General features: G+C 51.7%; 1 protein-coding gene across 9 annotated transcripts; it reads right to left on the reverse strand.

Annotated features, from left to right (window-relative positions):
* Positions 1–6,234: 6,234 nt before the first annotated feature.
* Positions 6,235–97,727, reverse strand: PAX2 (paired box 2). 9 transcript variants are annotated; one of them, XM_057531424.1, is made up of 13 exons: positions 97,540–97,727; positions 86,843–86,953; positions 83,156–83,321; positions 82,235–82,432; positions 54,334–54,419; positions 52,698–52,817; positions 47,060–47,128; positions 41,021–41,083; positions 27,818–27,993; positions 25,501–25,627; positions 11,499–11,600; positions 9,092–9,178; positions 6,235–8,590 (listed from the first exon to the last, which is right to left on the reverse strand). In XM_057531424.1, the coding sequence occupies exons 1-13, from the start codon at positions 97,562–97,564 to the stop codon at positions 8,469–8,471; spliced, it is 1,452 nt and encodes a 483-aa protein (XP_057387407.1). In that variant the 5' UTR covers positions 97,565–97,727; the 3' UTR covers positions 6,235–8,468. The 9 variants fall into 9 exon arrangements, with proteins under 9 accessions (XP_057387407.1, XP_057387406.1, XP_057387408.1 ...); XM_057531423.1 differs by having other exon boundaries at positions 83,156–83,324; XM_057531425.1 differs by having other exon boundaries at positions 6,235–8,609; positions 83,156–83,324; positions 97,540–97,726.
* Positions 97,728–142,188: the final 44,461 nt, after the last annotated feature.

Here is a 142,188-nt window from a genome sequence, read left to right on the forward strand (position 1 = left end):
ACATGGAGGAGGGGGATGGGAGAGGGGAGAGCAGTATAATCTCGGGCCCTGAAACCTGAGTCCTGAGAGATAGAGCCAGCCAGGGCAAGGGGAGCCCTGGCTCAAGGCAAGGGTCTACCACCCATGTGTGCTCTCCCTGCTGCAACCTGGCAACGTGCTCCTTCTGCTGTCACAGACCACCTTCTAAATCTCCCAGAAAGATTCTTCCAAAACTCTTCACCCTCCACAAGGCAGGGCCCAGCCCTGCTCCCCCTACTCTCAGCAGATAGCAACTGTGTCTCCTGCACTCTCTCTGAGCAGCGATAGGAGCTCCTAACCCCTCATGATCTGCCTCTCCCTGCAGAATTCTCGGTTCCTCCCCACCCCTCACCCCTATGCCTCCACCCCATTCTTTCAGGCCTCTTTCCATAAGCCCCTCAGTCCATCTCTGAACAGCCCCTCTTCCCCCCCCCCCCCTCAGTCTCCACCCTCTGCTCAGCCCTTAGCCTGGGCACATAGCCCTTAGCCTGAAAGGACCCTCCCTTGAGCTCACTGACTGCGGCATCTCCTGACCCTTCTTGTGTTCCCTTCCCTTCCAAACTTTTCTAAAGAATTGTTTACACTCTGCCTCCAACTACTTCCCCAGTTCTCAGCCACCCCTCCCCCAGCAGCTCTCCCTCCACCTTCAGAAAGCACTAGCTTTCTGGTCACCGGGTGGCCCCTATTCACCAAATCCAATGGTCTTTCCCTCAGTCATGCAACAAAAAAAGCAAAATCTAGCTTATTCATCAAACAATCATGCTTATATGTGTCAAGGAGCTGGTTGTCTCTTTACTTTCTTTTTAATTTAAACTTTTTTAAACTCAAAACTACATTAAGAAAAGTGTACTCACAGAAATCTCACCCTTACCTAGTCCCCATCCACACTGTTCCCTGTTCAGAGAAAACCATTTTTTATTAGATTATTAATCTTTTCAATGTTTATGTATATATAAGCAAATGTGTTAAAATCCTTATTTTCCTTCTTTCTCACACAATGTGTCCACTGTTCTGTACTTTTCTTCTTTTACTTAAAATTCTAACCTTGTTGTGTCTCTAAGTCAGTGTCCTCCCTGAGCTAATCCTTAGCATGGACCCCATCATCTCTTGCCTGAACCATTGTAGTGGGCTCGTACAGGTCTCCCCATACCCACTGTCTCTCTTCGCATCCCACTCCTCACATTACGGACAGAGAGCGCCTCCAGAAATGCTGGTCTATTACGCCACTCTCTCTTGGTCAAAAACTTTCCATGACTCTCCTTGCCTATAGAAAAAAATTCAAAGTTCTTAACAGGGCATCCATGCCCCCCAGAACTGTTTAAGTCAGAACTTTTGGGTTACAATTGGTAGACACCCAACACATTTGCTTAAGTGAAAAAAAAGGAGAAGGTACTGGCTTACGACCCTGGAAGTCCCAAAGTGGCCTTGCTTTAGGCCTAGCTGGCTCCAGAGGCTCGAATGATACCGCCAGAGCTCTCCTTCCGTCTCCCTCTCCACTCTGCATGTCCCTGCTTGACTCTGAATGTGACTGCACTGAGCTCTCAGGCAGAGACTCTCCACATGGTGGGGAGCTGTCCCTGGGGGTCCAAAGCCCTCATCGTTGCAGCTCACAATCCAAAGGAAGAAGAGACCCTCTCTCTTCCTGTCCCTAATAAAAAGCCTTCTAAGAGGACGCTTCCTAGCTTGAAATCTATGTGCTTTGAACCGGGATATGGGGTCCCCATTGGCCAGACATAGGTCTCAGGCCCACATCTATGGTCAGGAGCTGATGGGGCGTTCTGATTGACAGTCCCATAAGAACTACACAGGATGGGGGAGGGACAGTTCAAGTGGAAGGGGTGTGCAGAGATCTTAAGGAAGTGGGGGAGCCAGTCATGGGGCTGCTAGGGGGAAAAGGCACATCAAGAGCAAATGTCTTGGGCATCCCTGGTGGTGCAGTTGTTAAGAATCCGCCTGCCAATGCAGGGGACGCGTGTTTGAGCCCTGGTCCAGGAAGATCCTACATGCCGCGGAGCAACTAAGCCCGTGCACCACAACTACTGAGCCTGCACTCTAGAGCCCGTGCGCCACGACTACTGAGCCCACACACCACAGCTACTGAAGCCCATGTGCCTAGAGCCCATGCTGCGCAACAAGAGAAGCCACTGCAATGAGAAGTCCGTGCACCACAATGAAGAGTAGCCCCTGCTCGCCACAAGTAGAGAAAGCCCGCGCACAGCAATGAAGACCCAACGCAGCCAAAAATAAATAAATAAAATAAATTTATTAAAAAAATAAAAATATTGGATGCTCTTTCTTTTTTCTTTTTAAAGACACCAATTGTACATGAACATTTGTTACTTTTTTAAAAAATTAATTAATTAATTAATTAATTAATTTTTGGTTGTATTGGGTCTTCGTTTCTGTGCGAGGGCTTTCTCTAGTTGTGGCAAGTGGGGGCCACTCTTCATCGCGGTGCGTGGCCTCTCACTATCACGGCCTCTCTTGTTGTGGAGCACAGGCTCCAGACGCGCAGGCTCAGTAGTTGTGGCTCACGGGCCTAGTTGCTCCATGGCATGTGGGATCTTCCCAGACCAGGGCTCGAACCCGTGTCCCTTGCATTAGCAGGCAGGTTCTCAACCACTGCGCCACCAGGGAAGCCCCCTGGATGCTCTTTCTTAAAAAAAAAAAAAAAAAAAGAGCAAATGTCTTGGGACTTCCCTGGTGGTGCAGTGGTTAAGACTCTGTGCTCCCAATGCAAGGGGTCCGGGTTCAATCCCTGGTCAGGGAACTAGATCCCATATGCGTGCTGCAACTAAGAGTTCACATGCCACAACTAAGGAGCTGGCGCAACCAAATAAGTTAAAAAAAAAAAAAACCTCAAAAAAAAAAAGAGCAAATGTCTTGAGAATTCCTTGGTGGTCAGGTGGTTGGGACTCCGCGCTTCCACTGCAGGGGGCACGGGTTTGATCCCTGGTCAGGGAACTAAGATCCCGCATGCCACATGGTGCAGCCAAAAAAAAAAAATGGCAAATGTCTTGATGTCTTGAGAAGGCTCATGCTTGGTGTAGGCGAAGCGTGGCACAGAGGGCAACAGGCTCAGAGCACAGTGAGCTGGAGGTGGTTGTAGGGGTGGAGGTGGGGTGACAGGGTGGACACAGAACATACAGGACCTTATAGATCAGTTTTAGGATTCTGACTTTGAGGGAGAAGGGGAGCCTCTGGGGGGCTCTGAGCAGAGGAGCATGCTCTGCTTTACGTTTTGGAGGATCACTCTGCTGATGGGGAGAGAGGAGGCTGGGGTAGGTGGGGCAAAGATGGAAACAGGAAGGCCAATTAGAACTTTTTTTGCAAATCGAGGTGAAGGATTATACTGGCTTGAACTGGGATGGTAGAGTGCAGATCATCAGAAGTGGTCAAATTCTGGATCTTTTAAAGGTAGAACTGTCTGGTTTTGCTGGTGGATCAGATATGTGATGGGAGAGACAGGAGGAGTCAGGGAAGACTTGGGGTTTTGGCTTGAGTGACTGGTAGAATGCAGTTGTCCTTGACTGAGATGAAGAAGACTGGGGAATCCCCTCAGGGCCTCCATTGGGCTTTGACTTTCATGGTAAATGGCCTCTTTCTCTCTGTACTTCCTAGTTCTGTGTCCTGAGAGAGGGGGGACTAATTGGCTTAGCTTGGATTTGTGCATGAGTCCAATTCTAGTAACAGAGTTATTGGTGGATACATGGGCAGGAAGGGATGTGAGTGGGGCAGCTTCCTTAAAGTAGCTGTCAAGTGATGGATACCATTTGGACATTTCTAGTGTCTTGGCTCTCAACTACCTTTAAGCTTCATCTCCTGTCACCTCTCTCAACCCCCTCTGTCTTTCCCCAGGCAGCTGATACTCCAGCCACATTTTGTCTGGTATAATTCCATGCCTCCATGTCTTTGCTCCTGCTGTTCCCTCAACCCAGGACAGTTTCTAACTGTCATACTTGGTGAACCTCAGCTGGGAACTCTATGGGAGTAGGGTGGGGGGACAGGGCTAGCAGAGTCAGAATTAGGTGAGTTCTGAGGAAAAACGAAGCTGGAGAATAGGCTCTGTTTGTGCTTGGGGTGGGTAAATGGGACTGCAGTTAGATCAGGCAACTGGTCAAAGATTGTAGAACATGTTTTGGGGGCCCTCAGGCTGATTCCAAGCAGAAATCAGCACCCCAGGAGTGACACAGCATGAAAGCCGGGCAGTGGTGGTTACTGTTGACAGCGGATCCTCGCTGTCCAATTTGGTATGAAGGAGACCAGAAATAGAACAGAAGGTAAGAAGTTCTGGTGGGACCCCGGTAAGAGGCCCTGGCTCCCAATCTGATGAATTGAGCAGGCCAGGGCTCCCATTCTGGGGGCACCTGGAGGCAAAGCCAGGCAGTGGGGGCCAGATAGCCTGCTCCACGTGATGAGTGCAGCATTGACTGGGCCAACCCAGTGCCCTGACAACCTCCAGGAATTCACTCGCTGGGCACCAGGCAATAATCAGGAGTTCTGCCATGCTGGATTTTCATGGGTTCTGAGCAGGCTCTCTGAAGTGGGGTGCACATCTTCCAAGGGGAGCAAGAGTATTTATGCATGAGAAGAGAACACTGGAATTTCTATGTATTCCAATCTCATCCGTTTTCTATTTTATGTCTTATAAGATTCATAATATGTTAGCCTAGTAGTACATTTATGGAATTTGTAAACAAGTAAATATACTTATATTGCAAGTACACATTGACTTCTTTTTACTGATAGGGTGTATGATCAAAGAAGTTTGAAGACCACTCTTCTAAGAGACTGGTGATTAAAAGGAGCAGCACTGGGCGGGATGGAAGGTGGGACTGTCATTTGCTAAGATGGGAACAGGGAGGAGACACAAGTGGGGAGGGAGAAGGAAGGGGATGGACTTGATTAGGGGCTTGCTGATTTGTTGCGGGGATCCCTCAGTGTCATGATGTGGGTAGGCTGGGCAAATAGGCTTGGGGAAAGACAGGCCTGTTGGAATCATGGTGGAAAGGAGGTGCCTGGGAGACACTGCCCGCAGCCAGTGGGAAAGGTTACTCTTAGGTCTGCCTCTAGGCTCTGCTTGCAGCTGCCCAGCCACCCCTGGCAGCTCAGAACTTCAAGAGGCTTTCAAGTGGGAGGAGACAGAGATGGAAGCTGAGCTGGGAAGGTTTCCCAGGGGCAGAGAAGGAAAGTATCCAAGGGCGGAGAAGAGGTGGAGGCCTGGCCTTTGTGGGAAGGCTGGAACTGGGAGGTTGCTGAAGGGACGGAGGGCAAACCCCTTCCAAGTATCTCAGAAGCAGCCTGGACAATCCTGGACAATCACTCTATTTCTCCCCCAAACAGTAACAGAGAGACCCAGGGACAGACACTCATCCTTCACTGGACACCCGGGCACAAGAACAGTAAGGGTGCCTGAAAAAACCGACAGTTCTCCCACTTCCCCACCCCCAGACTCACACAGGGACATGTAGACCCACGCAGACCAACAGAAATGGGAGCCGGCGACCGACCAACCGACCCACAATATAGGTGCCTGTGCGCCCTCAAGATACACCCAGACCGCACCAATCCCAGCGGCTGCTCGCCCAGGCCGGGACTCCGCCAGAAACAGGGAGCGCGCGAGGTCGCTTGAGCCCTCTGGTTCTTCTCCGGTCTCTGCGGGGCTGGACGCTGTCCCGGCCCGGAAATAAATGAGCAGCGAGGAAACTGGTTGCAATCGTCTGTGGTATCTGTGCGGTCTGGGGGATAAAAATTGAGGCGCGGAGGAAGGAGACAGGAGAGCAGACAACCCCCCACCCATGCGGAGAGGGCCTCCGACGTCGCGTTCTGAGAGCCTGCACCCTAAGTTTGGGTGTGGGTGGAGAGGTAGGGCGACCAAATCACTCACTCGAAGGTAGTCTCAAGTTTTGCGAAGCGAAAACTCGCCCCGAAGGCGGGGTTGGGGGGGCAGGCAGACTCGTCTGGGCCATTGCCGGCTTTCGGCTGCCGACGAGAGGGTCCGCAAACGGGTGGGAGGAGGGTCCCAGCAAAGGGGTGGCAGGGGAGTCGCAATGGAAGTGCCCTTGGGAGGATTATTGAGGGTTTATTTGAGATCGACCAGTGTGAGGGAAGGCCTGTCCCAGAGACAGGTAGAGACAAACCTGGAGCCATGGGGAGTGACATACAAAATTTTTTTATTATTATTATTTATTATTATTATTTATTTGTCATGTGCAAAAAAAAAAAAAAGGAAAAGAATCAAAACGAACCGACGCGCTGAAAGTGGCCAAGTAGACCAGAGCCATCGGGGGATCTTTCGAGGGTTCGGCTGGGTCCTGGGTCTGGGTCCCCTGTCGCACCAGCCCCACAGGGACTGGAATGGGACGGGCCTCGGAGTTTGAACCTCGGCTCCCTCGCTGCCCGGCTCGGGCCACTGGAGCCTGGCTGGGCACCGGCAGTTCCCTTAACTATTCTCTTCTCTCGTTTTCCTTTTCAAATAAAAAGGCTCGAAGGGGAGAGAGATCTGGGCGAGGACTCCAAGCCTTTTCGGATTTGTTCAAGGATTTTTATTTATTTATTATTTTTTCACTTTTATTGACTTTGTTTCTGTTATTTCGAGTCGTCACGATCCACGGGTGAGGAGACATGCAGGGCGCATCGCCGCTACCGAGAGAGCAACTACGGGGCAGGGAGGCCCGGCCGCCGGCGACCCAGGGTGCGCGGGGCACGGCCGCGAGGGGCGAGCCTGGGGGCTGGAGCTGCCACCTCTGATCTAGTCTCAGGGGGCAAGGCAGCCAGGGCAGGGCTGGGGAAAGAGGCCAAGGGAGAGAGAGAGACAAGAGAGACGAAGACTGAGAGAGACAGAGACAGGGAGAGGGAAGCAGAGAAGAGAGATGGAGAGGGGAGAGATGCAGAAGAGAGAGATGAGGAGGAGAGAGCGAAAACAGGGAATTACAGAGAAATAGCCAACAAAACGGAGGCGAGAGGAGTCCACAGGACCATGTTCGTCATTTTGCATAGAGATTTCTTTTCTTTCGTAATTTTTTGTAACAGAAAAAAAAAAGCCCCCCTCCCCCACGACGTGCTGTGCTTTAGTGGGCGTGTAGCTGTGTCCCCCCCTCCCCCCCAGCGAGCGGCGACTCTCACAGCACAGACAAGGGGGCGTATCTACAGGCAGGACGGGCGGGCAACTGGGACTCTACCCGGCGGGGCGGGGCAGGGTGGGACGGACGGGGCGGGGTTATATACACAGGGGTTCGCCTTCACACGACACACACCGTCTTTCTACAAAGCAGCAGCCTGTTGGGGTTTTGTTTTCGTTTTCCTCTTTTGCAAAGATCATCATATTAAATAAATGTAGACTTTTTGCGGCCCTGTTCATTTTCTGCCAGAGGAGGAGGCTGGAGGTGGGTGGGAGGGGGTGGAGTGGGCAGCCCCCCACCTTCCACCCCGCGCAGCTCACACGCCAGCTCAGACCCTGCTCCCACCACCTGCAGATTGAGAGTCTGTGTCGGGGGAGTGGGGGAGCATCAAGCAACCGCTCGGGGAAGACCAGTGCCGCGGCCTGCGGGAACTGGTCCTGAGGCAGGCACGGAAGAGCCTCCGGCGGGACAGCGAGTTAGGGAGGAGAGAAGCAGAGCATCGTGGGCTGGGAAAAGGACGGGCAGGAGGGGGAAGTGCGAGGTCGGCAGATGGAAGAGACGCTGAGGTAGGGGCAAGGCGGGGCTGAGAGTCTGGTCACTAGTAGGAGATGCCTGGGCCCTGGGGAACTGGGCAGTTCAGGTGGAGTAGGGGAGAGCCAAGAGTCGGGCTCCTTGGGTGCGGGCTGCTGGGGCCTGCGTGCCTTGGGTCACAACCTTGGAAACACCTGACAACCCCGCCCCCCCCGCCCCTGTCCCTAGAGCCGGGCCCTCACGCCCCCATTCCATTCCACCTTCTGGGCAGGGCACAGGTGGGGGCAGTCCGATTGGCGCCGGGGTGCGGACTCTTTCCCGAGGGCTTGGCAGGAGGCTCTTCCCCCTTCTGCAGAACATCGTTTTGTTCTTAATTTCCTTTGCCCAGCGAAGCCTCCCGGCGCCGGAGCGTCCGAGGCGGGCTGCTCCGGGGCTGGGCCGCGCTGCAGTCCGCGCTGATTGTGTGTCACAGAAACGTGTCCCCCGCGCAGCGGCGGGCCCGACCAGAGTCCGGCGGTGTGGCTGGTCGGCTCCCGGGTCGGCTCGGGCGAGGCGGGGATGAGCTGGGTCGGGCCCTCCTCGCGACGCCGCGCAGTCCAGGCAGGCGGGGAGGGGCGGCGGGCGGGATTGGGGGCGCCGGGCCCGGGCCTGAGGGTCCCGCCCGCGGCTCCACCCGTCCTGTCCGGCCTTCGACGGGGTGAAGTGAAGGACTGTAGGGGTCCTGGGATGGGGTGGGTCTGGGGCGGTGGCCGGGAGGCTTCTTGTCGCGTCGATCCTCCCTCCCTCCGGGGTGGGCGGTCAGACGGGGACGATGTGGAGGCCAAAGCTGTCGGCCTGAAGCTTGATGTGGTCCCCGCGGTAACTAGTGGCGGTCATAGGCAGCGGCAGCAGCGGCAGGGGCGGAGCCCCGGGGGGCGGCACTATAATAATAAGGGGAACCTGGAAGTTAACACAGGAGAAGAATGGGCTGGGTGAGAGGACAAACAGGAGAACAAAAAAGGAAAGTAAAGCAAAGCAAAGACCTCCCCGGGCTGGGGTCTAGCAGGATCCGGGCAGGGAGGCATTGGCTGGGCTGCGGGGCTGGTTGCCCCCAGGAGAGCTGCGTTCACCGGGTGGGAGAGGGACCCGATCGGTGACCGCCGCCGCCCGACTGCGGACCTTCAGGGGGCCCGAGGGTGGGGGCGGCGCAGAGCCTTCCAGCGACGGGGAAGGGAGCGGAGGGGAGAGTTAGGAAGGGGTGGGAGGCGCGGGCGTCCTCTAGGGATCCCGGGGCCTCAGTGCTACGCTAACAAGCCTGCCCGGCTGGGCACCCAAAGGGCGGGTCGCGGGGAGTCGGACCCGCGTCCGGAAGCAGCACTGCCGAGCTGGCCGGCGGACGGACGGAAGCGCTGAGCCGCCGGCCAGCCAGGTGGCGTACTCACTTAGTAAGGCGGGGTTGCTGAATCTCCAAGCCTCGTTGTAGGCCGTGTACTGGGGATGGCTGTACGGGTTGCCGGAGAACTCGCTCCCTGCGGGAGGGCGAGGGAGTGGGGATCAGACACGCGCAACGCCAGGGCGGACCCGACGTGCACGGCCAGCGGCCTCCCCCGGCTCGAGGTTCAGGTGCAGCGAGCAGGGTAATGCCCACTGCGGGCAGACGGCAGGGTGGAGGCGGAACAATCCACCTGGTCCAAATGGGGGGAGCCCATGGGGTGTGTGTGTGTGTGTGTGTGTGTGTGTGTGTGTGCGCGCGCGCAAAAGCACCGACCCGCCTCGCACACCGGCGTGGAGGTAACTGCGGGGCGGTGCCCGCCTGGGGCTCCCCCCGCGGAGGCGCTCCGAGCCACCCAGGAAGGGTTTGTTCCGGGTCCAGGAGCGCCTACGCCGCTGCGTTGGGGGCCAGGGCCTCTTTAGTGGAAACTCTGGTTCTAGGAGCCACAGCCCCACAGGGTGGAAGCGGGGGAGGGTTGCGAAGACAGGCCCTCTGGACACTTTGTCCCAGAAAGTCCTGAGATTGGCATCTCAGCATGGTGCCAGTACAAGGGTTGGGGGCTCTGCTGGGAAACACCCCCCTCCCTCCTTTCCCTCTAGAGATTTGATAGGTGGGCCACGCAGCAGGGGAAGGAGGCGGCGGGAGGCAGGTGGACTGCCCGCCGGTTCTTGGACTGCCCGCCGGTTCTCAAGCGGTGAGCCGAGGGCCCTGTGGGCTGGGAGCCGTCGGAAGCTGCTTCCCTCCCTTCGCGGGAGAAAGGCCAGGCCTCCGGGTTTCCCCCTCGCCCTTTCTCCTGTGTGATGACCCCAGACTGTTTACAGTGATCCCTAACCGCGGGTTAAGTAGAGGAGAAGGGGCCCCTCTCGGAGAGGGAGCTGGGGTGGGGGTGGGGGATGCAGCCACTGGAAAGCCTGTTTATTGACGAGGAGGGAAAGCATGCGTGCAGCAGGATAATGAGCTTCTGAGCTCAACTGTGACCAAGAGGAACTGAGCTATCTCCTTCCCCATCGCTAATGAAACAAGTGTAATTTCCTCATCAGCACTAGATTCTGTTTAACGACTCCCCCCTTGCCACCATGAGCTCTCTGAGGCTCCCCTCATCCCCATCCCCTTGCAGACTCCCCCCTCCCTCACCCCCGCCTCTCTAAGACCTCCTCCAGCCTCCACCTGCTCACTGCTGGAACCTTCCCTGAAGAATCTCCTGGTACCTTACACTTCCATTCGCCCTACCCCAAATCTGGGCAGGGATACCCTCACCCACACCAGCAGCTCTCCTTACCCAGTTCCTCCAACTCCCTTCAGCCCCTATTCTACAACACCCAGCAGCAATCTCCCTCTTGGCCAGCCCCCTACATCCACCTCTGCTTACCCAGGGCTGTCCCTGAATGAACGGTCCAGGAATAGGGCCAGTCACCCTACTCTATCCTCCCCCCCCCCCCAATGAGAGCTGAGCTTCAGGGAAGGGGCACACGGAGGGCAGCCAGCAGGACAGGAAGCAGGCCCAGTGAGTCTCATCCTCTTTAAGACAAGAGTTTTTCTGGTGCTTCTGTGAATAGGAACTTCAACTCTCTTTGGCTTCAAGCCCAGCTCCCAATCTGGGGTGAGGGGTTGGGGAGAGCACAACCTCCAGCTGCAGTCACCAGACCCCAAATATGGCCTCTGTCTCTCTGATCCACACAGCCCCCACCCAGCTCCTCTCAGATGGGGACGGGTCAGAGCCCCCAGGAGCAATGAGGGCCCAGGGCTCCTCTCAGGAGATGTGGAGGTGCTCCAGCTTGTCTCTCTCTGAAGCCAGTCTCTCTGGTTCCTGCCACAGTCTGTCTTCTGTTCCTCTTTCCTTAGGGAATAACTCCCTTCTCTCCCTGGGGGGGGGGGGTCGGCTCTCGACACTGGTCTTCCCTGTGGGTTGGTGTGGACCAGGGTGGCTTTGTCTGAGTGACAGACATGCCCCTGGAAATGGTTCTTGGCTCCAACTTTCCATGGAAACCAGGGCAGACCCTTCCAAGCAGTGTCAGCTGGCTGGGGGTAGGCGGGGGCACTGAGTGTGGAGCTGAGGCTGCGTGCTTCCAGGCACAGGCTGGGGTGGGTGGGCACTGCGGAGGGGCCAGGACATACAGAAGGGTGCACACACTACTGCAAGCACTTCTGCAAGTTCCCTCCCTGGATTACTCATGAGGGAGGATGAGGGACCCCGGCTGCAGCCTCTAGGGAGAGAGAGGGATAGAACAGCAGTGTTTTGCAGGGGAGGAGATGTTGGGTCTCCCCCAGCCCCAGCCTCAGACTACAGACCACTCAGCAGCTCACCCACAGTTTAGCTACTCCCACCTAAATTAGGCAGCTGCAGCATTGTCACCTACCAGGCACCATTCCTGCCAGGGTGGAGGTGGGGTAGCTTCCCTGGCCAGTGGGGGGCACGTGAGGGGGGTAACCAGGCAGAGTGGTGCTCGCCATGTCACGACCTGGAAAAACACAAAGGGGAAGGGGTGAGGCCTGGAAGAGAGGGGCCTGCCTCTGCTCACACAAGGGTACTCCATGGAAAAGAAAGCGCTGCGTGCAGACATGTAGGGGCACACCTGAATGAGAAGGTCCAGGTGTGCCCTTACATGTATCTAAGCTTGTTACCTAAATGTCCTATGATCAGCTGTGTGTATGCACCTCTGCTCTGTGTAGCTCTTTGTGTGTCTCTCTGTGCGTGTGTGTATGTGTGTTTGCCTTTGCTTGTGTCTCTTTGTAGCCCAAACCCAGATGGAGAAGGGAGGGAGATGACCTGGTTTTACTCCTCCTTCCCAGTGAGATATTCAGCTGTGGTCGATCCAGTAGCCAAATGGACCTCTATCATCTTGCTCACCTCTCCCCTCTTTAACACCCCATCTTTCCTTCAGGCTTGGAGGACACCCCACCAGCACCTGTACAGGAGCTGATGGGTATTCCTTGTTCTCTCCAAGTGAAGCTGCAGGTGCTGGGCCTGGCAGGTGTGAAGAGTAGGGGGCCAGCCAGTGGGCTATTTTGCTGTCAGTGTTCATGGCATTTAAATGATAGAAAACCATCCCTGAAGCAAATCAGGAGCTTTGAGCTAACAGTGCAAATGGATCAGATCAAGTTCCAATGAGCAAAGTCTGCTCTCCCCACTAGCTGCTAGACTTCTGTTCCTGGAGGTGTCTATTAGCTAGAGTCTGGAGAGTGGGAGGAAGGGCTTTCCTCGTGTCCTGGAGTGAAGGCAAAGCGAGCCAATCTTAGGGAGATACCCATGGTCCACAGATATCTCTGGAACACAGCTGTACCTGAACGGCCCCCCTTCCTTGCCTGCCCCCTCCATCGCCATGAAGCGGTCACCGCCTTCTTTGCAATTTAGCATGTTCCAATCTCTAATGACAATAAATTTGTCCTCTCCCATACTTCCATGCCCTAGAGACTACTTCATCCTCTCCTGGGTCCTGGGTCCCCTTTCTCCTCTCCATATTTCCTTTATACTCCTCTTCAGCCAGTGCCACTCTCCCACTCTAGTGCCTCTGTCCAACCCTGGGAAGAGGTGTGGCTGGAGGAAGGCACAGAACTAGGTATCTCTGACCCACTTTCTTTTCATCCGTTGCCCTAGACCTCATCTTCCCTATGGCTATTCCAAAGCGTTTCTCTCTCTCCTTGCCACTCTCCCCTTAAAGTCGACCTCACCTCCAACTTTTCTGAAACGTGTGAGTTTCCTCACTGCTACCTTAACACATCTGAATGATCCATCCTTGCCTAAGTAGACAGAGATGCAGCTCAGGCTTTTGCATTCCCAGCTGCCTGTGAACCTTTTCATTAGCTGTCCCACTTTCACCTCAACCCTGACAGGAATAAGAGATCACCTTCCCCCCAGTCAGTTCTACTGACCTACTTGAAGACCATCAGACCAAAACCTCTGGAGTCGTTCTTGACATAGCACGCCCAGCTTTGAAGTCAGTCGCTGGGTGTTGTCAATTCTCCTTAGCAATATCTATTACATCTGTCCCACCTTCATTTCCTCCACCACCTCCACAGCTCAGCGCCTAAGCACCTGCCCTTGGTCTGCCACAACAGTTTTTTTGCTTGTATTCCCTGCCTCCACATTCTTCTCCTTCAGTCTATCCCTCACATGGCTGCTTGGCTAGCCCTCATGAAACGCTGCTTCCATCACATCACTTCCCTTGTAAGAGCCATCATGGATTCTCTGTAGTCTACAGTTTGGGTGTCTCTCTGGCAGTCTACACTCTGCCAGGCTTTCAAAGCCTCCCAGGTACTCTTCCCCACCCAGTTTTCTCAGCTCTGATTCTCACCCCTTCTGGTTTAGTGTGACTGTTTTCACTGGCTTGGATGCTGTGAAATCTCTGCTTTTGCCACCTCATTTTCTTCTTCTTGCTATAGTTTCCCTTTCCTTCCCTTATAAGCTCAAGGCTTAAAACCCCTACTATTCTACCCATCGGAGAAGTTTCTCTCTTTTAAACTTCTATAGTGTCTGTGCTCCATGGTTTACCACGTCACTACCGTTCATGAAACATCAGCCCTGTTGTTTTCTTCCTCAAACAGATCATAATCAAACGGAGGGCAGGCCCTGTCTTCTGCTCTGTCATACAGTTGAGAATATGGTAGATGCTCAATAAAAACTTATTGATTAATTCTCTATCACTCTATTGGACTTAATAGCCAATTCCAGGTGGGTTATATTGTTTTCTGTTTCATATATGTTGGTGTCCTTTGAAGAGGCAAAAGCTGGGCAAAATGTAAATGTTTGAATCTGCTTTTTTTCTACAAATAATTTGAACAATGGATCATGAATTTTTATAAGATGATGAAAGATTTATACAGGATGATGAAAGTGAGGGACTCATACAATGTGACTCAGCTTTATCACGCAATAGAATGATTTTCTCTCTACTTATCTAATATAGCTAATATCTTACATTTTAAAACTCAAGAACAGACAACAGAGTAGAACTGTCAAACAAGAGATCATTTTGAACTCCCAGAGAGATAGCAGAGAGAATCTGTGTTTGCTCTGTGTGGGTTTTCTTTCATTGACTTCTATTGTCACCTAAATGTACAATCCTCCTGACCATCTCTCAGCGGAGAGGACCTCAAGTGGACAAGTCAGCAACATCTATCAATTCCTAGAGAGATTAATAATATGGCATTTCATTGTCAAAAAAGGCCTAAGACAGAGGAGAGTTAGTGAGGATGTAGAGGTTTTGAATTAGAAAAATACAGAAATCCAATTCTTGGTCTTGTGATCCTAATGTCCACAAAGCAGTCAGGAAGAGAAGGATGCTTCTTTCTCAATAAACAGGAATTTAAATGCATCTGAATTCTGATTTTCAGCTGCATAGGTCCCTCAGCTTTTCACACACAAATTCCTTGTACTCTAAGATTGTGTCACACAATCCCTTACTTAGCTTCATGAGAGAAGAGGAAATGTGGGATGACTAGAAAGGTGTTTCCAGCTACCTGGAGGCACCCCTATTGCAGTGTTTATTTCCACTGGATCTTTCTCTTGCAAATGGTCCAACCTCCAGCATATAGAAACTTTGGCCTGCTGAAAGTCAGCCACAGAACTGTTGATTGAGAGACACATTTCCAAATTCTATTTTAAAAACTGAATCTGGGAAGTGATATTCAAGCATTTTTTTAAGTGTGAGAGAAGAGACCCATGATGAGGAAAAAGCATGCAAGCATACGGCTGTAATTCTGCTGCTGTGGATTCTGTAACATCATTACAGTATCACTGGATTCTGTAACATCAGTACAGCATCACTACCAAGAGGTGCCCGTTCAGGACCCCTGAGCCAACAAAGGTATAAGCCACTGCATACAAAGCACCCTCAATGGCTTCATTAGCACACAGGTGACACCTGAAGAACAGGAACAAATTGACCAAACTCTTGCCAGAGCCATATATTCTTCTGGAACACCACTGTCAATATGGAAAACACACACTGCAGGAAGTTTTCAAGTTACTAAGACCGTCATACCATTTGCCCAGCAGCATTCTGCGAGCAAACTTCTTTTAGTGAGTGAATATGAATGGGTAATGGAATCTGTGCAAGGAAGAATCGACAGAGTACTGAGCCTTGCATACTGCCCATGGGTGGACAAAGGGGAGCGGAGACAGACTCTAAAACCGTATGACAGCACAGCCACCTCCTTCAAGCAAACAGGCAAAAGTGCAGAAAGAGGAGAAAATAGCTTCAGAGCAGAATACATCAGTTATAAAATATGTGTCATCCGACAGACGATAGGAAGCAGTAAAGCATTTGCTTTGCTCACTGGCAATGCCAGGAACATGAAAGCAGCACCAAGAATTACACATGGATAAAAACCCACATACTACAAGAGGATGGGCATTTCATGTTGGATAATTGCTTCCTAAGATTACAAAGTTTTAAAGATGGAAGAGCCTTCGAGATGATCAGTCTCACTCCCTTGTTTTAAAGTTGAGAAAATGGGGGCACAGAGAGGCATCGTGACTTTCCTATGGCTACAGAGCTAGTAACTGACAGAGCCAAAGTGTGAAGCTAGGTCTGTACCACACTGCCTTTTAATGATAACATGAACTCAGATACTCCCCAAAAGAGCCAAAGAAAAGGAAAAAGAAGTCATCTGACAAGCAAAATCTCATATTGTCACTGCTGTCATTAGGATGAGGCAAGAAAAACAGGACACAAAGGATAAAATATTGACACTGAAAGTCTGTAGTAAAACCCCATGGGGTGGAGTATCAATCTCCTTGGAGAATTTTCTGAAAAACAAAGAGGCTCTTCAAGAAGCAGGAGTAGTTGAGAATCTAAAGCACCCAGAAGTGTTAGAAGCACTGTATTTGATGAGGATGTCTTCTCAGTTCAACTGCAGAAGTCCCTGAAGATTCTGAAGCCAATTTCTACAGCAATCACTACATCTGAATCAGACAGTGCACTTTTGTCAGACATTCCTTACCAAATGGGCCAGATCAAATCAACTGTTTCAGAGAATCTAAGTGCAGTTCCTCTTACAAGTACAGAGAAAAGCAAAGTGAAAGACTTTATTAAGAAAACTTCAGTCACCGGATAATTTATGCTATTTTGTCAGGTCTTAAGATCCAAGGGCAGAGTTGTGTTTCTACTTGCACCTAGGCTAGCTAGCATTCACTGAGCACCTACTATCATGCTAGGCACTGTCCTAAATATTTTCTATATATTATCTCACTTAACCCCCATCAACCTATGATGCTGATCTGTTTTTAATCCCCATTTTATAGATGAGAAACTGAAACTCAGAGGGGTTAAGTATTATATCCAAGATTTCACAGCCAGTAGATGACAGGACCTGGACTACAGAACAAGCCGTATATTTGGGAATGGATTCTAGAATGACATTCTCAAATAATGTAGACCCAGAAAATAGGTATTTGGCCCAGGAAAGTAACCTGGGATTATGCTAAGCGAATCCTTCCTATAACAGAACATCTTGTCGCTTCTTGTTTCTTGCATGTTTCAGGTTCTTCCATTTTCTACAGCAAGGGTTTTAAACTGGGGTTCACCAATCTTGTAGGATGTCATGGATGTGCTTCAGGGAGTCCATATAAAGCTATACATATGATGTTACAGATACATATATGTAATATCTAGATGGCTTTTATCATGTTCTCAAAAGTATTCATGACTCAAAGATTAATAAGCAGTGTTTATAAAAGACCAAAGAACCTTTGTTTTTTGGTGTAAGAAAGACACTGATTTGTTTAAAACTATTTGAATTGGACCAATAAACCAGATCGTACAAAGAATAGTAAAATAACATGTGAAGGAGTAGGGAGGCTTATCTCAAGTAAGGCAAATGTCAGCATCCAGAAGACCAAGGAAATAATAAAAAGGAAGCTGCCAAAGCAGCAGAGATGCTTTAGCTCAGTGATGGCAAGACAACAGACTTATTAGACACAGATTTATACAGTAAAAGTTATATTCAATCAGTTTAGAGATGCTTTCCCTCAGTATCTTTCTCTGAAAATGAGCACTTTTGCTATCCACTTGACACTATGGAGGACCCTAAGGCCAAAAAACATAACTCTTGTTTTACTATCCTAACCTCAAGTTGTGTCTGCTTCTCATAAGGTCGTGAAAATGAAGACATTAGATTGCTTCAAGGTTGGCAGTCTGTGCCTGCATTTGACACAAGCATTTATAATACTTCCAAGAATACAATTATTAAATTTGTAATTACTGCCTAACTATACTGTACATTTACATTTACTACACCAATTATGATCACTTTATGACCAAGCCAAGTTATACAGAATACACCAAAATAACAAACTTTAAATCTGTAAAAGATGCTTTAAAAGGAGAGGGGAAGAGCTTTCTACATATTTCATTTTATTCCTTATTTCCCGGGTTTCCAAATTCTCCGGAAGTTTTCTCCTGGAGGGCAGAGGTGCCTGTATGAGGGTCCCCAGCCCCAGGCTCTGTCTTGGCCCCATAGCTCTGCATCCCGAGGCTGGCCTGCCCTGGGCTCCGGCAGACAGGGCTGTGCTTGCAGCTCAGGGCGGCTGCACTCCCAGCCGATCTCACTTCCCACCCACAGCTGGACCTTTAGTCCCCGGTGTATCCTAGGCAGGGATGCTGCCCAGATCTATGTGGGCTCAGTAAGGTCTACACCGTGACAGCCAACCAACTGGACACAACCAGTCATGCTGTTCCTACCCCTTCTCCCAGCACGCAGCCCTTCATGGGCCATGGTAGCCTGCTGGCCTAGGGCCCCATAAGAGGCGCTCCTTCTAACTCAGCTGGACCATGGATGGAGCTGCAGCCTCAGGATCGTGGGATAAGGATAGGGAGTGTTGGGGAGAATCACATTCTCAGGGCTGAAAGGGAATTTGACTATCCTCTAGTCTACTCCCTCATTTTACAGAGGAGGAAACAGGCTCAGAGAGAGAGGAAGACACCCCAGCCCTCTCCATGGTTCACTTCCCCAGGCTACCCTCTCTGGTTCCACTAGAAAGTGGCAGAGGAAGACTGGAGTTGGGCAGGTGCTGGCACTCTGGAGGCTGGGCCCAGGCTCACTGATGGGCTCAGAGCCCCTCGTGCTGGGTGGGCAGAGGTTAAGCCTGTTTGCACAGTCTCCCGATACTCCAGGTCTCCCAGTTCCTCTCCGGCTTTATTTTGTTCTCTGAGAGCACTGAATTGTCAGCTCTAATCCTTCCGAAAGCGCAGCGTTTTTCAGGCGCTCTGTGTAAGTGAAACCCTAATCCCAAGGAAAACGGCCACTTAAGCTGCCAGAGCATCAGGCTGCTCTCCGAGCCTGCCGCAGGATTTCCTCCGCCCTGCCTGCCAGCCCAGCCGCCCCCGAGAAGGAGAGGGGAGCATTCCAGGCTGAAGGCGTGCAAAGCCCTCTCTGAAGTAACAATAGTAGCAGGGCTTGCCTCCCAAAGCTCAGGGTTGAAAAAGTGCTGGCTTGTTTGTCCTGAGCAGGGGAAGGAAGGATTCTGATCACCCTGAGGAGGGTGGGAGGTCTTCCTGTCACCTTGCGGATGGCTGGCTCTCCGGGGGAAACAGGCTTTTAGGTCTTACCTAGGTGACTCTGAGGCCACCAGGATATTTCTGAGCCCTTGGTCCCAATACATACCTGTAACATTCACTGGGACACCCCTCTTTAGGGTTTCTGGTCATCCAGAAAAGGTTGGGTTGGCTGACTTCACTTTTACTTAGCCAACCTTTTCTTCTTAGAAAGTGCCGAATAATGGAGTAAACAGGCTTAGTACTGGGGGATCCCCCCCTTTGGAGAACTCTCCTTTGGGACACCCCAAGCATCTCTAAATATCTACAGCAGCAGAAAGTTTCCCTATAACCCAGCTATCCATGAAAACAGTGCCCAGTGTTTTCTACTAGGCAACACTTTTTTGTAGTTGGCTACTACATGCATTTGAAATAAAGCTTGTTGATTTCTCAAAAATATTTTGATTCAAATTCAAACTGTCCTCTCTCCTTGATCTCTAAATGAATTAGTGAGACCATGCCGTGGGGGGCCAAGCACAGTCCATTTGGCATGCTCAGCCTTTGGGTCTCGTGGACAGAGGGAGGAGATGAAGGAAGGAGTCAAGAAGTAAGGCCCAAGGTAATGGGCCAAAGCTGAGCTCAGCTTAGAAGACCATAGAACTACATCTTTGCTAAGATGCCCGGGAACCCTTCATACCTTCCTCCTGCTCATGCCTCTCCTTCCCTCTGTAGCTCCATTAGCAGCCTCACGTGCTTCTGCCCAAGGCACCCTGCTGGGGAGGGAAGCCCGTCACTGCTGGGATGGCTGGTGGGCACAGACATGGGTGTGGAACTGGGGCTGGAGATTGTGGTGGCACAGCTTTTATTCTGTTCAAATTTGACCTGACTCTCCCAGTCCTAGAGTAAATTAATGTCATTTCTTTGCAATATCTTTTCACTCTAGGGTGGACTGGATAAAGAAGTACGGGAAAGAGCCCTGATCCAGTGACTCTCTAGGCTGCAGACCCAGGGCACCCACATTATCTGTCAATGTCTCATTGCTATGGAAATGCCCCTGTAATTAAATCAGAGCTGAGGTCTGGGAGCTGGAGGTCCTTGGGGATGTGGCTGGAGGCCTCAGGGATGTTTGGAGGAGGCTAGCCTCTTCCCCGTGGGCCTTCTCAGCTGAGGAGAAGCCCTCTGGCTTGGTTTGGCCTCCACAGCGACAGGCTCTCCGACTTGCCGTGTGTCTGAAGTTGCCCTAGCCCTCTCCTTTCAAGGTTGGCGAGGAACTCTGATGTCTGTGCCCTAAATTCCTCAGCTAATCAGGGGCTTTGAGCTGACAGACAAGGCTAGGAGACTCCCAGCCTCCTTCAGAAACATTTCTCAGCTTTTATTGCCCTCTCCTCCCCCAAGGGGCTGGCCAAGGGCTAAGCTGTTTGTTTTATGGAGGGAAATGCAGTCGCATTGGAAGGGGGTTGTTAACTACAGGAAAGAGGCACTTCCTAGAGGTCCTCAGGACTCCTGGAGCAGGAGGAGGAGGGTTTCCCAGGGTCCACACCTCTATCTGCTAAAAGGCCACTTCACTAACCATCCTAGATGTGGGTAAGGAGTCTGAACTTCTAAGAGTCTGCAACCCTTTCTCAGAAGCCAAGCCCATACTACTCTCTCTAGGCCCCAGGGGCCAGCCCCTGCTTTTCTTTGAACTTTGCCTTACTGGCTTCCTCCACCTCTGCTCAAATTTGCCAGCTTCCAGGAGACCCCCATCTTCTACTCTCTCTCCCCACCGTGGGCACTTCCCTCTTAGGATGCATCCACATCTCCTCCCGGATCTTAGCTACAGATTCCAGCAGAGCTGCAGTCTCCGGGCATCAAGAGAAGTTTCTCCCAAGCTCTTGAATAAAACCACCTTCTCCGCACCAGGATGGGGAAGCTGACAAGGCTTTTTTTTTTCCCCCACGAGGGAGGAATGGACTGTCCCTGTTACAGTGCTCCAATGTTCAGACATTTTTCCAAAGAGAAGGGAAGACTCTCTGCTGAGACTTAGCAGTCCGGGAACCTGGATAAGCAGGGGACAGGCTCTACTTTCAGGGCTGCCTGAGGCTCCTCTCTTTCCATGCCTCTGAGTCCCAAAACAATGCGCTATAGGTGCCTTCTTTGCCCTTTAAGATCTCCATTATCTGACAATTTGCTGAGCAGTGGTGGGGAAGGGGATGTGGGATCAAGATCTGTGATTAACACAAAACATACTTCTTTTTTATCTTTTTTAGAATTTTAAACATGCTTACATTATAGTTGTTTTTGGATTGTTCTATTATCTCTAGTTCTTAGGGGTATTAACTGTCCTGTATATTGCTTCTGCTAACTCTCCCTCATGATAGTTTGTATTCATTTGAGGTGTGTAATTTTTTATAGTGAGCTCATCTTTAGTGATGGATTTTTTTTTTTCTGTGGGAGTCCCATGTGCCCTGGATTGCAGAATGTCTCTGCAAGGAAGGTTTGCCCTTGTTCCTGCTGGGGTTTCCGAGTGGGTTACTATCCTAGACAAATTTTTATGTAAGTTCTTAGCTGGGGGTTCCTGCCACATCCTCATGGTATAAATTTGGACTCAGGGTCAGGCTTGGGGTCTCCATTTCTCATGGAGATGTTATTTTCCCTCCCTTGCTTTCCTCCTGAGCCCCTGGGATGAGTTTGTGTGTTTCCCGTGCATAGATAGTGTTGTCCTGCTCCGTCTCTGGCTTTACTCAGGGGAATGCTGACTTCTAGTTTCCTGCTTCTTTGGGGCCCAAGGTCATCTTTTCTGTCTGGTGTGTTACAACCCCAGCCTCCCCCAATTAGGGTCTGACTCCAGTGTGATGCCAGCAGCCTCTCACGCTGCTCTGGCTTTGGGTCTCCCTCTGTTTCTTGCATCAGAGGGTGAGGTTTGGTTGTGTGGTAGCAATTCTCATTGTTATATTTATTCAGCTGTGTTTTGGTGAGTTTAGCCTGCCTTGTTTCTAGATATCAATCTCATTCCTCTATAACCCCTCCGGGACTAAAATGAGGATGGCGAGGACTACGCTTGCACAAAGCTCTCCCAGTGCTTGGCAGTGAGCCTCACCAGAGGCCAGTGAAGCCTGCTCACTTGGTGCAGCAGCTCTGGGGCCTGGTGCATCCCTCGGCTTCTAGAGTGAGCATGGAGAACCACTGTATGATCCCCGACTTCCTCCAGCACTGTCTCGTTCCATTTGGGCTCCAGGGCAGGGAACCTGCTCTCATTATCAGGGTGGATTTTCGCCAGGCGAAGGGACTCTCAGAATTCTCAGAAGCATCTCCAAGTGACTTTGGGACTCCTGGTATTCATCTTATTCTCCCAGATCAACATCACTGCCAAGGTCCCCTCTATGGCTGCAGAGCTGGCCAGGCACAGGAAGGGAGGAGTCAAGGTGAGGAGGCTATGAGGAAGGGGGGCTCTTTTCTACCAGTGACAGGCGACTTGAAGGCACCAGCCCACAGCTGGAGTCAGAGTCCTCAGTGAAGAGGCCCTGACCCAGAGGCCTGAGGGACCACTGAGGGGTTGATGGCAGCCCACTGTGGGGTCCTTTGGAAGGGTAAGAAGGAGACAGAAGGTACCAGCCACAGCCAGATAACCTGAGGAAGCCTGGGGCCAGAGTGCCCCCCACCCACTCTCTCATCTAGTTGGTCCCTTTTTCCTTATCACTTAGGAGAGACTCGGCTCCATTCCAGACCAGCAGCCTAGAGCAGTGGGCTGGAGAGAAGAGATGTTGCTGAGCTAGAGCAGCCCAGCGGCGGACGGGAAAGTGGGTGATAAATTTAAATAACCAGCTTGACTTGGCAGCTTGCTGAGTTGTGATGCAGTGAAATTAAAATCTCGGCACAACTTGCAAACACTACTCAGAAAAATCAGTCTCTCTCCTTGGTTCCATGAGAGGAGGTGGGGAGGGGAGGCTTTGGGGCCGAGCCCCGGCCTCTGGCAGCCACCCTTGCCTGCAAAGTGATTAGCTGTGTCCTGGCCTACTGGGCCCCACTCTCCCCTCTACACAATAGTCCAGGCTCCTCTCTCCTCTCAGTCCTGACCTTGTGGAACAGCTGCATCAAGTGGCTGGTGAAGTTTGAAATCAGCCTCCAGTGCCAGGAGGTGGCAGGAATATCAATAAGGTCGGCTCTTCAGGTTGGGCTAGGGCTTCCTGGGCTGGTTTCCTCAGGACTCATTCCCAAAGGTTTGCAGCCTCAGCTGCCTGTCCCTGGGGAAGAAGATGAGCTGGGGGTTTAGGATGTGGGGGATGAAGAGGGCTCCTTGAACATCTTGGCACACTCAAGCCAGGCTGTGGCCGCAGGATGCCCTCCTGCTCTCTCACCTGTAGCACATACCTGGCCAGAATCACCTGCCGGAAAATGCCACCCCTTTTCCTCCTCCACCAAAGCCCTTCATACTCTCCAACCAAATAAGCTCTTAAAGAATCTTGGAGGACAATTTTTACAAATACACCAAAAGCCCCTCCCGTATCTCAGCTATTCTTGGAGCCCAGTTCTAGATGCCAACATCTTTCTAGAAAATCTCACCCGAAATCCACCTCTCTGGTCTGCTCTCTACATCACTGCTCACTGCTACCCGCAAACTCCTGGCCCGAAGGCTAACGTGCTGGACCCATTCCTGAGATGATCCATGAAGCCTCTGGGCACTGCCCTGTTTCTCACCTTGACAGTACCTCCAGCAAATTCTGTTCATCCCCATAATAAACACATCATGAATCATTCATCTTTAATAGATTATGCAAATTAGGAGGACATAAAATCAACAAAGATCAATAACTGCAGCCATTTAATTGCCAGCAAAAACATTTTAAGAATGAGCATAATCTGTAGCCCTTTCTCGGGTAATGGCACCATTAATCCAAACATTGGATCTTGGCCTAAGTGTAGAAAAATCATTCCCTGCCCCTCCCCCCTCCCACCACCCCTCCCCCACTTCTCCACACACTTCTCTCTTTTTGGTAATTTCCAGTTTCTGAGCGAGTTTCCCTGTCATTACCACTGGTGAACAGCTCCGAATGTTAATGGTTCTGCTTTTGTTACTCCTGGCTTGATTGAAATGTCGCATACAGATTGAGATGTTAGTGCTAACTTGCCACCTGGGAATGTCAAGCTGGGTCTGAAATGAACTTTTCTCACACTTGGATCCAGATGGATCAGCCGGAGATGTTCCCAGGCTGAGCTGGGACCGTTCCAGGGCCATGGGGGGGAGGCGGGTGGGGGATGCTCAAGGTGGAGGCACTTTTCTGCACCAGCCTGAGTTCTCCTGCTGCAGGAACCCTACCCCAAAGATCCTTCTCTCCACCCCAGGAAGCCTCTGCCTTCTAGACTGTGGCCCTGGGCCCAGGGAAGCACAGCTGGGGTTAGAGAAAAGTCTCCTGGGCTCTGTTTTGCTGCTGCCTGGGGTGGGCCACTTTTGGGAAGTGACCACTGTAACTCTCAGCAGATCAGGAGAAACATGGCCTGGGCTGGACCATCACTCTTTCTTGGGTCAGAATACCCACAGCTCAGAGAGCTTCCGAACTGGGCTATGGAGGGTTCTTGCCGAGGGCCAGTTGATCATAGGCTGTATCCTGACCCAGCTTATGTTGTCACTCCCAAAAGCCCATCTAGGTCTCCGACACTTCCAGAACTCAACCTCTGATTGCCTAGCCAAAGAGCTCGACTCTGTCCAGGCCAGAAACAGCTGTACCAGGACACCCCTTAGGGAGAATCTGGGAAAGCTAACAACAGGGCTCTCCCAAGCCCCCCAGGTGGAGGCCAGGTGGCCACTCGCAGCCCATCTCAGACCTGAGCCGTGCTCAGAACAGCTCCAAGTCAGAGCCAGCGTGCTGTCCTCCAGTGGGGCCATGCCCGCTCCCTGTCTTTGGTGACGCTGGCTGCTGCCAGGCCCCCAGGCCACCTCCGCTCGCCTTGTCGGCAGGTAACGCCTCAGTGTCTCCCAATCGCCACCAAGACCCTTCTCAATCATTCTGTCTCCCAAGGAACAAACGGCACATTGGCTTTAGTGTCTCCAGAATAATTAGGTGAATTTTAATAACACCTCAATGTGTGTCTCTCCCACTTGGGCATTTTCCTGGCCCGGAAACCCTTCTGCAGTGCCAGGCGCCTTCCACAGCCCTCAGCTCTGTGGCCTGGAGCTTCATCAGCTGGGCTCTATACTGCGCTGCACCTCAGCCTTCTTCCCCTCTAGCTGCTTCTGCTACTCCTCCCTCATCCATGCCAGCACCTGGATTGGGTGCCCCCTCCCCCTGCATTTTGACTGAGGGACAGTCCGGACCCTGCCTGGCCTTGAAATCAAGCCTTCGTCTTAGTGATTTCTCTGGGAAGCTGGAGAAGGGTTGAAATAATTGAGCTTACCTATAACCACATAGCCAGATGCCACGCTCTGAAGCCCAAAGCCACAGCTTTGGCACACCAGGCTGCCCAGAGGAGAGGAAAGCAGGTCCCCCAGGAGCCTTGGGGACACAGGAGTGTGGAGACTCGACACTGGGCACTCATGCTCCACTCTTGCCAGCCCGGCCTATTTGCCCTCATTCTCCTGCACACATCCTAACAAGAGGCTCATAATTCCGGCCACCTTGGTGGAGGCAAGAAAAGAGGCAAAGAAAGAGGCAACAGGATGGGCAGAAAGAACCAGCCCTAGCCCCTCCTGGCTTTGACCTTTCCAGGCTGAAGCGTACAGAGACCCTGACCACGGCTTTTTCTCCCACATCTGCACACATCTGTTCAGGAAGCACCCTGGTTTTTGGAGACTCACTCTCTCTACAGAGATCATGGCAGGGAGCCCACTTGTCACGCTGGGCCCCAGGTGGCATGGGCTGAGGCGCCCCCCACTGAAAGCAGTTTCCCACCCTCCTGGAAGCCCCCTTACCGGTCACAACCGGGTATGTCTGCGTGCCCGACACGTTGCTGCCCAGCTCCGGGTTGGTGGATGCAGATAGACTCGACTTGACTTCATCAAGCCCAGGGGTCAGGGCTGGGAGGGAGTACTCGTTCCCCTGGGAGGAGAGAGAAAAGAGACAGCTCACTATTGACGTACACATGCAGAAAGAAGGCTTGGTGTGCAGATGGGGAGGAGGAACGGGGAGCCCTCCCAGATGGGGTGGAAGGAGATGGCCAGGCAGAGGGCGGGGAGTGTGGGAGGGGTGGGCGCAATGGATGATGGAGAGTTGTGTGTGGGTGGGGGCAGACCTGACTCTGGCAAGCTGAGGTGCAGCCTGTACATTCTCAGCGGGTATCCCAGCACCCTTTACATCTCTGTAGCATCTCTCTTGTCTAAGAAGCCCCAAGGGCGGGGTTTAGCAGTGGGAATCCCCCTGCTGAGAGGCAAGCGGTGTTTTAAGGTCCCCCGGGGTAGGGAATCTTGGGGAGGAGGGGCGAACCCTGACACGATGGCAGAGGCAGTAGCTGGGGGAAGGGCCTAGTGGGGCCTCGAGCCTGGCACTGCTGGGCTGGCTGACCGGGTGCCGGCGCCCCTTTTTAAAAAACAAACAAAGACTGCCTCACGGGCCCCTCGCTCTCTGCCTGTGCACTGGGGTATGAAATTGGGGAGGGGGAGAGTCCACATGGCTAACAGAAGGGTGGGAGGGGGCCAGTCATTGACTCTGAAAGGGTGTCCTGCCTGAAACACTCGGGTAATTGCCTTTTTATTGCAGCCACCGCCAAGCCAGACCCCAGAGCTGGGCTGACCAGGAGCCCGCACGAAGCAGGAAAAGTTGCTCTGATTAATATTACGTTAAATTAAAACTGATTTTCTGCTCTTTCGGGTCCGTTTTTTTTTCCCTTCCGCTTCCTGGCCCCCCCAGAGGGCCCCCTCTCCTCCCTGGCTGGACAGGATTGCCTCGTCATTTCCAATTCCTTCTCGTATTGATCTTCCTGTAGAAATCAGTTTTGTAATTAGCTGCAAATTAGGCCTTCTACTGGGGGTGAAGCTGCCCCCTGATTTATCACCAGAGTAATTCGCTGTGATCGGAGAGAAATTAAAATGAACTCAATTAGGCTTCGGATTTGCTTTATGGGCCCTGCTCTGAGTTTCAGGGGGAAAAATGACTGTGCTGGTGTTTAATAGTCTAATGAAAGTAAATAAAGGTTATTCATTGTAATACAGCCGGGGACTCGGGGAGGGTGCACCAAGCCGCCCGCCTCGGCCGGCTCCTCCTTTGTTGGTTTATGGCTCAGGGCACCTTAAAAAGACTTTTGATTTTTGTTTTATGAAGACAAACAGCTTACGGGATAAAAGGACGGGCGGGGAGAAAGGCGAATGGCTGGGAGCTGTTGGAGTCCTAGAGTGGAACTGTGCTGTGCAGTCTGTGCGGCTGCGCTGGTGCGTGTGCGTGCGGGTGTGTGCCCGAGTGTGCACACATGGCAGGCTGTGCTGTGCTGAGGCCGTGGGCCTGGCCTGGGCTGTAGTGGGAGGGGAATGGGTGTGTACACAGTGGGCTGTCCTGGTGTGTGGGTGGAGGCGGGCGTGGAAGTGCGTTGAGCTGGTGGTCTGTGGGGCGTGCACACCTACTGGCTGATGGGCTGTGCTATGAGTCCTGTGGGCTGGGCGGCGGGTGGGCAGCAAGCAGGTGGGTGGCGGTGGTCTGTGAACACGTGTACACAGGTGAATGGGAGCAGTTAGGAGATGTGTTTCTACGCTGTGTAATGTGCTGGTGTGTTGTGGGCTGCATCCCACACTGTGTGTTCCGGGTTGCTCTTCATCTGTGGGAAGTATTGGGTCTGAGGGGTAGGCTGTCAGGAGGCAGGCACAGCAGGCTCACCTCCTGACGCCCCAGGCTTACTCAGACTGTCTGTAGGACCCTAGGGGCATTTAGGCAAGGGACGTTCCTGAGTACTCTATGCCAGAAGCACAGAATGGCAGGGCTGGAAACGACCTGTCAGATCATCTGTCCAAGCCCTTCATTCTACAGACAGGGGAAACAGGATAGAACTGAAAATGAAAGGGGATAAGATTTACCTACGGCCATACTCGCTCCCAGAACTCACCCTTTCTAACTACCATATACTACCACAATTTTCTTAGCTCTGCTATAATGTCCCTGTGTGACTGTGTTCACACGGCGCACCCAAAGGCAGCACACACGATGTTGGGTGTGCGTGTGGCTGACCCACGTGTGCACGTCCTCCAGAGGCCTTGCTCTGCCCAGTCCCTTTCCACTTCGGCAGGCAGAAAGCTCCTTCCTCACCTGCTCTGATTTGATGTGCTCTGATGCCTGGAAGACGTCAGGGTAGGAAGGACGCTCAAAGACCCGATCCAAAGCTTCCAGCTGCTGCTGGGTGAAGGTGTCGGCTCGCAAGTGCTTCCGCAAACTGTCCACGCCACTCTGGGAATCTCCATTGGGGACTGAGCCCTCAGACACATCTGGAGGACACAGGGACACTCGGGGCATGAGTGCAGGTCAACAGAGGCACACAGTGGGCAAAGGGGATGGGCACCTGGCTCGGCCCCCAGGGCTTTGCACCCCTGCTGGGACCCCTTACTCCCAGTTTTCAGGCTGGAGGGGCTGGCCCAGGGGCTGGCCATGCCTCAGAGACCTGGCTGAGAGAGCCAGAGCCCCTGAATGTCCTGGGAAGAGAAAGGGAAGCTGTCACAACTCGGGGGCGTGGGAAGGACTAGGCAGAGGTGGTGGAGCCAGAGGGATTCCCAGGGGCCATCTCCCCAGGGCATGTCTCCCCTGAACCCCTTCTGTCCCCCGGCCCGGATCAGCCTGGGGGAGGAGCTGGGTGTCTCGGGCCAGCATTACCGAGCCTGTGGAGAATTGAACTCGGCTCTGAGATGAATTTCAGTTCCACTGACTCCAAGGGTGGAAAATCATCAAATCTCCGAGGCTGAGTGTAACATGGAGACTGGGTGAAGTAATTAACTTCACCACCGAGGGAGGAGGGACTCAGGGCCCAGCTGAGGCACTCTGCTTGCGTTGGGCCAGGCCTGAGACTGGAGCAGGAGGACAGCAGGTGGCACGTGAGTCATGAAATGCAACTTGGGCAGAGACTGAAGAGAGGATCCCTGTAGATGCTGCTGTGCCCGGGACACCCTCCTCAGCTCATCCCTGACCTGGACTCTGGCTAGGCTCCGCCAGAGGCCAGCTCCTTGGCCGCCTGGTTCCTCCTGCAGTCTCTACAGGGAGCTGAGACTTGCCCCATGTATGAAAAGCCACGGTGGTGCCCCATGTATGAAAAGCCACAAAGTGCCCGCTCCCTGGGGCTGCAGGCCAGTCCTGTCTGTGTACTGCTCTCCCCAGGCCTCCCACCACTCTGCTACCCCTCCCTCCCTGGACCTGCCCTCTATCCCGGTCCACTGGGGTTTTCAGAGTTCACAGCGGGCCAAGTACCTGCTGTGCCCACACTCCCTGACCCTCCACCCTGCAACTCCCCAGGCCCAAAGCTGGGTCCTCCCAGCCACAGCTTGGCCACTCCTTGGCTTCCTTAGCCCAAGACCAGCTGGGGAGCCTTGGGCCTGGAGCCAGCCCATGCTGTAGGCCCCAGGGTGTTCCTCTGGGACTGTTATATATATCAGTTTATAGGTGATTATACGATATGATATAATCAATATTGCATTATATACAGTAACACCGTACAGTATCATTCAGGAGAGCATAGAAAATATTACATATTGATTAACCTCAACCTGCAGCCATCCTCTCTTGCTGGCCTCCCAGATGGAGCAAGGGGGTCTGCTTTCCTAATGGGACTTCCTGTCTTCACTCGATCCTGGAGGGGGTGGGAGAGCAAAGAAAGGGTGTGTGTGTGTGTGTGTGTGTGTGTGTGTGAGAGAGAGAGAGAGAGAATGGAGACCAGGATCATGTCTGAGGTGGACAGACAGACACAAGGACAGCCTTGATGATATTTCTATGTTCCCTATGTTCCTAAGGCCACAAAACTTGGTTGTTGTGTTTTTTCTGTGTAAGATTCTGGAATGATTTTCTGTCTTAGAGGCAGTGTATGCATCTCTCTATATGAGTTAGGGTGTGACATATTTATTTTTCCCTTTTGTGTATTTTCTGTATACATGCATTTCTACACGAATAAACATCCAGATAAATAAATGTCTGGGTATGTGTAAGTGACAGTCCAAGAGCCTTTCTGAAAAGGCGCTTGTGTACGTGTGTGACTGCATGGGGAGTGTGAGCCCACGTCCCCCCATGTTTCTTCTGTGCCTGCTTCTCTTTCAGGGGTGTGCCATCATCTTAATGCTACCCCTTGGGGCTATTTACATGTTCTATTGTGTCTAATTCTCTCTTGCTGGACTCCTCCTACCTTCTTGGGAAGCACTTCTGTCAGAGCAGAGGGAGACAGCAAGTGTCTTTGTGTGTGGTTACTGCAGTGTCACCAATGAGTCCTGGGAAGTAAAATGCATTTGTCTGTGAACATGGGCTCACATGTTATGTGCATGGGTGTGTGCATATGTGTGGTGAGACTCATACTATGCCTCTGTGTAAATCTGTGTACGTGCCTGTGTGTGGCTTGGCCCAGCCCGTGTGTGTGTGTGTGTGTAGGGGCTGAACTGAAGCTTTGTCCTCAGGTCACTGGCTGGAGGAGTCTCTTTTCCTTCATTTATTCAGGGGCCTTCAGATCTTGACAAATCTGTCACTCTAAATTTGCGAGAGATTATGGTGCTCTCTCCCCAGCCTGCAGAGAGGTGATATATGATATCTGCTGCCCCTATTGATTGCCTGATCTGGTGGCAGAGGCCGGTGAAATGAACTTGAAATGAACATCATGCCTCAACTCATTGTGCGTATAATACACTACTTAATCCCACATTTTTCAGCCGCTATGGAATTCAATTGATCAATCATGTTCCACTGATAGTACTGTTTTAGGGGTTATTGCTGCTCCCTCCACTCACTGACCTTTTTATTTATTTATTTATTTTTTGTATACTCAGGCCCTGGTGATAAAACAGGTTACAGAGGCAGCGATGGAAAGGGGGAGGGAGGACGGAAAGGCAAAAGGATGGCTGCTACTGGAAGAGGTGGCCGAGGGTCTGGGGAAAGGGAGGAAGAGGAGAGGGAAGAGGGTGGGGCAAGGAAGAGACAGAAGGTGCTAGAGGAGCAGAAAAGCAAACTAGTCTGATGCAAGCAGGAGAGAACCACCAAGGGAGGCTGCAGGAGGCTTGAGGAAACTCCTCAAAGGCGAAGGAAGGTGATAGGGAGGTGGGAAAGGCAGCAGTCATGATGAATGGCGAAGGAGCACAAAGAAAGTTCTGGGGAACAGGGAGGACAGCCACAGGGGCAGGGAGAGGGCAGTGGCATTACTGGTGGGGGACAGGGAGGCAGTGTCCCCCAAATCAGCCAGAGGGCCCACAGGCTCTCCCAGGCTCTCCCCAGAGGCCAGGGTGGTGCCCTTCCCTCAGCTAGAGAAGGAAGGGAGGAGTGAAGACAAGGAGGAAGGGCGGGAAGGGAGTGAGGGAAGGAGGCCGGGAGAAGCCTGGGCTCAGAGGTCCAAGGAGGAGAAGCTCAGGGAAGAAGGAAGCCCAGAGGCAGAGGCAGGGCAGAAAGAGAGAGAGGAAGAAAGGGAAGAAGCTTCCTACACCAGACGCCTCAGGAAGCACAGGCTGGGCTAAGAGCCCTTGCTAAAGGAATAACCCAGCTGGTTCTGCTTTCCAGGAAGCCTGTGTATCCAGTGAGGAGGGTAGCCCGGGGCGTGGATGGAGGTGGGGTTGGAGGGTAGAGGGTGGAGGAGGAAAGAAGAAGAGAGTAGAGGAAGAGCAGAAAAGAAAAAAGAACATTGAAAAAAGAAGAGAATTGAAAAGGAAGAGAAAACAAAGCTGTTGTCAGTACCACCCACTTGCAGGGACCTCCTCAGGATATGGAGAGAGAGGGCTCGGGTGGGGCTTCCTAAGGTAGAGTCTCAGAGGTGGCAGCAAGGGAGACGGATGGAGCTGGGCTATGAGACACTGCCAGGCCCAGGCACTGAAGGGCTCTCTGGCAGAGCTGGGCTAACATGGAGGAAGAGGCAGAAGCAACTCCTGATCTGGGCTGCAGAGTGAGCAGCAAGGAAAGTAATGAGATAGCACCCACCCCCTTGCGCCAAGGAGCCAGGCTGGGAGTCCCCTGTGGGCAGGAACCATGACCGGTGCATCTCTGTAGATCCAGTGCCAGGCATGGAGCTGGGCACAGAGTTGATACTCAATGGATGAATGAGTGAATGAATGAATGAATGAACGAGGCTCTCCTGGGTAGCATTCAAAGCCAGACCCCTGGCAGAAGGCCTCTGGACCAGCCACCTGGCTGGCTTAGCATCCCAGGACACCCAGTTACTTGTCAGGCAAGTCCCACACATCCTTAGCTGTCAGAGGATATGGGAAGACCCACGACAGGCCCCTGGGTAGACTCATGCCCCTTTTTCACCTGCCCCGCTGCTTGCTAGCTTCCAGCAGCATTGACTCTGGTCCACAGAGGCCCTTCCCACTCTCACTAACACCTTCCTGCCCACCTATGGTACTTCTACCCAAGGACAGAGCACACCGTGTTCCCAGTTAAGAGTGAAACTTAACCTTGGAGCTGCAGAACTGCCATCCAAGGCAGCTGGCAGAGGCTGCTTGAGAACTGGGCCCAGAGATGGCCCCTATGTTGGACTCACCACACCACGGCCCTGGTCGCAAACAGTGGGATAAAGTGGGTCTATCTGCTCATTTTTGGTTCCAGGGAAGGCCTTTCCTAAATGACAGAGCAAGCCCTCAGCCTTCACCTTGACGGGAAAACCAGCCCATCCCTTGTCAGGGCTCCAAGAGGAGGGCTGGAGTATGATGCCGCATGTCCCGGACTTTCCGGAGCAGTTCTGATTTCCAATATTCTTTCCCACTCTCAGGCCACATTTTCAGATTGAGGTTGGAAAATGTGGTTGCGAAGGTTTAGTAAGACCTCCCAGAGCAAGGAAGATACGCTGTGCTCGTTGGTCCCATATGTGGAGGATTCAGTCCTGTTCTGCTGTCCCCTGCCCAGCCACCATCCATTAGCAGCTCACAGTACTGTGAGCTTGTTACATGCCATTTAATCCTCCCAACAACCCTGCGAGGTAGGTGCTGTGATAATACCTATTTTAAAGATAAGGAAACTGAGGCAAAGAGAGGTTAAGCAGCTTATCCAAGGCCATGCAGCTGGTAAATGACAGTCGGGATTTGAATTCAGGTCTGTGTGACTCCAGAGCCTGCTCTCCACATCATTTCACTCTGCTGCCCGGGTGCCAAACCCAGGGGACCCAGCTGAGGGCCACTTGGCCCCATCCAGGACACTGCATCCCTCCCAGCATCCCCCCTTTTCTACTTTGCACCCTCCCTACACTGAGGCTACCGCCTATGGCCCCTGAGCTGGCCGAGCCCAGACTGCCCAGAATGATGAGGGGACACCTGGTCCAAACTCCTCATTTTAAGATAATGAAAACTAGCAGGGTGGGTGGTGAGGTGGGGGAGGGGAGGTGACCAGTCCAAGGTCACACAACTGAGTAGTAGGACCCTCAGAACTGGAGCCCATTCCAGGTGCTTTGTCCACTATGGCATGAGCCGTAGCGTCTCTGAAGGAGAAGGAGCTACCATAAGTCCTTTTCGGAATGAAGCAGGATATAAATACATTAATTAAATTAAACAAACTGCTGAGTTAAAACTTTGACGTAGATTATTCTTTCAAAGGGAACAAAGGTTCATATTGTCTTCTCCTCTGACCACTTCATATTTGCTTACAGTTAACAAAAGCTTTCATAGACCTTATGTTATTTGGGCTTCCTAACTACTCTCCAAGGTAGGTAGGGATTATAATCCCCTTTTTACTGGTGAGGAAACTGAGGCTCAGAGTAAATGAAGTGCAGCATAAATGAAGGTAAGTGGCTAGGTCAAGGGCATATCTACCAGGGAGCCTGGCACAGGGAAGATGCCCGTGGACAGTTGCAGCCTGAGCAGCAATGAGGAGCTGCAGCTGCCTTCCCAGCCCATGTGCAGAGCCTGGGATCCAGCAGTGGGGCCCTGATCTCCGTGCAAAAGAAGAGAATTGTAAAACCAAAGATCACCTTAACTGGAAGGAGAGCCACCCACAGGGTAACAGTGATTACTCCCTGATCATGAGCAAATTCTTTTCTTCTCGTCTAAGTTTTTCTATATGATCCAGGCTTTGTACAAGAAGCACATACCACTTCTAGAATCATTAATAAAAATGGCTTTTACTCCTCAACAAAAAGATGTGATTTCCTCATTCACTTAACCTTGTCACTCCCCATCGGTTCCTGGGCCACCCTGGAGCAGAGCCCTACCTCCCACCCCTCTGACCCCAGGCCAGAACCCTCTTGCCAGCCAATCATGAATAGGGCTGGCCGGTGAGGTCTCAGCAGCTTGGGGAGGGGGACAGGCACTGAACACCACGTATTAGGGATGAGGGCTAGAGACAAGGGACAAAACAGAAGTGTTCTGTCTTCCTTGTGTGTTGACACTGTACCTGAATCTCCAAAGCAGTCCCTGCAAGGGACAAGAGAAATTCTTGTGTGCTGACCAAAAGGTAGGTGGGGGTGATGGTAATAGAGAGAATGAAACAGTGCCATTTCCTTGGTCAGAAAGCACCAAGTCTCATTAAAATCAAAGTGGAAGGAATAGGGGCTGCCCACCAAACCCCAAGAAGTAGGAATTAGGCATTTGAGAGGAATTCTTTTAAAGTATAGCAAAGAACTATATTAACTTCAGTTTTCCAAGCCCAAATACACACATCTACCCATCTACGGGGAAACTGACAATATTAGGTCTTCCACATACACTCATTAAATCCATTCACTTTTTACGAGGTATTTAGTATCATTCTTATCTTTCAGATGAGAGGCAAAATTATTTGTTGAACATCATCCAACTAGAAAGTAGCCAAAGGCTGGATTTGAACTGAGGAATGTCTGACTCCAAAGCCCTCTCCACTCTATCAAATTTGCCTTCCCTGTCAAAGATCATCATCACTGTCATGTACTGAGCACTAACTATGTACTAGGCAGGCTCCAGGTGCTTTATTACACATTATCTCTAATTCCCACATAACACTTGCAGAAGAGCTACCATTAATCCAATGTTACAAACGAAGAAACAAGCTGAGGGAGAGTGAAAAACATGTGCGTGCTTCATACAGCTAACAAGAAGCAATCTCAGGGAAAGTCAGTCTCATTTCCCCTGTAGACCAAAAATGACCTGGAAAAGTGATACAGGAAGAAAAGAGAAACGTGTGGAGGAAGTGGGGACAGTAGGTGATGGACCTCAGCCTCTAGGGGCCTTCGGGGAGCAGGAGGGGTCGGGGCGCTGATCCGGGTGGGAGCTCTTTGCTGCATCCCAGTCTGACCAGTGGCCTCTGCCCCCTCTCCCTGTCTTAGCTCCTCTAACGCCACCTTCCTCCTCTGAGGGGTTCACTCCCAGGCCGCCCCTAGTCTCCCCAGCTGCCAGTTGTTGCAGTTTCAAACTCAATTGTTCTCCTTGGTGCTGAGGCAAATGGAGTCATTAATTACCTTCTATCGGCTGGGCTGAGTTCAGAATGCGATCAATATCCCCGCTTGTCATTCAGGGCAGCCCGCCTGTGTCGCTCCGGCCCCACCCCCACAGTGGCGCAGGACCGCGAGGTCTGGGCTGCCACCCTGGCCTCCCATCTGATTGAGAACGGGGAGAGAGGTAGGGAGGCTGAGGAATGGGGCTGCTTTCCTGGCTGGGAGAAGAGCGAGGATTAACAAAACGGGGAGGGGAGGGGGCAGAGGGGAGTGGGAAGGAGAAAGGAAAAGGAAGGAGCATGAGGGGGTGAGGAGAGAAGGGCAGGAGACAGGAGAAGGAGGAGAGAGGCAGAAATGGGGGAGCCATGAGCTGGGAAGAAGCTGATGCAAACACTGTCTGTCTAAGGAGGTGGGATGACATTCCCCATGGTCTCCTGTCCTTATACTGGATGATCCGTGGGACTGCCCTGGCCAGTCACCCCAAGCCACGCTCAAGAGGAGGGCATGAAGAAGTCCTTGGAAACCTGCCCCAAAGCTTTGGCTCTGAGCAAGACCAGCTTCTGCCCAGCCTTCCAGCCCTGGAGAACCTGCTATCCTTGACCAAGCCCTGCTTCTAAACACTCCATGAGTTCACGATAGGGTGGAAGGCAGGGGCGTGGCTACCTGCCTGCCTGACCTCCGTCTTACTGGGCCCATTTACACCCATGTGCCTCTGGGGACACTAACTACATTAGTGGCCCTAATGTAATACTGAACTAGGAGTATCATCTGCTGGGTTGAAATCCTAGTTTTGTCCCTCACTTGCTATGTGACCTTGGCCAAGTCCCTCGAGCTTTTCTGGACTGACTTTCCTCTGATGAACACCAGAGGGTTGCTAGCTCCTACCTCAGCAGTATTCACTTCTCTTTTCTCTGTGTTCCAGCAGACCTCTATCCAAACTGCTATTGTAGAAATAATAATAATAACTAAAATCGATCCAGCTCCTATTATGGTACCAGACACTATGCCTAACATAATCTACTGATTCAATCCTTACAATAATAGCAGCTAACATTAAGTGCTTACTATATATTGGGCACTCACCTAAGAATTTTACATATATTAACTCGTTTAATTTTCACCAGAACTTAAGCAGGAAGCGCCTATCATTATCCCCATTTTGTAGGTGAGGAAATGGAAGTGAAGAGGTTCAGGAACTTTCCTGAGGTTACAGAGCTAACACGTGATGGAGCGGTCAGATGCAAACCCAGGCAATGTGCCTCGGGCAGTTGAGCTCATAATCTGGAGAAACCAAGGGCTAGACAGGCTAGGTAACTCGCCCCGAAGTACTTATTCCAGCCAGTAAGTGGCAAAGCCAAGTTTAGAATCTATATGTATCGTAGTTATTATTATCATTATTTTTGTGGCCACATGGCACGGCTTGTGAGAGCACAGGGTCCTAACCACTGGACCGCCAAGGAATTCCCATGTCATTATTTTTTAACGTTTGTTTTCTTCACTAAACTGTGACTATTTTAAAGGCAGGGACCCATCTTTTTCATTTATGTAAACTTAGCCCAGGGTCTGACACATAGTAGGTGGTAAAAACTGTTAGCTGATTTGTTGCATAGAATTCCAAAAGCAAAGATCGATCCATTCTTTATTTGCCTTGCAGTTTACCTTTTAGAAGGAAACAGAAGCAGTGTAGGACATTGCCACTCTGGATTCAGTGTTATCACATTTTATAGCTAGAAAGTATCATGGAGATAATTTAATCCGTTCCCTCTTAGAGATTTAAAAAGAAAAAAGAGGCTCAGAAAGGTTGAGTAATTTCCCCATGTCACACAGCTAGTCATCGTTAGGATACAAACAGAGGTTCTCAGACTCGTGCCCTTTTCTGCTACTCCAGGCTGCTTAATTCTGACCAAGAAAGAAAAAACTGATAAAAGGGAAGTGTTGGGGATCTGGGGAGAAAGCACCCATGTCTAGAGGTGACAGTAGCAAAAGAAGGGGGCATTGCACAGAATCTGACTTGAGAAAAGCAAACTGCTATGTGTTGAGGGAAAGAATGGTTGTGTGATCCCATGGCAAGAGATTCTAGAAGGGAATATAATTCCATGAGGACAGGATGCTCTAAAAATGAAATTCTGCTGCTACAAGCTCAAATAATCAACCTGACAAAGTAAAGGGAGTGGGAGTGGGAGTGGGGGAAGGGTGGAAAGAGAGGGCATTTAAGGGAAATCATTGTTGTTGCACATGAATAAGCTTTAAAATATGATGAGCCTAGATTTTAAAAGGACATGTACATGGAACAGTGGAAGATTATGCAGCCATTAAAAAATCATGTTTTCAAAGAATATTTAATGATATGTGAAAATGGTCCTATATAATGTTAAGTGAAAAAAGGGAGACACAAGCTGTATATACAGTATCATTCCAATTTTGATAAAAATTATATATATATATATAATTATGTATACACAGGGGGAAAAAAAGACTGTAAAGAATATGCCAAAATTCTAAATCTCATCACCAAAATTCTCTTGGTGATGAGATTATGGGTGATTTTTTTAAAAATTTACTGTATCTTCCAAATATTTTTACAATGAGCATACATTACACTTATTATCAAACAAAAGTTTTTTTTTTTCCTCTTATAAAGGACACACACAACAGATGGAAGGAGGGGACCATAACCAGGGATGGATATGAGAGTAGCAGGAGCCTGTCAGGAAGACAAAAGCTCAGAACAAGCTGAAACAACAAAAAAGGGCCTTGGTAGCTACGTCTGGAGAAAGAACAAAAAGGCAGGCAAGCTTAAGCTCAGTGCTCAGGAAAGGATGCATTACTGAGAGAGAAGGCAGAACTTCTCAACCCCTGGCTTGACTTGGTCTTCTCCATCAAAGAAAAGAATCTTCAAAATGGGACCAGGAGGAGTTGCCCAGGTCAGGAGGAGGCCAGGCAGGTAACTCTTAACCATTTCAATTGAGTTACCTCTCCCAGGCCCAGATAATTCGTATATCAGAACTCAGGTGAAGTGGGGTGGTGGCTGGGGGGAGGTAGATAGAATCCTAAAGTTTTTGTTGATAATCCTTGAGTGGTCACAATGAAAGGGCAACACAGTGACAAAACCAGTGCCATCGTGAAAAGCGGAGAAAGGTAAGCTTATGCAAACAACAGTCTAATACATTTAATATTAGGGTCTGGAAATCTTTTAGAAGAAATTATCATGCAGTTAATTTGTGGGTATTAGAAAAGAAAATGGTAATACTGTGGAGTCTGCACGCACTCCCCAAGAATAAGTGGTAGCACGTTAACTAGTTATCAGTGCTTAGATCAAATGCCATCCCTACAAAGACTTCCTCAATTGCCCTGATGGGAAGCAACTGCCCCCCCTTCTTTACATTTATCATAGCACTTTATACCTTGATCATAGATCTATCACATTCTGCTTGTGTAATGGTGTGCACATTTATCTCCCTACTAGATTAGAAGCTTCTTGAGGTCAAGGACTGTGTCCTTCCTATTTACCTTTGTAAATCAGTCCTGCTATGCTTTATCCATAGCAGACATTCAATTTTCTCATCAACTTATATTGGATTTTTAAAATTGATTGATTAAGGAAACACTGTGGGTATAGTGAATTGGTAACAGAGAATTTTACAGAGAGTCTTCCTAACTTTATGGACAAGATGAAGAACAGTGAAATGGCTGATGGCTGTTGGGCTCAATGGTCCCTAAAGCAATCAGGAGGGACGTCTCCACTGGTGGGCCATGTGGCTTTCCTTTATTTTAAAGGAAAATAACTCTTAACAAAAACTACTTGGGGGACTTCCCTGGTGGTCTGGTGGTAAAGAATCCGCCTTCTAATGCAGGGGACATGGGTTCGACCCCTAGTTGGGGAATTAAGATCCCTCATGCCGCAGGGCAACTAAGCCCGCGGGCCCCAACTACTGAGCCCGCGTGCCTCAACTACAGAGCCCACATGCTCTGGAGCCTGTGTGCCACAACTAGAGAGAAGCCAATGCACCGCAATGAAGAGCCCGCGCATGGAAATGAAAGATCCCCCACGCAGCAACGAAGATCCTGCGTGCTGCAACTAAGACCTGATGCAGCCAAATATTAAAAAAATAAAATAAAAAATAAAGTAAAATAAATAAAAATAAATTAAAAAAACGAGTAGGAGATGTCGGACAAACAAGAAAAAAAAACTGCTTGGATGATGACATAGAAGACATCCTTATGATCTTAATTGGGTGGAATTAAGAGCCCAAACCAACAAGATGAAATTCAACAGGGATAAATGGAATGCCCTATGCTTAGGTTTAAAAAAAATCAATTGCACAAGTGCAGAATGGGGTAGACCTGGCTTGATAGCAATTGATGTGAAAAAGATCTCAAGGTTTTAGTTGACCACGAACTCAATATGAGTTTGAGTCTGACACGGCTGCTAAAAAATCGAATGTAATCTTAGGCTACATTATGGATGTAGAATCTCCAGGTGGAGAATGGCAAGCGTGCTACTGTCCTTGGCTTTGGCTAGACTGTCTCTAGAGTTTCCTGTTCATTTAAGAAGGACTTTAACTGTCAAGAATGAATTCAGAGATGGGTAACCAGGATGGTGAAGGGCCTTCCACAAGCATAGGGACCACACCATGTGAGAAACTGAAATCCACCCAGGGCTCAGCCCGGTGTTAGGTGCTCAGTAAATCAGGTGGAATGAATGGAAGGGAGGGAGGGAGGGAGAAAAGAGGGGCTGTTGCGTGGAGATCTTCACCACCACTCTATGTGGCAAATGTTGTTATCTTATTTTAAAGATGAGGAAACAGGTTCAGAGAGATTATGTAATCAGCCAAAGGTCCCAGAGCAAGCAAGGCGAGGAGATGGAGCCCAATCCAGACATCGGGATTCCAAGTCCCATCCTCTTCCCTCAACACCACACTGACTCAGTATAAAGGCAGTGCTGCTAACAATGACAACTGTCCATCTATGTCCTATGTCCAGGCAAGGGCTGTGACCCGTCAAACAGAACTGCTAGAGGGGAGAGTTCCATGTGAGCGGCAGATAAAACCAGATGACCTTTAAGAATCTGACTCTGTCTTGTCACCACTCTTAGCCCAGCCACTGGCCTCCCTCCATAGGGGAGATAGCCCTGGAGACAGCCTCTCCAAATCTCAGCCATTTCCAGCTTCAAGTCCCATTTCCTGCCTGCTCCTCTAGCCACTTCCCTGGATTCCTACTGAACACTCAGACACCTGGTTCAGCATTCAATTAAAAGCTTATTGTCGGGCTTCCCTGGTGGTGCAGCGGTTGAGAATCCGCCTGCCAATGCAGGGGACACGGGTTCGAGCCCTGGTCTGGGAAGATCCCACATGCCGCGGAGCAACTGGGCCCGTGAGCCACAACGACTGAGCCTGCGCGTCTGGAGCCTGTGCTCCGCAACAAGAGAGGCCGCGATAGTGAGAGGCCCGCGCACCGCGATGAAGAGTGGCCCCCGCTCGCCGCAACTAGAGAAAGCCCTCGCACAGAAACGAAGACCCAACACAGCCAAAAATAAATTAATTAATTAAAATAAAAAAAAAAAGAAAAGCTTATTGTCTGATTTGGGATAGCCCTGCCTCTCCATAGACTGTAAGTTCCGTGAGATCCACAACCTGGTTATTTGCTCCTCTTACACATCCTAACACAGGGGGAACTTGGGCCCACAAAGATCCCCAGAGAGGTCAGTGTAAGTTTTCTCAGTATCCCACCTGTTTACACACTGAACCAAAACCACAGACTCTCAGCTCTCTGAAATGGTTTATGGGAAATCAGCCCAAGGACAGAGAGATGGCCTGAATGATCATTTAGGGCCCTCGTATTTTCTAACCAACCAGGGGAGAAGAGGGATATATGGGAGACCTAGAACCCCAGAGAATTATATCCATACTGTCACTACACCCGTTTTGAATAAGTTAGCCCCCAGTTACCTGTAGAAAAGTGGGTCATGGGCACCCACGGCCAACGTGCTGCCAGCATGGTGGTTGTGACCCCTATGTGAAGAAGTAGAAGGATGGTGAGCAGGGACAGACGGGGGAAGGGGAACAAACAGGTAGTGGGAGAGAGAGGAGTGCTGCACAGAGGAAGGGGAGGGGTGAGCATTGGGTGGGTTTGGGTGAACTCCCCAGGGTGATCAACCTTCCTGGCTGAGAGCATACGCTGAGCCTTCCTGCTGGCCTGCAGGCAGACGCTGGGGCTCTGGGCGCACTGGCCGCTGGCGGGGAAGGAGGGCTAGCCGAGGGTCTGTCTGAATGGGACCTGAGTCCTCCTTCAGCCCTGTCTGGGCTCTCAGGAGGGGCTGGGGCCTTCTGCCTGGGGCCGGGCTCCAGCTGGGGCCAGAACGAGTTAGAAACCTCTCTGGAGCCAGAAGGGAAGGGGCCTTTGTTAGCTCAAAGGACACAAGCAAGGCGAAAAATTACATACCAGGCCGCTCTAAGTATGCTTGTTTAGAGAAACTGCTTGCATTTATGAAGTCTTTGGTGCGGAAAGCAGGGTTGCAAATGACTGCATCAGAGCGACAGTAAAGGCCATTAATTTCCTGTTATGTTTTCCTGTGTTGGGGGCTTTATTAATTTAATTTTACACTGTCGAACAACAGCGAGAGCTGACACTGCCACACCGCCACGGCTGGGGTTTTCTTTTTGTGTGTGTAGCAAAGCTTTGCCTGACATGCAAATCAACACTATTACTGGAACCAATAAAGATGTGTGGAGGGAAGAGGGGAGGAATGAGGAGGGGGAGGGAGGGAAGGAGGGAGGGAGGAAGAGAGAAAAGAGGAGAGAAAGGGCAAAAGCCATCCCTGGGCAGTTTCTGCCTCCCTCCAGGCCTTGTGTCTCCTGGCTTCCCAGAGCATCCTCTACAATCAATTTCCAGCCATCCTTCCCCTTCCCTTGTACCCTTCTCCTGCTTGACTCTCTGCCTTCAGATGACTCTACCTCTGTTTTCCTCCTCTGTCCCAGCTCCTGGAAGAACCTGAATAGGGACACGGAGTTCTCAGAAAAAGGTGGGAGGTAGGCTTCTCCCCACTGCCCGTCCCCAGCTCAGGCGTGTCATGGAAGCACCGGGGCAGGAGACTGGATGTTGCCACCTTGCCCTGGGCAGAGAGAAGGCTTTGCTACATACTGCCCTTTCCAGTCATCTTTCTTCACACTCTCCTTTTGTCTGAAGTCAAGGATTCTGGCCCACTTACATATTATTAGTGAACACACACATGAACCCATGTGCTTGTGCACATGCAGAAGAGTCTAGAAAGGCAGTTACTCCTCCTTACTTATAAGTCCTTCTGAGAGCTCCCATATCCTAACCTGGTCAACTATTTATTTCCTCTGAATTCCCAGAAAAAATATTGTCTCTGATTGTTTTTCCTTAAGAGACTCCTTAAGTTTCTTCTTAAGGGCTGTCTTCAGTAGCTGTGGGGTACCTGATTGGTCTAGACCAAGGTGCCAGAGAAAAATGGATCCCCAGCCAGCATCAGAAAAAAGGCAGGTTCTTGGGAGACCACATTCTGGTCCCTTTTCCTACCTAGACCTCAAGACCACCTGCACTGCCCTTTTCCCAGAGCAGCTTCCACAGGCTGGTTGCCCCAGTGGTCCACACTGCAAAGGAGATGGAGATGGGGGTGGGGAGGGAAGAGGGAAGGGAAGCTCCCAGGGTCCCTTCTACCAAACACTCATCTGCATCCCTCCATCCCAGGCTTTGCAGTCTGTTGGGGCCTAGGGAGATCTGTGTGAGCTAGTGACAGAGAGAGAAAGACAGAGAGACAGAGAGACTGTGTGTGTGTGTGTGTGTGTGTGTGTGTGCGTGTGCGCGCGCGCGCATCTCTCCCTCTGCCACCGGCTTGCTCGTACTCCTGCCTGCACTTTCTGCTTCGGGAGCTGTCTGGCAGGCTCCGAGAGGCTGTTGGATGGACTCCAGCTCTCCCCAGGAGAGCATAAACTTCATAAACTGCATTTACTTTAATGCAGGTTCCTGGGGCTGCTTTCCTCCTGCTTTTCTTCCCTCCCCTTGTCTGCTCTGTCTCGATCACATTTTATCCCTGCCCTTGTGTGCACCCAGACACCACACACACACACACACACACACACACACATACACACACACCGTATAGCCAGTGCTCTTGAAAAAGATGAAGCCTGGGCAGGAGGAGGACGGGTGGGCAAGGTGTAAAACCTCTGTCTGAAGGAGGAAGCCTCAGCCCAGCCCTGGAAAGACCCCCGTGAGATGTCCACACGCTTGTCTCCAGCGGAGATGAGCACAAAGGGTGCTTTGAGGCAGGCCTGCGGGCACCTCAGGGAGGGAGGGATGCTGACATTTCGCTCGGATGGCCAAATGAGGAGCCACCTGGAGGCTGGGATACGGGCTCCAAGGAAGGGAGGGAGGGAAGGCGAGGCCTCCATGCAGGTTGAGGTCTGTGAGGCCTCCCTTGTCTGGTGCTGTCAAGGTCAGCAGGTTTGAGTTCACCGAAGGGTCAGGATGGTTTGAATTACTGGCTGTGCTGCAACTACTCGGCTCTGAGGCTCGTGATCGTCTCCCAGCCCTCCCCCAACCCTCCTGGCCTTTCCACCCCCACGGGGGAGAATGGGGAGGGTCCCGGAGAGCCCTACTGGCCACCGGGGCCCTGAGGAAGGCAAGCAAGGGAGGAGCCCTTCCCTGGGCTCTGGGGCCCCTCTTGTGCAGCCAGCAATGGTCGGGAGGCTGCTGGGACCCATTCCTCTGGCAGGCGGCACTCCTGGGTCTCCCCAGCTTACCTTCTCCCCAACCCTTTTTCTGAGGGGTCCTCCAGGCCCCTGCCCGGATTTCTCTCTTGCTGCCCTTGCCTGTGGGGGAAGGAGGACGATACCTACCTGCAGGGCTGGAAGGTAGTTGCCAAGTGGAAGACAAAGGGTTGAAGATGTATTCTGACACAGTGGGTGTGCATACACGTGCACAGGAGTGCACAGATGTGGGGGTGGGGAGGACCCGAGGCCTCTGCTGAGAAAGTTATTGCTATTCCCACCCCGATTTCCAGTGGTGGAGGGTCACACACAGCCCCTCCACTGCAAGTCTGTACCTCCTCTCCTGGGGAGCGGGGTCAACCCATCCATTCTGACTTTTTGGCACTTTTCGAAAAAAATATACTCTTTTGTGCTAAATCTCAACATCCTTCCTCAGACAACCAAGTATAACTCTTTATCCACAACAGCATGAACTGGCTGGGAAACTAAGGCGGTTAATGACTTGGCTGCAGTCTCTGATATAAACGCAGGGATTTAGGTACAAATTCACATACCTATGTCAGCTACACACAGCCATGGCTAAACCCTGCTATCTCTCTACAGAAAAAAGTAAGTCCGAGTGTGCACAGGACCCAAGGTAAAGGTCTCAATAAAACCTTTAAACCTCACTATGTGTAATGACGTGGTTGGTGTCCAACAGGCTCGTAGCCAACATTACCCTGAGAGTCAGGCTCAAGTATGCGATCCAACTGAGATAGAAAAATTCCCCCCTCAGCTATGAACGGTCTAATTTCCCATGTTACTAGGAAGATATACTCATAACAATGAATGTGTGTTCAGCAGTGGATTTTGGGGGGGGGTGTGTCTTAGCAAATGCTGACCTTTGAACCTTAGTTCGCTCTTGGGCTGGAGTGGACAGTAGCCAGGGTTTGAATATTTGTTGGAAAATGAACATAGGTTGAGCTTTGTGAAGACAGTTAAAGTTGGGTGCTTGTCTAGACAGATGACTACCTCCATGCAGATTTTGTTTCTGGACTTTCATAGAACCTGCCTCCTTAGGTTCAGAGTCTGTGACCTGTGCTTGGTAGTATGTAGTGTGTGTGAAATCATATAATTCTAGCAATAACTCACAGAGGTACTTTCCTTACAGAAACTCAAATTCTGCTTGGCTTCCCTCTGCCAATATACTGTCTTCATGCAGTGCCTGGCTGGGGCCTGGAGGAGAGTAAAAGCAGAAAAGACTCGGCGACATCCTGCCCACGATGTAAGCTCACTCCAGAGGTCTGAGAGCACAGCACCCCGGGCCCACGCTCCTGGATGGGTCTTCTCTAAGAAAGGAGTTGGATGGCTGGGAGTGTGTGTGTAGGGACTGAGTGGCAAACAGACATAACTGTGCCCAAGTGCTGGGTTTAGGTTAAGGAATCAGTGCAACCTCCTTTTGTTTACCCAACATAGCGCAACCTCACCTTGCCTTCTGGGCCCTCCTCTGCACCCCTCCCAGCTCCTTCAGGCTGCATCCTGTCCCACTAAAATGATGTGGACTCAGCGAAACTTCCCTAAGCTCTTCCCATGCAGGGAGCGCTCAGATCCCTCTCTGCTTCTGCCAGCCCCCGGCTCCTGGACCAAAAGGCCACAGAGAACAGGCGCTGTGGGCCCCAGAGAGTCAGGGTCTGGCTCTTGCCTCTGCCTCTAAATGTCCACGCATGCAAACCTGCCAAGGAGCGCTCACCTGCAGACTCCCCCCCAGCAGCCTCCTCCAGGACCGAAGGCCTGGGCCTCGAGCACCCAGAGTCCCAGGGCCTGGCAGCTGGCCAGCGGCGGCCTCTCCTCTTTCCCAGGGTCCTCCCTGCCTGCCTTTTCTGACACCAGCACTCCTCCCGCTGCCCCTCCAGAAGGAGAGCAGGGAAGAGAGCCCGGTGACCAGGGCATGCCTGGTTTACATTAATGAGATACACCGAGTGTAATCCAGCCATGGAGGCAGCCTACAAAAGGAGGTGATCGCGGGCGGCCAGGAGCAGAGCTGCTCAGGTAATTGGTTTATCTATCTGGAAGCAGGGGGAGCAATCTCAGCACAGACAGACTAGCAGTAAAGTCTCTTCCTTAAGGCTATTTCCTTTGTCTTTTCAATTGCTTGCACATCCATGTGAGAGAGGGAGAGAGTGTTAAAGAGAGAGGGAGAGGGAGAAATGTTAATTTGTGAATTAATGGCGTTTCTCAGCGGAATTGTAAATTCAAATGTCACCTCACACGGTGACACCACGGCTGGTCTGCTGAAGAAGCAATGATAAGATCCCCCACCTCCCTCGGTGCCCCTCCCTCCCCAAAGATAGCTGCGGAGTGGAACATGCTACTTTTAATTTGCAATAACAACACAACAGAGGTATGCAGTAATGACTGCCTTCTTCTCCCCTCCTCCTGGCTTCCTTCCCCCCAGTCCAGTTGGCTCCCCACTTCCTCCCTCCCACCCCTCTGCTATTCTGAAGCAACACCTCACCTCACCCTGGCTGCCCCCCACCCCACCCCAACCAGGGCCTGATCACATGGGGGGGTGCCTTTGGAACTGATGCTGCAACCCTCTCTTCTCCTTCAATAATCAGGGAATTAATGACCCTGAAGTTAAAGTGAGGCTGATACCGAGGCCCTGCCCAGCGTTGGGAAAAAGCCTTCATTGTTTTCAAGCAGGAGGCGGGCAGCACTGAGGGAGATTCATGGATGGAGATTGAATATGCAATTTTCTTTCACCTTGCCAAGAGCTGCCCCTGGGCTGTGCCTGGCCTAAATTTTTCCTTTTACCATCTCTGCCTTATCCGGCCCTCCCACCTCCCTTCCATTCTTTCCAGAAAATTACCTTCAAAATTGATTTCCACTTTTACAAACAAATATAATGGGAACACAGGAAAAAACTTGGGCCGTGATGAATTAGGGCTGTCAGGTGTTTCCAGGTCTCCTTTGCTTTTGTTTTACTACCCGATCTGCTCTTTGTTTTTCCAATGGCTGGAAAAAGTGTCCCCCATCCACTGAGGGCCTGACCCTCCAGGCCACAGGGCCTCAGCCCCCAAATCCAGCAGTAGCCCAAGGCGGAAGTGAGCCAGGCCCTGAGACTCTGTTAGCCTCTTGGTTTCCCAGTGGAATCCTGGGCCACCTCCTTCTGTTCTGCTCTCTGGCCCTTAGGAACCCACTCTCTGAAGACTCTCTAACGGCCACCCCCGGCTCTTTCCCCTGGTCCCCGCACCATGTTCCCTCTGGCCCCCATACCTCTTAAAGTCCAGACCAGATGCAAACCTCCACCTCCTCTAATGTGGGCAGGATCAGTGTATACCTCGACTAGAGCAAATAAGAGACAGACACTGAGAGATCGTGAAAGACAGGCAGGTCGGAGACCGGGGTGGGGGGTGGGGGGTGGAAACCCTGAGGTTGGGAGACCAGGTTCCTCTGTAAGGGTTCCCAGTCTCAGTCTCCCTTGCCTTGGGGGCCAGTGCACCCCTGGAGGCAGGATCAGGACAGCCCATCCTTTTGCCAACAGAATGCAGGGTGATGCCTACAGGGCCCTTTGGGCAAAATTCCATACACGAACCTATGCCTCAAGACCATGCAGCCTTAGCACACCCAGGCCTGGCTTAGAGCTCTCCCAGATCCCTGGCGCTGCTGACAGGGACATGGACATGCACCTGCTCACATCTGATCATCTCTTCGAGTGCATACACTACCCAGAAAACTGCATGCCTGCCCAATGCAGTTCTGCATGTCCTTTCACCCAACGATCTCAGAAAGGTAGAGAACACACAATACCCACATTTGCATAACCCATGTAAAAAAGCACATGTGTCCACAAAACAAACACACATTTCCCAAGGTAAATAAATAAATGTATATGTGGGAGCAGAAATACACAGCAGTGGATAGAGGGAGGGATGCCTCCATGTTAAGAGAAGAAGGGGTCCCGTATTTATTTACCCACATCTAAAATGCCTGTGGAGGCTAATAGGAGATGACATGCGGCCCAAGTGGATAACCGCAGAACAGATGAGCAAGCAGAGATGGACAGAGGTCCTCCCAGTCACACAGGGGAGGCTCATATCTTTCCCCCACTGCCCTGGTCCCATCTAGGTCGGTTTATCCCAGCATCAGCTTCCCTAGGCTGCCCTACTTAAAAGGAGCTGCACCAAGATGAGAGAGCCTGTACCCGAAAAAGTTTCTTTCTGACACAACTTCATTTCCCCTTGAAACATAAACCTGCCAATTATGCCTTCCTCCCCAGACACACAGCGAGCCACCTTCCGAGATGGAGTTGGCTCAACTCCATATCCATGATCTCGCGTAGTGCTCCCCATGTCCCTGTGAAGTAAGTACCATCACCGTCTCCATTTCACAGAGGAGAAGACTGAGCTGATGAAGGTTACGTGACTTGCCCAAGGCACTAGGACTCAAACCCGGCTGCACCTCCCTCCAGACCCCTTCCCACTGAGCCACACTGCCCATCCCTGCTGCGCTCCCCGGACTGCCTGCTGGCCTCCACCCCGAATCCTTCTTCTGTGTGGGGGTCTTTGCCGCCTTCTCTTGCCTGAAGCCCAGGTTCCCAGACAGAGCAGATGCTGCTCCTTCCCACAGCCTAATCCCCTCGTTTGCTCCAAGTCAAACCTGAGCAACACACTGGGGGACTTTTAGGGGGAAACCAACTAGGGAAATAGACCACTTCTTGAAGTTATGGCTTTATCCAAAGCAGAAGGGAGCTATTAAAGGCAGTGACAGGTCTCGGCTGTTTGCAGCCATGCAGCCTGCCCTGTCTGCAAACACACAACTGCACCGGCCTGGCACCACTAGACTGCACAATTCATTGTGCACCTAATTAATGAAAGGCAGAATCACGGCCCCCTGCAATCCCACACATCAAAGGATGATACCAACACACCTCCCCTCACACAGATCAAAAGACTCATACATATGACTTCATTCAGATTTTTGGACAAGTTATGTAATTGCTCTGGCCTTCAACAACACTGATGGACGGCAATGCTTTAGGCCACAGCCAAAAGCAACTGGGTGAAGGTAAAGGACTTATGTCTTTCAGCCTAAAAAAATACAAGAGTCCCTATCCTGCAGCCACATAAGCCAGGGCATGCAACATTTGGGGAAGTAGTGTTCCTTCAAAGGACCCTAATATACCCACCTATAATTGTAGCCAAGAAGAGGGAAAGATTTTAGCAGGGTACTGAACGGGGATCTACCTTCTCAGACGGATGGACAGCCTGTCTGCCAGCTGCTGTGTGACATAACTTCCTCATCTATCCCTGGTCTGTCTACCTGTCTCATTCTGGGACCTCCTGGACTCTTGAGGGGAGGGGAGGTCAAAGCTTCTTGACTAGCATATTTCTTAAAGGCAAGTGTGGGGATTTTTCCATTCTTCCAAAGGCCAAAGCATGAGAGGGCGTCTCAAGCAGGCTCACAGTCACTGTCAGTTTCCTTTTTCCCCAGAGTCACAGCTGATCGGCCCTTCACTAATGTCCCCACAGATCTGATTGCTGCAGATACTAATAACGTTGTCCATATTCTGAGTACCAATGCCAGTAATGCTCTGGGTATTATCACTATGAACACCAATAACTACTGCTGAGATTGTCTCCAATAATGCCAGCACACGCTGCAGTGATTGTCCTCGCTAATGCCCACCACCGTTACATTGTTAGTGCTGAAGAATAGGCCGAACTGTACCCACAGGCAGGAGTGGGTGTGGCTTCCTTGAGGACAGAGAGGCTCACAGCTCACCCCTGGGCTATGACACTTCTAGGGAGATGCCCCAGTGGGTGGGGCCGAAATCGAGCCAGCCTGGCAGGGGTACAGGGTCCACCTGGAAAGAGACCTGCCCCTCCACTCCCTCGAGGTCTAGTCCCTTGACATGTATCCCCATTCCCATCCCAGCATCCCTCATTGCCCAAGTCAGCTCTCTCTTTTGCCTGTGGTGCTGGCCCAGTAGCTGAAGGATACACCTGGGTGTCTGTGCAGCCCATGCCCGAGGCTGCCTCCTGCGACCGGCCTGCCAGCTGCTGTGCTACCTTGGCCTGACTGCAGAGTTGGGCTACATCATCTTGACACATAATTATCTCCCCTATTCTTAATCATCTGAGCTGCTCCCTAATGCAAACTGGGCCTGGCTGCTTGGAGGCACCCAGAGTGGGGGAAGGGGGGAATGGGCTGTGAAAGGTCTGCCTTTGCTCTAGCCTTTCCTTTCCCCTCCCTTTCCACCTGGGTCCAATGGATCAAGTGTGTGTGTGGTGGTGTGTGTGTTTGGGGTAGGGGGTGGTCAGGGAATACTGGCCTCCCTAATAGGCTCTGGCCTCCACCAGGGGAAGGACAGCTCCATCTGGCCTGGGGTTGGTCAGGAGGGGTGAGTCAAGGCAAAAGAACCCCCTCCCAAAAAAAAGAAGCAGGGTCTCTGATCCTTCTTGCCAACTGGCTAGGCCTGTGGGTAAGTATTTAAGCAGCAAGAGTAAACTTAGAGGCTGCCATTATCCCTCACCCAGAATTCAACTGCTTCCTGAGATGTCTCCCCACTGCCATCACCACCACCCTCCTGGAGGAGGGTCTTCCCCAGCCCAGCCCTGCTCTTGTCCCTTCCTGCCCAGACACTTGCAGTGGCTTCTCATGTCTGCAGGAAAAAAGTCCAAACTCCTTATAGGGTCCCGTCTTGGCCTGCTCTCCTGTGACCCTAACCCCTCCGCTCAGCCTTACTGCCACGACTTCCCCTCAGGCCCTTTCATCCCAGCCAAAGCACCCCTGTGTTTTCAGCACAGTGTCTTCTGGTCACAAGGCTCAGTCTGTCCGATAGAATTTCAACTACCGTTGTCTTTGAACCGTGCCCCTGTCCATCCCTCAGGCCCCTCCTCAAAGAGCAGCCCTTCCTGGAGGTTCACTCCCTCCCCACTTTGAGTTCCCATGGCCTGCAGCCCAGGCCTCCTTCACAACACACATATCTAGATCTCTGATGGGCCTTTCTGCTCTCTGGGCTCACGTGTTTTACACGCCCCACTAGACTGTAAGCTCCTTAAGGACAAGAATCATATCTTGTTCTGCTCTGGGATCCTACAGCACCAAGCCTTTCTTGAGATGGATGCCCAGGAAAGGTTGACTGAATTGAATTGACTTGAAACAATGAATGTAGTCAATTGCTCAGAGAGGAGAGCACTCTGTTCTGGGCCAGCCGGGCCCGACCTGCAGTGGCCGCAGCCCCAGGCCAGTGCCTCTCTAACCCCAGCTCCTTTCGTGGCCCGTAGGAGCCCAGGAAGCAGGGGACACGCTTGGCCCCAACCGCAGACCAAGAGGGGAGAGGACAAAGGGGGTCCTGTGGCCTCTCCTGGCCCCCTGGTCATCTCACAGGTGCTGGTGGTTAAAGGAGAAATCCTCAGGTTCTGAGGCAGAATCTTCCAGATCACTCAGAGTGCCAGGGAGCTTGGCAAAGGCCTGAATGTGGGAAACCCCCAGAGAGAACTGAGACTTAGGCCCTTCATGCAGCCACCCCCCTGCCCATCAGTGGCTGCCGCCAAAACAACCACAATGAAATTTAGTGAGTGGCAAAGGCCGTGGCAGCCAAATGGGTTTGGATGTTTTGGAAGAAGGAGAAATAGAGCCAGACAAGCTGTTTTCCTGTGAAACGAGGCCATTAGGGCTTCTGGAAGGAGGCCAGCCCCAGGTCATCATTGTCTTGCCAGGCCCAGGCCTCTCCTACATGCTGTCCTTTCTGCTGGAGGCCGGGGCTCTCACACTCTCTTTTCCCTCAGCCTGGGTCTAGGGAATCTCAGCTTTGTCTCTTTTCTCTGTTCCTTACCCTCTAGAGCTGCCCCAATCAAGGGTTTGTCTGCGCTTGGGATGACCACATGATTTACTGTCCAAACAGGACATTTTTGAGAGAAAAAGGAGATGCTGACTGGCCAAGACGCAGAGACAAAGGCATAAATTGGGACTGTCTGGACTAATGGGATATATGGTCACCCGTCTATGTTCATATTTAGAGGGTTCTGTCTATTTCATGGGAGATACCCTTAAAATCATATGCCCTACCTAGACCAGGAAGTTACTGCCTCCCCAGCAGGGACCATAAGATCAGGGCAGGAAGCAGGCTCGACACTGGTGTCTCCCTTTGTCTGGGCCTGCCAGCCCTGCGGCCTGGCCTCATGCATCAAAAGAGAACCAGATGGTCACCAAGGGACCCTTAATGTCACAATATTTGAAAAACACCTTCTTCCAAGTTCATCTCCACCACTCTCTCCTCTGATTTCCTTTCCCTGCTCCTCCTCTTCATCTCCTCACCCTTTAACTCCCTGCCTAATAGCTAGCTGCACCTGAGGAATTACAGGGAATGAGGGGAAGGGCCAGAGAGGAGCGTGGGGGGTGTCTCCTCCCATAGGGAAGAGCAGAGAGGGCCCATGCCCAGCTCCCCAAGTGGTCTGAATGGGCGCAGGGTCCACGTGTTACAGAGAAAGGACACCAGGGTCAGCTGTGCATGACATCACTCCCCCATCTCCTGATGGGTTGAGATCAGAGGAGGACAAGTCAGGTCGGCTTTTCATCCCCAGGTCAGAGACCAGCTGTCCCCAACCTCCAAAACCTTCCCATGGTCCATGGCTCATGCTTTCCCTCCTGGCATCCCACCGGGATGTTCGGGATGAATCCCAGCGGAAGGTGAGGCAGTCGGGGCTGCTGAGCAGATGGTGAAGCTGATGGCCCCACCAGCAGCCTGCCTCCCTCTCTCCAGGAGCCAGCAGGGTAGTGGGGGGACCCGGGCTTTGCTACTAAAACTGATCTCACAGCAGAGCAGCTGCGAGGCTAGGCCGAAACCGGAGCTCTGAGTCCAAGGACAAAGCATGCACAGGGGAAGCCAAGCCTCTTCCCTCCTCCCTACCTTCATCACGTTTCCTCTTCTCGCCATTGGAGCGAGGGATCCCCAGGATCCCATTGATGGAGTAGGATCCCACTGGATCATTGGAGGTGCTGGAAACAGGAGGGGAGGCCGTACTGGGAACTGGACAAGAGTAAGGAGGAAATGCCGTCAGGATAGCAGTTGTGATCGCAGGCCAAAGCCCCAAGGCTGGGGGCAGAGAGAAGCAGAGGAAATGAGGAGGGGTGGGGAGCCCATAGTCCCCTCCTTCCTCTGAGGTTTAAGGGGGAACGCATTGCTACATACAATTTAGGCTATTCACTGCTGTCCACCCTGGGTTGAGTGGGGACCAGTCAACCCCAGGCCTTCTCTGCAGACCTAGAGATTTCACTCACTATAGATTGAACCCACTCCCTGAGAACGTGGGTTCAGCAAACAGCAAAAGCTGACTCAACCTAGAAAGCGACTCAGCGGTCGTGCAGAGAGCACAGCTCCTAGGATGCCTCCTTGCACAGCTCATCCTATCTGATCCCCGGCGACAAATCCTTCTAAACAAACCCCAGCCCATTGTTTCTAGTCTCCTGGGCGGAGTCTTTCCCAGTCCTGATTTAGAGTGTGGCTTTCTAAGGTCTATCTGAGTCTCTTAGAGACACAAGAATGGTCCTGATATTCCCCGGGAGTGTGAAGCTCCTCTCCCCCAGTTGCTTCTGGTCTTGAAATCACTTGAGAAGTTCCTAATTTCCCCTTCAGGGCACAGAGTAGTGAACACATTCACTCCGCCGTGATCAGCTCAGGTACAGCCTGGCCCAACCCTCCCTCCCAGCACATGCTGTAACACAGGTCTAGTAAACAGCACTCCTGCCAACTCCAGGGGGGCTGGGACCAGCACTTTCTACTTTCTGCTGGTCAAGAGAGAGGGGACAGCTGCCAAGAGGGGCAGCAGGAGAAGTTTAACCACATCCTAGCCCCTAAAGCCCCAGACCTCATCTATGGCTTCAGCAGCACCAAGCATCCTTGGGCCAAAGGGAAGATAGTGTGGGGGGGGGGGGATGGGGGCTGTTAGCAGGTGTTCTGGTGGACCTGGGTCAGGTCTCTGTGAGGCTGTGAGCGAGGGTCAATAAACGAGGAGGTTGGAGAAGGGCAGACAGTTACTGAGCGGATGAGAGAGACAAACAGATCAAGAGAGACAGGTCAAGAGGAGAGAAGCCATGAGGAGGGAGGGAGAGAGACAGAGGAACAGGTCCAGGGCCATATGGACAGAGAGGAGAGGAAGGAAGAGGAGAGAAGAAGGCAGAGGAGGGGAGAAGAGAGGAGGAGAATCTTAAAAATTAAAAAAACAAAAAATGGAGTAAGCAAGTAGATATGACAGAGGAACAGGGAACAAAAGAGAAGAAGGATGGGAAAGAGTAGGAAAGTTAGAGGGAATAGAGAGAGAGAGATAGACACACAGACTGATAAAGGCAAGGCAGCTCTGAGGAGATGCTCACAGGAGGCAGAGAGCAGTCCTCGTGAGCTAGTCTCCCAGGAAAATCCCGAGCCTCTAGGAGCCCAGGGAGAGCACGGGCCTTGGACCTCAGACAGGTGGGCATTTCCCACGGGCAGAGCTGCTTTTCCCAGCTCTCAGGGGGCTCAGCTTCCCCCCTTCCCTGAGCCCTCTTACCGATGGTGTGGCCAGGGGCAGTCACTCCGGTCCCGGCTCCATCCGGCGTTGGGTGGAAAGGCTGCTGAACTTTGGTCCGGATGATCCTGCAACAGCATCACAACAGCATCACACATCACACGCCCTCTCCTGCCCTGGTCACCTGCAGCCCAGTCCTGCAGAAGTGCTCCCCTGAGCTCCTCAGCTCCCTCCTCACCCATCTGCTCCCTGCACCCCTGCCCTCTCTGACTGCTGCAAGGCAGGAGCTTGCCCTCCTGTTGGCTCTGCGATCCAGCCTAGCACAGCCCTGGGCAGAGACAGTCTGCATTCTGTCCTGCTGTGTGCTTCGTGAATTGCAGCTTGATGTTTGGTAGCAAGGATCGGGCAGCAGAGCGAGTGGAGCACAGCATCCTTCCCGTTTCTGGGAGTGGGGGCTGCCCTGGTGACTTGCTGTCCATCCCTCCCTCCTCAACCACACACATCTCCTCCCAAGAGGAGTCTGGAGATCATTTTGGAGCTGGCTTTCCTATTGGGACTGTATCACAGTCCTCCAGAGTCGAGGGAGGGGGTGAGATTTCCCCATTTCCTGAGCTGAAGAGAAGTAGCCAGGGAAGGGGCTGGGTCACAGGTAATCCTTTCATCTCCAGGATTCCAACACAGTACCTGGTCCCTCTGCCAGGTGTCAGGCCCTGAGCAGCTCCTTGAGCCCACTTAGGGCTCTCAAACCTATCTAAGCCCTGTCCCTGCCCAGCTCGTTGGCCCGCTGGCCTCCTTCTCAGAGGCCTTACTTGGATCACACCTTCTTTACCAGACTAGGTGAAAAGCCTAGTACCTTCCCTATGCACTCCATTGGGGTGGAGGGGGAGGAATCCAGATCAAACATCCCAGGGCTGGGGATTGTTAGTGATCCAAGGACGCAGGGCTCAGCGACACAGAAGACCAACCCTAGGGCCAGGACCAAGGGACACTCTCCTCCACCCACTGGTCAGTCAGGTGCCCTTGGAAGCCACTTTTCTGAAGGCGCTGCTCTCCCTGCAGAGAGGAGTGTGAGACAAGTTCATCTCAACCAGCCAGGTGAGTCACAAGCCGTGCGTGGACTGAACACTTACTTGCAGGCAACCGAGACAAGGCCCCTGCCTCCCAGAGCCGGGAATGAAGTTGGGCAGGGAGGACACACACCCCAGGGCCTCCCAGGGCCGGGAATGAAGTTGGGCAGGGAGGACACACACTCCGAGAAAGCTAAGTAACCCCGAGGGGGCCAGGCAGTAAGTGCCAGGAGGATGCGGGGGAGAAGTCATCCCCCTTGCAGGTGTGCGAAATGGGAAAGAAGTCACTGAGAAGGTGGAACTTGATGTAGATCCTCAAAGCAGAGTAAGGCTGAATATATATACACACACATGTATAGGAGCCAGAGGCACAGAGGATAGTGGAAAAGTCACTGAGCTTCGTGGCTGAGGCCCCGAGTCTTCCATTAAGTGGCCACATAGCCTTGGCCTCATCGTTCTCCTTTTCTGGGCCTCAGTTTCTTCAGCTATAAAATAAAGAGGTTAGACTACAGAATCTCTAAGGTCTCTTTCCCCAGTAAAAAAAGACCAATATGATTCTAAGATGAACAAAGAAGTGGAGAGGAGGGCATTAGAAGCAGATGCTGGAGGAGGGTAGAAGCAAAGCACAGGAGCCGAGTGGTCACGCTGGGTTAGGGGCTAATGCCTAGGCCAGGAACGGTGTAAGGGAGTAAGAGGAAATAGGCTGAAAACTTGGAAGCAATGATGATACTAGCGATTTTCCACTTATCAAGCATCTATTATATGCCAACATTATATGCAATTTATATTACTGTATATATACTACTGTTAATTCTCACAACAACCTCCAAAGCAATACTATTATCCTTGTTTTGCAGACTGAAAACCAAAGCTGACAGAGGTTAGAGAGCTTACTCAAGATCACATTGCCAGCTAGGGCAGAGTTGGAATTCAGTATTTAAAATGTGTGCTTTTTGTTACTTTGTCAGACTTCCCCCAGTATATAGGAACCAGGTTTACAGAGTCTCAAGCCATGAGTGATTTTTAAACTAAAGGAGACATGTACAAACCGATGCAGGTAAAGCAATAGACAGGCACAAGGCCATAAGTAGCTGGCCTCAGAAAAGAGAAGGAAGGAAAAAAAACGGGAATTCCCTGACAGTCCAGTGGTTAGGACTCCATGCTTTCACTGCCAAGGGCCCAGGTTTGGTCCCTGCTCGGGGAACTAATGTCCAACAAGCCTCGCGTCGCAGCCAAAAGAAAAAAAAAAAAAAGAGAGAAGGAAGAATTTGTAACATGGATTTGACAATTAAATGGAGTCAACCATGGCTCTAAAACCCCAGTTCTGTGTAACTGGAAGGCTGGTGGTTTGTCCCACTGTCAGGAAGAGGGATGCAGGGAGGTAACTGGTTGGTCCTCGACATGAACATTTGAGGAGGTAGGTGAGTGTCCAGGTGGATGGCCGTGCACCAGCCGGCAGAGCAGATGTGGATTTAGGAGACTGTCAAGGAAGGAAGTGTTGGTTGGGATGAGAGGACTGTAGAGTAGACCCTGGAGGACATCTACTATCAGAGGCTGAGGAAAAGAACCTGACCTTACACAGGGGTCAGAGTTGGTCACACAGGAAATGGCAGAACCAGGATCAGGCAGTTTTAGCTAAGTCAACAGAGAAGAACATTTCCAGAAGGAGAACGTAATCCACAGCATCCATGGTGACATAAAAGATTGAAGGGAATTGGGAATAAGAAGAGGCACAGATCTGGGAATTTTGGTGACCACTAGTGACCTTGGGAGAGCGGCCTCAACAAAGCAACTGAGGCAGGAGCCAGATAAAAAGAGGTTAGGGAGTGGACAGCAGGAGAGGGGGGCAGTGAACGTAGACTATTGCTTCAGAAGTGTGTAGAAAAGGAGAGAAAAGTGTGGAAGCTGAGGATGGAAGTGGCAGCTAAGTGGAAGGAAGGCTGTTTAGGGGAGGAAGGACCTGGATAAGTCTGTAGGCTGAGGAGAAAGAACTGGTGAAGAGGGAGAGGCTGGAGTTGCCTGAGAGAACATAGATGATTGCCAGACAAGGCAGAACAAGGGGAGAACGGAATGGCGGCCACGGGGACGAAGCAGCAAGAGATGGCACGTGGTGAGGTGGCCCAAAGCTTCTGGGTCTGGAGCATGATCACAATGGGAAAGACCCGACAGTCGCTAGGGGCAGTGTAGACTGGTCTACACGAAAAGTCTAGAAGGAGGCTGAGCAGCTCAGAGCAGCTGCTCCTAATTCATTGCAGCAAAAGGCTTCTGGGATCTCAGTGGGCCTGTGGGTGGCTCTGACTTGAGGGCTGGTGGACTCTGGGCTCCGGACTGAGGGAACCCCAAGACTGAGGCTGGGTGAGACAGACAACTGGATGGCCTTGTGGAGCTGCTGTCTTTGTTACCCAGAGCCTCTGACCCCTGGGGTGCTGGTGCAGTTTTAGCTGAGGCAGCAAGTGATGGAAAATCACTACTCCCTGACAGCGGCTTGGTGGTGCATGGGAGAGGAGCTGGGCAGGGTGCCTGCTGTGAGTTACTAATGCTCTTGGTGTCCATCCATGCCCCCCAGGAGGTGGACACTCACCAGTCCCCAAAGTTGATTTCAGGGAATTTAAGAACCGGGATTGTGGAAACCTTATGGTCATCCATTGCCCTCCTGCATCCCATACACAAACCCAATGACTAATAGGAATATCACTAAGGGTTAAAAGGATAAAGAGGTTGCTTTGTGTGACTGCCTGATCCTATTGCCCCCTGTTCCTCCTCCTCTTTCTCTAATTCTTTTTCATTCTTGGCCGCACAAGACAGCCAGACACATCTGTGGCCACCATGGGCCCCACCAGGTTTGGCCTGGAGAGTCAAGTTCCCGCACATGCATCCTTGCGGGGCTACAGTCGGGAGCCCTGGGCCCATTTACCGGGGGTTGGGAGGTGCCATTTCCCATTTCCACAGAAAGACTGCCCTGCGGGGGTGCCTGCTCCCCACTTCTCCTTCCAGCATGCTTTCCTTGACAGGGATGCTCTTTCTCCCCCCACCTTTCCAGAGAACCTCCTAGGCTTTGCCTTGCAGGCACTTAGCATCTCACACTCACAGGAGTATGAGCAGAGCAAAGGGAAGAAGGGGATGGGCTCTGGGCTCAGTCTGCCTGAGTCTGAGTCCCAGCTCTGATCCTTTTTTTTTTTTTTTTTAAGCATCTTTATTGGAGTATAATTGCTTTACAATGGTGTGTTAGTTTCTGCTTTATAACAAAGTGAATCAGTTATACATATACATATATCCCCATATCTCTTCCCTCTTGCGTCTCCCTCCCTCCCACCCTCCCTATCCCACCCCTCTAGGTGGTCACAAAGCACCTAGCTGATCTCCCTGTGCTATGCGGCTGCTTCCCACTAGCTATGTATTTTACATTTGGTAGTGTATATATGTCCATGCCACTCTCTCACTTTGTCTCAGTTTACCCTTCCCCCTCCCCCTATCCTCAAGTCCATTCTCTAGTAGGTCTGCGTCTTTATTCCCGTCTTGCCCCTAGGTTCTTCATGACCAAAATTTTTTTTTTTTTTAGATTCTATATATATGTGTTAGCATACGGTATTTGTTTTTCTCTTTCTCATCTGATACTTATTGCCTGTGGAATCCCTGGCAGTTTCTTATTCCCTCATCTGTAAAATAAGATAATAATACTATCTACTTTGTAGGACTGTTGTGAGGATTAAATAGGATAATTCATGTAAAATGATTAGTATGATGCTTGGCTCAATAAATGCTAGCTATAATAATAACTACTAGTATTATTATTCCTATGGGTGATCCCCAGGACTGGCTGCATCCTATGGAGGGGCTGAGACAGGTGCAGACAAGGAGGCCTCTCAGGCCAGTATGCCCCAGCCTGGTCAATGCAGCTGCTTCAGGGACCCTGGGAAGAGCACTGAGAAGACAGGAAACAGCAGCAGCAGGTGTCATAACCTGACCCCAAAAGAGATGCATCAGAGACTCTCGGGAAGACAGACTGGGGAGCCCTGCCTGGGGGCACTGGGAAGGATCCATAGACAGTATGAGCAGCAGCTCCCTCAGGACCCAAGAGATGCCAGGGGGCTGTGGCAGAGCTTTAGAGTAAAGGATGACAAGGCAGGTGAAGTCACTCCCTCTTTGGTTAAATTCCCCGGAGGTCTCCACTCCTCACCATGCTGGAGATCAAAATAGTCTCATCAGCTCTGTGAGTTAGCATGAAAGCATGTAATGAGTCTCCTATTAACAATTTGTTAAACTCATGAACAAACTGAGACACTCTCAATTCTAAGAAAGCGCTGGGGTGAGTCTTCACTCCTCTTCTGGTTCCCCCCCACCTCCTCCCCCCCCCTCCTCCTCTCCTTCCTCCTCCTCCTCCTCTCATCCTTCCTCTGTGTTTCATTCTCTCTCTCCCCTTCTTGTCTGTCTCTGCCCCTCTCTCTGTCTCCCTTCCCTTTGTCTGTCTGTCTGTCTCTTTGCACCCTGAAGTTCCACTGTGGCTGTGTGAGCTTATTGATTCCTGAGAGCTGGGGGAAAGTGGGAGGCAGGGCTGGGGTGCAGGCTCAGGGATGGAAATAGAAGGCTATAAATTATTTGTGACAGGAAAGCAATAGTGGCAGAGTGCTGAGCACAAGTCCTGTGTCACTATTAGATTCCTTTTAGCCTGATGACACTGTAAAAAAGGTTAAGTGTCTGCTGGAATCGTACACCTGGGGGGCCGGGGCAGCCTGGGAGCAGAACAAGCCACTGAGAGCAGGTATATCAATTCTCCAGGCCAATAATATTCCTCTCATTGATCGCCACGCAAAGTTCAAAAATCTCATTACAGCCAGGCAGACCGGGAACTTTTTACAAATCAATAGAATGATATAATGTATGTATACTTAGTACAAATGTATCTATTCATCTATCCATCCATCCACTGTCCGCCTCAGGGTTTCCAGGTTAACCAACCCATCATATTATGTTATGTTATGTATGATATTATATTGCATTATATTATATGATAATAAATGGTGTGCAAAAACTCCCCCTGAGGTGGAGACAAGAAGAGGTCTTGGGCTTCCCTGGTGGCGCAGTGGTTGAGAATCTGCCTGCCAATGCAGGGGACACGGGTTCGAGCCCTGGTCTGGGAAGATCCCACATGCCGCGGAGCAACTAGGCCCGTGAGCCACAATTACTGAGCCTGCGCGTCTGGAGCCTGTGCTCTGCAACAAGAGAGGCCGCAATAATGAAAGGCCCGCGCATCGCGATGAAGAGTGGCCCCCACTTGCCGCAAATAGAGAAAGCCCTCCCACAGAAACGAAGACCCAACACAGCCATAAATAAATAAATAAATAAATAAAAATTGTATAACTTTAAAAAAAAAACAGATTAAAAAAAAAAGAAGAGGTCTTATGAGCACTGAGGTGACCTCAGACAGCTCACCTTGGAGGGAGTCAGGTGGCAGCATTTCCAGACCTACGCTGGTCAGGATTTCTAGAAGCAGTGCTTCCTTAGCGGAGGCTCCAGTAATAACAAACTATTATCTACTGAGTACTTACTATGAGCTAGGCAATGTCCTAGGCGCTTCAAACAAATAGTTCATTTAATCCTCCCAATGACACATTTTGCAGATAAAACATATGATAAATTGCCTAAAGTCACCCATCTAAGAAACAGACAATCTGGGGTTTGAATTCAGGCAGAGTAATCCTAGGGCCCATACCCTTAACCAGGAAACCACACTGCCTCCAGGAGAGAGATACCCAAAAGCCCAGAATCCAAACTCCAGGATTCTATGGTTCTATTCTCTTGCTCTATTGTGTTCTGAGAAACAAAGGATAAGAGGCTCCCTGAGCTTCAGCCTTCCCCTCTATAAAATGGGAGTATACCACCTGCTGGAACCAGCTGCTGACAGCGTGATATCCACATGGGATCTCCAAGCATGTCCCCATGAAATCCTGTCCAGCTGCCTAGAACAGACTGTCTTCTCCACTTTGGAATTACTTCCTAGCAGGTTGGCCTCAGGCCCAGTCATATCACTGGTTTGCTCAAAGAGTCTTTGGGGCAAGAAGTCAAGTATTAACATACATGTGTTGTATACATGTATAAATCAGTTTAAATTGCCTACTTCTAGAGTTTTTGCAGAAAATACTTAATCTCTGGTATGGGGAAAGACTGTTTTAAAAAAATTTATTTACTTTTGGCTGCATTGGGTCTTCATTGCTGCGCAAGGGCTTTCTCTAGTTGAGGCGAGCGGGGGGGGCTACTCTTCATTGCGGTGCTTGGGCTTCTCATTGCGGTGGCTTCTTGTTGTGGACGGGAGCACGGGCTCTAGGGACACGGCCTTCAGTAGTCGTGGTGCACAGGCTTAGTTGCTCCGAGGCATGTGGGATCTTCCCGGGCCAGGGCTCAAACCCATGTCCCCTGCATTGGCAGGCGGATTCTTAACCACTGTGCCACCGGGGAAGTCCAGGAAAGTCTTTCTTGATTGAGTAAATCAAAGGAACTCCAAGGTGGAGAATGTTTCAGACTAGCTGGCCCCACTGCCCATTAAACAAGATGATGGTGGGAGGGGCCTCTGCCAGTGACTTCAGGCTGCCTGGGTATTATAGGCTGGATCATTCAAGAGGACAAAATGATATTTGCCTCAGCAAAGGATATTTTACACAAGAATGCAGGTAATTGCTTTAACTCAGGCCTTTGAGAGCTGCCTAGTCAGGCACGTGTCCCTGGCTCTGCCCTGAGGCAAATCAGAGCTACAAAAACAGCTGGAGACTTTTCATGGCAGAACCTCAAGTGAGACCTCATAGATTATTCAGGAAAATTTTCCTTCTTCCCAAAATGGTTCCTACCTCTCCCTACTCCTGAGAACTCTAAGGAACTGAAATCTCCCCTCTGTACATCCCAAGGACTGAAGGACTGAAATTTACCACCTCCTCCTCACAGGAACCAAAAGGAAGCAGCAGCCACCCAGTCTTCCCCGCTGGCAGCCCGGAAGTGATTCACATGCACTCTGTTTTCCTAGGTCCCGGCTCTATGTTTTGTGCAGAGTTTAGAGTTGTTTGCCCACGCCCACTCACGGGTTTCAGTTTGGACAACTGACCATATGGCAGGTAGGGTTCTGTGCGTGAGAATGGCTGCTGATGAGGGGAGGCTATGGGCAGGACCTTCCATTCTGGCTGCAGCAGTATATAACTGGAATACACAGGTTCTGAGGTTACCAGGGTTCCCCCCAAACATGTCAGGAGTTTCTGTCTCTTTTGTTGCTTCTCAGAGGTCATAACTGAGCTCTAAGACATGACAGTCCTACCTAAAAGCTTACAGAAAGGTGTCCTCAAACTACTGTCCTTGAGCCACTTGCATTAGAATCCCCCGGGGTGCATGTTAACACGCAAAGCCCTGGAGCCCCCTTCAGACCTTCTGCATTAGAATTTTTAATGGTGGTGGGGCCCAGGAATCTGTAGTTAAGCAAACTCTACAGATTACTCTTAAACTCTCTAATATTTGAGAAAACTAGCTTAAGCCAGGGGGTAAGAAAACCATCCTTGAGAGAGTTGGGAGAATGCCTTAGTGAGTTACAGAAGGTTCCTTCCTCATATTCTATCAACCCACATCCCCCCTCTGCTAATCCTGACTCCATCTGACACAGTTACCAAAATTCAAGAGGCTCTCAGTTCCTCTGTGTAAACTAAACTATAAGCCACAAATAAAAATAATTTCAAAATAGTTTTTGGTACCTTCCAGGCTGACAGATTTCCAGTGGGTTCCTTAGATACCAGGAATACTTTCTGCATCAATTTAGCTTTCTAAGACTGGCACTGAGGATGATAATCCTTCTACCACGTGTCCCTGGGAGCCCAGGCCAGATACAATTTACCAGGCTAGATGGGCCATGGGGCTGGCCCAAGGGGGCAATAGCGATGGTTTATATGATGAATGGTAAGCATATGGATTGATTTAACTTCAAGATATGCATAGGTTTAAAAATTAAGGGGCAATGTGTTTAACTAACCATTTGGAAACCAGTCTGCGGTGCATGCCAAGCCCAGAGCGTGACCGGACTAGCTCCTCTCGCCACCAGCCCTGCCCTCATCTGTCAGGGCTTCTGGGCTAGAGCTGGGCTCTACCAGCTGTCCACCCCATGGTCCAGAGGTTAGAAGACTGCCTAATATGATGGGGAAAGGGATGCTGCTATAGACTCATTGCTGGGACAAGTCCTCCCTGTCCATTCTCCCCTTCCCTCCACGGGCACATCTCCCTCTGCAAGCAGAAGGGAGCCCAGAGGGAAGGGGTCCTCAGCAGCAGCCGAGCTGGGGCCTGCTAGCGGCTGCCTGGCCTCCCTGCCTCTGGCCCCTCCCACCTCCCACCTTCTTGCTCCAGTATTCAAAAACAATCCATCCGTCTCTCTGTGTCTGTTCCTGAAAGAATGTGACGTGGTTAAAGCCTACAATTGCTTCCTATTACCTACAGGATAAATTCAAAATTCCTCAGCCTGGCCTTCAGAATCTTTCCCAATCTGGCTCCGCCCTGGTTTTCCAATCTATTTCTCTCTGTTTCCCTCTTCCACTTACGGTCCAGCACAGAGCTGAAACCTGTTTTCTTGCTTACTCAATTCACAGTGAGTCCTCCCCTGGACTCTGAGCTCTGCAAGTGCACATGTCACGGTTATTTTTCTCACCATTGTATTTCCTGCACCTAGCAACAGTGCCTGGCATAATATAAGTACTTAAAAACTAATTGTTAAATAGCAAATCAATGTTATTACTATTAATAATAACAATAACAATCTTAAGGGACATAGTGAACTAATATATGTTCACTATGTGCCAAGGCACTCTGCAAAGTACTTTACATGGATTATTTATTTTTCACAACTTCTTATGAAGACTATTATCCCTGGTCTACAGAAGTGGAAGCTGAGGCTCAGAGAAGTTGAGTAACTTGCCCAAGGTCACAGAGCTGTTAAGTATCAGAACCAGGATTTAAACCTGGGAGCCTGACTCCAGAACCACCGGGTAGGAGTTAACCACCGGGTAGAATAAGTCAGTTGTAACAAGAACAGATGGTAGAATCTATGAGAAACTGGGTCTGAATAGAAGAGCTGCATGTAAAAATAGTAAAAGTAATAACTATCGGGGCTTCCCTGGTGGCGCAGTGGTTGAGAATCTGCCTGCTAATGCAGGGGACACGGGTTCGAGCCCTGGTCTGGGAAGATCCCACATGCCACGGAGCAGCTGGGCCCGTGAGCCACAATTGCTGAGCCTGCGCGTCTGGAGCCTGTGCCCCGCGACGGGAGGGGCCGCGATAGAGAAAGGCCCGCGCACCGCGATGAAGAGCGGTCCCCGCACCGCGATGAAGAGTGGCCCCCACTTGCCGCAACTGGAGAAAGCCCTCGCACGAACCGAAGACCCAACACAGCCAAAAAAATAAATAAATAAATAAATAAATAAATAAATAAATAAATAAGAAAATCCTTAAAAAAAAAAAAAAAAAAAAAAGTAATAACTATCATTTATTTCATATTCATTCTATGACAGGCGTTATAACAAATGCATTTTCTCATCCACATCCTAACGACAACTCTATCAGATAGGGGTGTTCTCTATTTTACTAAGGAGACAACAGACAGGCTAAGCAACTTGTCCAAGGTCATGTGCTTAATAGCAGTGGAGCCAGACTTTGGGTCTGTGACTCCAATGTCTGTAGGCTGAACCATGTTACCTCTTCTGGAAATTTCTATATTAATATTTCTTTGTGTTTATTAACTATTTGGGCATAAACAATTTTTTTCTTTCAGTCTTTTCACATCCATGATCTGGACAACTGTGCAAATGTATGTGTAGACAATGAACAGAGATTGCATGTAGCTGTGATTCTAAACATGCCTACCCTCTCCTGTGCACGTGCCGTAGCTGTATTTGATAAGCATCATGTCTGTGTTAACCTCAATTTTAGGTTAAGTGGCTATGGTTTCACTGTATTTTATATACATTGGTAGGTTTGGGGTATAGATTTTCTAAATTCTCTATATCTATCTATCTATCTATCTACTTTCCAAATCGTGTACACGATTGTGTGGCAATGCTGAATACAGACGTGTTTCTCAGTTTCTAGAAACTATTTCTATGATTAGTGTATCTTTATATTCATGTCTGCTCTAATGCATTGATTCAAGATTTATAACACTGGATATATTTATCAAAAGTCCCCTCATGAATTTCTGCCCAGTTATGCCTTTCAAATCTGTAAGCCACAGTCATACATGACTCCACACTCATCACTGTTCCCTTCCCAAGGTGTTTCAGACGCTCACATCACAACTGCATTTCTATATTGGTCCGTGCACCAATACTGATGTACATAAATGTGCATTTGTATACCTGTGTATCTTTCTGTCTATGGCCAGGATGGGGTGGAGGTGGAGGACTGTGGAAATGAGAGAATTATTAAATGCCAAGTAGATGTGCGATAAATTCCATTGATTTTATAAACTCCAACTTGTCTTCAGTCTCCTTCCATTCTTTATCCTGGGGGCATTGCAACAAAAACCTATTTTAAATACCTTTACTCCCCCTCCCCAAAAAAGTGTCAATATTTTATTTGGATTTTTAACTTCGCTCCATAACAGTTGTTTGACCTCCTGACTCGTGTGAGTCACATAAATTCTGGGACTTTATTCAGGAGCCATGTTCCTGCTATTGAATAAGCAATTTGAGAGGGTGAATTAATGACTTGTGCTGTTGCTGGAAAGTCCCTGAAGAAATATTAAAATTGCTTGCAGACTGAATCGATACTCAGTGAACACCCAGCAAGAGGGCTTCAGCTCTGGAATGGCCACAGAAGGCAGTGCTTGGTGGAGGAAGGGGAGTTCCTGCACCCAGCTTGGTGAGCCCCCTCCCAGGCCACCCCCGCCTTGCCCTCTATCCCTGGAGTGCTGTCATTTTCAGTAATGGCGAAGTCTTACTAAACCCCAAGCAGGAAAGGGCTGATTTGTCCTGTCTCAGGAAGCAGGCTCAGGGGACAGTTTACTCTCTTACTAGCAACGAGAGCCCAGAGGCTTTACTGGAGGTGATGGTCTGGACACATCCACCTGCTGGAGAGAGGGGATGGCGCTGCTGCTTTCTGGCAGGCTGCACTGTGCTGGGGACCAGGAGAGTGCTGGGTTTGGGGAGGCTGTGGCAGTGATCCTTTTCTGCTGGGTATGCAGGAGGGCTGGGTGTTGCACTGCCGGCTCCATCTCTGTGGATGTCTGACCAGTGTTTACTATCGCTCAGGTGGCCACATGATTTCAGCCTTTGGGCATGGGTGTGCCTGTGGGATGGAACACTTGAATTGTGTTGTGTGGTACCATGTATTGCTAACACATTGCGGCAGCTGGCTTAAGGTCTGTTACCTGATGTTTTGTGGTATTGTATCAAGGTGACTGCACTTTGTGTAACACTGAGTTGGAGGAATTTGAGTATTGTTTGGTGGCAATGTCTGTGTTTCTGCTTTGAATTATTGTGTTCGTTGATCATATCAGCATCCTTTTTTTTCGTAATGTATGTCACAGAGATTAGGTTAATGGGTGTCTCCTTGGTGATGTGGGTTGAGTAATGATGTTGGATCTGGGTGGTGGTGTATGATTCGGTAATTGCTTTCTTGATGTGGCTGTGTGTGAGAAGACCCATCCTTTACCTTTTTTAGCTTACTCTGGCTTGGTCGTTTGCACTGCTTCTTTCCAGGAGGATTTTAGAGATGGAGGACAAATCTCTCCTTGATGACCATTCGCACAGTTCTATTGTTCTTGGAAGCAAGCTGCCCCTGCTCTACGGAACAGATCTGACCTTACCACAGTGACACAGGTTCTGGTGCCACCCTCCCTATATCTGCCTAATTTGGAGAGTTAAGCCCCAGGGCCAAACCCAGTGCCTGTCAAAAGTCTAGCTCCCTGGTGGGTCTACGGGAGAATGGATGGGACTAAACTCCCCAGTCCCAATGGGAATAACATGAACTCTAGTTCTGAGAATCCCCAGTTCACTCTACTCTGTGACTCTGGCCATCAGCATCTTCTCCCTTCCCAGCATCCCCAGATGATGTGGCTCAGCTGTGGCTTGTACTCACAGGGCCACACACACACACCAGGAAGAGTACAGAACCTCGTACTAGGCATGACTTTCTACTAGGTGCAATGTCTCTGTTCTGAGCTTGTAAGTACACGTATAAATACATGTACTCCCTGGCATGAGACTTCAAAATATACAAAGTTGCTCAAGAGATCACACATGCCTGCACTTCCTTTGATCCAAAGTTGATATGAAGTATGGAGTAGTGGAAAAGCACATGGGTTTTAGAGCCAGTACTGCAGGAGTTCAAATACTAGTTGTGCTACTTAGCCTGTGACCTGAATGAGTTATTCAACTTCTCTGTACTCCAGTTACCTTATCTATAAACAATCCTATAAAGCCCTATGGGGTTGTTTATGAGGCTTAAATCAATTAATACACTTAACATGCTTATAACAGTTCCTACTGCAGTAAGCACTTGTTAGCTATTATTGTTATGAACATAAGGACTTACCAAGTAAAGTGGCCATAAGATTGGCCTATGTGTGTGTATAACCACGTGTTAATGTGAATAAAATCTACGATAAATCAAGTTGTGTGTGTGTATGTGTGTGATTTAAGCAGAGAAGTGCAAAAATTGCAGTCAGGTAGCATGAAGGCAGGGGGTAGTTTTCTCCTTGGGCTTCTGTCCATGTGGACAGTGCAGGGGGGTTGGGGGTTGATAAGAATCCACCACTACCCATCTCCATACAGAGGGCTATACCCAGCACTGTGGAAATGAATAGGCAGAGAGAAAGATGGTGGCCCTTATACTTTTGCAATTATAAAAAAAAATATTTAAGGATGATTGAGCTCTCGGGGTTCAAATTTAACTCATTAAAAACATTTACTTTCTAATTTTAAAAATCAGGACCTTTACCAGCTAATAGGTGTCAGTGAGGAGTAACAGAATCTAGGCATTAAATTGAGAACTAAGGAAGAGATAAGAAAGGAATAGGAGTGAACGTTAAGGCATTTGGTGTGGACCTTACAGAAGTCCATTGGGCTGGACTTGGTTACCTAACTAGGCCCAAGGGGGAGGGAGAACTTGGGGCCTCAGCCTTATTCCACAGGCTTTCCCATAAAGATGGTGAACCAGAATATATTGTCAGTTTAGGAAACGTCCATTTTCATCTTTGCTCGTGGGCACAGATTAAATAGGAGAATTCACAGAGCCCAGTTACTTTGAGTCATTACACTGAAGAAGTGAATTTCTCTCCTGAATTTTTAAAAAATCCTTTATCCTTTAGCAACGGAATAACTGCAATGACGATCAATCTCCCATGCTTCCCTGGAATATCCAGATATGCGGGGCCATGGTAGACAGATTTAGTTTGAATCTGTCAAATATTTGCTCACTTCCTCCTCTCCTCTTTCTTCATCCTTTATCCTATCTCCATTTTCTCTCCTCTTTTCCCTTCCTCTTTCTGTTTACCTCCCTGTCCGCTCCCCTCTATGACATTTAAGCATCAGAGGAACCCTTCAAACCCATCAAATAAGGATTTTTTTCCCATTACCATTTCATTTTATCTTTTAAAAAACTACAAAATGCAAAGCACCACAACCCATGAAAATGCCATGAAGCCCAGAAAATGCCAACCTTCAACTCCTCAAGCAATCATAGCCTTATCCCAGAGAAGGAGTGTGCAGTCATAAGAAGTATACACGCACACACGCACACACACACACACACACAGGCTGGGCTCTCAAAAAAAGTGGACAAAGGGGGCAATTATCTAATTCTGTTCAATGGTCATATAACTGAGTCATAAAGGCTCCTTTTTTTTTTCTGGAAGTACAAAGAGCAGGCCCCCTTCCTAAATCCAGCTGGGCTCACAGTGGACCATAATTCTCACTGGCATTCATGATACACAGTTCTGTTCACAGAGTATCCTTTTGGCTCCTCGAGCTTTTCTTTTTAAAAGATTTCAGTGTTTATGCACGCACAAGCCAGAACTCACGTACACTGGCAGACACATAACTTGATTATTACTACCGCCATAATAATAACTAACATTTATTGAGCACTTGATATCTGCCAGGTTTATGCGGAATAACTCATTCAACCTTCATGAGAACCTATGACAGAGCTCTAGCTACATGATTATCCCCATATTAGATTAGAGTAAGGAAACTGAGGTCCAGAGAAGATATGAGATTTACCCATAACAACATAGCCAGTGGGTGGGGAAGCTAGATTCAAACTCTGGCAATCACTTCCCAGAGTCCACTTTCTTATGTTTTCTATGCCACACAGATTTATGTCTGGCACATAGTAGGTGCTCAGCAAAGGTTTTCTGAATGGATGAATGAAAGAATAAATGAAGGACAGACCATATCTATTAAGAACACTGATATTTCCTTAAGATAGCAAAGTGTGTTCCCTTATGAAGCCAGGCCTATGGGATAGCTTAAGCTTTCTTTGGACAAAGTGATTTGCCCTCCCAACCAACTTTCTGGGGAAAGAGTCTATCAGCCATGCTTGCTCAGATACTAAGTGCTCCCAACCACCAGCTCTCCACTTGACTTTCAGGCCAAGCCCAGCCTCCCTTCAAACCAGAAATGAGACCCAAATACATCAAAGATGCTTTCTAACCACAACATTTTGTTGCCTAGAATATTTCCCTCTGAAAACGGGTGTCTCCCAATGAAATGAAACACCAATGAAACGAAAACAGGAGTTGGTTTTGTGCCTGGATAAAAACTAAGAAATTCAATCAATAATGTAGACATCTCTAAATCCCCAGATATTTGGCATCATATTGATAATCTTTAGAGATGATTGACTGAAGGTTTGGGTTTTCATCCAGATGTTTGAGAGTTGCCACAGTCATTAACCTGTTTGTCAGCAAGTGCTCATGCATCTCCAAGAGACCTAAGTGAACGCGAAAGAGGAAAAGAATAACCCAGAATAAAACAGACTAAAGAGGACAGGGGTAGCAGCTATTCGACAAAACTAGTCAAGCAGACTCTGTTCTGGGAATGGGTTGCTGCCTTGGAGATTCATTAGAACGTGGATCCAGCTCACAAGAGACTCATGTGCTCAAAGACCTTTAAAAACCACATAAGGCTGTATCCTTGGCTGTCTACAGAACCCTACCCCATCAGATAGCAGTGTGGCAGAGCTGTTGGATCAGTCCCAGCACCCGGCACAGACAGCTCACATTGTGGTCAATCCACCTTCATACCCACATGGCCTTACCCACTCTCCGGATGCCTCATGCCTGTGTGCGTAGTATGTCTACGCATTGTCAGTCCAAGCCATAGATTTTGCAAAGCTTGGCATAAATCTGGTTTGTGCCTTTGTCCATGTACCCCTGTTTGTGATTTAGTGCTCTGCCTTTTATCATCTCTCCTACCTCCATTTTCTTTCCCTCTCTACTTTTTAACGCTATTTACAACTTCCCTAGCCATAGTGCAGCACAGCGATCTTTCAGTGTCTCTACTGATAAACCCAAATGATTTTTCTTGCCCAGGTTTTCTCTCCACTCAGCTTAATTTACGTTTTGGTAAATAGGAACTTTAGATCGTTCCATTCAATAGCATTTAGAGTTACCACTTTTATCAGAGGGATCACGGCACTAAAGGACTCCCTGCAAGGGACATTTGTTTATTCTCATGAGCGATCAGCGCTCTCTACGTTCGAGAAGGCTGCGTGCGTGCGGGCGTGCATGCACAGCGTCCTCAGTTTGAGCATCTATGCTCCACTGCCCTGTGTCAATGCTGCTTGGCACTGGCAGGAAGAGCCCAGTGAAACCATTATGTGGCCAGCAGCCGACCCTCAAACTGCTGGAGATAAATCCAGGCCCTTGGTCCTCTGTGCTGATGACCACTCGGTTCTTTGAGGAGCAAGCCCACATATGCCTGGCAGGGCTGCTTCTCCAAACTCTCCCTCCCACATCCACCCTTCTTCCCTGAACTGCAGGGGAGGCTTGTGATGACATTACTCACAAGCAAGGTCTGAGGTCCCTTCTCCTAGAGGTGGGAGTTGGAGGAGGAGGGTAGGAAGCCAGGACAATGTCTCTCTCTCTCTATTTCTGGGCCATCTATTGTCTTTTTCTACTTCTTTTCAATTCTTTCCACACCTTCTCCTCTATTTCTAACTCTATTTGACCTTGAACTCTGGCCTCTCCTTTCACACCAGAATGTGTCCCAAGGGGGACAGAACCTCCAAAGAAGCAGTTACCTGGCCTGACAGGCCTGGAGACCAGTAGCCAGGGGGCCAGCCCATCACTCCACTCCTGGAAATAAATCCCATTGTATTTGCATTTTAATTTTCCACATAAACAAAGGCCCAGAGTACTCGCTTGGGCAGCATCACTGGACGAATTTAATTAGAAATGAAAAGTTTATAGGGCCCTCTTTAATGCGATTAATGCTCAGTTAACATTTATCACATTCGTATGCTGGAATCGCCTTTTTAAAGCAGCCACTGGCCATGAAATGAATTTCTCTCAACTATTTTTGTACCCAACCTGGGAGGTCATCTCCTGAGGAGTCTGCACTGCCCTCCCAGCTGTCTTCCTGGGGCCTCTTCCCCCACCCTCACTTCCCTTTAACTTGGCTTTGAAGAGACAAATGTGTGCTGGGATGGGCGGTCAGAGGGTGTGAGAGTGAGGGTGAACACGATTTCTAGGAGGGCTGTACCCTCTGCAAAGAGCTGAGTGGTGAGCCCAGCAGACTGGCTAAAAGACTTCAGAGCCTCTTCCCTAAAGAAAAAAAAAAAAAAGACACCCCTCCCCCCACCTTCCCAACACACACAGCCAGTCCATTTCTGTGGCCAAAAACCAGGCTTCAGGGCTTCCCTGGTGGCACAGTGGTTGAGAGTCTGCCTGCCAATGCAGGGGACACGGGTTCGAGCCCTGGTCTGGGAAGATCCCACATGACGCGGAGCAACTGGGCCCGTGAGCCACAACTACTGAGCCTGCGCGTCTGGAGCCTGTGCACCGCGACAGTGAGAGGCCTGCGCACCGCGATGAAGGGTGGCCCCCCACTCGCCACAACTAGAGAAGGCCCTCGCACAGAAACGAAGACCCAACACAGCCAAAAGTAAATAAAATAAATTTTAAAAAAAACAAAAAAAAACAAAAAAAAACAGGCTTTAGCTGGGGCTGGTCGGTGTCAACCACAGCTGGCTCTTGCTTCTCACCTTCTGTCTTTGGCCATCTCTTTTCTACTCTATTTTCTCCTTCATCCTGGGCTCTCTTAGACTTTCCTTCTCAGGCCCGTGGTGACCAGGGAAAGCAGCCCAAGTCCCAAGTCTGGAGATACCTCCTTTTCTCTGGCTCTCCCAGTCCCAGCCCGTGGGAAGGCCGCCTGTCCTGGTGTCAGCTCCTCAGGGAAGCAGAGCGGAGTGGGGGGAACACAATACCTCTTTTGGCCCCTAGAGGAAGGATGGCCTTCCTTATCTTAAATTCTCTTCACTCTTCCTTAATTGGCCTCCTAACCCAAACCAGCTAACCTGAGTAATGATGAGGAGGAGAGAGAGAAAAGAAAGAATAAGGGATGTGGGGAGGGAGGGGAGGTATGCACTCTGCAGATGATAAGAGGAGATAAATAGCTTGACATTTGTCCCTACCTAAATGCACACTCCCTATGAGGACCTCAGCAGACACAAGCCAAGCAGCTGCTGCCAGTTTCCCTAGCAGCATGTCACACACACGCACCACCGCGGCATCGCACACAGCTCTACACCCTCGCCTCTAGCAGAGCAAGCGCACACGTGCCTGCACACAGACTAAACAAATTGGGACCCTCTGTGCACCTGACAGGACCCCCACTCATCCACCCATTGGGACACTGACCATCCATTCAACCTCAGGCTTTCCAGATAACATTTGCTAGCACCCCAAACAGGCAGGCCATCCCAGTGATGGCAGAGGCTTTCATCCTGGGACCAAAAGATGCCTTCAGCCCTCTGAATGGCAAACTACCAGTTTGCCGTTGTTCGCTGGACAAGACGGACGACTTTTAAGAGCTCCCTGTGATGCCAGGGCCATTTAGACAGCTTCCTAGGGCCTGAATGCCAGGCTCAGCCAGATACCAAGAGCCCACACACTCTTCCCCAAACAGAGCCACACGGAGGCTCCACACACAGAGGCACCAACCCCTCTCGGTACCACACATGAGGGGCGGGCACCACCTTGTCCTCTAGAATTAGAACAAAAGGTCACAGGATAAAGGGCAGAATGAGGGCCTCCTCCCTGACCATCTCTGTGGCCTGTCAGGCTAGATGCTGTCCACGAGGCTCCTGGTTGCCTTTGGCTTCCTTCACCAGCCCAGCAAATACCCCGGGGCCACAAGGGAGCATGTGGACCAGGGGGAGCTGCCCCAGTGCTCACTCCCATTTGTTCAAGCTCCAGGGCCCCTGCTGCTCTCCCTTCTCGCCCTCCTGTCCTCTCCAAGTCCTGAGTCCTTCTATTTCCTGACCTGACTGTGTCTACAAAGTGGGTACAATTCCTCTTGCAGCCTGCTGCCCTCACAGCCCTTTCTCCTCCTCCTGCCAGGAGCTGCCAGGAGCCACCCGGCACGTCCTCTGGCTTCCTCTGTTTCTGGATGGCTGCAGAGGGAGCTCACTGCAAAGGAGTGCATGGCAGGCTGAAGGCAGGCAGAGGAGGAAGTCCAGAGCAAAGTGGCCAGAGGCTCCTGGGCGGAGGGGGCTCTAACCTGGAACACCCAGGAAGCGGGGCCCTCCCTCCCTTCCTCTTGGCCTCTCTCCCACTCTCCCTTCTGCCAGGCACCAGGCTTGAGCGACTGCACTGCAGCATCGCCACATCCACTGCCGGCCTGCCTTGCGGTGCGCTGCCTGGTACGGGTGACCGTGAGCTCCAGGTCTTGCAACTTGACCTCCCATGCCACTTCCTTTGCTCTGCCACCTTTCTCCTCCCTGGCTGGCCTCCCCTTTTCTCCTTAATAACCTTCCGAGAGGCAGCCCCACCAGCCTGCTCTACCAGCCGCCCAGAGCTCTGGCTCCCTGCAACCTTTTCACATGCTCCGTTCCCAGGCAAGCCCGTCCCAGCTCCCAGGCCTCTGCCTTTCACCTCTCAGCCTCATCACCTCCTTCCCCACTCTTCCTCCTCATCCTTACTTTTGTCCTTCCCTTTCCACGTGCATCTCCCTCTCCCCTCCTCTAGCTGTGGGGAGTTACACCTCACCCCCACTTCCCTTCCTCGGGGGCTTCTGGACTCAGGGCCTCCGGAAATGTCACATCCCCTGTACCTGCACTGAGATTACTGCTCTGGTCTGAAGCAGAGAGATAAGTTATGGGCAGTTACACAGACCAGGGGCTGCAGACCGCTGGCCCATGAACTGAATCAGGCCCGGAGATGTGTTTTATTTAACCAGCACAGAGTTTTAAAAAACGAAATCTCAGTGCCTCTAGGCTGGGCCTGCGCACTCCAGCTCCTGTTTGTTCAGTTCTCACCACCTCTGTCTCAGCATCGTAGGTTCTCCTGCTGACCTTCCCCGCCGGGGTCCTGGAGGCCTCTGTGCTCACGACCCCTGCAGCCACACGGCAGATCCACTAACACATTCTTGCCAGTCTGGACTTTGGGGCACTACTTTCCTCCCCCTACAGCCTACAACAGACCCGAACCTCTCTAGAATGCCAACGACTCTGCCTCTCTCTCTCTCACATGAAAAACACAAAATATCTTATCATATTATCTCTCAAAAACTGAAAGAGGCTTCCCTGGTGGCGCAGTGGTTGAGAGTCTGCCTGCCAATGCAGGGGACACGGGTTCGAGCCCTGGTCTGGGAGGGTCCCGCATGCCGCGGAGCAACTGGGCCCGTGAGCCACAACTACTGAGCCTGCACGTCTGGAGCCTGTGCTCCGCAACGGGAGAGGCCGCGATAGTGAGAGGCCTGCGCACCGCGATGAAGAGTGGTCCCCGCTTGCCACAACTAGAGAAAGCCCCCGCACAGAAACGAAGACCCAACATAGCCATAAATAAATTAGAAAAAAAAAAAATTACCATTAAAAAAAAAAAAAAAACTGAAAGAAAGAGTCCAGTTATTTTTGGGGTTGGTGAGGATGAGCTACAAGAGGAGCCTGGCTCCATGGCCTCTCCCATCTCCCTCCTACATGACTTCCCCTCCTACCTGAGAGTTCCCAGGTCTACACAGGGCCTTGCTTCTTCTTTTCCAGTCCCAGGTCATCCTCTTCTGGTTTCCTACACCCTCAAAAGCACCCCTATGCCCAGCCCTCCCCAGGAGACCGCAGGCATCTGCCTCTGCCATCATGCTCTACTTGGTCTGGTGTCCAAGCCTTCTCTCGTTCCCAGTTATGTGTTCCTTGCACCCAGCTTCTTCCTTATTTCCCTGGCACCTGGATTACTGGGGAAGGATTTGGAGGCTGGGCCTGGGGCCGTTGGGAGAGCTCTGACAATGACCGTGTCCCAGTGCTGCTGACATGCCTCCTGCTGGGCGACCCGCAGGTCCCTTGGTGGGCCACTGCACCGTAACTCTGCAGGAAGGGGGTGCACCAGGAAGGGCATCTTCTTGGCTGCTTATGCAGTTGGTCCCTAACTAGTTCTGCCAGTGGGGCTGGGACTCAAGTGTCGAACTGAAGATGGACAGTGGATCACACAGCTCTCTATCACAAAGGCGGCATCGCTGCAGCAAAGCCCCTCTTATTGGGGCCTAACTAGACTATGGAGTGTTACAGTGCAAATAAAAATTGAAGAAAAATTTGGCCCCAATTTTCCCAAATTATGAAATGAGAAATCTTCAACCCAGCCCTATTATTGCTGCCCAAGGGTCCAATGACTGCCTCACTGATTGACCTGATGGTCCCAAGGACAAGGTGTCCAGCCTTTGTCTGTGACTGCAGGTCTTCCTCTTTTTCCTCCTCTTGGCCTCAGAGCCCATTTACCCAAGAGCAGACACAGGTAGGCACAAACACACACAAATCCACACACCCTGAAGATATCAATCTCTGTGCCCACAAACCATCATGAATACATTCAAGCTGCACCTTTAGAGCACCAAAACAAATAACTTGCTCAACAGGAGAAAAACATTTCAACCCAGTAGTTTAGTGGTAGACAGATAAACCCACAGCGATTTAATTTTCCACCCGTTTAATATTTTACTTGTTATTAGGGCATTGGTTGTGAGACACTGTTTCCCACTCCTCAGATTTATCAGGGGCCCTTCTCTCTTCTCTAGGCTCACCCACATGGCTGGGTGAGCAGCACTGGGCATAGCTTCCCCTGCCTGAACCTGAACTCTGAATGCAAGAAACTTGCCCTGCGAGAATCTGACCTGGGGGTGGGGGGACTGAGATGAAACAGCAGGGATTCAGAGAAGTGGCAGGCCACGTTCACACCCTTTACTGCATTCTTTTAAAGAACAGGAAGTGAGAAAGGAATTCTTTCCAGCATACAGTTTCCTCTTAATATAAGAATTCCAACTCCAGGCAGCAACAAGGAAGGGCCAAGGACGGACCTGAACTTTAAGAGGCAAAGTTGCAGAGTAGCTGGAGCTGAAGATCTAGGGAGCTGGGGGCAGACAACGGAGCCCCTGGTTTAAGGCGCTCCTTTGTGGGCTCAGAGGGAGCCCCCTTTTCAGCGTGCAGGCTCTGGTGTAGGGGGGTTTGGTTCATCTTCTGCACCAGTTACTACTATTGCTATTCTTTCTATGGAAGCATAATATTCTTGTCCACAACACACCATCACATATACAACCACACTATCCCGTGGGTACTGGAACAAGCCCACTTCCCAACTGCTCCCTACCACCCCAACTTCCAACGGTGCCTCTGGTCCCCTGGATCCACTTTGCACAATAATTCCCACCTTGTGCCAATATGCACACAAAGCCATTGTCCCATCTCCCCCCCTCCCCAATATTCTCTTCTCCAAGCACCCCATTTCCCTTCACTAGGGGCTGCTCCTGCCTGGCCCCATCTCCACTTGGTTAATTCCCCCCATGGCCCCTGTATTGAACTGTTGTGTTGTCCATTTCCCTGTGACAAGGGCTCTGGTTACAGAGTTATTGATTGGTTTTCATGCAGACAAATGGGCCCTTCCCGAGCTCCCATCAAAATCCCTGGCTGTATGGGCTGATTGTTGCCTCTCGGGGTGTAGGATTGCACTGGAGACCACCCTCCACGCAACCTCCTTTGCCCAGACTGTGGACGGTAATAAATGGAGGCAGCCTGAGCGATAATAAAAGCAATTGAGTAGGTTACCTGTGCAGATACAAGATTTATGCCTCTTCATATTTGATGTGATTGTTTTATTGAGTTCTCAGAATAGTTGGACACTATTTATTTAGGGTTTTCCCCTCTCGTTTCCTCTTTGCAACACCCTCCAAAACCCACCTGGAGCTTTCGTTAGGGACAACCCCTCCTGCCTTCCTCTTTCCTAGAGTTGCCAGTGGAGGTAAGAACTCAGGGCAACCAGCCATTGCTCTCACCTGAAAGCCATTTTGTGGCCTGCCCACCCACTCGGAGCCTGCCCGCAGGGAAACAGACCAATACAATTGTTGGCCAAGAAGTCTAAAATAACTAAGGGAACAAAAATGGCTTTTCAGGGGGACAACTCCAGCTCATTTTAAGAAAAGAAGGCCAGCAGTCATGACTATTTCACACATTATTCTAACGATGGGTGGCCTCAGCAGCAGGAGATGCTCTCTGGGGAAGGACAGGTGAGCAAGGCTTTTCAGACAGAAACTGGCATGTCTGTCCACGATAGGTGGTCCGATCCAGTAGGCCCAGGGCCACAGAAAGCAAGTTCTCTATCCTTACTTTTCCCTTTCCTCTATGGGGAGAAGTCTTCTTCTTAACCCAACAACTTGCCTTGGCTCTTTGCCACTAGACCAACAGCCCTGACCACCAAACAACTGCAAGGGTATGGAGATGGGCAGGCAACGCTGCCTCTCTGGCCCAGCTTTGTGCCAAGCCAGGTCCAAGAGTCAAATGTGCAATGTTCTAGAACCTGTGTCTGAGAAAGAGACACAGACCCCCGCCCTGAACATGTCTTCAGCATTCCCTTGGCTGGAATGAGTGGCTCCCAGCTTACTTGGAAAGGCCTTTGAATGAACAGCTAGGCCACTGTCACCCCAGTGCCAGATTTCCAACGAAGACCTGCAGATGACACGAGACAGAACTGTTTAACAGCCCTGGGGCTGGCGCCTTCTTGAAGCCAGTGCTGCCACTGCTAGGAGAGTAAATATGCTCACTTAGAGCCCAACAGGCTAAGAGAGAGTGTGGGTAGCAGGTGATCGGGGGGGAAATTGACTCTGGGAGGGTCCACTCCAAGGATCTAGGAGCTGAGAGTGCCTTGATCCCAAAGAGTATAGGGCAGGCTGAAAAAGTTAAGAGAGCGAGGGCCTCCTTGTCAGCTCAGCCCAAGACAGTGCCCTCAGGGGATCTTCAGTAACCCTAGACTCTATCTGGAGTTTGCGCCTGTGCCTTCAAAGGAGCTATATTCCCTACTCAGAGCAACAGCCAAACCTGAAGACTCTGGCATATAATCAGGAAAATCCTTCCTGCCCAGCCAATTGCTCAGCAACGTAACTAGGTGGCTGTTTCCCTTTCAGCAGCTTGGATCTCCCTCCATCTCCTCCCCCCTCCGGGCCATTTCCCACACCAGGTTTCAATCTCAAGTCACCTGTTTATAAACCCCCACCCTCTACAGCAGTGGTGTACAAGCTGAAGAGCTGGCAACTCCACGCTCAGCGATCGGTAACCCAATATTGAGAGTTATTCAAATAAATTCCACATGCTAAGCAATCTAGTCAACCCTCCGGATTTTTGACGGTGGTCTCTGGGGGTGAGGGTGAGGTTGGGAGGCCTCTCTGACCTACTCCATTGGCTCAGAGAGGTATTTCTATGAGGATTTGCCAATGGAGAATGGGGGCTGGATGTCCAAGCCTTTATCGCGACAGGATCAGAAAAAGCCCAAACCATTTTTAAAGCACGAAAAGCAATTTAGTTTATAACCATAACAGTATATTTCAAGTGTGGCAACAGCATCTGTTTTGGGGAGGAGAAGATGAAAACCCTCATGATTTGGCTCAGGTGGATAAGCATGTGTGGATTTCCTTTCTTGCCAACAGCCAGCACAGGCACATTCTTACCATGAGGGTTATAAAGTACCCAACACAAGTGGGCACCTCACCAACAGTAAAGCGCTAAACTCAAGAACCACCTGGTCCCCAATGCGTCACACTTTCTACACAGAGGAAAATCTGTAGGCTCTTCCTACAGCAAGTGAGATTTCACAAAGTTCCTGGCGTCAGCAGCACCGGCAGAAATCCCGCTTTTAGCAGGTTTTAGGGTTGAAGTAACGCATCTCAGATAAACCCTCCCCTTCAGAGCAAAGCACCTAGAGGGATGACGCTAAGGGCATGGGCCCAGATGCACCCCTCCAGTCCTGACTCGGCAGCACACTGGGAAGCCCCCAGAATTCTTTCCAAAGTATGAGTCACAGTAGGATTCTGTCCCAAAGCAAAATCAAGAATACCCTGACTGTGCCTTGTTGACAAAGCAAGCCAGGAACCTAGCTGCAGACCCAGGGCTGGCTGCCCATGCTGCCGGTGGCTTCCCCGTTCTTCTCCTCCCACTACCTTGCCATCTCCAGCAACACCTGTCCACAGATGGCTATTTTCCCACACCCAAAGGTAGCCTCCGTGCCCCTCAGGTGATAGGGCTCCGTGTTGAGAAAATTCTGCTGCTGTCAGAGCTGTCAAGCTGAAGCCGTTCTTTCTCTCACTCTCATCCCACTAGCAGCTCACTCTTCTACTTTCTCCCAGTTCTGGTGAGTGCACCTCAAGGCCTCTGGAGCTTGATCCTGGGGTCACATGTCCCCTGCTCTCCGTGGCTTTTCAGGATGAGAGTATTCCCAAATTTTGAATAAGCCAGCTTCCCAAAACATCTCGGCCAGTGAGGGGGTATATGTTGGGGAGAGTGGGGAGAAGGGGTGCTAGACAGGGTGCTAGGCAAGGGGTGCTGCCACCACACCTGCCTTGATTGCTCCAATCCTCCACACATCAAGAGAAGCACATTGCCTTGACCGAACATATCTTGGGTTCCTCCCCCGGCTTGCAAATCCTATCACAACAACAAGATTTCTACCAAATGTTCTCCAGAACACCAGCACCCAGTCCCAGCAACATTGCTCCTCAGCAGGGCTGCTCTCCTCCCAAGACCTCGGTTCCAACTCACTCCCAAGACCAGTAGCCAGCCTAGAGGCTGAGAGGAGACAATGCTTCGTCCCCTTCCCATCCCTCACCGCCACTCCTGCCCCAGCCCCAAAGCTTCCCCAGCCTCCTCCTCTGGCTTTTAAATGCAAAAGACTCATTCCTCTCCCAAACCACCAGGAGAATTTCTCCAGCTCCTTTGGAAGGTATCTGAATGTCAAACCGCTATGCTCTCAATACCTAGCTGAGCCAGGCCCAGGGAGCTGGAGAATTTTCGGAGGGTGTATAATTAGCTGATCAGTATTATGTTACCCTGTTCATAACTGAATAACCATTTTAATACAGATGGCACACACTGGGATAATTTCTGGGGTCGCCTCGCAGCACGTTACAGCACGAGTGTGGCAGAGGGAATCTTCTTCAGCCAAGGTACATTCTACCAGTTAATTTTACCTGCTGTTTTCAGGATGATTTGGGATAATTCCATTTCATTTGCAAAATATTAAAAAAAAAAACCCTTGATACGTAATGCCAGTTTCAGAAAAAGGCACCAGCTGAATTATTAGTTGTCCTGATAATGAGCCTATGAAGAGTGTAAAGAAAAACAAGGGTATGAAACCCTCAGCCTTCTTCTCGTTTGGGGTGTTGCCCTACAATGCGCGGGGCGGGGGTAGAAAAGCTGGCCAAGGCTGTCTGGAATTGCACAGGGTCTCCGCTGACATCAGGTTGTACAGTTCTGTGATGGGAAAGCCATCTTGGGTTCCCATGTCCAAGTGCTCTTGTTATGTGCTGTACCTGCCACATGTGTACACTGGCCGGGGGGTGGGGGGTACATACATGGAGTGTGCACGGGTCGCATAGAGCACACTGGAGTGGCTCGGAGATTGGGAGACTGACTATCTTGTGCTACTATATGTGGAGCTGAATCCAGCCTGAGTTGTCCCCCTGTGCCTGAGCCTGTCATCAGTGCAGGCTTAGGCCTGGACATAGGTACTCTAGGTGGCTGGAGGCATCTCCTAAGGTTCAGTCTCAGGGTCCAGAGTTCTCCCTCCTGACCTGGCATCCCACTCCTGGTCTAGCTCCTCTACTCCCTGCCAATGGCTGGCTGGTGGTTGGCGTTTGCTCTGCAGGCCTGGATACTGGTGGTAATAGGCCGGAAATTTGTGAGGAGCTGGCTAGCAAGGCCTGGGCTCCCGGGAGGCCAGCTTTGTGGGAGTCAGCAGGGGTGGCGGGGGAGCCAGGACAGGCGGCTGCCCCTGCCGAAGGGAGCATGCCTTTAGAAAGGGAAGTCTGTTTGGAGGCGATGAATACACACTGGTCATTTTAAAGGCTTCGGTTGTGGGCTGTGATTGTCTCTAGATACCGAGGCGCGTAATCTTGGAGTCTTAATTACCACAAACACTTGGATTCATTTCCAGGACGCCAGCGGGAGAAGCCTGGCAGGGAATACCCAGCCCTGAGCTGGAGACAGCCTTGTCTGTCTGTCTATCTCTCTGCCTCCCAGGTCCCCTCTCCCTGCCCAAAGGACCTGGGAGCTGGGAGCAGGAGCAAGGGCGGGCAGAGGCCGAAGAAAGAACCGAGACCGGTGCTGGGGGAAGCCCTGGTTGGCAGGAGCTGGGAGCTGGAGCCCCACCCTGCAGCCCAGCGTGGCTTGCTCACCTGTTGATGGAAGAGACGCTGGGCACTGTGTCGTTGTCACAGATGCCCTCCGCCAGGAGCCGGTCCCGGATCTCCCAGGCGAACATAGTCGGATTCTGTCGCTTGTATTCAGCAATCTTGTCCACAACTTTGGGTGTTGCCACTTTGGGCTTGGAGCCGCCGATCACTCCGGGCTTGATGCTGCCGGTCTCGTAGTACCTGCGCCGGGAAGACCGGCGGGGTCAGCGAGAAGCGGGTGGTGGCAGGGACAGGGGGCTGCAGGCGCCGGAGCTGCTGAGCCACTCTCCTGCCTGAGGCAGTGGCACGGAGGGAAAAGGCCCAGAGTGTCTGAACCGGCTTCCAGAGTCCACTTGGCTAGGGCAGGGACACAGTGGAGGATGAGGGGAGGGACACCAGGGACGCTCCCTCCCTGGAGGTGGCCATACCAAAGGCTGCACGCACAGCAGCTGGAATCCATGCCCCTGGGAGTGGAAGCCCGGCGCCTCATTTGGGAAGAGCAGGAGGAACAGCACTTGGAGGCCTCCAGACCTTTCCCACAGAGCACAGGGACCCTATGGGAACCAGGACCAATCTTCTACCTCCTCAAGCTGATTTTTCTCTTCTCGGGGACCCATTTTTACCTTCCACCCTATTCCTCCAACCCTCCCTTCCAAAGGGAAGAGCTGTCCTTCCGTTTCTGAAGACTGGAATCAGGCTATCTCCCAGGAGCTGGATGGCCCTGCTCCACCCTCGCTTCTGGGGCCACAGTCACCACCTGAGTGCCCTCTCCAAAAGGAGCAGCTATCCAGATAGCCCCAGTCAGGGACCTCCCTCTCCCACTGGCGACCTCGACTTTTAGCCAAGCCCTCGGCTGGAGACCCAGGGCTATCCAAACGGGGAAGGAGACAGGGCACCTCCCAGGGGCAGCTCCGAGGCTCTCACCTGCCCAGGATTTTGCTGACACAGCCGTGGCTGACCCGCAGCTGCCGGGAGATGTCGCAGGGCCGCACACCCTGGTGGGCCAGCTCCACGATGCGCTGCCTCACCACGTCGGGCAGGGGCCTGCCATTCACAAACACCCCCCCAAGCTGGTTCACACCCCCGTGCCCTGCTGGGGAGAGACAAGAAAAAAAAACAACACCCCACACACAGCAGGGACCGGCCATTAGTCAGGGTCCATGACCCAGGACGTGCAAAGGGAGCAGGCAGGGCGGAAGGGCATGTTCCCGAACTCGCGGGAGAACGAAGGCCGCCCGACCACAATGCAGAGGATTAGGGACTGGAATCTGCGGAGCTGCAGAAACGCTGAAGCGCAGATGCTGGGCGGAGGGCAGGGAAAGAACGCGGCTCTAAGACCGGTGCGACGCCAGGGAGAAAGTGAGGGAAGGAATGGGGAAGCGGGGCGAGAGGGAAAAAAAGGGAAGAGGGGGAGAAAAACAGCACAGTGGGAATTAATGCCAGCAGGAAAGAATGTAGAGAAGAGAGGACAGGAAGGGCCGGGCGGAGGACGGAACCCAGAGCGGTGCGGAATCCCGCCTGAGCCGTAGGCAAGAGGGAGTTGTAGGAGCCTGCTTGGAGGCGGATGATTCTGGGGTGTTTGGTCGGGTTGACTCTGTACATAAGGACTCCAAGCACAGAGAGGGCCTAAGTCCCTGACATCCCCCCCTTTTGCTCTCTACCTCTTTCCTTGTATTTATTTTTAATTGGAGTTAGAGTTTTCCTGCCTCTTTCCCTGTGTTTTTGTTTTGTTTTCTGATGGGGAGCTTTTCTTTCCGTTATGTTTTCTATCTTTAGATATTTGGGGAGCCATATTTCCCCTTCGCCTCTGTAGTGTTTAAAGTTCAAAGAAAGCCAAGTGGAGGAGGAAAGGCTGAAGAGGCAGGGGCCCAGAATCTGCTGCACTCGGAGATGGGGAGGCAGTGGAGAGCGGCAAGGTGCCGGGGTAGCAGCCACAGAACGCAGACTGCTTGGGTTCGTTCGCCTGCCGCGCTGCGCTAGGCTTCTGGCCCACGGCCTCGCTCAGGACGCACGGTACAGGTCGCCCAGCCAGGCTGAAGGCGCATGGGGCACCCTGTGCAGCCAGCCCGAGCCAGCCCGTGTCCATCTGACCTTTTAGACCTCCGCAGCCACTCAGGAAACCGGGCAGCAACGGCGTTTGCTCTCCTGGGCAAGAGGAGGGTGCTGGGTCTCCAACCTGACTCCAGCGCAGGCTCCCAACCTCGGAGCCGAGGTGGTCGCCGGATGCCAGGCCTGAGGACGCTGCCTGGCGCCCCATTCTCCCTGGCTGACAGCAGTCTAGAAATCCTGCACCCAAAGCTATCAACCTGCAGCCGCAGTTACTGAGCAATCCAACCGCAGAGAGTTCTAGCGGCAGAGTCCGACCTGACCGGGCCAGCAACCTGCAGTCCCTGTCCTGCTAGCCTCAGGCGACTTTCGGAGAAAGCGGGGACATCTGCACCCGACTCGCTTCTCTCCGGTTCCCTTCTGGGGGACCGAGAATAGGGGCCGGTGAAACCCCTGGGGAGAGGCCTCTGATCTAGAGGCTGGGGGAGGCCGGAGCCTCTTATTCTACCCCTCATCCATGCTAGGCTCCCTACCTCTAGCCCCGCTCCTCACCCCTCCCCTCCCTCCAAACCCGACCATCAATAATTTAGGCCCCGGGAGAACTCGCGTTACCGGTATGAAAAGGCGGCAGCTGCGGGCAGATTAAAGATGAATAATTCAGCCTCCCCGGGCTCCGGGCCCGGCCCCTCGACCCCAATCTAAGGGGTGGGTAAGGGAAGGGGGCACGGCGGGAGTCCAGGGCTGGGGCCGAGAACCTGCGCTGAGTCGGGCCTGTAATGCGCCACTGCCGCCGGCGCCGACTCGGGCTGCCGCTGCTGGCCGGCCAGCCCGCCCGCCCGCCCGCCCGCGCCGCGATCTCTCCCTTCCTCCGACCACCTTCGGCTCGCCTTACTACCCTTTCGGTTTCAAAGTGGCACCCAGTGGGCGGCCAGGACTCAGCAGATACCCCGCGGAATCGGCAAGAGAGGAGAGGCAGCGAGGCCAGGAGGCCGGCGGGCTGGGCGAAGACGGCGTGGTACCCCGTTCCACTCCCTCCGAAAAGGAGTCAGGATTTCAGGCTCGGCTCCCAGAAACCCGCGGCAGCCGGAGGCCCCTGGCTCGGATTTCCTGTGCTTGGAAATTATTTAGGGAAATATATTTTGTCACAGGAGTATTTTTTAAAGCTCCCTTATATGTATATGCGCTAAATATATGCTTAGAGAAAAATACAGCTCTCCCTCCTAGGCTCTCTTGTCCGAAGCACAGATCCAAGCCAGGTCTAAAAAGTTCCCCTGTGAAAAGTTACAAATCATCTTTGATTATTAATCTACAGAGGAGGGGAAGTTTTCTATTTAGAATCTATTTATCTTAAAAAACAAAAAAAGAAGCCGGCAAAACAAAACAAACAAAAATTACCTCTGAATTGTTTTCCAAGCTAAAGACATATGACAAGGATTAGATTAATTCAAATTTCATTAAAATAATTCTCTTTTCCTAGTTTCAAATTTCTTTTCTCCCCTTCTCCTTTTTCCTGTAACATTTTTTTCTGTTTTCTTGCTCTTCTTTCCTCCCCCTTGTTTTGATTTCTCTCTCCTTTCTCCCCAGCTTTGGCATTTGCCTTCCTTTTGTTCTTCCCCCCTCCTTTTCTCCCTCTTTTCCTATCCCCTGGCCAGGTTACTGGCTGGCCCGTCCTTACCACAGAGTGGGAGCCCAGCAAGGAGCCTCCAGAACTAGAAGCCGAGCTTTGCTCTACCCAGGGATCGCCTGGAAGGCTCTTCTACATGATCTCTCACAGACTTCGATTTCTCCTTGGAATCCCTCTTTGTTTTTAGAGCATCTCCCAGGGAGAGGCAGAGAAAGATGACCACCACATCCTGCCAATCTCAGACTCCCAACTCCAGGACAAGAGGGGAAGGAGTAGGATGGAAGGTAGGAAAAAAAAGAAGAGGAAGGAAGTATTTCAAACCAGCCCACAAGAAGCCTTGGCTGGGCTGGCAGGGCCAGGAGGTGCTGGGAGCTGAGGGTCAGAAGGGGGCACCCCACCCCCACACTCTTCAGCCTGATTGTCCTGACACTGAGGCTGCCCTTGCTGGGAGTCTCCTCCTGGACCACCACACTCTAAGTTCCAGAAAGGTAGAGATGAGGGGAGGGAGGAAGGGGAGGCAGAGAGAGAGAGAAAGAGAGAAGATAAAGAAAACACCACAACACAAAACCCTGAAAACTGCCTGTCCATTAGTCCCCCAGCTCCAGTCAAGAGGGTGGCCAGGGAGTAGGGTGGTTGGAGCCAGGGTCAGGGGCTGTGGATCCACTACCTAAGAAAAAGCAGGTGGAAGGAAGGAAGGTGATGGGCACCAGAGAGGTAGGAAGACAGGTAGAAGAAGTATGAATGACATAAGGCAGAAGGGAGAGAAACTGGGGGCTTTAGAAACACCGGGAAATGAGGAAGAACGAAAGGGGTGACCAGGAGAAGCCAGGGTGGCCTCCAAGATGGGACTCGAGCGCGTAGGGAGCCAGGGCCGCGCCAGGACGGGACAGGGTGGGACGGGGTGCCCCGAGCTGGGGCAGGAGCAGGGCGCCGGTACTCACGGTGCATCGCGGAGAAGGGGTCTGCTTTGCAGTGCATATCCATGGGGAGACAGAGGAGCGGGAGCAGCGCGGCCGCCGCCGCCGTGTCGCCTCTCAAACTCAACTTCAGGACTTGAGGAAAAAAGGGAGGGACGGTGGGGGGGGGTGGAGTGAGCGGTCTCCCGGCTGCGGCGGAGCGCTCGGGGGCGGGGGGCGCCGCGCTGCGCTCCCCGCGGGGACTCCTCCCGGGCCTGCCGGAGCTTGCAACCGCAGCGCCCGGAACTTCCCACCGTCGGGGCGCGGGGCTGGGCGGTCAGCAGAACGGCCCCGGGGCGGAAGGCCGGGCCGGGGGGACCTGGGGGCGCATGGCGCGCGCGGCAGCTGCGGCCAGGGCTGAGGCTGGGCGGGGGAGACGGCTCGCTCAGCTCCCCTGGAACCCGTTCATCCAGAGGCGGCAGTCGGAGTAGCCGTGGAGCAGGGGCGGCCCGAGGGCGCCGGGCGGGGAGCCGGGCCGCTCCAAGTGCCGGTGAGTTGGCGAAGTTGGCAAAGAAGTAGCAATCCTCGGGATGTCCGAGCGGGCGCCTTCGGGAGGGGAGAGCGCGAGCCGGGCCCCCGCCCCCGGAAAAGGCTGGCGCGCTCCGCCGCGGCCGAAGGGCCGGGAGGGAGGGAAGAAGGGAGGGAGCCGAGGGACGCCGGCAGCACTGGACTGGCCCCAGGTGGGTTGCGTTTGCGAGAAGACTCGGCCGGAGACTGGAGCCTCGGCTCCCGGTGTGTGTCTCTCTAAAAGCTGCAAAGCCCCCTCCAGACCCCCTCCCTCTCCCCGCGCTGGGAGATGGATGACTTGTCAGACAAAGGCAATAGATTCCACCACTCTGTGATTCGCCAGCGCCGGAGCCCCGAGCTTCGGCGAGGAGGGCCCCGCGCCTGTCACTCCGGTGCCGGCGAGGGGAGGGCAGGGGAGGGGGAAAAGGGAGGGAGGGAGAGAGGGAGGGAGGGAGGAGCGGGTGAAGGGGGAGGGGAGGGGGAGGGAGGGGAGGGGGAGGGAGGGGAGGGGAGCGGGCCAGGGGGAGGGGGGAGGGGAGCCTGGGATTAAAACTACATTGAGAAACGAAACTCGCAGATAAGATAAACGTTAGATAAGGATAAAGAGTGGCCAGTCTAATGAATATTCAGGCCACAACAGAGGGTCGCAGAACGCGCCACGTTTGGAAGCCGGCTCGAAGTCCCAACTCACCCAGCCCTGCCATCCACTGGCCAGTGCCCGCATGAGCCACGGGGCCCCGAGCTCGTCCGCAACCCTACTCCTATCTCCCCTACTCTCAGCTCTCAGTTCCCTTCCGTTCCTCCTGGTTCTTCCTTCCTCTCTCTGGTCCTTCCCTTTCGCCTATCCCTCCTGAGGTAACTCCCCACCCACATACCCCCAATTCTCATTCCGGGGCAAAGTGTCCGGCAGTTTTTCCTCTCTCGTCCCACGCACGGCTGCGCGCAGGGCTTCCCTCGTCCCCTTGCCTAACGGGGTCTGGACAGCCCAGAACGCTCGGTTTAGAATCGAGCTGGAGACCTCCGGCGGGGACCCACCTGCCTCAGTGGGACCCAACGGACGGTGCGAGAGCCCGGGGACTTGGCTCCTGGACCCTCGGGTGGCCGGGGAGGGGGCTTGGGGAGACAGTGCAGAACGACTGGTCGCTGGCGGCAGAGGACGCGGGAGACCGAGGCTCGGCTCGCTCTCCCCGGCTGGGGAGAAGAGGCTGCGAACGAGGCTGAGCGCCGCCCGCTGCCAGCTCGGCGGATCCAGAGCAAGCGCAGGAGGCGCAGCGCGCTCGGCCAGGACCCGCTCCTGCCGGAGCCGCTGGTCCAGCCTCCGCGGCTCTCCAACGCACTCGCTCCCTGGCTCGCTCAGGTCCGCTCGCACGCACCAGACAGGAGAAGCCCTTTGTCTCCTAACTGGTTAAGTACAGAATATCCAGAAGATCTTTATGAAATATTTTCCCTCGTCTCATAAATCATCTTGGCACTTCAGCTGATGTTTTAACTCTCCCTCCTTTGCTCCCTCCCCCTCCCCTTTCTGGGTCTGCGAAAGGGCGGCTCAGGGAAGCCGGCGCTGCGCTCTTGCAGCCGGTACTCGAGGCGACTCTAGCCCCTGCCTGCTGACCCTGGCGCCCGCAGAAGCGCCGCGGACTCGCGCCGCTGTCCCTCTGGCCGGCGCCCAGGCGGCAGCTAGGTTGGGGGGCGGAACCCGCCCAACTCAGGCAGGAGGAAACTCCTACAGGGCCTCTTGCACCTGGGTTTTCAGAGCGCCCTTCATTCTCGGGCGGGGTTCGGGCCAGGTTCAGCCCGACAGGGTTCCGAGCTTCCCACCCTTTAGGAGGCCGGATCCGCTGGGATCCTGTCATTTGCTCTCCTTCCTGGATCCTCCGGAGCCCAATCCACTTAATCCACCTGCGAAGTAATTTCTGGGAGGAAAAATCCCCTCCCCCCGCCCCCTCCCTCCCAGCCCTCACCCCCACTTCCTTTGGGCGGCCAACCTGGCTCCCTCGGGCTGGAGGTGGAAGGCGCAGGGTCCAGCCCCAAAGGTCAGTCTCTTCCTCCCGAGACCTGCAGATGGCGCTCCCGGGTTTGCTTTGGCCTCACAACCCCACGAACACGCACTAACTTGGTGTGGGGAGCGAAAAAGGAAAACAGTTCCGGGCAGCCTAAAGGAAAAGGCTCCTGGGCCTGGGAGAGAAGGGCTCTCAGGTGTTATTAGCTGGTTCAGCCTTGGGCTTCTTTCAGGGAGGTAATTAACCCAGAATTGGGATGAGGGGGCCCCATCGAGGAAGGGTCCTTACTGAGAGGAGCTCAGAACCGAAGGAGCCCTTTGCCCCAGGTCTCCCTATGTTGGTCTAGGAAGTTGTCTTAGGGAGTCTGAACTCTTGAAAAAACTGGACTGTGGGCAGGACCCCTCTCCACACACAGACTCAGATTTTTCTAGAATCAGCTAGACATGTCGCTAGGTTACACATACTACGAAGAAGTGTGGGTGCATACAACAGGCGTTTTTTACATACTAAGCAAGAGGGATTTTCATGTTTTGTAAAGAAGAGGACTTAGTGCACAAAGTGTGCTGGAAGTTGCACTCACACACCTATACTACACATGTACCCCCTGAGGAGTGAAGACACTTCTATTGATAGTCCAATTCCCAGGTAGCCCCTGAGATTCCAGAACCCCACTCCCCCTGCTCCTGGGACACTTTCCTCAGCACTGCATTAGCTGGACATCCACCCTCCCACAAAGCCAGCCCCTGGCAGCTTCCTCCTTGGCTCCAGCCTGTTCAAGTGTCTAGAAAATCAAAGAGCAATACTCCCCGATGATTAGAAGCCCTTTTAGCCGAGACTCAGCCTTCTCCCAGGGCTCCAGGCTGAAGGGCTGGCCTACAGATTTCTCTCCAGAGGTGTTGGCCTCTCCCTCTGATGCTCCCTTTCCTGTTCTTCCCTTTTTTCTCCTATAGTCTTAGTAGAGGAGAAAAAAGCCAGAAAGGAAAAAAGAAAAGAAGAAAGAAGAGGAAAGAGGAAAAGAAAGAGAAAGAAAGAAAACAACCCAACCCCAAACACAACCCGGGCTCCGACCTGTCAGGGTTGGTTGCTTTTCCCGTCTGCCTCTAAATGAACCTTTTCTCTCTGGTGTTTTCAAAGCAGCCCTTCCACCCCCCAACCTAAGGGCATTTACACTTCAAACAAGGCGCCCGCCTCGCTGCGGAAATTTAAAGGCAAATAAACTTTTGGGGAGTTGCTCTGATACCCATCTCGGGATTTGCTTCATTAGCCGCCTCTGTGCATCTGATCTGCCCAATAAATCTTTCTTGTGGATCTCCGCTCCTTCACCTTCTCCGCTCCCTTCCCTGCCAGGCTTGCCTGGCGCCGGGCACCCCCGCCCTTGCCTCCTTCCTCTCTGACGAGCTCCGGCCGCCAGGCTCTCCAGTTGTCTCCCGTCTGCTTTGTCGGGTGTAGGTGTCCGGGAGGCCTTGGTCGCCATTGAGCTTCTCTCTCCTCCCCCACAGTACACACACGCAAAGGCACCCCAAGCCAAGCCAAGAGCGACTAGCACCCTGAGCTCCCAAATGCATTTCTGGGCAGACTGTGCATGAAGTGCTCGGTAAACCCTTTCCGGTGCCCCCGATTGCACCCTCTCCCTGCCCGACCCTTCTGCTCCTTTTCCGTTTTCCCATTCCCTGGCCCAGTGCTTTCTACCCTGGGAGGAAAAGCTGAGGCTTGGCTGCCTACCCTCTGCAGGCAGGGCCCTGACCTGGGGCCCCAGGCGCCTGACCTGGAACAGTTGAGGAAGGCGGCTGGGCTGCGAGGGGGCGGGGGACTGGGGCGCCTGGTGGGGGCCCGGGGAGCATCCCAGCCAAGCCCCTCCCTGGTGGCCTGGGCCAGCCTTCCTCCTTCCACTCCTTCCACCTCCCGGGGAGTGGCAAGGGGAGCCAGGGCCAGGGCTCTGAGGGAGGGGATTAGAAATTCCGAAATTAAATGTATCTCCCTAGGAAATGCTCCCCACAGCGCGGACCAAATTAAACGCATTAAAGTTCAGGGCGGGGAAAGCTGTTTAGAACCAAGGGGGGAAAAACAAGTCCAAAGGGAAGAAAAGCAAAAACGGAGGAGGGAAGAGCAGAGGGTAGAGCAGAGCAGCAGCTCCACAGCCAAGCTTTTTTTCAGAATTATTCCCAGTTTTGGAAGTCACCACCACCAGAAAAAAAGAAAAAGAAAAAGTTTGTCTGACAATCCAAGTCCGGGACAGCTGCGGCCCACTCGCCCCAGGGTTCCGGTGTGCACCCCGGGGCGCATTCTCTCGGCGACCAGGTCCCAAGCAGCCGGCGCACGCATGCTGGCCCCTCTCCAGCTCGCCCTGACCGGCTCCAGCCCGGCCGGCCCTTTCCCCTCCTCCTCCCCATTCTCTCCCCGCCCCTCCCCCTTCCTAGCCCTCTGGTCACGTTGGAGGATGGGTTTTTTTTTTTTTTTTTTGGAAGAGCTTCTGGTACAATATGGAGCACCATGGGCTGCAATTTCACACTCCACGGCACATTCCCCCTAAAGCTACTTTCTTTTTTTTCATCTAAGACCCCCTAATTTCTGCTTCCTCGCTCCCTCCCTCGCTCCCTCCCTCGCTCCCTCCCGCTCTCACTCTTCTTTTCCCGCTTTTGTTCCCAATATTTGGGCTCCCTGCGTGAAGCCCGGGGGGCCTAACTCCCGGCTGGCCCCGCCCGCTCTGTCTGTTGGTCCTGAGGAGGCCGGGCGCACGTGCTGCGCCTTCATCTTCCCCGGCCCCTCCTCCTTTAACCCGGCTTCTCCTCACATGAGGTCCTAGCGACCTGCCGGCCCTTCACAGCTCCTTTGAGGGGAAACGACAATGCAAGCCACTTGGCCACCAAAGCAGCCTCTTAGCCGCACGGGCCTGCCAGGTGGCTGCCACCGGTGGGCCACCCGACTGGGGAGCAGAAAAAAATGGTCAAGTCAGGAGAAACTGGGCCAGCAATCTATAGGGTAGGAGTGGAGGGCTCTGTCCAACAGAGAAAAAGCTAGAAGGAGGTGAGGGGGGCGCAAGAGGCCCAGTGAGGCTCTGGTACTCCTGGACACAGCCTCCCCCCACACACACTTATGGACCTCTGCACAGCTAAAGGGGCCACTCACTCCAAAGCCCAGGGAAGGAGCAATAGCCTCCACATGCACAGTCCCTTTGCCTCTTTGAGCTTCAATTTTCTTACCTGTAAAATAGTGATAATTACACCTGTCTTGCCTCTCCGTGGAGCTAGACAATAGGAAAGCATTTTAAAAACCAAATATTTCTATAGTAGATAAAGGAATAAGTGCCTAACTTTCTGAACCCTTAACCATCCACAAAGAGGGAAGGGAGGGATTTGGGCACTTAGGCAGGGCAGGGGGTGGTTTTTTCCATCCAACTTCTACCCTATAAAAGTAACTAGAGGATTCCTCACTGCCTTCCTTTCTGTGTTCCTCCCTTTCGGACTTCTTTTCTTTCCGTTGTCGATACCACACCCTGTCCATGTTCATCACTCTGCTCTCTGTCTCTTTCCTGCCACTCTTCCACTCCCACTTCTTGTGCCCCTCATCCCACTGCACCACCGCAACTGCTAGAGAATCAGTTAAATACCACCCCGCCCCCCGCGACACCCAGGTTAATTGTGGCCTCAGGCGCGGTCGCCTTTGGGCCAGTAGGCCAAAACCGTTGGGAGGAGCTGGCCCGTTGGTGGAGACTTGGGGAAGGAAATCCCGTCCAGTTCGGTTCCAAACAAAGAAAGTTGGTCCTCCCAGGACCTGCAGTCAACCTGCCAAAGCCAGAGCGCAGATGAGGTGGTGGGGAGAGGCCTGACCAAGGGGAGGTGTGGAAGAGGGGAGAGAGGAGGAAAAGAAAGGGATGCGAAAGGCGCTGCGGGACTGGAGAAGGCACTTGTCTCTGGAAGGACCGAAGAGACTGGTTTAGGCCAAGCCAAGGTCCCCACCTGGCTAACTGCCCCCTCCCTTCCTCCCCAAGGGTGAGAGAGTCCCAGTGAGGCTGAGGGTCCGTGCGAGTAATGATTAACCCTCTTCTCAGCCAGGCCCTGAGCCCTGAGCCTGACCTGGCCGATGAAGGGAGACAGTGCCGGCGGGCCTCCAACGTCCCCAGCGCTACCCTCCACCGCCACCGCGAAGAAGGGGGCTGCGGAGGAAGGGGGCAGACGGTAGCATGGGGCAGCTGAAAAGGGACGGAGTGCAGGGCAGGGGGAGCGCAACTTCAGATGCTGGGCAGACCAGGGGAAGCGAAATAGCCACCGCCAATGTACAAGGAAAGGAAAGGGCCAAACGCGGGAGAGGGCGCGCGGCTCTGCGTCGCTGAGGAATAGTTGTAGGGGGCGGGCTGAGTTTTCCCGGAGTTGCGAGCAAGCACCAAATCTACTCTCTCGGATCCGTCCGCGGCGCGCCCGCCCTCCCTGCCTCCTCTCCCAGCTGCTGTGCGGACGTGAGGAGCAGGCGGAGAACGCGCCAGAGTCGGGAGCGGGTAAGGAAGGCAGGGGGAGCCCCGCCAGCCAAACAGGGAAGCGAGGGGCAGGGCCGCCCAGGCGGGGGCCAGGCTGTTCGGCGCCGCAAATTGGCCGGAGACAAAGGACCGGAGCGGAGGGGAGAGGGGATCACGGGGGGGGCCGGGTAGGGGAGAGGGGATCACGGGGGGGTAGGGGAGACGGGATCACGGGGGGGTGTCGAGAGGGGCTGATGAGACAGGGAGAGAACCAAAGAAAAGGGGTCTCTCTGGGGAGCGGCCAAGGTTCGTCTACTCCTCCCGCCTCCGCCCACCTCGGCCTGGAGCCGGGACATCCCAGGGGCTCACTATCGCTTGGGTTGCTGGCCGGAGGGCCTGTGGCCTGAGATCCGGGCAGAGGGGTGTTGCTGTGGCTCTGGGGCCATGTGTGTGTCTGTGTGTGCGCGCGCGCGACAAGGTTTAGGGAAGAGGGGGAGGGGAGGGGAGGAGAGGGCCTTTGCTTTTGGGTTAGACCGCTGCCCCACGCTGCTGCAAGCCTCCACCCTCCACTTTCCGCAGTCCAGAGCCGTCCATCCCCCGAACTTGAAACAAAAGGGCTTAACCGAATCTCTCATGAGTCAGGGCACGGGCTCTTTCTGGAAAAAGTGCTTTGGTTTGAGACTTTAAGGGTTACTCGAATCCAGGATTATTTCTTAACTTTCTGCAACTGTTCCTGGCGGGGGGTGGGGGGAGATGCAAAGTCAATCTCGGACAGAAAAAAAGCTCAGGTCCCAGTAGTTCGCTCTGCTCTCTCTGAACAGGCCGGTCGTGAAGTCTAGACCCGCGGATAACGAATATAGTGAAGAGAATGAATGATGGAGGGAGGAAGCCTCTTTCAATTTCTAAATCGATTAAGGAGAATTTCTGATGTGTCTCCTTGGGGGCTGAATGCCTCTTGAAGGGATCATGTGAGTGTGTGAGTGTTGTGAGGGTGTGTAAAGGTGTGTGTGAGCGGGGTGGAGTGAGTGTCTAGGCAAACAGCTGTGTCCCAGGCGGGGCTGAGATAGGAGTTCAGGACCCATATCCACACCTCCCCCTCCCCTCTCTGCCCTCAGCCGAGCCTGCACCGAGGCCAAGGCCTCTGCAGCCTCTTCCAGCGGGGCCGCCAATCAATCCTGCAGGTCAACACAGCAATTAATAATGGGGTGAGGAGGCCTGGCAAAAGAGGGCGGGGAGGCGTAGGGCTGTGTCTCCCCCAGGCCCTGACGACCCGGCGGCAGGACAAGGGAATAGGGAGGGGTCTCCGAGGGCATAAAGATCCCTGGGAACTCAGTGTGGGCCCAGGGCCCCAGGAGGGAGAGGCAGGGGACCAGTGACAGGGAAGCAGAGAGCCAGCTGGGACAGGCCAGTGGAGTAAAAGGAAGGTCATCAAATAAAGGGCTTATTTTTATGGTGCTGGGAGTAGAGGCGTCGATGGCCAAAGACCACAACTGACCTGGTAGCCAATTCTCTTCTCTTACCCTTTCCCTCGCTTTTTCCTGGTCTTCGCTGTTCCCGAACGGGCTCAGCGAGACTAAATAAAACCCGCATCCTTCGCAAACCCGGCTGCGGAGGTTGCACCAGGGCGTCCGCGAGGCACGCACGCTCGCTCGAGCGCGCATGTCATTGTCATTTTGAACCAGCTGGATGGGTATAAAAGGGGCACGGGGGCCCTCTGGGGCACGCAGGGTCCCCGGGGGAGCTGTGCCCTGGCCAGAAGTGTATAAGAAAGAGGTGAGGGCCGAGGGGCCGGAGGGGGGCCGTGAAAAAACGATAGAAGGCGGCTTGGAAGGGAACGGAGGTTTCCTCCTCTCAGACCCAGCCCTGCCCAGTTCCACAGCTCCTCCCCACAGTTCCCCAAGCCCCGGCTGGGCTGGCGGGAGTTTGATCCCCGCAAAAGCGGGGAAAGGAGGGAAGGGAAACGGAGTGCGGTGCGCAGCTGCTCTTCCCGGCCGCCCGGCCAAGCGCGCCGGGAGAGCAGCTCCCCGGGCAGACTCAGGTAGGCGCAGGCGCCCCTGGGTAAGCGCCCTCGTCCCTTGTGGAGTATCCTGAGCGCCAGGAAACTTGGGATGAGAGCCCGGACAGGTGCTCAAGGATGCCCCCACCGCTCTTCCGTCTCTCTCCGAGGCGCTGGGGAGAGGGCCTGGCTGCGTCTTCCGGGAGATTTGCAGGGACTGGGAACAAGGTTCACACACCTCAGGCCTGCGAAGCAGTGAGAGCCGCTTTCCAAGAGGGAAAATGGCAAAGTGGGAGTGTCAGGAGCCTGAGCAGACAGGACGGGGAAGAAAGGAGGGGTGGGGTCAGGAGGCGGCAGGAGTCAAAATAGATTCAGGCAGAGTGAGGGAGAGAGAAACCCTGTGCAGGAGAGGAAGAAAGGGTGAAAGAGGTTCCCAGGAAGGCCCAGCCATTAGGTCTGTCCTTGGGCTGCATATTTATACGGTCGAGGGGGTGCACAGATGGGCTCTCAATTGAATTCCATCTTCAACACCATCAGAGATTGATTTTGTACTCGCTTTTAATTTTGCCATAATTAATTAGATCATTACAACTGTTTGCTATTGATCTCCCTACTTAAACTTCTGATGTGGAGGGGTGGCCCAGATCCCTAAAAGCCCAGGAGGTGACAGTTGACACTCCTGGAGGCCCAGATTCTCCAGTGAGGACAAGGCCCCCAAGGGGGAATGGAGGCAGCCAAGGGACTAGGCCAAGAAGCTACAGGAAGGGCAGTGCTGAGGGTGGAAACTGGATTATCTGTTGAAAGAACTAGAGCCTGAGCTGGTAGGGGATGGGGGGAGGAGGGAGAGGAGGAAGGCTATTTGGAGAAGGAGAGGAGTGAGGCAAAAGGGGCCTGGAGTTAGTCCTTGACCTCTGTGGTATTATTTGAAAAACTCTGGGAAACCTGATCCAACCCTCTCCCTCCCCAGCAATCCAAAACTAAACTTGGGTCCCTGGCTTCCCACCCCTGAGCTACACCAGGACACCTAGTGGGCAGATGGAGTGGAGTTGGCAGGCCTGAGGGAGGGGTGGAGGGGAAAAAAAGAGAGAGAGCAGCCCTCCACTCCCTTAGCAGCTTCAGATTCTCCTCCCCACTCGGGTCCCCTGGGGCCTGCCATCCCTCCTCTTGCCCCAGGCCTCCCTTGAGCCGTTTATTTGGGGAGCAGCCTTCTCTCCACTTGCATTATCTACACCAGTGCTTACACTTTGGTTCATACTCAGATACACAAGGCCCTCACACATGTGCACACAGACTTGTGCACATAGCCTGTCCCCACCCACTAGCACACATGCACAGGCAACCACACTCCATCCCCACTAGAAACTAAGGCCTTCCCAGTGCTCCCAACTTGGAGGAAGTCAGGCAAAATATTTTTACACTGAAGGAAAGTGGAAAGATAAAGTCCTAAATGCACAAAAGAGAGCAAAGCCCAGGTTCTGCAAAGTGACCAACAGAAGTTGTAAAACTCACGTTTTCTGGGTGGAAAGTTTTTAGTTGATTCAGAGGACACTGGGCTGGAAGGCCCGGAGGCCTCAGCGGTGGGAAGAGGCCATAGAGCCCCAGTCTCCAGCCCCGCTGCCAGGCAAGCACAGAAAGAAAGAGGAGTGGGGTCCCTCGACTTGGCCGCTCCCATGCCTCTCGGTCACCCGCACCCCCCTTGCCTGTGGCGCCGACGGGTCCTCCTTGCTCTTACCTGCCCGGCCCGCGAGCTGTTCCATGCTTTACTCCCCACCTCTGCCTTCTGGGCCTGGGTTTCGCTTCTCGGCTCCTCCGCGGCCCGCCAGCGCGTCTCGCCTTTGCCGCCGCCGCCTCGAGATCTGGGCGCAGTCACCCAAGACCGAGCGGCTCAGATAACCCGGGCTGCCCGCCGCCTCGGCTGTGCGTTCCGCTCGCGCCCGCGCTCACCCAGCCGGCAGCGCTGAGGCACAGCCACGCGTCCAGGAGCCCCGGGCTCTCCGCCCCGCGCACACGCGCGCACACGCACCCCGGCTCCGAGCCCGCCGCAGGCAAGCCGTCGCCGCGCGCAGGCACCCAGAGACCGAATCCCCAGCCTAGACGCCCGCGCACCCTCTCACCCCACCCCCTCTTCCTCGCTGTCACTCGCTCCCATCAGTCGACAGCTTCACAAGCAGGGGCGTCTTCACTCTTATGCTCTCCCCAACTTTGTGCGCTCCCCTTCCCCACGACTCTCAGCGCTCGCCCCCTGCTACTTTCTCCACCAGCATTTGCTCCACAGCCTGACACACACGCCCGGATCTCAGCCCATGTTTCCAAGATTCCTACAGACGCACCCCAACTTTCTTGGGCAACATAGTCATTCCCTGTCGCCAGTACATTGTGGAACTGCTCAATAAATCCCTCACAAGCCTCTCCTGCTCCAAATTCTTTCCTTTTCTTTTCTCTTCTTTCCCTTCCTCCCTCCCTTCCTCCCTCCCTCCCTTCCTTCCTTCCTTCCTTCCTTTTTTAAAAATTCAGAATAAAAGGAAAAAATCCTGGCTTCCTTGCCTTAAGGAGATGACACAGGCCCTGAGGAAAGGGAGAATTACCAGACCCCTCCCCGGCTTGGCCATGCTGAGAGGCCCACCCATTTGAACCACACCATTCCACAATATTCTGGTCCTCTCACTCCAAGTCTCTTGGACCCTTAGATTCACACCTCCTCCAAGCACACTCATGCTTTCATCCCTGATCAAAGGCTCACTTGAGCTTTGTCCCACATCGTGCTCTCCCAATCTGGAATTTACACCTCTCACACCTTTGTCACAAGTTCTCCCTCAAACCTCTCATACACCACTTTGCTCATACCCACCTTCTTGTACTCCTCCTTCTTACACACTCACACACCTCTCAAGCACAACTGCTCCCACTTCTACCACCCCACGTACCCCTTTCTCAGCTGCCCCACTTTACACTCTCACTCACTTGCTCTGGGCCTCCCACTCTCATACAGCCTTGCTCCCACATGCTGAGTAACACTGGGAGGCCGTCAAGGAAAGTGCTGGGTAAGCCCCAGTGTGCAGGCAGGGGTCTGTGGCTGGCCCCATCTCCTGCACATACACCTCCAGGCCTCAGGCAGAAAGGCACCAAAGCAAGGGTCAACGCCCAGGTCCACAGGACCTACTGAGCCAGCTTAGGTTAGGAATGGAAGCTCTTCCCTGGGAGTCTCAGACACTTCAGATGAAGTTCCTTCAGATAAATTGTGCAGCTCGGGACTGGAGAGGCACAGGCACCCAGAGGCAAAACCCTTATCATGGTTCCCCAACTTAAATTATTTCTTTTTGGCCACATGCATCTTGCAGGATCTTAGTTCCCTGACCAGGGATTGAACCAGGGCCCTCGGCAGTGAAAGCTTGGAGTCCTAACCACTGGACTGCCAGGAAATTCCCATCCCCAACTTAAATTTTTAAAATCTTCCCACAGGAACATTAATCTCTACTCTTTCAGGGAAATCATGACCAAATTACTGTCTTACCAATATGTGATTTAAAACATCAGACTTCGCTCGTGTTTCTTTGCTTTTTTACTTCTTTTTAAAAATCAAACAATGATTTTCCAATGTAAGAGTATGGAAACCTAAAAGTAAAAAAAAAAAAAGTTTTTGCTTTTTGTTATACACAGAACACCATTCCCAAGGACAAGGATGGGAGAGCAATGTGCATAAATGAAACTCTAGTCACACACACACATACACACACCACATTCTCATGTGGTTATTCCATTACACACACCACGTGAGATGTTCACACACATAGTTAGCCTCTCCGTCACCTCCTCAGAACCACACACATGGGCCATGACCTGCTGAGTCACACCTCCACTGCAGGGCTCTTTGTGCCTTTGTTACCACTGCTTTTAAATAGTGGTTATAATCCTTGCCCTTCTCACAGTTTTCTCTTGAGAAACTTGGGTGGAAGTGATTGATAAAATGTGAAGTGCGACCACAGACATATTCATTGCTCTTGTTCCTGTGTTTTCAGAAACAGGAGTTGAGACCCAGCATTCCACACACACACATAGCAGGGAGGCACCCACTGGGGAACCAGGTGTTTTGAACTGGGGACACTCACAGACTCAGCTCAGCGTCCCTGCTGCTTCTGAGCCAGCTTGTCACAGTTACCTGAACACAGGGCCCAGGGTTGGGGCAGTGCCAGGGCTGGGGCCTAGGCCCAGGGGAAGGCAGCTGAGGCCATTGTGCTAAGCAGCCTGTCGAATACCAGTGGGACCAAGAGGAGGAAGGAGCTTTCTTAGCTCTTGGCTCTGATACTTTTGGAGCCTTGGGGACTCTGGAAACCTGCAAAGTGATGCCAGTCAAAGGGCAGGCCCTGCACCTCAGCCTCCCTCCAGCCTCCTCCCTTAGATTGTGCTTCTCTTTGTCTCCCAGCCCTCACCCTTGTCCCACACTGCCTCTTAGGGCCCTTCTGCTCATTGCCCGCCCCATTGATTGAAAGTCTCTCTCAGGTTCTCCAAGGAGTCCCAGGAAAAATGATCCGCCAGCCTATTGATTCTTCATTAGAATTACATTTTCACGTGTGCTAAATTGGTTTTAAAAGCTTTTTCTGTTGTTATTGTCTTGTCAGACACTGCGGTCCAGGGCAAACCAAGTTAAAACGTTGTGGCTTCCTAGGGAAAAAAAAAATCACCGGGGCCAGGTCTGTGATTACTCGCTTTCCTGCCTTATTGTTGTCATGATGACAATTGTGATTTGGTTTAAGTATCTTTAGGAAAAGGGCCCTGCAGGAGGCCACTCAGGTCAGGCTGGGGCTGGCTGGCGAGGTGGATGTGTGTGAAGAGGGCTCTGAAGCCCCTGGAAGAAAGACACCAGAATAGTTTTTCTTTCCTTGAAAATTAAATTTAGCACTCTAACTTTATTAATTGCTTCTGGGACAAGAGGAGAGGTGAAAGTTTTAAAAATCACTTTTATTTTCTCCACCCCCTTCCAGATTGAATACAGGAGAAATAGAAAACACAACCTCACTTATTCTAGCTCACTCCCTTTTCCCCTAAATAACTGGGGAGGGGGTGTCAGTCTTTCACAAAGTGCTGAGGGAGAGGTTGCAGCCTCCTGCTTTGTAGCAGGTCAGAAGCCCAGTCACAAGGATGCTTTTAGTCATTACACTTTGTGCTACGGGAGGAATGAATGCAAATGAGGGTGGAGAAGTGGGAAGAGAGAGGTAGGGACTCCCATAGAGAAAGGGGGGTTGGGGGGGCCAGACTATCAGAGAGAGAGACAGACAGACACACACACACACACACACACAACGCGGAGTTAGTCTGATGGGCTGTTCTTTGCAGAGGACAGAGAAGAATGCAAGGGAGAAAGGAAGAAGAAAGAAAGAAGGGGAAAAAGAAATGTACAGAGGAAGGGAAAGAGAAAGAGAGAAAGAGCGCAAGGTAGGCAGAGGAGCAAGCCCCCGGGAGCTGGCAGCCCCTCCAGCCCCCGCCCTCCTCCTGGCCTGGCAGCTGGCGGGCAGTGCTGGGGAGTGGGCACAGGGCAGCTGCGGAGCCCAGGCAGGAGAGCTGAATGTCTCCGTGATGTGTTTATCCCCTAATCAGTTCATTAGTTATAAACAACATGACATTAGAAGTTAGGAGGCAGTTGATATTAATTTTTATTTAACTAGTTGATGTTTAATCCGTCACGCCAGGCTGGGTAGCAGCGAGAAAGATCTTCCTGACACAAAACCAGTTAGAACTTCATAAGGCGCAATCAGTGTCCCCGCGATGAAACAAACAAGAGAGACAGAGACAGAGAGATAGGGAGAGACAGAGGCAGCCTGGCCTGAGATGGAGCCGGCGAGGCGGGCGGGGGAGAGAGCTAACCCGGGGCGAGGGCTGGAGGGAAGTAAGCTAGAAAGGCTGAGAGTGTAGAGGACGGCTCGGCGAGCGGCAGGCAGCCCTGAACTGGGGCCTCCAAGCCCAGCGCGGCCCGACGCAGTAGTGAGGGGACGGGCCCGGCGCCCCGGAAGGCCCGGCCCGGGCAGCGGCGGGGCTATCCGCCAGGGCCCTGCCAAGCCTCGCGAAGCCTGGCCGCGGCAATCATCAGCCTTCCGCCGTGGAGCGCGTTAGGTGTCCGGTGGCCTGGCGGGCGGTCAGGGGCTAACGTCCCATCCAGGCGAGGCCTGGACTTTCCCAAACTGTCCTCGCCCAAGTCCGGAGGCCCAGAAACCCCTCCTGTCCTGCTTCAAGAAGAGCCGGACGGGCAAGAGGAAAGGAGGAAAAGGCGAGGAGTCTGTGCCCAGCGGCTCAAGTTTGACAAAGTTTGCAGCGATCACAAGCCAGAGCAGGGTGTTGTGTGTGTTGGGGGTGCTCGGCAGTGGCAAAGGGGGAGGAATTGAGGGACAGTCTGGAAGTTCTGCAGGCGGGAAAGGGCTTTCCCCCGAGTTTGCCAACCCCTCCAAGGGCGTGCCCGCGTGTTGGGCTCCGAGTAGGGACCAGGCTGTGTTGGTCGCGGGATCCTCGGGTGGCCGTGCCCGATTAAGCTCCCCCCTCAACCCCGCCCCCAAGCACGAGCCGCTCGGCTTTTTCCACCTTCACCCCGGGCACCGGCCGGGCAGTGGCTCGGTCACGGCTTCGTGCCCAGGCACGGGCGGGGGACTGGGGTGGCTCCGCTGTAGTTTTCCGCCGTCGCGAAGGACACTGCTTGGAGGCATCCTCACCCGCGTGCAGACTCAAGCCGAGCATCTCACCATTTGCATGTTAATCTGCCTCCACCGCGAAAAGGAAATCGCTGAAATTCCGAAGAAAATTGCCTCTCGCCGGCGGTTAATAGTTAACTCAGACGGGAAAGTTCCCAGGGAAAGGCGAATGCTGGGACAAGAGGCGCAGGGGAGGCGGCCTGGGAGGGCTGCGGCCGGGCCCGGCCTCTCCCCTCGCCCGGGGCGCTGGGCCCTGAGCGCCTCCCCTCCTCGGGCGGCGCGTCCCCCACCCCGTAATTAGCGTCGTTTAGTTCACAAAACCCTTCCTGGGAGAAATCTGTTCCCTCGTTCCGGGGCGCAGTTCAGCACCTGATTCCGCCGGGTGAGGCGAATAAATCACTGCGGCGGCGGCGGGGGAGCCGGACCCGAGCCCGCCAGACTGGGGCCGCCGGGAGAAAGAAAAAGTGAGAAAGAGGCGGCCGAGTCAGGAAAAATGATGCAGGAAGATGGCGCAACCCTAGCGCAGGGACAGCGAAGGGTCCGGGAAGGGAGACCCAAAGAAAGACAGGGACTCAGAGGCAGAGAGGGGGCCAGAATAGAAGCGGGAGATTCAGAAAAAGACGGAGAGAAGCGGGTCAGAGAGAGTGAGAAAGAAAAGCGAACGAAAAGAAAGGGAAAAGGGAAGTTAGGGAAGAAAGAAGAGCAGGGAGGGAGACTAAGAAGGAGGGGACAAAAGAATAAAGAAAATAAAAGAAACTCAAAAAAGAGCAAACTCTTTTGTTGATCTACAAAAACTCCCCTGCGAGGCTCAGCAGTGGAAGCGCGCCCCGCGGCGGCCAGGGCTCACGCTCAAGGGCGGAAGACCCGGGAGGCCCGGGCGAGGAGCGCAGTCTGCGCACTCCGCGCTCTAGGCCGTGTCGGCGCAGAACCAGACTCCAAGTTGAAGTTCCAGGGCGCGAAGCGCACAGGAGTATCTGCCTCTGGAAGCAATGGACTTTTTGTGTGGGATGTCATCCTGGATCCATGGCGGGGAGGGGATGGGTAAATAAAAGGCGCACGGCTCTTTCTTGGGCGCGCACTGGGCCCCTGGAACTTCCGGCCCCAGCGCGAAGGGAGGCAAGAACCCAGGGAGGACAGGCTTTGGCTGATTAGCGCAGAGCCCCTAGCTTTCCGGTAGCTAGAACCACCACCCCTCCCCCTTCAGCAGGGTGTCGGAGAACATCCCTCGCTTACAGATTCCTAGCGCCCAGGCGGGCGCGCTGGGGCACAGCTGCGAGAAAAAAGTAACTCAGCGAGAACCGCGACCCGACGCCAGCGGAGGGCGCATTTCCTGAACCGCTTCCCCGCGGCGACTGAGAGGCGCGGCGCAGGTTCGGCTCGCTCTAGGGGCCGGGCGCGGCACTGGACTGCGCAGGCCAGAGGGTGGGGAGGAGGAAAGGGAAGAAGATAAAGAAGCGGGGGAGGGCATAGGAGCCGTGCAGAAGAGAAGCAGAGAGAAATGAAAAGTGGAAATGCGGACTGGAGGGAAAGGCAGAGCAAGGATGTTAAGGAGCATCACCCCTTGGGTCTGACGAGGTCTCTGCGTGGACAAAGGTGGGAGCGCTCCCTCCCAGGTCTCACTCATTTCAAGCCAACGTGCTCTGGCGCACCCAGGATGCTGGGCTGGAGACTGAGACCCCAAAAGGCCTCTGTGCCCGTGGGACCAAGGTTGAGGAGAGGAAGGCTTTCCTGCCCGCCAGGCTGACCCTGGGATGACAAGCGCCTGGAAAATTTCCAGTCTTTGGGACTTCTGTGTCAATGCGGCCCAACCCACTTTGCTCTTCCTCCCGGCTTCTACCCCTCCCTCCTGCCTTGTTTGTCTGGCCTGGTCAGCCACAGAGCTGGACTAGAGGAGTGGGGGGTAAAATACCTCCAGGAAGAAAAGGGGCAACTCAGGCAATTCCTACTTTTGCACAGAGACAGGAGAAACTGAAACCTAGACCAGAATCCTTTGGGCTGCGGAAGGCAGGGAGGCAGTGACCAAGCTGGCTCAGGTGGGAGGGCACTGGTCAGTCAGTCAGTACGCCTGGGCCTGCTCTGTGACGGACACTGGGGTTATGTTACCTAACCAAAGTTCATGGGCCCAACACACAGCGAGGCCAAACAATACCGAAACGTTGGAGTTTGGAGCAGAGAAAGGTTTATTGCAGGGCCATGCAAGGAGAAAGGGTGACTCATACCCCTGCCTCAAACCCCAAACTCCCCAAAGGGTTTCAGCAAAGCATTTTTAAAGGCCAGGTGAGGGAGGGGCGTGGCTGGTTGTTGCAGATTTCTTGGTGTTGGAATCCTTTGTTCTTGCAGCTCTCCATGTAGGTCAATTCCCTGTAAGCCTCCAACAAGAAAGGCGTTATTGGGCTTCCCTGGTGTCGCAGTGGTTGAGAGTCTGCCTGCCAATGCAGGGGACACGGGTGCGAGCCCTGGTCTGGGAAGATCCCACATGCCGCGGAGCAACTAGGCCCGTGAGCCACAATTACTGAGCCTGCGCGTCTGGAGCCTGTGCTCCGCAACAACAGAGGCCGCGACAGTGAGAGGTCCGCGCACCGCGATGAAGAGTGGCCCCCGCTCGCCGCAACTAGAGAAAGCCCTTGCACAGAAACGAAGACCCAACACAACCAAAAATAAATAAATAAATAATAAAAAATAAAGGAATTCCTTAAAAAAAAAAAAAGGAAAATGTTTAAAAAAAAAAAAAAAAGAAAGGCGTTATTCTCTGTTCTGCACCTTTTAAAATCTCCATATGAATGGAAAAGTGTTATACTCTTAAAGAGCAGAGCCTTGACAATGGGCTATCCTGTATATTTCAGGCTATAGGCAACATTCTTAACTCAAAGCAAAAGCAGTAGAATACAAAGGTTGAAGTAAAAGAAACAGATCTAATATGGAGTCAGATTCGTTCTTCCCTATTACAGTTATAGAGGTAAATCAGACACTGGCCCCGCTTTTAAGGAGGATATTACCTGGTGACAAAGAGAAAGCTTTGCCAAGAAACTCCAGAAAGTGTCAAGATATGGACTGGAAGGGTGATTGAGACCCAGGGAGTGTCAGAGAATGCTTCATAAAGAGGATGAGGTCTTGAAAGATGATGAAACACTAGATGCAGGGATACCTGGGTGAAATATTCCCAGGCAGAAGGAGATCAGGAGCAAAGGCATGGGGAGGGGGCAGCAACCCACCTAGTTGGGAAACTGCAAAGGATTCTGTGAGGCCAATATGGATATGAGAGTTGAGGCAAGGGGAATAATGTTGGGAGGTAGGCAGGGCCTAGATCAAGGACCACTTTTGCTAAGGAGTTTTGATTTTCTTCTTTAGGCCATGGGATGTCATTGGAGGATTTTAAGCAAGGAAGAGAAAAGATCTGATTTGGAGGGGAAAGATCACTCTGCAAGTGTAGACAGTGAGCTGGAGGTAGAGAGAGCAGCAGAAACTGGGAAAACAGTCTCAGCAAGAGAAGAGAAGAGGTCTTGGAAGAGAAACGTCTAGGAGAGATAGAGAAGAGAGGGTAGATGTGAGAGATGGAGGCAGGATGGTCAGGATTCAGGCACAGATTGGAGGTGTGTGTGTGTGTGTGCATGTGTGTGTGTGTGTGTGTGTGTGCTGTGGGGTGAGATGATAAATTAAGGCCTGTTTAGATCTCTGGGTAACTTCAGTCTCAACTCTGACCCCTCCCCTCCCCTTGCAAACTCTTCCCCATTAGTGATTACAGAAGTGGAAACCCCATGTATCATGTCTGGAGGCAACTTTTTTCTCCTCATCTCATGCACCCTTACCAGGCAGCCTCCTGTACACTATAGAAGAGGAAAATTTCTCACTAATCCCAAGACAAAGAAGGCAGCACCCAAGAGTGAAAAATGGAGCCAGGTGGTCCTGAGGTAGACCCACCCCCCTTTCTCAGTTCCAAAACATACCAGTTTTGTGATCTTGGGCACATCCCTTGAAGTCCCTGTGCCTAAGTGTCCACGTGTATAAAACAAGGATAAGAATTTTGCCTTATGGAATTATTGGGTGGTATTAAATATGGGGTATAGTAACCACTGATACATAGATGCCCACCCCAGGCCCAGATGTCTCTGCATGCACTGATTGAGCATTGTCTCCTGCAGAGTCACAGGGTGTAAGGGGTAGAAAGAGCAGTAATATAAAGATACTCTGGGGAAGTTGTTGATCTAGAGGGAAGGCCAGGTGCCCCATTGGACCAAGGTTAATAATAAAAACAACTAACATGTCTGAGGGCTTACTGCATGTCAGGCATTGTTTTACATGCTTCACATATATTAATTTCATTCATTCTGCCTACTATTTATTACTAACCCCATTTTAAAGATGAGGAAACTGAGGCACAGAGCGTTTTAGTCACGTGTCCACAATCACACAGCAAGTAGGTGGCAAAGGTAGGATCTGTACCCAGATACTGCCTCCATAACCTACACTCCTAAGCACATGCTATGCTAAATATTCCTAGTGTCCAGAGGGGAGTCAGAGGGAAAAGTGACACTAGTTGTGGCTCAGAGGTTGAACGGGTCTGAGAGGACTCCTTCAGGGCAGCCAGTTGGTGAAACCCAGAAGCCTTTCTCCCCTTTCTCTTCCAGATCCTCACACCAGTCCCCTTTCACCATCTCTATGCTCTTCCTTCTTCTCTGCTCAGGGCCTCTGAATCTGGAAACTCACAGTTGGCTTCTGTGACCAGGCCAGCCAATTCTGTGAGGCTGCAAGTCCACTGACCCTCAACCAGCCTTGCAGAAAGCTGGGAGCCCCACCTTAAGAGTTTTCCAACCAGGCCTTGTCCCTTCCCATGGGCCCTCAGGCTTTTCCAGCTTTTAGGCCTGCAGCCTCAATACGGGGTGCGGGGCTCCCCTCCATGCCTCACCCCAGCTGGGCTCAGCCTCTGATTGGGCCTCTGTGGATCCTGATCCTCAACACCAGCTACAGACAAGAATTCCCTGGACTGAACCTGATGCCCTCCCCACACAGGCCTGACTTGGGTTGTCCTATATGGCTCCCCATCAAGGTGCCCTGAGAACTGCAGAGGAGTATGGAGGGTCCTACTCATGAGCCCATCCTCTCTACTGGCTCCTCTGGGTCCACACAACAGGCCCTGTGACAGGCACCTTAGAATTGACCTCACTGTGGCCAGAGAACCGCCCTCTCCTATATGCTGGAACCACCCTACAGTCTCTCCTTTCCCTAGGCCCACAGAGGTCTGTCTTTTCCCTCTTAGGGCAGGAGTTATCTTTGCCAAAAGACAAAAGTTGAAGAAGCTCTGGAATGATTCAGGTACGTGGAAACTATCTTTAACCCATCTAGGAAGAGTGAGGCAGAAATGAATGTTGTGTGTATGGGGAGGAGGGGTCTGGCCTTTTGTTTGGAGGGGGGTCTCATTTTTTACTGGAATTTAACCAATTCCCACCTAATATACCAAATGGCCTCTTCTAAATGACCTGTGAGTTCTTTAAAATAGTCACGGTGGCCAGGCAGATATTATTCCCAAAGTGCCAGCACCCGTGGAGCAAAACCATTTCTAGACTTCTTTTAGGTGTCTGCCTTCCCCGTTTGCAGCCTAGTCTTTTGAACATCTTCCTCCAAGATGGACAATGTATTAGGCAATATGCCAAATCACTTAGAGCAGACACTAGGGATGAAGGTGACTGGACGGATGTGAATTAGAGAGAGGAACTTTCTCTCTTGCTGCCCCCTTCCTCCCCGCCATCCCCCCACCGCTTGGTCTAGGGAAGTTGTCTGGGGAGGGGAGGGGTGCAAGGACAAATTACTCTCTAAGTCTTAGTTTCCTCCTCTGAGAAGTGGGGAGACTCATCCATTCTGCACGGGGAAATTAAAGCATTAAAGCACCCAGCACAGTTCCTGGCACACGTAGGGTCTCCCATAAATGCTATTGTTATTATCGTATGTCTTTAAAGGAGCCCTCACTGCGTCAGTCACAGGCTTGGGGTTCACGGGCACTCCTCGACACCTGTGGGAGCTGGGAGCCCGGAAGTTGCGCTTCCTGCGGCAGAGCCGCGCCTTGTGGGCCTGGGGCGGCGGACCCACTTGTCTCCCCAGCGGAGAGCCGGACGCTCGGCTGCGCAGGCGCACGGGCCAGGGCTAGAGGTTGGACCGCTGGTCGGATTAGGGGTGGAGATGAGCGGTGCGGACTACGCCCAGAGTCCTCTGAAGCCCCAGCCGGTGTGCGAGGTGGGCCTGGCCGCCGCCGCCGCGGAGCCCTCCGGGCTTGGAGCTGCCCCGGGACCGGGCCGTCCTCCGCTCTCAGAGCGCGCTCGCCCGCGGCCCGCCCCGCCCGCCAAGAGCCGGCACTCGATTAATAATCATAAACCCCCTGCTCACCCTCCTCTTAAAATTAATAACTCTGTAATTAGAGTCATTTCAGAAGCCTCCTGAGCCGCCGAGGCCGGCCGGGCCGCCGGTCGCCCCGCGCCTGAGCAGGAGGGAGGAGGAGGCCGAGCGCGGCGGCCGCGGCATCTGCAGGTAGAGAATGAGAATTAAAATCGCTCTCAACAATCCAATACACTTTTTATCAGCCATCTATCTGAGAGCCGGACCCATTCATCATCCGAGGCATTCTCCCTGAAAACAAGACCCATTCAGATTTTATACAAATTATCATATTTATCATCGTCTCCAACTCCGGAGTAACATCTCCGCCAAGTGTCTGCTGTCTCCCCGGGGAGCCATGCGGCTCAGAGCGCCCGAGCGCCGCCCGGCAGTTCCCCCGCCGGGCCCCCTCCCCTCGCCCCTTCTTCCCCCTCCCCCCGACAAAGCGGGCCCGGTCTCTGGCCTTTGATCCACTGTCTCTGCTTTCCCCCACCGCTCTTTTCTCCCCACTCCGCATCAATCTCTCTTTCTCTCATCCCTCTCTCGCTCTCTTCTCCCTCTCATCTCTCCCTCTGGCCTTTGACCACTGTCTCTCTTCTTTTCCCCTCCCCCCAGCTCACTTAACGCTCTCCCCGCCCCCCCATCCACCCCATGTCTCCCACCTGGTCTCCGGGGCCTGGTCAGGTCTTCCGTCTCTTCCTGTCTTTCTCTCTGTCTCCACTTCTGTCTGTCTCTCTGGGTCTTTGCTTTCTCCCCACCCAGCATCCGCATTGCCCTGCCAGAACTGAGAGGCAGGAAAGGCCGTTTGTGACAACAGCTGGAGCCTCCCCTCATGGATGGAGGAGGTGTTTCACAGTGGGGCTCCCCAGGTTGATTCCAGGGGTCAACTTGGGCCCACATCCAGGAGCGTGAGGAAGCAGGGCTACAGGAGAGACATGCCCATGCCCATCACACAGTACAAATACCCACACAACCCACAACACATACACAGCCACACACACTACACACACCGCACACATGCGCACACACAGCCCTCCCAATACACACAGCCCCCTCACACCACACATGGGGCCCCCAATACACTCATCCCCCCACCACATACACAGCACACATACACCCCCTAATACACACAAGGCCCCTACCACACACCACAAACAGCCCCCAACACATAGCCCCCAATACGCACTCCACACACAGCCTCCTAACCATACTCATGTAGCCGATCTCTCTATACATAAAGCCCCCCTCATACCACACACAGCCCCCCAATACATACACAGTTCCCTACCACACACATGGCTCCCAATACATACAGACACACATAAGTGCAGGAATTCACACACATTCTAAACACACAGGTGTACACACTGTCCTCTCCTGTCCTCTTACCCAGGTTCTCAGCCCCTGTGTTCTCCCTCCTCTCCCTCAGCACATGTGTACACTTGAGGTTTAGGCAGGAACAGATCAGGCACCACAGCCTCTGGAACACCTTCTGGCTTGGGTGGGGGAGGACTCAGCTGCCCCATCTAGCTACTGGAAGTGCTCTGCATTGATCCCCAGGCGTTAATGAGATCTCCCAAGTTCAGGCCCACAGACACTGGGGCATTTCAGAAGGGGCTTTTATTTAGATTTTAAGGAGGGAGACCTCACCAAAAGTGACAGCAGGAATGTTTAGAACACAGGTTTCTGACTCAAATAACCATCCATGGGTGACTGCTCCCTTTCTAGGCCTCAGTCCTGGGGGTGACCCTGCTGGCCTACCTGGGAACAGCCAGGCCCCAGCATTACATTGAGGTGACCTAGAGCATCCTCAGTTTCCCCTCAGAAACCTGCCTCAGTGGGGTGCTGTGGAGGAGCCTGTGGCTGTATCCCCTGTGGGCCATTGGTTGGTTGATTCATTCATTCCTCAGTCATTAATTCAACAACAATTACTGAGTGCCTTCTCTGTGTCAGCTCTGAGCTTGACATGGGATCACAGTTGTGGAAAAGAGATACTCAGCCCCTGCCTCCATGGAGATTACAGTCTAGAGCAGTACTGTCCAACAGAACTTTCTGTGATGGTGCAAATGTTCTATATCTGCACTTCAAGATGGTGGCCACTAGCCACATGTGGCAGTTGAACATTTGAAGTGTGGCAAATGTGACTGAGTTGCTGATTTTAAATTTCATTTATTTATTTAGGAAATTCCCTGGTGGTCCAGTAGTTAGGACTCCACACTTCCATGGCAGAGGGCCCCGGTTCGGTCCCTGGTTGGGGAACTAAGATCCCACAAGCCACAAGATGCAGCCAAAAAAAAAATTAACTTTCATTTTATTTAATTATTTAATTTAAATGTGGCGAATGGCTACTGTACTGGCCAGCACAGCTCTCACAGGCAGGTTAGTCTTCATTTCGTTAAATGGAACAGGATATATGTGAAGGAACTTCCTCCCTCCTTCCAGAGCTGTGGAAGGCCGGTGAGTGTGAGCAAGGAGCCTCTGAGCATGGCTCCTCTTCCTGTTTGGACCACCAGTTCCCCACATGCAACAAGAAGGCCACCCACCCACACATGTGTGAATGTAAGAACTTGTGCTCCTAAGACAGGCCCATTCAAAAAAACTATAGAGTAGTAATTCCCCATGAAAGAGTAACAATAGCATTTCTCGGCTACCAGACACTATTTCCATACGCCGTATCATGAGTCTTACCAGGGGTTCCTAAATACAGATGCCTGTGGGGCAGAAATGGCTGGGAAGACAGCAGGGAGAGGGGTTCTGGGGCAACTGGAGAGGGCAAAGTTCTCTCTAAAGGATAGGATTGTCATGCAAAAGTGGGGGACAGTGATGGCTAGTTGTCTGAGTTTTTAAGAGTAATGAGGAATCTTGTTTTTTCTTTGAAATTCATTGGAAACTATCTAAAATTAAAAAAAAAAAAAGCACGTGACCAGGCAGATGACCGAATAATGGATGTGTAAGGATAGTCATTGCAGTTTTGTTTGCAGATCAGAAGTAATCTAAATGTCCACTATTAGGAGCCTGGTTAAATGACATATGGACATCTGTTCAATGGAATACTAGGCAGCCTTAACCAAGAATGAAGTGAGTCTTCATACATAGATAAGGAGAGATCTCCAAGGTGAACCAAGTAAAAAAGTAAGGCATGGAACAATGTATAAGTTACCGTTTATTGAAAGAAAAAGAGGTACACATATATACATGCACACATTGTACCTGTACAGACTAGCTCTGGAAAGATATGCAAAAACTGGAAACAGTAGTTGCCTCAAGGAAGAGGGCAGGGGTGGAAGGAAGACTTATTTTTCCCTGTATACCCTTTGGCATGTTTTCACTTTTTCATTAACTGCATGAGCTATGTATTTACAGTGTAGGCCGAGCAAACCTAACTAAAGGCCAGCTATGGCTTTTGGGCCACATATTTATAAACTCTGATCCTCATGGGGTGTCCCTTTGAGGTAGATATTACTGACCCTATTATACAGATGAAGAAGCTGAGGCTTAAAGTTGCGCAGCTGGTGAAGTTCATGTAACTAGTTACCAGTGGAGTTTCGATTCTAACCAGGTCCCTCTGGCTCACAGGCCACAGCACCACACCACCTCCTCCAAGAAGAGGGGAGGAATGATGATGCCAATAACATCATCGCTGTCAACAACAGTGTTTATTGGGAACTTGTTATATGTCAGGCACTGTGATAAATATTTCATGTCTCATTTAATCCTCACAACAACCTTATGAATTAGACATCATTATTATTCCATTTTGTAGATGAGGAAGCTGAGGCAGCGAGGTTAACTAAGCTCCCAGAGTTATACTGGCCAGAAGTGGTGGAGCTGAGCTCCCTGCCTGGGTATTCTAACTCCAGAGTTCCGTGCTTAACCATCTCAGTGCACAAAGAGAACTCCCCATCCTATTTTTGTACCCCGGGTGGGCTCATCCCCAGAAAAGTCTGTCACACCTCCCTGGGGCCTGCCATGAGTGTACACTGACCCCTACAGTGTGGACCTGTGGACACATTTGTTTGCTCAAACACATCTGCACAGCCCTGAAGCAGGTGTCCTCGGGGGACAGACTTCCTCTGTTACCTTCTGTGGTGAGAAGAAATGGATATCTAACTGCTAGCAATGGTCCTTCAGATTCCTTGTGACTTGCCCTTCCCACTTATACCTTGGCACTGCCCCATGCTCAAGAGTGGCTGGAGTTGCCTCTTTTCTCTAGGTAAATGTGTGTTTGGCTCCAGGGCCCAGGCGCTGACAATACCAAGTGATTGTAGAGCACGTTCTCTTTCAAGTCTCTTAACATCCAGTGAGGAAGGCAGGAAAGGATTACTATTCCCTTTGTGTGGATGAGGAAACTGAGGGTCACACATCACACATACACACACACATGCACATACTTGTAAGAATGAAAAATATATTGTGGTACAAATTAATCCACTTATTCCATTATCTCATGGCAATGTCTCAAAAGTCCCTGTGCCCATCTGGGAACCATGGGAGGATCATTCCCCAGGGGCCCCAAGCTGGAGGTGGAGGAAGACAGCAAAAGAAGCAGAGAGCTAAGGGAAGAGCCATGTTCTTTGAGCAAGAACTCCCCCCATTGGTGGCTTGAGTTGTATGGCTAAAATTGTGGCCAAGTGTGACCAGCGATCTAGTGTAGCTCTCTGTGCACAAGACCATGTATATACTCCACTGGCTCTTCAGGCACCGACTTCCCACACAAGTTTCCCTTCCCCCACAACAACCCTGTCCTACCGAGATTGGTCCAAAGAGCAAGTGAATGGGAAGGTCTGAAGATTCTCAACCTGTCCCCTGAATCCCCTCAGCCACAAGCCTAAATGCATGTGCTAGCTCCACCCACAGCGCATGATTAAGGAAGAAGAAGCAGGCAGGTACTGAAGGAGCGTTCCCTCCACCCCCCAAGTTGTGTCCATGGTTATGATGGCGAAACACAGGCTCTGGCAGGATCCAGAATCTTGGAGGGTCCAGGATAGCCAGAGGCAGCCTTAGATGTGGATGGCAAATCTGGCGACTGAGAAACTAGGCCTTGCCTAGGGCCTCAAGCATTGCCTCCACGGAATTTATTTAACAGATACTTATACATGCTATGTACTAGGCACTTTTGTACATACTTTTACAAGCGTGTTAGTTTCCTATTGCTGCTGTAACAAATTACCGCAGATTTAGTGGCTTAACACAACACATTTATTAGCTTACATTTCTTGAGTTCAAAGTCTAAAATGGATCAGCAGGCTGTGTTCCTTCTGGAGGCTCTAGGGGAGAATTAGTTTCCCTACCTTTTCCAGTTTCTAGAAGTCACCCACATTCCTTAGCTCATGGCCACATCACTCTGATCTCGCCTTCTGTCCTCACATCTTCTTTGACTGATATTCCTGCTTCCCTCTTATAAGGACCCTTGTGATGACATTGGGCATACTCCAATAATTCAGGATAATCTTCTCATGTCAAGATCCTTAACATGATCACATCTTCAAAATCTCTTTTGTCATGTAAGGTAACATAATCATAGGTTTGGGGGATTAGAATTGGGGGGGCAGTCATTATTCTGCCTACCACAGCGAGTATTAACTCATCTAATCCCAATAACAACTCTGTGAAGTAGGTGATATCACTATTACCATTTTGCAGATGGGGAAGCTAAGGCAACCGGGAGTTAAGTTTGCCCAAGATCGTACACTTAGTACATGCCAAAGCCATAATTCAATCCCAAACAGCCTGTCTCTGAAGCCTGTGTTCTTAACCACCACACTAGAAGTATTTGGGGGCCGAATAGAAGCAGATGCTCTGTGACATCCACAGACACTTCACATACTCAGACATCTCACATAATGTCTATGTATTTTTCACACACATGTAACATACACATGCACATGCCCTTCACATATATGTACTCTGCTCACATACATACACTCTATAGATACTTAAATATACAAAAAATACCTGGACACACACATTCACAGACATCCCCTCTGCTCACATGCACTCATACTGCACACATATACACATGCCCTAAACACATACATGCACATTTATGCATACTATCCCGTACAGAGCCTACTTTCTATGCTATTTGCACACACAAACATCCTGTGTTCACAACCACATAATGCCCTGTGATATATACACCTTGCACATGCATGCCCACCGAACCAAGCAAACATATGTCTTCTTTAAAACACATCTTGCAAAAAGACACATTATGTGCCTGTGATAGCATACATATCCCATACATGAATACACCATGCACTCACGTATACTCAGCAAATACCTATCCTGTCTAGACACATATCTTACCTGCACATAGATTCTATGCATACAAACCCTACATAGAGTCTCACTAGGCATATACACGTATTATGAACACACACACTCTGAACCCCAAAGCTCTATGCTCTGCATACCCTACCTACATACACATTTACATACCATGCATATATTATCTACAGAGGCCCTGGGTACACACATCCTGCACATGCACACATAGCCCACCCGGAATGTATCCATTCACGCACACGTACAATCCTTTCTTAATACATTTTATATGCACATCTTGCAGTTACAGAAATGTATGTCCTATTCAGCATGACTAAATCCATGGTGAATTGTCTGCTTTAATTAGCACTTCACACACAAAAATAACCTCAACAAGTGTACAGCCCCATCAGACGTTTTGAGGTGCTTCTTTAGGCACTCCCCAGCACTTGATGGGGGCTGTTATCCCCATTTTCCTGGGGAGGAGGCTGAGGCTGGGAAAGGGCGGGGCTATCCCAAGGCCGCCCCGCCCCCTCCCGCGGCTGCCGAGGTGTGATCAGCCCCCGGCTCGTATGCATCAGCCCCCGGCTCGTATGCATCATCCCCAACAGAAAAGTAGTTCCAATACCATGTTTGTTAACTAGGTTATCTAGGCTGTGGAAGATTTTAATGTTGAATTTTATAGCTTTACCACGCTCTGCCGTCCTTGTGAATATTGTAATATTGCATTTTTTACAAGTTACTCTTCTGTTAATGTTCCAGCTAGTAACTTTTATAATCCTCCTCAATGAAATTTTTTTGTATTCTTCCGCACCGTTAACCCCAATGGCGGCGCCTCGGCCCCTGGCAGGAGGCAGATACGAGATGAATTCCTCTTTAATCAGAAATAATAATAATAAAAACACACATGCGGCTCGGCTGCCTCTCACTCCGGCTTCCCTCGCCGCCGCCTCTCAGGGCCGCCCGCCTGTGGGCCCTGCGGCCTAGGCCCGGGGCGGCTCCGACAGGCGGCGCCCGGCTAGGGCAGGACCGGGCTCGCGGCGGTTCGCCCCATCCCGGACCCTCGCCCCTTGGTGTCTCCCTCCCCGACGCTGCTGCTCCGGCTCCCGGAGTCCGAGTCTCCACTTTTCAGGCCCCAGCACACCCTCCCTCTTTTCTATCCCTCTTTCTGTCTGTCCCTCTGGGCCTCTTTGGCTGCTTCTGCCAATCACTGTTTCTGCCTCTTCTGTCTTGACGTCTGCCTCTGTCCTCTATTTCTAAGGCGCTCTTCTTCCGTTCTCTGTGCCCTTCTCTGCCCCTCTTCTTCCGGTCGTCTAGGTTTCCTCGCAGGCTTTTCTCTTTTCCACCTCTTTATCCTCTGCATTTCCAGTCTCCACATCCTTCCCTTTTTTCCTCTCAGAAGACCAGAAGCCATTTGGGATGGAGAGTGGGGAGATTCGGTGATGGGATGGACCATGCTTAGTGAAACGGGGCTTTGGACTAGGTTGGGGCTCTGTTGGGATTGGGAGTATGTTTGGAACCACTAGGGAACAGGAATATCAGAGAGGGTTACGGTGTCTGTGGTCATGCAGACGGAAGGGGTCAGCTGGGGGCAGGGAGAGGATGTCCAAGAGTCACGGGAAGGCTAAGTCAGAGGGTCCTCCTAGCTTCTGGGGCCTGGGGAGAGAAGGCAGCTGGCCAAAGAAGCCCTAGCTTAGTGTCAGACATATCTTGCCCTGGGGTCCTCTTCTATCTAATGGGAAAGACCCGCCATGGAGGTAGGGGAAAAAATGGGCTGTTTTCTAGAAAGACAAGGCCTGCAGTTTGAGAGGAGTCTCCATAGAGGGGGATTGTGTGTGCATGCTTAGGAGCATGGGGTGAAGGGCCTGTCTTCAATGATAAGGGCACAAGAAAATATTATCCAAGACTACAGCAGACCTGAATGCCTTCGTTCAGTCAGCAAATATTTATTGAGCATCCACTGTGAGCACCTACTGAGGCCCAGTGCTAGACCCAGGGAACACAATAAGTAAAAACACAGTCCTTGGCCTCATGGAACTTATGGGCTACTGGAAGTCACAGATATTAATCAAATAATCGCACAACTTGCAAACTGGGATCACTGCTAAGGATTTCTGAGCTGGAGGCAGAGTAACATTCCTGTGGCTTTCGGTGATCCTTTAGAAGCTGGCGGGAGCAAATTGGCCTCAGGGCTTGATAAGGACTCCATAGCTTCTCATCTTCCTCCTCCTGCTCAAGCTCCCAAGAAGCGGGAGAGACTCCTACTCCCATTTGACAGAGGGCACTACTCCCCCAACTGATGTGAGGTTTTTTCAGCTGGTCTTCAAGAAGCCACCCCGTCATATTTCCCTAGGGACTCCCAGATCGGACCACGAGGTACTCTCCTTCCTCATCATGCAGAGGGGAGCATGGTCCCACACGTGAAAACAGAGGTGCCCAACATCTGGAAATAGCCCCAGCGCAGCCGAACATCTGGAGCGCTAATCGCAGGAGCCGCGAGCGGCCCCGGAGGTGGGGTCGGGGAATGGGACTGGAGGTGGGACAGCTCAGCCAGCAGGGCACTCGATGCCCCGCTCCTCGCGCCCCCAATTTGGACCTGGCGGGGAATTCGCCTCAACGCAATATTGAAGGCCGCCCCCTCCCCGCCAGTGCCCCTGCGTCACCAGCGGAGGCCCAGCTCCGCTAGCAAGGGTTAACGGCCTTGCACCCCATTCCCAGCTCCACCTCGGACCAGGAGCATGCCGGTGAGGGAATACCCTTAAACCACGACCTGGGGGGTAGGGGGAGGGGAAGAGGGACCGGAGGGGGAGGGGTGTGAGCTGGCAAGGCGAAGAGGGGCGGGGGCGCCCCGCGCGCCTGTGCGGAGCGCGGAAGCTGAGAGCGCCAGCGACAGTAAAACATCTGTAATGTGCCATTCGCCGCTGCTCGCTGATTGCTCATGGATTAAAGATTAAAATCTCGGCTTTGGCAGATGGGGAGAGAGAGGAAACTCTTACGAGCACGTTTTGCATCTGCATTTCATTCTGCTCGGTACCCTGCACCACGCCTGGTGGCGCCCGCCCTACCCCGCCCACTCCGCTCCCGGGTCCCCAGGGGCGGGCCGCCTGGGCCGGACCTCTCGGACCTTCGGTCCTCTTCCCACCCTTCCTGTCGCTCCGAACCCTGGGCAGCTGGCCCCCCTCGTCTCATTCTCATCTGGCGTTCTCGCCTCTGATCCAGTGTTGGTTCCCCGGCTCCCACCCAGACTCCAGGCAGGGCAGAATGAACCTTCCTGAAAAGGGGTACGCTCCCTACCACGGGCTGGGGGCACCGCCCACACTCCCACCGTACCTGGCTGCCTACCCCTGGGAGGTAGGCAGGCCGAGGAGGGCTGGGGCGCCGAAGGTGGATCCAGTGGTGGTACTCCTGGCCCTTGGAGACGGTGAAAAGTAATTATGAAGAGTAATTGCTCAGCTGGGTGGATGTGTCCTCTCTGTTTTTCACACTGAGCTGCTATGGAGGCTGGGAGTGAGACAGAAAAGACAGGGGCAGGAAGACTCTTAGGAGCTCTTAGGGCCAGGAGGGCTACTTCTGGAACAGGGTCTGTTTTGGCTTTTGGATAATCCCTGTAAATCAGCCTGGTCCTGGACCACCAAGGATTTGAAGCGTGTGCTCATGTGCTGAGTCACCTGGGGCAGATCCACTGACTTCCTCATTTTCCTCTCTCTGGCTTCCTCATTTTCCTCTCTCTCCCAGAATGTGTCCCTGGCATTAAACTTTGTTGCGGAGGGAAATCCAGGCAGAGAGAACTAGAGACAAAGGGCTGTCAGAAAGACAGACAGGTATTAGAGAAATAGAAAAAGGAACAAAAACTGCAGAGTAGGAGGGCAGATGTGAGCACCTGCATCTGGTGGTGGGGGGAGAAGGCTGGGGAGATGGTGGGAGGGGGCCCTGCCTGGGTTCTCAGGCCCCAGCTGGGAGGAGGAGGTTGGTTCAGGGTGAGCAGAAGAAAAGCTGAAGAAGGATGAAGGAGAGGAGTGTCGGTGTGGCAGATGTAATTAATTACTGCATATTAAAATGTTTGTTTACAGAGATGAACAGCGGCCAGAGGTCTGATGGTAATTAATTCACAGCATTTTCCAGCCCTCTTTCAGCCCAAACCCCTCTGGGGGCCTGGGGGTGGACCAGGGTGGGTAAGATGCTGGCTGGTTCTTGCCCTCCTGTCCCCAGGGACTGGAGCCCAGATTGCAGACACTGCAGGGAACCTGAGACAGCACCTACACAAGCCCCATCCCACTCCACACACTCGGGGAAAACCAAGCCAGAGTAAATTTGTGACTAGTGCTTTGCTCAAGGCCACAAGCTAGTCAGTGATGGAACCAAGACTGTAGTCCTTGTTTTCTTGCTCCTGGAAATGTGTTCAAGGAACACTGAGGAGATGGTTATCTTGGGCAGAGATTATATAACAGAGAGGGCAGAAAGGGGAATTAGGACCGAAGAAAGGGCTTGGGAAGAAGGAGATAGACTTAGGGCCCATGGTGGAGAGGGGACCAGAGGCCCCCTCATTCTGGAGAGGTTGGGTGGGGCAGTATGGTTATCAGAAAGCAGCTCCACCCCCTGCCACTGCACTAGCCTGGGCCATGAGGAAGGAGGTAGGCGCAGCTAGTATCCTTGGCCTTAGAGTCTGCCACTCCCAGCCTTGTGACCTTTCGGAAATAACGTAGCCTCTCTGAGCCTCTGATTCTTTATAAAATGGACACCTCCCAGGTAGGGTAGTTGGGAGGAGTGCAGTGATTGTTCGTACTTAAGCAGAGGGATCAGGCAGTGGTACTTACCCCATGTAGCTGCCTCTGCTCCCACCTCCTCTTCATTCACACACGGTCACACTCAACACCAAGACAAGCCATGTTCACAAACATCCTTTAACTCATTCATTCGTTCATCAAGGAATACGGCTGAGGGACTGCTAGGCAGGTGTGTGGGGTAAGGGAAATGCAAGACGAAGTCAGGATCTGCCCCTGTTTTGTAGGAGCTCACAGGATTCACAACCATGAAGAGAGAATCAAAGGTGAAGGCGCAGAAGGAATGTCACCTGAGTGAGGGGTAAAGTCAGGGGATAGGAGTCCCAGGGGGAGCCAGTCTTCAGGAGGGGAGGCTTCCGGGGAATCTGGGCCCCAGGCTAGGCCACAAAGGATGGGTAGGAGTGAGGTGGGAGGAGTAGGAGTGGAGGAGGAGGAAGGCTCTGTGGTGGGGCTGGGCAGGTCATCATTTCATAGGTGGAAGGCAGGAGGGGCCTTGTAGCTCAGCACCAAGAAGTAAGAGCTTAGCGGAGAGGGAGAGGAGAGCCCCATGGTGGGGAGAAGGTTGGGCTGAGGTAAGCAGCAAAACAGCTGGAAAAGGATGAATGAGGGCATTTGAAGTGAATGAGGCCTTCACTCCCTGAAGGGTCTGAGCCGGAGGAAGGATGTGAGCAGGAGGCCATGACTGGGTGGTGTTTGGCGGGGACTGTGAGGGGCAGGCTGAGTGTGTGAGTACAGCAGGGCCACAGGTGCTCCTGTGAGCGCCTACCTGTGCGTGAGTGCATTCTTGGGTGTGTGGCCATGACTGCAAGGATATGTTTATAGGTGTGTGAATGCATGTGTGAGTGTGTGTGGGTGTGTGCCAGCATGTCAGCGTACCCCTGAGTGTCCTTGAGTGTCCATGTGTGAGGAAATGCTGAGAGACTACTTTTGTACATCTGGGCCTGTCTCCCGAAGCCAGAGCCCCTCCCCACATACCCCCAGCCTCTGCAGGGAAAGTGGGAGGAGGGGCAGGACCCCCAGTGAGGGGTCATTCACCCACAGCCCTTCCAGAGTGCACTAGCCTCCCTCCCTGTGGCTGAATCAGTGCCAGGGCCTGGGGTCTGGGACAGAGCTTCCCTCCAACAACCCCTCTGCCCTGGTGTGGCTGTTATACCCCTGGGGGGAGTGTCACACATGATATATTTATTGCAAACGCACACAGACAAAGACAAAGGAAGCTCAGGAGATATAGATAAAGAAAAAGAAAGGAAAAACCCACCTGTCAATTTACACCCAGGGAGACCCCCTCTACAAGTTGGTATATTTCTTTCCAGTCTTTATGTGAACATGGTGAAAGCAGAAGTGGGGTCGTGCAATGCAAACTGTTCGGCTGCCTGCTTGGCCCCTGCCATGTGCCTCTCCGGGGCCCCTCTGGTCCCCATTCCCCTCACCCCGGGTCTGAGGCCGCAGCGAGGGAGACGCTGCTCCTCCTCCCTTTTCCCCACCCCAGGACGCACGGGAGGGCTGGGTGACGACTTGTCTGGCTGGGGTGAGGGGGCCGGGGGCACCTGCTGGGCTCCCCGCCGGACAGGGCTGGGCCCGCAGCGGGCGGGTGAGCGAGGCGCAGGGGAGGAGCCGCGGGAGGGAAGGGAGCGGAGGGAGGCGGAGCCGGGCTGTCGCTTCCCATCAGGCGGAGGATTGTTCCCGACACGCGCAGGCCCCGAGGCGTTTCTGTGTCAGGGAGTTTTGCCGGCGCCGTGACCCATGCGAGGGGGGTCGGGCTGCGCGCGGGGAGCGGCCAAGAGTGACCAGCGCGGCCGGCCGCATCATCACCACCTGGCCGGGTCACTGCTTCCCTCCCCTGCCGGGAGCGCCGCAGAGCGGGGGCGGGGCTGGAGGATGGGGAGGGGACGGGTTTCTCGAGTGTCACTGCCCCTCCCTCCCCCTTGGGGAAGGTCGAGTGGGGGAAGCATTTCCCACGTGGAGGGAGAAGCGAGAGAAGTCACCACCCAGGGCCTCGGTTTCTTCCCTTTGGAATGGAGGGAGGTCTTTCCTGGCGTTGAATTAAGGATCTCATGTACCCTGATGAGTGGATGAGGCCACTGGCTAGCGAATGTAGTGCCTGAGGGTGGGCGAGTCCCCCAAAGAGGATCGGGGAGGCTCAGCCAGGCCCAGGTTGGCCCCAGAGCCAGAGCTGCTCAAATAGGACTGGAACCTGGACTCTCAATGGAGTAAGACCAGGGACCTGGAAGGCTGGGGGTGGGGTGTCTATGCAAATAAGATGATAATAGGGGTGTGGGTGGCTGAATTTCCAAAGCAGGGATGGAGGGTGGAGGAGGGGCTGCAGGGAGGGAGGCGCAGGCTCCTGACCTCTTTCCCCCCACTCACTGGTCCCATCTGAAGTCTGGGGCTCCCATCTTCGGCACTTAATGATTTTGACGGGCCCCACCCGCGCACCATCGGGGCCTTTGTGTCTGCCAGACCAATGGCCCCTCTCCTGGGCCCAGCCATCAGTCACCCAGAGCTCCAGCTGTTCCCAGCCTTTGGAGCAACCTCGGCCGTCACCACTACAAATTGGCTCTCAACAGCGCTTGGAGACCCCTTCTCTGCCATTGTCTCAGGACAAATGGTCCTTCCCCTGCACACCGCCCCCCAGGCCCAGCCCAGGCTGCCTGCTGCTTCTGGGAAGGGGAGGGAGAGCCCACGGAGCTATTCCAGGAAGCCTTCCTCCTTCTCTAACCCCACCAGTCTAGCCAGGCTGGGCCAGCAGACAGTCCCCATTGCCCAGTTCTGGCCTAGATGCCCTGTGGCCGTTCCTCAGTCGGATCTGGGCTTCATGAGGCCGGGGACTGAAACTCCTGTTTCTCTCACAGCCCCGAGAGCTGAAGAAGTCTCATTAGGACTTGTTGACTGAGGCTGAAGGGAGGGGTGAAAGGGAAGGGAGGGAAGGACTGGCGGAGGAGGGCATGGGAACTGGGAGCCAGGGTTCCCAGGAGCTACCATAGCCAAACACAGAGCCAAGACAATTACATGCCTAGTTTTGCTGATTGCATTAAAATCATTAGAATGAGGGATCTGAAAATTGTACATTAAGGAGTAGAATTAGAAAAGGCTTTAGAGACTGGCACAGGCATCCCCAAAGTGAATCTGGTACCATTAGCTCAAATTGTGTTACACAAACCACATACCATTTCAATGACCTTCTCATGACACCACCGCAAACTCCCTTCCCTTCTTCCTTTCTGTCCCACTTGCAGGATCTCTGCTCAAACTCTTTCTCCTCACTCCTCCCCTTTTGCTTTCTTCCTCTCTCATACTACACCCTGCTCCTCCAGCTGCCCAGGTTGTATTGCATTGTAATGAGTAGACTGAGATGATATAGTGGGTGGGGACTTTGGCTTTGGGGGTGGGAGACAGACAGACCAAGACATCCTCTATGGAGCTTGCCCTTAGTCAAAATGCCCATCCTAGCATCTGTCCCAGCGTCTGTGCCGGGGTAGCAGGAGAGCTAAAATGGCCTGGGGTGGGGTGGGGAGGGGGTGGGCTTGTCTGCTGGTGTCTGTGTGAGAGGTGGCCTGAATGTCAGAGTCTGGATGAGATTGAGTCTATGGCTGCCTTTGTGAGGGTATCAGTGTGTGTGTGTATGTGTGTGTGTGTGTGTGTGTGTCCTGGCTGTGCCTCAATCCGGTTGGTAGCTAGCCTTCCTCCAATGGAGGGGTGTCAGAGTTCTGGGGAAGGGAGCCAGAGTGCCTCTCTTCTGATCTCGTGGAGCAGCCGGCTAGGGGCTGGGCTGCCACCGGCTGGGCTCAGGCCTGGCTAGACTGGGCTGCCATGGGGAGAGTCTGTTGTAGCCCTGGTGAATGGGCCTATATGGCTAGGGGAATGGTGGAGAAAGGATGGGGCGTGAGTGGGGGTGGAAAATGGAATTGCCAGCCTGGAATGAATGGATGGTGGAGTTTCTCTTTTGTAACCGGGAATAATTAAGATAGATGTGCGGATGGATTAGCTGTCCTGCAAGGTCAGGAGCGCATTGCCGGATCACTCTATTATTTCGCTACGCCACAGCTAGCCGACTAACGCCTTTTTCATGATATTTTGAACATCCGCACAGAAAAAAAACCAAGTGAGTGCACGAGAGATACAAATGGATCGTTTGGTGGAGAAATCCGTCTTCGTCACCGCCGCCAGGCTGGGATTAATGCGATTGAAGGCTCCTGCAGGCTCCGCCAGGGAGACGGGCTCGGAAAAGCAAGAGAAATTGGTTTGTACCCCTGGGAGCACGATTGATGGGCCGGGCCCGCCAGGCTGGGCTGGGCCACCGCGTTCTCCGGCTGGGCTGGGGGCAGGGAATGGGTCTGGGCCCTTGCCTTGGCCTAGGTGGGGCCCTGCCCTGGAGGATAGGCCTAAACAGGCTGGACCCTACAGGAGTTTGCTCCTACAGGAGGCTGTGGATGTGCTGGTGGGGAAGAGCTCAGGCTCTGATGCCCTAGGTGGGCGGAGAGACTTTAGGGGAAGGGTGGCAATGGAGTGATCTGATCCCCATTGACACCCCTCTTCCTGGAGTGGCCGGGAAGGCTGCTAAAGTCTTATCAGGACGTAGGATCTGGGGGGGAGGGTCTGGACAAGGGCAATGTCCATTTACTCTCAGAGCAAATATTACCTGAGCCCGAACCATGTGGCAGGCACTGGGCTTGGTGTGATAAGCACAGCATGGTTCCTGTCCTCAGGGAGCTTGTACTCTGAGAAGGGAAACACTGAACAAGTCATGCTGACCAAGTGTGATGGGGCTTGTGACAATGTTTAATCTCCTTGACTAAGAGATTAGGGAGGTTTTCCTCTAGGGTGATATGAAAGCTGTCTTGAAGGATGGGTAGGAGCTACCAAGACAGGGAAGGGAGCAGTATTTTATAGGCAGAAGGGACAGACTGTTTGAAAATCTGGAAGCTAGGGGGCTGATGGAGAACTCTTCACCTGGCTGATAGAGGAGACAGAACTTACCCTCGGAGAGGTCCAATGACTTGTCCCAGGTTACACAGTTAGTGAATGGCAGAGCCAGGGCTAGAATGAAAGTCCTTGGCCTTCAAGTGACTAAAGATTCCTGCTCTTCTGGTGGAAGAGACAAGGTCTTCCATCTCTGAAAATGGTCCATGTGTGAGCCTCATTTGGGAGGTCCCCATCAGAAGAGGGGAGCAGGGCACACCTGTGTCCCCAGGAGGTACACACACACCTTCACATAATAGAGTGAAGATGGGCTCGGGGGATGATCAGAAAAAGTCTGGAAAATTTTGTTTTTGTTTTTGTTTTTTTACTTACTAAAGGCATGGGTATGGTAAAAAGATAAACATTATACGTGGATATAAGGCGAAAATTATGTCCCTTCTTACCTTTCAATTCCTATATTCTCCTTTCCAGAAGTAACTACTGGTGTCATTTTTGTGTGTGGAAATATTGTACATACACATTGTAGAAATATTTTCTACATTCACAAATGATAGCAAACTATACACATTGTTCCACATCTTAGTTTTTTAATTTAACAAATTATTTTAGAGATTATTCCAGAGTAATACATGAAGATCTCCCCTGTTCTTTAGAACAACAGCATAGTGTCCCATTGTGAAGATGTACTGTTACTTGTTAAACCAGTATTGATGTACATTTAGTTTGTTACTGGTCTTCTACCACTGTACAAAGTGACTATCCTTCAAGTGGAATTGCTGGATTAAAGGGACGGTGTCAGAGGGAGTTTGGCTTTGGGTTTCAAGGGAGTAAGCTCTGATATAAGAGGAGTAGGAGGAGATGGAGAGGGAGATGGGCTGGGAGGGATGGTGAGAGCAAGGGGAGGCTGGAGGCTGGTCTCCTCATCTTGGTTCTGTTTTTACCATTTCTGTGTGATCTTGAGCAAGTTTTTGAACTTGTCTGAACTTTTTTTAAAAAATGAGATTGATTTGTGCGAGGTTTAAACATTTTCCATGATTATGTATGGGAAAAGAATGGACATACTCTATAATAAAAGTAGCAATTATCATGGGGAGTGGTATTTGAAATGTTTTTAGTTTTTTCTTTTATATTTTCTGCATTATCTATATTATCTAAAAGCTCTACAATGTGCATACATTATTTTCACAATCAGAAAGAAGTCATACAAACTTAGATGCTTGTGGTGGGGCAGGGGGAGGAATGGAGGTGGAAGCCACTGCGGGCTCACATGTTGGGCAAGATTACTTGGCAGAGTCTGCCAGGGGTGGGTTGGATTTATAGGAAACAGAGTTGGCCAGAAAGCATATCAAGTGTAGTGACATGAGTGAGCAGAGGCGTGGAGATGAGAAAGCATCTGTGGGAAAAGCAATCCAGTTGAGCAGATTGTACTCGTTTCTTTCATTCATTCCTTTAACATGCATTTACTAAGGCCAGATTCTGGACTGGGCACTCTGCTCTGCTCTTTGGACATGATGGTGATCAGAAACAGAAACAGCCCGAGTCCTTGTGGCGTGGAAATAAGTACAGTGAAGAGTTATGTTACCTCTTTTTTTTTTTTTTAATGAGAAGGTCTGCAAAAGAGCAGGCCTTTGCAGCTTCTACTAGAGAGGTTTGGACTCACCAGAGAGGTCAGGGAAGGCTTTGTAGAGGAAGTTCCCACTGAATTATGGATTGGAAGGACAAATAGGTGTCAACTAGGCAAAGAGGGAAGAGAAGAGTGTTCCAAGAAGAGGGAACAGCAAGAGGTGGGTAGCCCAGGGTTAGCAGGAGCCTGGTGAGTATGAGGGACAGGTACAGAAAGCAAGAGAAGGGGCCTGGAGATGTTGGCAGGCCAGGCTGTCCAGGGCCTTCCCGGTCGTGGGAAGAATTTTAGACTTTATATTGAGAGCAATGAGGAGCCATGGAAGGATTTAAACCTACAAGTGAAATGGTCAGGCTTGTGTTTTCAGCAGTCCCTGCTGACTGCAGAGAATGGAGGTCTGTGAATATGAGGAGACCACTCAGAATAGAAGGTGATAATGTGATGGAAGGGAGTGGTGATGAAGATGGAGGGAAAAGGATGGGACTAACAGAAGAGGAGTGGGAGAAAAGGCTGGAGAGATTGTGTGTGTGTGTGTAGCCTATGGGGTGTGAATGTAAGACCAAGATGAAAAGTTTAATCAGTTGGCCACCTGGAGTCTTTGATAGTCTTTGATTCATAGAGTGGAGTGCCTACCTTTGCTGGGCCCTGCATAACTATTTTTCGCATGCATATCTCATTTAATCCTTGCAACTACCCTGTGAGGATGGTGCCTTCACTCCCAAGTTATGGATGAAGTTAAGCAATTTGATCTGGGTTACCTGCTACTTAGAGGCAGAGCTGAGCTTTATACCCTGCATTCTGGTTTTCAGAGTGTAACCAACAAGCTACACTGTCGTGGAAGCTTTTTGAGCAAAAGAAGGATGTGATCAGGGTTGTGACTTTGGAATCTGGTGGCAGTGAGTTGGATGGATGGGTTGGGGAGAGAGGCCCAGAGATTAATATTTCAGTCGGGCAGCAGTGAGGTCAGAGAGTCTGAGCCATAGTGGGACCAAAGTAATGGGAAGGAAGGGACGACAACAAAGGCTGCTGTGAATAGATGGGATTTAAGATAGGTATTAGTTCTCTATTGCTGCTGTAGCAATTTACTGCAAACTTAGTGGCTTAAAAAGACAACCATTTTAAGATCTCATAGTTCTATTGGTCAAAGTCTGAGTGGGCTGGATTGGTTTCTTTTGGGGGCTCTGACAAGGCTAGTCAGCTAGTCTGGGTTCTTATCTGGAGGCTCTGGGAAAGAATCTGCTTCAATGCTCATTCATGTTGGCAGAATTCAGTTCCTTGTGGTTGTAAGACTTAGGTTCCTATTGTCTTACTGGCTGTTAGCTGGGACTCACTCTTAGTTCCTTCAAAGGCAGCAATAGTGCATGTTCTTGTGCTTTGAATAGCTCTGGCTTCCTCTTCTGCCAGTAGCCAGAGAAAGTTCTCTGAGTTTGAAGAGCTCTGTGATTAGATTAGCATCCCACACACACTTAATCTCCCTTTTGCCCTATATTGTAAACACAGGAGCAACACCAGTGGGTGAAAGTCATGGGGCCATCTTAAAATTCTGTATAACCACGGGACCACTTGTGTTTATGTGTCTTGGAAAGCTGGGTGAGGCAGGATAGAAGAAGGTGTGGTGTGGGAACAAGATGGCTCTGAGGTTTGGAAACTAAATAATTGGGAGCATAGTGCTGACAACACTAGGAATGGGAATCAGGAGGAGAGCTGATTTGGGAGGCTGGGGAAGATCATGAGGTGGACATCTAGATGGACACACAAAGCAGTTAGAAATTAGGAATTCCCTCTCAGGAGAGTGGTGGTATTAACAAATTTTCACTTTTTATTGAGCTATACCACACATACAATAAAGAACATTAATCCTAAGCTTACAGCTCAGTGAGCTTTTACGTATGCAGATACATGTGCTACCACCACTCAGATCAAGATTTCTAGCCCCTACGAGTTCCCTTGTGCTCCTTCCCAGTCACTATCTCCCCACAGGCAACCACTATTCTGACATTAATCACCATAGATTCATTCTGCTTGCTCTTGAGCTTCATATTAAGAGAATCATACAGTATATACCCCCATCAAATAATTTTCTGGGTGCCTGCTGGGTGCCAGGCAGTGTGCCAAGCCCTGCGGATGCAACAGTGACAGGACAGACAAAGTCCCAGCCCTCATGCAACTTAAATTCTGCTCAGAAGGAAGAGATCGATACTGTGGGAGGCACAGGCTGACCAAGGGGGAGAGTGTGGACAAAGAAGAAAGAGGATGAAGATGAAGCGGTGAGAAATGCTTAAAATGGGATGGTGGGAAGGTGGAGTGGTGAGAGGATTGAGAGAAGCCGGAGCATGCAGCAGCACAGAAGCCTGAGAACAAACACTTCAAGGGGGAGGGAATGATCCGCAGTGTCACATGCTGCTGAGAGGTTAATCAACACATATTTATGGAGCACCTGCTTCGTACAAGGCTAGGCACGGAGTGGAATAGAGAGTGGCATAAAACTCCCCGTAATGATGATCTCTAACATGTCTATAGAGATAAGGGAAGGCCCTGGCAGGGGAAAAACACCATAAAATTCAAATATCATGTGAATTTGATCATGTCACTGCTCTGCTTAAAATCTTCCTATGGCTTCCCATTGCCATTGGGATTAAGATCAAAACCTCACTGTGGCCTCTTGGGCCCTTATGGTCTGACCCTATGGACTCCTCTAGCCTCAGCTCTCTCTCCCTGTCACTCTTACTCTCCAGGCATCCTGGCCTTCTTTTCCCCCTTGTTCTGCTCCTTCCTGCCCCAGGGCCTTTGCACACACCATTTCTTCAGCCTAAAACACTTTTCTCCTTCCCTCTACCCCTAGAAAGACCTTAGTTAACTCTACTCACCATTATTCACCTCCCTGCTCGATGGTTGCCTCTTCAGAGAAGCTTTCCCTGGTTTTCCAGTTTAAAATAGTTCCCTGTATTTTGCCCTTCCACAGCTCACTTTATGGAACTTTCTTTCCTAGCACTTATCGTGGTGAGTGATTATATATCTGTGTGATTATTGCATAAATGTTTACCTCTCTCACAAATTGGAGGCCCCTGTGAGAGCAGAGACCTTATCTGCTTATGACTGTCAGTGATTCCCAGCACCTAGCTCAGTGCTGGGCCCATAATGAGGGCTTGATAAGTACTTGCTGAATGAATGAGCTTATGAATTTGAAGTCAGAAGACTGTCTTTAAGCCCTGGCTATGTGACTTTGGATAAGTGACTTTCTTCCCTTCCTCGGGTCTCAGTTTCATCATCCGTAAAATGAAGGGATAGACTCTCTAAGGGCCTCTCCAGCCTTATGTCCTCAGACTCAATGACTCACACTCGTAAAAATGTCACTGGGCTGCTCGCCAACACATTAGCACTGATATTAGTGCTGAGTGAGAAGGTGCAAAACATCAAGTGCTATAGAGTTAGGACAGAGCAGTGTGATTCAGGATGGTCAGAGAAGACTTCCTGGAAGAAGTGGGTAGAAATGAATTAAATAGATGGGGAGAAAAGAGATATTCAAGAACCAGAGAAGAACAGAAGCATGAAACATGACAGGAGACCATAAGGAGACTGGTCTGGCTGGAGCCTATGGGAGGGATCCAGCTCCCTTAAAATAGGAGAGGCCCCCTGTACTAGTTTCCTATGCTACTTAGTGGCTTAAAACAACACATTTTATTATCTTACAGTTCTGGAGGTCAGAAGTCCAAAATGGGTCTCACTGGGCTATTGTCAAGGTGTTGACAGAGCTGGTTCCTCCTGGATGCTCTAGGGGAGAATCTCCTTCCTTGCCTTTTCCAGCTTCTAAAGGCTGTCCTCATTCCTTGGTTCATGTGCTTGCCTCCCCTCACCTTTCTCTCTGACTTTGACCCTGTCACCTCCCTCTTATGAGGGTCCTTGTGATTACACTGGGCCCACCCAGATAATCCAGGATAATCTCCTGATCGCAAGACCATTAACATAATCACATCTGTAAAGGCCCTTTTACCCTGTAAGGTAGCATGTTCACAGGTTCCAGGAATTAGGATGAGGACTCCTTTGAGGGGCCCTTTTCCAGCTTATCACACCCTAGTGGTTATTCGTGTGGTCTCTGGAGCCAGAGTGCCTCATCTCAAGCCTTGGCTCTGTCACTCATTAGTGGCTTAATCCTAGGTGATTTATTTAACCCCTCTCTGCCTCATTTTTCTCATTCGTAAAATAAGGAAACAGAAGTACACACCCTATTTGTTTCAGCTATCTATTGCTATATGACAAACCACCCCAGATCTTAGTGGCTATAAACAACAATGATTTAAAAAAATTTTTTGGGCTTCCCTGGTGGTGCAGTGGTTAAGAATCCGCCTGCCAATGCAGGAGACACGGGTTCGAGCCCTGGTCCGGGAAGATCCCACATGCTGCAGAGCAACTAAGCCCGTGCGCCACAACTACTGAGCCTGTGCTCTAGGGCCCGAGAGCCACAACTGCTGAAGCCCGTGCTCCTAGAACCCGTGCTCCTCAACAAGAGAAGCCACCGCAATGAGAAGTCTGCGCGCTGCAACGAAGAGTAGCCCCTGCTCGCCGCAACTAGAGAAAGCCTGCAAGCAACAGTGAAGACCCAACGCAGCCAAAAATAAAATAAATAAATTTAAAAAAAAAAAAAAAAAAAATTTTTTTTTCCATGATGGGAGGTTCTTCTGCTCTCCATGGTGCTGGCTGTGTTCACTCTTGCAGCTGCATTCATCTGGAAACGCAGCTGGGATCACAGCATCTAAGTTGGCCTCACTGACATGTCTGATGGTTGATGCTGGCGATTGGCTGGAAAGCCTTAGCTCTCCTCCAGGCGGCCTCTCATCCTGCAGGGCCTCCCTCCCTTCACTGGCCTCTCTAGCAGGATAGTTCAGACTTCTTTACACGGTAGCTGACTTCCAAAGAGGTAATTATGGAAGCTGCAAGACTTCTTAAGGCCTAAGCCCAGAGGTCACAAGGTGTCACTTCTGTCAAAGTCTATTGGTCAAATAAATCACATGGCCAGCCCAGATTCAAAGGGAGAGGAAATAGACTCCACCTCTTGTGAAAGTCACATTGTACAAGTCTTGTGAGATATACTATTTGCCATGGTAATTGTGAGGATTCTATGAATTAAAACATGTAAAAGGACTTAAAACAGTGGCTGGTACTTAGTGAGTGCTAAGTATGTTAAAAAAAAAAAAAAGAGCAGGATCTAGTATTCAGCTGCCTAGATTCAAAACCCAATTCCACAGCTTATGGTTTTGTGACCTTTGGCAAATTATTTAAGCCAAAGGACCCAAGCCTCAGGGTCCTCATCTGTAAATGAGGTTAATGGTAAAACTTACTTTACAGGGCTGGTGCAAGGATGAAATGCAGTAGTAAGTGCAAACTCTCAGCTCGGGGCCTAATGTATAGTTAGTACTCAATAAGCATTCATTTTTGATATTACCAAAGTTCTGTCAAGTACAGTGCCAGGCACTTTCTCATTTTTAAAAAAATTTAAGCCCATTGTCAACCCTGTGTGGTCCATGTATATACACATATGTATGAGGAAACAGAGGCCCAAAGTACTTCAGAAACTTGGGGCTGGGACCTAGGTCTTTGTGACTCTTTCCACCTTATTAATGATTTGAAACATTTCTTTTTAGTAGAGTACTTCCCCTCCCCTTTTTCAAACAAACCCAATGGATAAAACTGAGAAAGACAGTATTTTACTAGCACATATTATGAAGGCTCACATTTTAGCTTTTTATTTTATTTTTAAAAAATGTATTTATTTTATTTTTATTTATTTTTGGCTGCGTTGGGTCTTTGTTGCTGCACACGGGCTTTCTCTAGTTGCGGTGAGCAGGAGCTACTCTTTATTGCAGTGCGCGGGCTTCCATTGTGGTGGCTTCTCTTGTTGCGGAGCACAGGCTCTAGAGCGCAGGCTCAGTAGTTGTGGCGCACGGGCTTAGTTGCTCCGTGGCACATGGGATCTTCCTGGACCAGGGCTCAAACCCGTGTCCCCTGCATTGGCAGGCGGCTTCTTAACCACTCCGCCACCAGGGAAGCCCCATAATTTAGCTTTTTAATCATTGGGGGAAAACATGTCAATTAGCACACACGTTATCATGAAGGTAACCCCTAATGTGTTAAAATTCAGTTCATAACATTTCTGTGAACATGTGAACTTTTATTGAGGTTTCAAAGAGTATGTCTTTGTACAAAACTCAAATCAAAACTCTGTGGACCCTCTAAATACCTCAAAGGCATTTAGGGTTCCATGGATCTCAGATTGGAAACGCCTCCATCAGATGACATCCTTCCACATGAGGGAGGGGTAGATGGAGCACCTGGGTTCTGAGCAATGGGGGTCTCAAGAACCTGGCGAAGGAGCTCTGAGTCGTTTTGTAAGCAATGGTGTATCATTTAATGTCTCGTAATCCATTATTTATTAGATTTTTGAGGATTTGTGATCAAGAAGAGTAAAAGCACGGAAAAACAATCACAGGCATTATTTATTAAATGCTTACTGTGTACCATGGACTACACTCTTTCCTTGTTTTATCTCATTGAGTTGTCTCAGTGCTACGAGGTATGTACTGTTATCGTTTCTATTTGACAGATGATGAAACTGAAGCTCAGACTGAATAAGTAATTTATCAAGCTAGTAAATAATGGAGCTGGATTGCAAATCTATAAGTCATTGGAACTTTTTTTTATCAGGAGGTCAACAGTGACCTGGTGAGTGGGAGCTGAGGGGTCAGGGAAGGAAGAAGTGGTGGAAGGCACCCTCCCAGGCCTCTCTCCTCTTAGGAAGTCATCCTTGTTCACTCTCAGCATCTCCAGGTCTTCCTCCTACCACTCCCCACCCACCCCGCAGTATTTTAAGACTGACAGCTGAGGCCTAACTGGTCCATTCCTATTGCTCAATCCCTTTTCCAGGGAAAAGTTTGTTTGCTGATCCCTGATGCTGGTTTCCTCAATGGAGATAAACAGCAGGAGACTGTTTTTCTCTGCCCTATTAATAGGTCAGATTAAAGAGTCAGTCATATAATCAGTACATCATTTCTTACTGGCCCTTGAATAAGCTCAGAGTCCCGTCTGGGAGATGAAACGCTCCCTGACAGTAAGCCAGCTGAAAGACATCCCAAGGCAGCATGTGGGTGGAGAGCCAAATGAGGGGGAATCATAGGAATAATAAAATGTTTCCCCAGGATTTTCTACTTTATAGAACAATTGCAAACCCATTATCTCAGGTGACTCTCATAACGCTCCTATGATGTAGGCCTAATTATCTACATTTGACAGATGGGAAACTGAGGCTCAGAGAGGTGAAGTCACTTGCCAAGATCAGATGGCCAATAAGTGACAAAACCAGAATGGAAGGAGCGGCCTATTTGGGAATCTTCCTCTGGTTGAGTCCTGTCTGTGAGCTGTGAACTCTGCAGTTTGAAGATGTCCCCCCACCCCAGCCCCACAGGAGAATCCTTCTACCCTACTGCCAAGGGTCTAGGCTGGGAGGACAAGGAAGTCCTTCAGGCCCCAGGCCTCTTCCCGTGCTCCCCGGCTGAACTCCCAGGTTGATCTCTATGGCTATTTGAGCCAAAGGTGCCTTCAGAATCCTGGTGCCTCCCTCCTGGTCCCAGGGGCCAGGCTGCACCCCTTGCCCATATCCTGAGATCCTGAGAAAAATCCTTAGCCATTCATCCAGGTCCCCTCCCTGCAGGTCAGTGCTCCCCCCGCCACAGACAGGCCCCTGTGATGATGGATCGCTGGCCCCAACGCACATATTATTATGAAATGGGTTTATTACACTCTAAATCTCTCACTAATGTGCTGCTGTTTAATCCCTTTATCCAATTCTGTCTCTCAGGCTCAGGCTGGCCACAGCTCTCTCCACCCAGGACTAGGTCTGAATGGTTTATTGGATGATTTCTGACTTGGGGGGGACTAGGGTGGGGGCTGTTTAGAGGAGGGGGTAGGACAGGGATCCATACAGCCCTCGAGGGGAAGATATCCAAGGGCTCAGTCTCGGGGCTTCTAACCTGGAGGCTTCCTGGCCCTGCTGTCAGTCTGTCTGCCACGTCTCCTCTTCTCCATCTTGGTCTCTCTGACTCGGGCCTCGCTCCATCTCCGCCTCTTGGCTCTCATCACTTTCTCACTTCCTCTCTGACTGTCTCTGTCTCTCTGTCTTCTCTTGAAGCCAGACTATGGTTAGGATCATGGTGTCTAGTTCCCTCTGGGGTGAGGAGGGCAGTGATCCCCGGCCTTTCCCATCCCACCTCCAGCCCCCGTTTTGTGGAAGTTCCTTTAATTCTGCTGGGTTTCTGCCCTCTCAAGTCACTTCTTTACCCCAGCTCCACTGACCAGCCACCTTCCTCTTTTAGAATCTTCCCCTGATGTGCCCCTCTGCCTTTCCTCTCGTAACCCCAGCCCCTGCATCTGCCCTGCTCTCGGGCCCACGCCCAAGTCCCTGCTGACACCAGCAGCCTCCGCCTTCTCCCCAGCCACCTCTGCTTCCCCACGATGGTTGACACCTCAGCTCCCGAGGCCTTCCCTTCCCTCCTCACTCTCGCTCTGGCCACCTCCTGGATGGCCTTCTCTCCCGCCCTCCATCGCTATCTCTGTCTCTCCCAGTGTCTCTCCCTGAGCAGTCCCTCCCCGCTCTGACACACCAGCCGGTACGGCAGCCAAGGCTTCCTGCTGTCAGCTGGGGAATAGATAAAGATAAATGATATTATGTTAAATTCCACTTAATGACAAATTTTTAATTTTCTGAACATGGTCATTTTCTGGCTAGTGAATCAAGTGGAGGGAGCTAATTACATGAAGATCTGAACAAAAATAACTCCTAATTTTCAAGGATAATGGAAGAGAAATGTTGGAGATTAATGGCACTATTTATCTTTTTTAAATTTCTATCTTTCTCTGTGATAGCCGTGCTCCCCAAGGAAAATATTCATAAAATGAAATTGAAGTCGTAACTTAATAGGTTATTAAAATTTTTGAGTGCATATCACTTTCCTTCCGCAGCACTGTAAATTTAAATTGAAGTTTGCGGCTCCCCGAGTCACCAGCGGAGTTTTTTTTATGATGGCACAATAGAGAGAAACATGCATCTTTGTCAGGAGGTATTTGCTAGTCTAATTTTATGGCAGGCCGGATTATCAGACGGGAATGGCAGCGCCGGGGGAAGCTGACAAGCCCGCAGCCGGCAGCCATGTGTTTCCATTAGCGCCCCGAGCCGTCCGGGGTTTCTCTGGACTCTCATTTTCCACTTCAGTCTTTTATCTTGATTTAAAGTGAGGGCGCCCAATATTCAGGGCCTGTCATTTTTCTCTCTCACACACTCTCACGGCTCTTCCTCACTTCTCCCCTCCCACTTCCTCTGCTCCAGGGCCTGCTCCCTTTCATGTCGGGGGCTCCAGCGTGGGCTGTGCCCCGCCTCACCCAGCCGCACCCAACCCTCTGGGCTCCACCCCGGGAGGAAGAAGAAGAAGAGAGGAGGCAGGAGAGGCCGCAGGGCAGCCACTGGAGTTAGTCATAAATTTGAGTGAAGCCTTCTCCCCACGGGCCCATCAGAGGAACCCTGGATTCGGGACTGTATGCGTAGGAGATGGGGAGGGGCTCCCTGGCTTGAGCCCATCAGGCCCTCTAATTGAGTGTTAATGGAGTTGCGAGGGGGAGGGGGAGCAGCTGTTGGCTCTGGGGACCCGAGGGCAGCGAGGATTATGGCCAGTCTCTCTTCCAGTCCCTGTCTCTGTTCCCATGTCAGTCTTTGTCCCGGCTTTGTCTGAGTCACAGAACCATTGACACAGAGGGAAACTTAAAGAGGCCCAGACCAACCCCCACATCTTAGAGATGGACAAACGGAGGCCCAGACACGGGGAGTGTCTTGTCCAAGGTCTCATGGTTAATTAGTGGCCGAGACAGAACAAAATATTGGATATCACAGATACGTAGATGAACACACTTTCCACTGAACCACACTGCCTCGCCTCCACCTCTTTCTGCTCTGTCGGATGGAAGCCAACATCTTTGTGTCTGTCTCAGCTCCTACCCAACGTTGCCCACCTTGTTATTCGCACCAATGTTCTCCAAAGAGTTGGCCTTGACACCCCCATCGTTTATTCCTGTCCTATCCTCAGCTCCCTCACCATGTCAGTTACTAAGTCCTGCCATCTCTTTCCTATCTGTCTCTTTCTCTCCTCTTCACTGCGGTTCACCTGCCCTATGACATCAGCCCCTCCCTACTCACTCATCTCCATGTTCTCCTCCCAATCCTGTCCCACAGTGACCTTCCCCAAATACCCCAGATCCCAAAGCACTCTCCTGCCCTTGCTCAGAAACCCACCATGTGCCCTCCACCCTGTGCCTACAGGATTGAGTTCCAACTTCCCACTCAAGCCTCAGAGCCCTGAGTGACCACGGCCCACCCCACCATTTCCCCTCTGTCCCCCTCCGTCTTGCCCACCATACACTCATGTAGTGTCGACCTGAGCGAGGGTGGCACCTCTGCATCTTTGTTCCTGGTGTCCCCACTAGGAGCGTCCTCTACCCTTCAGTTCTATCCATCATTCATGACCCCCCCCCTCAAGCCACCCCCTTGCTAGGCCTCCCCAGGCCATACCAGTCTGCCTTCTTCTCTGGCCTCCTTTAGCCCTCACCATCCAGGCGTGCATCAATCTGCTCGCCCACTGCTTGAAACTCACTGTACTTGCTGACTTGGACCCTGCTGGGCCAGAGACCCTAAATTCAGTTCACATACTTTATGGTCACAAATGCTCGCTGGGTCGCACACCCTATCCCATGCGTCCCAAGCACAGCAGCAGAGACCCCCTAGATAAAACCTCAGACAGGAAGTCCGCCTACATAGCATCGTCGCATATTGGAGCTGGAAGGGATATGAGACTGCAGCTCTCTCATTTTACTGATGAGGAAACTGAGGCCCGGCCAGAGGGCTGATGCTCAGGGTTCTGCCAGGAATTAGGAAGGGAGTTGAGACTCACATTCAGGTCTCTGGCCTCAGGTTTCAGTGCTCTCTCCACCTCACCATTCCTCTCCTAGGGTTCAGGTCATCGCTGTCCCTCAGGTGTAAAATGGCAATAGTTCTTTTAATCTCGGAGCCCTGGTTTCTCCACAATGGAGAAGAGCAGTCCTGGACCACGTTTCTTCCTCAAAGTGGGGTCCTGGATCACTGGAGAACCCTGTGGCAACAGCGGGACTTTTCAATGCAGTATCTACTTGCCCCTCCTGCCCTCCCCTGCATCCCAGACTGCTCAGCCTTGCCCCACTCTCCCTGGCCTGGCCACTTTCAAGGACTGTGACCCCTCCTCCCCCTCTCTACCGGCCCTCCACTGGGCTACCCACCATTGTGTCCCATGTCGCAGGAATGTTGCGGGCATGTTGCAAGCATGTTCGGGCATGTTTCAGCATGGCCATTTCCACTTGGCTGCCTGTGCCACACAGGTCAGGTGGCGAGTGGCCCGGGCCACCCCTGCGCTGTGTTTAGCAGTGGAGCTGAGGGGAGGCGGTGCCTGGTTCCCCAGCCACAGTCTCTCGTTAGAAAGAAATTAAAAGCCACTCAATTTTGGCTAATATCCCTCTGAAGGCCTTTAACTCCACCTGTGACTAACCCATTCATAATCGCTCCGTTTTAGTGGCTCAGGCTGATGTAGCCTCAATTAATTTGGGAGGAGAGATAAACGGCCATTCCTCTTTGTCTCCCATCCCTTCCTCCCTTCCTGCCCTCTCTGTCGTCTCCCCCAACAGCCTCTCTGTGTCTCTGTCTCTCTCTGCCTCTGGCTCAGTTTTTCTTTCTCCCTTTCTCCATCTCACCTCTTTCTCATCCTGATTGTGTGGGTCTGTTTCTGTCTCTCCAACTCTTTCTGTGTCTCTTTCAAAGTCTGTCTTAGTTTTTGTTCTCTCCCTGCTTCCTTCTCTTTCACTCTTCCTGCCTCTTTCTCTTTCTTCCTGCATTTCTCTATCTGTCTGGACCTCTGCTCTTTTGTCTCTGTCTCTCACTCCTGTTTCTTTTGGTCCCCTGCTTTTGTCACTTTGACCATGACTCCCTCATCTTTGGAGCTACTTTCTTTGCCCACTAGTGTGTTCATGTTTCTGATGCTGTTTCTCTGGCTCCCTCTTCCCCTCTCTGTCTCTCTTCTCTTTTGTCTCTTTGTCTCAATCGCTGTGTCTCTGCATCTCCTGTCAACCGTTTTCTGCCCCAGCCCCTCCTGTTTGATCCCTTCTACAGCTTCCCTTCTTTCTCCCTTTCCTCCTTGCTTCCTCTCCTTCCTTTCCTTTTATTCTGCCTCTGTCTCTCCATTTGTCTGTTTTTGCTGTATCCCCCTGGGTTTTTCTCTCTTCCCTTCCTTTTTCTGTCACAGAGATGACTCTTCTCTCGCCCCTCCCCCATGGCTCAAGCACCTTCTCTCCTGGTGCCTCAAACCACCCCCCACCCCAAGCCCACGAGTCCTTTTGTCTTCTTCTCCCCTCTCGATTATTATTAATGATAAAAGCTCAAACATCACATCAGTAATTTCTGAGTGAGTTTTGCAGTGAAACTGGGGCTTTCTCAGCCCCTCCCGAGTCCCACAAATTTTACTTTTGTAATTTCACGCCTCTGGTTATCACCACGCTGCTCCATCCCTCTCTGCCTCTCAGCTCCCCGCCCGCCCCCACCCCCGGAGAGAGCACTTAAACTTGTTTTCATTCCCTTATTCTTTATTTTTTTAATGTCCACTCTCTCCGGAGTCAGTAATGTTCTTCCTCTCTTTCCTCTCCCATTTTCTGTTAATTCTGCGCCATCTGCCTTAGCATCTGTTAAAAATAAAATTTCCCTCACACAATGAGAAGCCTCCCTGCTCCTCCCTCCCCCCTGCAGCCCCCCAGGTTTGGTGCTGGGGCCGTCAGATGCCACTTCCTCTCCTGGGATCTTTCCCCCCCTCCCCCCAGTCCCTAGTCTGGTTTTCAGAGGAGAGACGCAGCACTGGGCGAGCAGGCGGCAGGGAGGAGGGGGCTGCCCAGGGGGCCTGGAGCTGGAGGGGGCAGCTGCAGAGGGAACTAGAACTGGGGGTTGCAGAGGATGGAACCTGGCTCCACCCACTTGCCTTCGGGACCTTGCCCAGGCTGGAGCTCTGAGCTGCTGAGACAGAGCACCTGCACAGGTAGGTGACAACAGGTGGGGAAGAGGTTTGAGGAGAGAGCCCTTGTTCCCCAGGGAAGGAGGTCGCTGATGAATCCATTTGCTCTTTCCCAAAAGCTAATGCTGGGGCATGAGGCTGGGATGGTGGTGGGAGTGAATTTAGGAGATGGAAGAACTGCCCCCAAGTCCCAGTGGTTGTCCCCAGCTTGGAATGGATATGGTGCTGGACAAGGTGTCTTCAAGACTGTCTGTCCAGGGGCCCCCTCCCCTTGTGTGCTGGAGGACTTTGTCCCTGCTGCCCTGGGCTCTCAGCTGGGAGAAGGGAGAGAAAGGGAGTCAGTTGACCCCCATGCCCTGAAGACTTCAGGAGGCAGGAAACTCTTGGGTTGAAGCCAGCTTCCCAGAGGGTTTGGGAAGAGACTCTGTGTGTGTGTTTGTGAGCATGTGTGTGTGTGTGTGCCTGTGAGATTATGGTTCCCTGTCACCACTGATCTGTGTAGGTGTGTCTGAGGAGTGTGTGTGTATGAACTGGGTTTTGACTGATTTTCATTCTGTGTTGTACTATGTCTGGCTACAGCTCTCAAGTGTACTGTGTATGTTATAGTGGGTGTATAGCTATGCCTCTCCATAGATGGTGTGACTGTGTGTGGTAGTGGGTGTGTTGTAACTCTGTATCTCTGTGTGTATTTCTGTAAATGGTGTCTTGCAAAAAACTATCTTCCTGTGTATGTGATGATGTGTGTAATTGTTCATGTCTTGCTACCTTGGTTTATTTGTATGTGAAAGTGTTACATACTTTGCTTATTGGTATATTTGTACATTACTTTATCTCTCCTGTGATTCTGAGGGTAACTATTTCTCTGGACAATAATCCCTTTTCTCTTGCGATGGGGTGCTCTGTATGTGACCAAGGCCAGGTAGGCACCTGTGTGAGGGTTGCTTTACTTCTGAGTGATGTGAGTGTGGGAGCATCTTTCTGTGGGAGGGTGATCATGTATGACTGTCTCTGGTGACATGTGCATGTGTGTGAGTGTGTGTGCGCGCGCTGTATGCTTCCTTTTACTCATTACCACACAAATGTGTGGACACCTGATGTGGGCTTGGTTGGGCCAAGCAGGGTGTGGCAAGGCATGCACGGCTATATTGGTGGGTCCAATGAGATCAATTGAGATAAAAGGTCACAGGTGGGGGACTGAGGCAGCTCAGCAGCAGGATGGTGAAAAAGTACAGGCTTTAATACCACAGTCCTGAGTTCTTCAATTCCTAGATGTGCCCCTGATCAGGTCAGTGACATAGCAAGTTACTTAAACACTGAGTCTCAGTTTCCACATCTGTAAGATGAGGATAATCATATCTACGGCATACAGTTGTGGCCAGGATTAAGGACAAAGGATGTCAAGCAACTAGCCTGGCACCTAATAGTAATAAAATGGCAGTAGTAGTAGTAGTAGTAGTAGTAGTAGTAGTAGTAGTAGTAGTAGTAGTAGTAGTAGTAACAATCAGTTATTAAGTGCTACTATTACATATTTAATCCTTTATTCCTCACATCAATTCTAGAAGGGTTTTACTGTTTCAGAGATGAGTAAACTGAGGCACAGAGTATAAATAACAGATCAGACAGCTAGTAAAGGCAGAGTACCTGCTCAGCAAATGATAGCTTTATTTGGATAGTAGGGACTTCCTGCAACTACTATTGATATTACTCATGTGAATATGGGGGGCTGCATTAGACCGACAGCACTTCGTTCCTCCTTATAGGGGCCTCCTTCTCAAGTCATCCCCCCCACCCCGGTCACCCCACAACCCGGCGGAGCTGTTGTCTCCTGGGACTGTTCTGGGGGCTGGACAAAAGAGAGTCTGAGGAGGAGGAAATGCCCCACGCTCCTGGCCTCCTCTTCCCAGCCTTGATCGACACCAAAAACTCCGTAATCTCTCTCTGCCCCGAGGGGAGCAGCAGCGTTTGTGAAACAGATTTTTACAAAATGTTTTGACCCTGCTCTCCCCTCCCCCCCGCATCCCTGCCTGGCACCGTGTCACCTAATTAAATCAGCCTTCGCGGGCGTCTCCGCTCCCTGCTAATTGTGCCCTGGGCCGGCTTCCGGAGGTCGCTGTCCCCATCCCAGCACAACCCCCGCCCCGGACTCCCGAGGACGACGGGGGTTGGGGTGGGCGCCTGCTGGGGGCCGCGTGGGGGGCAGAGATCTCCTAGGGGCCTCCCCTGGCGATTTCCGTGGTCCTCCCCCTGTGGCTATTCTACAACCCGGGAGACGGAGTCGTCGGTTCTAGCCCCCGCCCGGCCCTGCTTCCTGCTCAAGGACAGGGGCCCAGGTCTGAAATGACCCGGGGCCTCGGGGAGGCCAGCCCGAGCGTATCCGGGTAATTGTCTCTGCCAGACGCGTTGCCGAAGCAGGCGGCTCGGAAAATCCCGGATTTCTTTCCCCTTCAGCGGCTGCGCGGGGCCGGCCGGAAGCCAGGCGGCTTTATTTACAGATCCTCTCGCAAGCGGGAGCAGAGCGTGGGCTGGAAGGGCGCCGGCCGCCGCCACCTCTGTCCAGGGTGCTGATCGCGCGCAGGGCTGGGTGGGTCTTCTGCGTTTGCCGGGATGATAACAATGACTAAAAATGATTACGGGCGA

Source organism: Balaenoptera acutorostrata, chromosome 16 (genome assembly GCF_949987535.1).
Source record: "Balaenoptera acutorostrata chromosome 16, mBalAcu1.1, whole genome shotgun sequence".
Classification (NCBI taxonomy): domain Eukaryota; kingdom Metazoa; phylum Chordata; class Mammalia; order Artiodactyla; family Balaenopteridae; genus Balaenoptera; species Balaenoptera acutorostrata.

Bases quoted from the DNA above. Each gene is read 5' to 3' on its own strand.
- PAX2 (XM_057531423.1), bottom strand. From the start codon at position 97,564: ATGGAACAGCTCGCGGGCCGGGCAG. The intron at 54,420-82,234 runs GTGAGCAAGCCA...ATGCTGTTGCAG, and splicing joins AGCGTCTCTTCCATCAACAG to GATCATCCGGACCAAAGTTC. The intron at 9,179-11,498 runs GTAGGTGACAAT...GCCCTCCCGCAG, and splicing joins CCTGGCAGGAATGGTGCCTG to GGAGCGAGTTCTCCGGCAAC.